This window comes from Castor canadensis, chromosome 4, assembly GCF_047511655.1.
Source record: "Castor canadensis chromosome 4, mCasCan1.hap1v2, whole genome shotgun sequence".
In the NCBI taxonomy this organism is placed as follows: domain Eukaryota; kingdom Metazoa; phylum Chordata; class Mammalia; order Rodentia; family Castoridae; genus Castor; species Castor canadensis.
In genome coordinates, this window is record NC_133389.1 from 163,666,554 (window position 1) to 163,810,732 (window position 144,179).

Sequence of the window (144,179 nt, forward strand, 5' to 3'; positions counted from 1 at the left end):
ATTCTAATTCATTGTTAGCATTATTGTCAACTTTATATTTCCAAACAGCTCAGGATCTTTAAAGAATATGCTCAAATTACTTATTATGCCGTACTATATTAACCTTCTTGACTAGGGTAGAGAAGAATTTTGTAGAAAATGTTTGATATATTACTCCAGTAATCTAAATTCCTAGGAACTGCTTCTCAAGGCAGATCACGCCTATTTGAATGGACAAAGCCTTGGAGCAAGTCAGCCCAACATGGGACAATGTTAGTAGTCCTTACAGTACAACAGGAGGACCCATATTTAGGAGGGCATGGGATAGAACCTTTCTGGAAGAAGTGATAAGTTTACACAAGGAACAAATGACATGGAAGCAAAAAGAGATAACACATTCAGGGACTGAAATAACATATATATATGAAATAACATAGAGAATATATACATGTATGCATGCATGCATGGGTGGTAACACATGATACACATATTTACACATGCATACATACACATATTTACACATGAACATTCATATATATGTACTCACATATGCATATGTAATTTCTTAGGCATAGCAATATGACTTTCAGGTCTTCAAGCTTCCTTTGAGGCACAAAATATAAACAGAAGAAATGAAAATATAATTACTATGGTGCTTTTGTATGGGTCCTGGGGATCCAGCCGAAGCACTTGAGCATGATGGGAAGAGCTCTACCACTGAGCTACACCTTCAATCCCATACAATTTTTTTCCTGTTTGAAATACTAATGCTAGTGATAAACCCTTGGTAGATGATGAATCCATGCCTTGGTAAAAATGTCTCCCATTTCAAGACACAAGTTTGTATGTGATTGACATCTGTAAGGACATACTCTAAAGCTGTTCATTCAATTAACTCTAAAGATACCCAGTTAACTACAGCAAGAGATCAACCATGAGGTTATACTTCTATATTACCTTTATTAGTCACTTTACACTTTTCTTTCAATCAATTCCTTCTCTTATACTATGATGAGGACTACAGAACAAATGCTATGTCAATATTACATGTAAGGCAACAAACATCCTGGACAAGGATGAAGTGACTTGTTTAGACAAAAATTAAAAAACCAAACAAACCCCTCCTCCTTTACTCTTCCTGTCACTAACATGTAAAGTACCTGTCAAGTCTGTATTCTAAATCTATGGGAAAATTAGAATTTAATCATGGTAAATATCTTTAAATAAAAGGAATTGTGTCTTCTAACCAAGGGGCCTCTATAAAATCAGCTTAATGCTTTGTTTTCACTTTCTACTAATATTTTCTGCTTTCACTGAACTATGTGTCTACGTTTTCATTCCATTAGGAACGTCTTCATGACAGTAATTAGGTGATAGTTATGCTTTCATGACACTATTTCTGCCACTCAATGAGAAAGGTCTCATTTATCAAATTAAATATTTGTAATTCACTTGAAGAAAAAAAATGCCTAGTGTCTAAGCACTGTTTATTTCCTCTCATCAATACATCCCAGCATCGTTTTCTCCTTTCTGATTTTTCTTCCTTATAGAAACCTAATGGTGACTGGCCAGGGAAATTTCCTTTACTACTGGTTATGATGGACCTTGTCTCTTTAAATTCAAAGTTGGCAAACAAAAAGGAAAAAAAAAAAAGAAAAAGAAACGCTGACAAACACATCCAGAACTCACTGCGATAATCCCAATACATTTCTCTCTCTTAGAAATGTGAGAAGCATCCGAAGCAAGAAGTTAATGTATTCAGAGGTCAAAAGACAAGGACTCTTGATTCTGGAGAATAGGTACTTATGTTTGGGAAGTCTCTTTTTTAGAGACTGGAATAGAGGCGACAGACTCTACTCAACAGGTATTTATTTTAGGGAGTAAGAAAGAGGCAGTACCAGAGAGGGAAAAGGAAAAGCAAATAAATGTGAGCCTAGACTAAGAATAAAAAGCAAAGCAATTATATCTCGTAGTATGATTCTGATGAAGAGCATTAAAATAGGCTTGCGAAGACAGCAATATGCATTTATTTTGTGGCAAAGGTGTCATTTTTTAAAGAAACGAATGTGTTCAATTTCGCTGCCTCTGATTTTAACAAATTAAGCGGTCTTTCTTTCCTGCCCCTCCCCTGCTATCATTCCCCTCATCTGGGCTTGGGGCGAAATAACATCTACGGATTTGCAAGAAGTCTCATCTTGACGCAGAATCCGGGCAATTTTACGATGTGGAATCAAAAACTCAGGTGTCAATTCTACTTTTACAGATTTCGAAGTCAATGTTGAGGCCTCGGTTTCATTTTCCAAAACTAGGAAGACGGGAGGACGGCTTCTAACTTTGCTGCTGCGAAAACGACTCCGGGCTTTGCCTTCCGTCCAGCTTCCGGACAGGCGGCCCCGGGTGGCCGCATTCTGGAGCACGCGGGGCGGATCTCTGGCTCGCACGCGGGGAATCGGCCGTGATCGACTGCGGGATCCTTTCAACTTCAACCACCAGGACCGGCAGCGCCCGCCCCGCCCCGCCCCGCCTTCGCTTTCCGCCATGCAGCCACTTTCGCTCCCGAGGGGGAGCGGGGCGGGGGCGGGGCTTAGGGTCACGTGGCAGGGAGGCCCCGCCCCGCCCCTTTCCTCACCGGGACCCTCCGAACCTCCGCACGTGGCGTCGCCGTTGCCGCCGCGCTCTTCCTGACCCGGCGCTGCAGCCATGGCTCCCGCCCAGCTCGGTGAGGCCCTCGCGAGGCGGCGCCCCGGCGTCCCGCGGCCCTGCGCCCCGCAATGGCGTACCGCGAGCCGCGCCTTTCCCTGGCCGCCATGTGCGGCTGGCGAGCGGCCGGCCCGAAGGCCCCGGGGCTGGCCTTGCCATTCGCGAGTCTCCCCGTCCCCGTCCCCCGCCCCGACCCTGCAGAACGCAGTGCCCGTCACTGCGAGTCATGAGGGATCGCGTCTTCTCTTTCAGCCCTGTTCAGTGTCTCAGACAAAACTGGCCTTGTGGAATTTGCCAGAAGCCTCACGACCCTTGGGTTGAATCTGGTCGCTTCCGGAGGGACTGCAAAAGCTCTCAGGGATGCTGGCCTGGCAGTCAGGTAAGGCACGACGTAGTGCTTCAGTAAATCCTTTCCGAGTGACCACGTGAACCAGAAAGCAGTGTGAAGCAGGCACTCCCCAGTAACACTGTGAAGTTAGCACGCTTAGCACCCACGGTTCAAGAGGAAGAGGGGCGCAGAGAGGCCCTAACTGGTTTTAGTTAAGGTAAGAGGCTCCCCGCCTGCCTCCCTTCTTCCCCAGCATCTCCAGTCACCGCACAGGTAAATACAGCCATCCATGTCTCGTTCACAAGCTGCTCCCTTGTCTGACCAGGCTGTGGGAAGGGGTGTGCAGGAAGTGAATCGAGAGGCCATTCCTTACCTCAAGGCGCTGGCCTTCTGACTGATGGCAGTAACCGCTGAAATGAAGAAAATGAAAAAGACCATAGGACACGTATAATAAAGTGCAGCCTGAGTTCAGAGAAAGTCCTGCCCACCCCTGAGATAAAAGCCTTGTCTGCCTTTGTTGCCACCTGAAAAATTTACTTCTTGCCCTCTAGATCCTTTTCATGTAGTTCTGCTGTATTAGGGCCATACACAGCGTCCCTGGACTTGACAAGTTCAGAATGGCTTTGTTAAATAAATAACTGATTTTATTCCTCACAGTCTTTTTGCATCTTGTCTGTGCTGTGGTGCTCATGGGAACCCTGTGAGAACCACAGAAGGCAGAAAGGTCAGCTGTTGAGAACAGCAAGCAGGATTATTTTTCCATTGGGCCAAGTTGGGGGTCTCCCATTCATTGTAATAACTGGAACTTTCTTCAAATTAAAGTTTTCATCTGTGACCTCCCCCCAATCCCCAAAACTTTGTATTACAAAAACATTGCTGACTATTCAAAACCAGAAAAATGTAGAGCCCTTACATTGGGTACCCCCAGAGCCCTTATGTTGTGTACCCCCAGTTAATTACTCAGTTGGTAAGTCTTCCATGCTACTACTCACTCCTTACTTACCCCCATGATTTTCATCATTTCTCAATTTTTAAAAAAATTTAGAATGTGTCCTGTTCTATTACAGGGTTAGTGTGTTCACCAAAACACTCAATAAAGTTCACTGAATGGGGCTGGAGGTGTGGCTCAAGAGGTAGAGCCCTTGTTTGCAGTTGGGAAGCCCTGAGTTCAAACCCCAGTCCCACCAAAAAAAATGAATGGAGTATACACAAGTGTGTGTGGTGGCTATGTATGTTAACTCATCATTACAACACTTTTTTGGTATAAGTAATACTATCTCCATTGTATAGAAAAGAAAACTGAGGCACAAAGAAGTAACTTGCTTGAGATCACACAGTAAGGGTTCAAGATTTTGCCCTAGGAAGTTAACCATTGCCTTGTTGTGAGGTAAATGAATGAAATTGTAATCAGTGTACAGCAGTTGCAGAGAATTACTTCTGAAGTTTATAGCTGCTACATTCAAATTCTTAAGTGTAAAGGAGTAACAAGCTTTTCAGTTGCCCCACATGTTTAATTCTAAAAATAATTCTGCCATCTCTTATGTTCTCAGTTATTCTTGTTAGTTGGAGGAACTGGATTTTCTTTCCCAAATTCCATGAAAGGAATGTTGAATTTGAAACCATGTCTCACCAGTTTCTTGATGTTACAACTGTATGTTCTTGGCGAATCACTGGTCATTGCAAATGGCACTCTCCTTCCCTCACCCTCCTTATCAGGGATTTAATTTAGGGATTTATGCATTCTAGGCAAGTGCTTTATCACTTGAGTCACATCCCCAGGCCACAAATGGCACTCCTTAATAGAGAGTCTCCCCAGGAAATTCAGTATCTTATTGTCAGAATTTGCTGTTCTAAAATGTTTATTATTTTCTTATAATAAATGCTATGTTAACTGTTGAAAATTAGAAAAGCATGGAAAACTATAAGGAAAGTAGTTAAATGGCTTGTTACAATGTATTTCAGTATTTTTATAAGCATATACTTTATAATTGTTTAGTGTTATAATTGTTTAGTGACTCATGTAGGTACAATTTTGCTTCTTTTTTTGGCATGTTTACATTATGGGGTTTTTCACATTAAAATTTGTAAGCTATCAGAGTGTTCATACATATAATTTTCTGGAGGTCAGCTTGATGATAGGGATTGATAGGTATATATATAAAATTGCCCTTCATTAAGTCTTTCTCATGTTTTGTAATTTTTTTTCTGATTAACTTTTTTTTTCTATGTATACATTTTTAACATTGATATAATCACAGCTTTTTTTTGTTTGATGCTTGGAAAGCATTCTTCACATATTTAATTTTGGTACTTTTAAAATATTTTTAAATGCTTAAACCTGTGATTCATCAGGAACTTAATTTTATGTGGAGTTATTCTACTGCTAGCACCATTTTACTAAGCAGTCTTCTTTCCCCACTTACTGGATATGGTTTTTAATGGTTTTTGTTGTTTTCCCCAGTACTAAATATGAAGCCCAGGTCTACATATGTGCTAGGCAAGCTCTCCATCAAGCTACACCTTCAGCCCAAAGATATTTTTAATGCTTTTCATTGTGTTCTGCCTCACTGCTTCTTTTTTTTGAGACAAGGTCTCACTACATAGCCTAGGCTAGTCTTGAACTAATGACCTGCCTGGGCCTCCCTAGCACTAGGATTACAGTCATGAGTGTGCTACCAAGTGCAGCTGAATTTATTTTCTTAACGTTTAATTAGCATAGCTTATGATTCACTTCTCTGAATATTGTAAAATCAATGCTTTAATACTTTTGAAATATACCAGTTAAAAAATAAGATGAATATTTTTTTTTAAAGTTAAGTCGAATTTTACTTATATCAACCATAGTGAAAAACTAGAAACCAAAAAAATTTTTTTGTACAATTCAGGCTTGGAAAGAACCTCTTAAAATGTGAGTAGACTTGATGGAAGATGCTTTCAATAATGGGAAGTGACAACTCAGAAATAGTCATGGTATTTTGTTTTTCTGTTTTCAGAGATGTCTCTGAGGTAACAGGATTTCCTGAAATGTTAGGGGGGCGTGTAAAAACCTTGCATCCTGCAGTCCATGCTGGTAAGTGGTTGGTAGCATCAGTTTAAAATAATCAGTGGTTTTCAGAAATATTTCACTTAATAACATCATAGAATATAGATGGAAGAAGCAAGCATAAGCTCAAAAATGGTTTACTTCTCAGGGTGCATTGGTTTTGTCACATTTGCTGCCAGATTTCATAGTCTTTTAGAACCTTTATTACATGATGAATTCAGATTGTTTTCTTCTGCTTGCTATAAATATTGACCTAATAACTAATTTAGATTGTGATATTTCCTCCTGAAATGACTGAAAATAGATTTTATATTGTATATTTAGATTAGATTTTATATTGTAGACTACAAAGTATAGACTTTTGAAATAGTTCGAACTTTTAAGTTTGAACTGACTTTCAAAACAATTTTTTTCAAAGCGCTTCACATTTGTTCGTTTGTCAGACATAGCAAATTGCTTCTAAAACAAAATGGTGAGAAATAAGAATATTGCTAACTTGACAATTGCAGTAAAATTTGACTGAATAAAGTCTGAAAGACTGAGGATCATCAGATAAGCCGCCGACTTACAAGAACACATAGACTGGGATAGACTGGTAATAGTTATGTAAAAATTCCTTTTAACATTTTTTACATTTTTTTTGTTTAAGAAAAAGGAAGTGGGTATTGATACAAAAGATCTTTAAATATACTCAGAAATCTTAAATTTTTTGTTTGACTTCAGAGCTTTGGATTTGCAAAGCAGGCGCGCTATAACTCTTGAATCACACCTCCAGTTCATTTTTGCTCTGGTTGTTTTGGAGATGGCATCTCAAGAACTATTTGCCCATGTTGGCCTAGAACCATGATAATCCTGATCTCAGCCTTCCAAGAAACTAGGATTACAGGCCTGATCCTTCAGCTCCCTGCTAAATAGTTATTTAAGAATAATTTTTAATTAGTATTCTTAAGAATAATAAAGGTCCTGGCATGCATCAATATTCCCAGCACTTGGGAGGGCAAGGCAGGAGAATCATTTAAACCCAGGAGCACCCTGTCTTTAAAAAAATAGAAGAATATTAGAATATTTAGCTTGATCGATGGGAGTATATGAAAAGAAATACCTTATTGTTTTTGGAGCTTAATACGTTCTTTAACTTTGTTAAACTAGGAATCCTGGCCCGTAATATCCCGGAAGATAATGCTGATATGGCCAGACTTGATTTCAATCTTATAAGGTAAAAAATTGAAGTTGGTTTTTTTTTTTTAAATACACATTAAAGACAAAAAGTGTGCTAAACCTGGTGTTCCCTCTTCCCCCCCTTTTTTCTTTTACTCACTATAAACCTTTACTGAGCCTCCTCTTTGTGGTATTTTACACATACAAGCATTTTGATTTTTCCAGATTTACATTTCCAAAATATATAACTTAAACAAGCTTTTTTCTTTTTTTTGTAGTGCTAGACATTCAATCCAGGCCATCACAACATGCTAGACAAGCTATCTACCAGTGAACTAGACCCCTAGCCCTTAATCTTTGCTTTTTTTAGGAAGATTTGATCTAAATTTTGTAATATACAGTCAACTTATTTATTAGCATAAAGATGCTGATCTTTTAAATATATATATAACAGCTTTATGGGGGAATTAAAATGTATAATTCACTGGTCTTAAGTATATTCACACAAATTAAGTAATTATCACCACATTCAATATTAGAACAGTCATAATCTCCTTTTTCCACTCATTAGCGTTTTGTCTCTTGATAACCACTGATCTGTATTGGATTTGCCTGTTCATATAAATGGAATCCTACAATGTGAGGTCCTTGATTACTGATTTCTATCACATAGCATGTTCTGAAGGTTCTCCCATTCTATGAATTGTGTTTTTTTTTTTTCTTGATCATGTCCTTTGACCATCACAAAAGTTTTGAGTTTGATGATGTCCACCTTTTTTCCCCTTTGTGGCTGTGCTTTTATTACCATAACTAAGAAACCATTTCCTAATTGTGAGTGATGAAAATTTTTGCCTATGATTTCTTCTAAGAGTTTTTTAGTTTTAGCTCTTCAACTTAGGTTGTTGATTCATTTTAAGTTAATTTTTATATTAACTTAAAATAGGTGTGAAGTAGGGGCCCAACTTTATTCTTCTGTATGGGATGTCCAATTGTCCCAACATCATTTGCTGAGAAGGCTGTCCTTTCATTGAACAGACTTAGCATCCATTGTCAGAGTGTACGTCATTGTACTAGTACTATGCCATTACTGTTGCTTTCTGTACCTGTGGTACTGGGGATTGCACCCAGGGCCTCACAGTTGAGCAAGTGTTCTACCATTTGAAATTGAAAACTGAGTCCTCCCACTGTGTTTTTCTTATTCAAGATCGTTTTGGTCATTCAGGGTCCCTTGCATCTCTATATATGTTTTAGGAGCAGCTTGCCCATTTCTGCAAGACAGGCTATTGGAACTTCCATAGGGATTGTGTTGAGTCTGTAAATGGATTTAGGGAATATTGCCATTTTAACAGTTCTCTATCTGTTAGGAACATGGGATGCATTTCCATTGTTTTCAGGTTTCTTTAATTTCTTTCAGCTTTTCAGTATATAGATCTTATACTTTTGTTAAATCAATTCTTAAAATATTGTATTCTTTTCTGCTATTGTACATGGAATTGATCTTTTGATTTCATTTTCTGATTATTCCTCCCTAATGTGTTTTAGTTCAATTTTTATATATTGATCATATATCCTGCAGCTTTACTGAATTCATTAATTAGTGCTAATAGGTTTTCTTTTGAACTCCTTAGGGTTTTGTGTATATAACATCATGTCACCTGCATGTGGAGATAACTTCACTTTTTTCCCATTCTCATGCCTTTTATTTGCAAATCTCCCAGCTGTAACATCCAACACAATGTGAATAGAGGGGGCTAGAGTAAATATTCTTGTTCCTCCTGGCAATGGGGAGATAATATTCAAGCTTCCATCACTCTGTAATGTTAACTATAGGTTTTTCTTACACTTTATCATCTGGAAGAAGTACCCTGCTGTTCTTAATGTGTCCATTGAAATAATCCAGTGGGTTTTTTTTGGTCTTTCTTTCTATTAATCACACTAATGTATGATTTTATACATTAAGCTAACCTTCCTTGGGATTAAACCCTACTTGGCCATACATAAGTATTGTCCTGTTTTTCTGGGCTTGGTTTGCTAAGTGTTTTTTGAAGATATTTGTGTTACTATATATCAGAAACAGTGATCTGTAGCTTCTTGTGACATTTTTGTCTAGTTTTGGTATCAGGATAATAGGCCTGATAGAATGAACTGAGAAGTCCCTTCTTTTCTCTTTTGTTTTATTACTTTTCACCAGTTAGACTAGGGATCTAGATTAAGGGTCTTGGTCACAGAGCTCCTCATACTGTAGTCCTGGTAATGGAACAGCACCAGTTTGCTTAATTTTAGATTACTTGAATATTTTAAATTACTCTTTTGGCCTTCCAATTACCATCATTTTTTATTACCTCTCTGAAGGCAAACATATTGCACTGTTAGGATTTTTTATCATTGTACACAAATTTGAACAAAGAATCTAAATGTGAATGTCCTCAATAATAACCCAGTCTGAAGTAAGAATGTCTTCTGTAATCCTTCCTTTTCCATTTCTATGAAAAAATGTTTTATTTATTTGTTTTGAGACAGTCTTGCTGTATAGCTCAGGTGGTCCCAAACTCATAATTCTGCTGCCTCAGCCTCTTGAGTGCTGGGATTACATGTGTGTACCACCACACTGGGCAAAAGAAATTTTTGATGGCTTGATTTACTAGGTAGTTGAGGTTACACAAGCAGCAACATTGCAGTATGGTAGTAGCAGTTGTCAACTACATTACCTGTGCTCTATGACGGTAGGACTTCCAAACATTTTTTACATAAAACTTTTAGAATTTTAAAATGTCAATCTCACAGTTTATATTTTAGATCTTAATGGCTTTTGGATGTTTATAACACTGACTTATTTTTCCTACATATAAGCCACATAGGTTGTGTTCCTTAATGACAACTAAATTCCTCTCGGTCTTAGAGTTGTTGCCTGTAATCTGTATCCGTTTGTGAAGACAGTGGCTTCTCCAGATGTAACTGTGGAGGATGCTATCGAGCAAATTGACATTGGTAAGTTAGAAATTCATTTCAAAAGTGACAGAGGAGGGGATTATTGGAATGCTAATAAGATTTCATTTTGATTTTAGCTATTGAGGAAATAATTTGGGGGAGGTAGTCTTTTGAGACAACATCTCACTAGAAGCCCAGGCTTGCCTTGAGCTCCCTGTTTAGCCCAGTCTCAAACTCATGATCCTCCTGTGTCAGCCTAAGTAATGGGATTACAGGAGATTGCAGGTATGACCAACATGCCTGACTTAGAAAATATTTTAAAATGTTTTACCAGCTTTTTTTTTTTTAAGGAGAGTCATAATGAGGTTTTTTTTTTTTTTTTTTTTTTCTTTTGGTGGTAGTGAGGGGTTGAACTCAGGGTGCAGGCAGGCACTATACCACTTGAGCCACTCCACCAACTGTTTTTGTGTTATTTTTGAGATAGGGTCTTGCTTTATGCCTGGGATGGCCTAGAACCTGATCCTTCTATTTGTGCTTTCCCATGTAGCTTGGATGCCAGGAATGAGCCATCGTGTCTGGCTATTGGTTGATATCTCAAACTTTTTGCCTAGATTGGTTTCAAACTGTGATCCTCCTGATCCCAAATAGGATTATAGACTTGAGCTAAATGTCCAACTTTTCTTTGGTTTTTTAAGCCAAGAATTAAAGTAGAAGTTTCAAAGAGATTTATCAATTGACGTGATATGATTTGATATTCATATATATGTATGTATGTATATAAATAATAGTCGTTTGTCCTTCAAAGGTGGAGTAACCTTACTGAGAGCCGCAGCCAAAAACCATGCTCGAGTGACAGTTGTGTGTGAACCAGAGGACTATGTGGCAGTGTCCACAGAAATGCAGAGCTCCAACAGTAAGGATACATCCTTGGAGACTAGACGCCAGTTAGCATTGAAGGTAGGGACTTGCTTCTATAGTAGTATAAAATAATATCAGCTAGTATAGTACTTGCCAAATGATATTGATTCTAGATTATATCACCTATCAAGGCTTCTGCTTGGAGCTGCTACCCTTTTGTTTAAAATGGAGAAACCAAATCTTCAGGTACTACTCTGTCAAATAGGTTGAAAAAGAATTGGAAAAGGATAATTACTTGTGCTATTCACTGTTAATTGGTATCTTTCATTTGTGTGTGCGTGTGTGAAGGGCCAAGGCATGTAGTTAGCTATGTACCTAAAACCATCTTGTCTCTACTTTGAGATGTGCTGCTTAGTGTTTCACAAAACTCATACTTTTCGTAGGCATTCACTCATACAGCGCAATATGATGAAGCAATTTCAGATTACTTCAGGAAGCAGTACAGTAAAGGAATATCTCAGATGCCCCTGAGGTATGGAATGAACCCTCATCAAACTCCTGCCCAGCTGTACACCCTGAAGCCCAAGCTTCCAATCACAGGTAAGCACAGTTTGCTGTGTGAATACTTGTTGTCTCTATATTGTATTTGATTTGCTTCACATTTAGAAGAGAAATTACATACTGCTTCTTACAACCATCCAAAATAGAGATGCTGGTTGCATTGGTGAATACAAATATTGGAGTTATGCAGCACCTTGCTCTTCTTTAAAAACCACAAACTGGGGTTGTGGAGAAAGGTGAAGTTGGAGATGGATATTGGAATGTCTTTGTTATACAGATGTCTTTGAAGACATGGGACAAAGATGCCACAGCCTGAATTTCTTAGAAGAGACTCAAGACCAAAATTTGAGGTGCTTCTTCACCTGGTGGGCAAAGCAGTGGAAGAACCAGTAGAGGAAAAACTTGAATTTCAGTGTGTTGGAATGCTGCTGAGAATAGGAAAAGGACTGTTTTGGGAATGATAGAAGAAACAGTTCTCTTGCAGTGATAGGGCTAGAAGTCCAGTTGTAGTGGGCTAAAATAAAAGTATGAATGTATGAAATGATAACGATGGATAAGTCTTTGAACAGAAATTAGGATGCTGTATGTTTGTAGAATTAAGAGAAGGTTTTTTAGTGTTTTGTCCTGTTTTTTTTCCCTGAGGTGGGCTGTTTGAGCATGTCCTCCTTGGGCAGGAGGGAGAGCAGAGAAGGGCAGAGAGAGAATTACAGGTGTGGAGTGTTGGAGGACAAGCACTGCCAGGAGGGTTGGCACTTGGGTGGTGGGAGAAAGTAGATTTTAGAAAGTAGGTTTTCCTGTTGGCTTCCTTTCTGCTTGTCACCATCTTGGGAAAAGATGGAGGGAGCAAGGTAGGAGGTTTGAGAATTTAAAATACTCTTCTCCCTCCCCCACCACATTCAGTGGAGCCACAACTTCTTTTACCTCAGATACATTTTGTACTTAATGATACCCAAGTCCCCACAGTCACCCAGAAAGTCTTCCAGGCTACACTGGTCTCTACTTTTTCTCTTGACCTTTTTGTTCTTCACAACAGAGTAGTCTTAGAAGTGTACGTCTTTCCTGAAATGCTTCATTGATCTTCATTCCTCCTTAAAGCACCTTTCCCTAACCTACAGACCCCATGCTGCCTGACCCTAATCTACTATACTTCCCCTAGGCTCTGCTCCCAGCATAGTCTCAGCTTTTTCTACTCTAGGGTCTTCGTGCTGGTTGAGCCCTTCATAGAGAATTTTTCCCTCTGCTCTTCACAGTTCTGATTGACTGTCTTTCAGATCTCAACTCCTTAGAGATCCTTTTGGTGACCACCCAGACAAAAGTAGCTGGTCATCACACTTTTGTCAACCACCCTGTTTTGCTGTTTTGTTTTTGATTGTCTTCTCCCATTAGGATGACAGCTCCTGAAACAGAAACTTTGTCATTATTCATTGCTGTATCCCCAGTGCTTAGAATATTGTTTAGTGTGTTCCCTATTGAATGAATAATTAGAAACCCAACATTTAGCACAAATTTTTATAGGTAGAACATCTTTAAATGATTTTTCCTCCCTCCATGGTACTAGGGGTTGAACTCAGTCCTCACAGGTGCTCTACACTTGTCATATGCCCCATTCCTTCCCATGCACATTCAGTTCTTGTACTTTTCATTTTCAAAGGAATTTTCATTCATGTTATATGTATCTTTATTCATTGTTCATTATTTGTGTATTTATGTATGTGTTTTGTAGTTTCAGAGTATTATATGTGGCAAACATGGCAGAGGAAGTCCTAGGCCCCATAAATAGCAATATATTTAATTTTTATCTTTTCTTACAGAAGATTCATAGGATTTGCTTATTTTCATGACACAAGGGGCATTTTGCCTTTTCATATGGTTTCAATATTTGCCAGTAATGTAATTACAAAGTGTATGCTTGTTCATGTGTCTAGAACCAAAACTGAAGCAAAGCATAAAGATAGAATGTGTGTCTGTGTTTTGTGTGATTGTAATGACTGGTTTCTTATGACTAGAAACGAGACAGTCCTGTTTGTTTCAGCTGCTTAATAGTTGAAGCAACTTGGTTTTTCTGTAGCACTTTCTTTTATATCTAACTAGTTATTAATATCTTTGAAAATTTGATATTTGAGCAGAACCTGGTACTTAACTCTGAGGTGTTTCAGAAACCAAAAGTTTTCTCTCACTCACCACCATTTGCTAGGTTGTCTGTGAAGAGAAGGGAGATGGGGGAGCTGTATATATGGTGTCTTGTTTTATTTTGCATGTTAAAGGCTTTGTGAGCTATTTCACCTTTTTTTTTTTTTTTGTCTTTTGTGGTACTTGGGATTGAACCCAATGCCTGGCACATGCTGGGCATGTACTCTACCACTTGAGCCACGCTTCTACCCCTTCAGTTTGTGTTTTGTTTTTGAGACAGGATCTCTCTAACTTTGCTCAGAATGGCCAAAAACTCTAGATCTTCTTGCCTCTGCCTCCCAAGTAGGTGGGTTTATAAGCATGTGCTACCTAACTGATATATTTTCACAGCTTACTAGTTATTGCCTAGTTTGTTTCTTCTAGGCTTATCCCCTAAGCTTCTTGAGGATGGTGATTTTTTAAATTTTATTACTTTCATTTTTTTTTTTGGTTGATGAAACTTTTTAAAATTGTCTTTCTTTAAATTTCTTTTTCTTTACAGTATCAGAAATTGAACCCAAGGCCTCATGCATGCTAGGCAGGGGATTTAGCACTTGAGCCATGCCCTTACCTCCTTTATTTGGGGAGGGGGTGGGAGTACTGGAGTTTGAATTCAGCACTTGACACATGGTTAGGTGCTCTATCACTTGAGCCATGCCTCCAGCTCTATGTTGTTATATTTTTGAGATAGGGTCTGCCTAACTGCTCAGCTGGCTTTGAACTTGCAATCTTTCTGCGTCCACCTCCAAAGTACCTGGGATTACAGGAGTGCACCACCATACCCAGCTTACTATATTTTTAAAAACTTTATATACTGATTAATTTCAAGAGTTGGTTTGTCTTCTTTCTAAAGTTAATTTTTATGATTGTCAAAAGTGTAATTTATAGTATACAAGTTCATGTTTTTATAGGGCTTATAATAAAAAGCATTTCCCCAGTGGCTCCAAAGGCCACTGCTTTCATTTTTTAAGGTGTTTCTTACGGTTATCTTCATATTTCCAAATGACTGTATTTGGAATTTTCAAACTTCAATCTTATCTATACTTCCTCCAGTGGAAGATAAAGATTTAACTTTTTTATACTCTCCCTTTTCTCACCCTCTTTTTCTTTTCTTTTTTTTTTTTAATTATTTATTTTTTGGTGGTACTGGGGTTTGAACTAAAGGCCTCACACATGCTTAGGTAGTCACTCTACCACTTGAGCCATAGCACCTGTCCCCTTTTCTCATCCTCATAATGTGGACTGTGTAATTGTTTTGGTTAAATCAGTTTAGCCCAAAGTGAAAGGCAGTTTAGCACAGTGGTTAAAATAAGAGCTCTGGGCTCAAATACCACCCTCTGTGCTTTACAGTCCTTCACATCTGTGTAGTTTTGAGCAAGTTTTTAAATCTAAGTTTTCATTTTCCTCAACTGAGTTGGTATCTCACTTGTAGAATTGTTGTGGCTGTTCTGTGACTTAATTCTATGATTTGAATGTGTCCCCCAAGGTTCATATGTTAAAACTTCATTCCCAACATCATAGTGTTGAAAAGTAGGACCTTTAACAGGTGATTTGGTCACAAGGACTTTGCCTCAAGCAGTGGTTTAATGCTGTTATCAAGGAAATGGGCTCCTTATAAAAGGATGAGCTTGGTCCAGTTCTCTCTCCTCTCTTCTCCTTTCTCCTCTTCCTCCTTACACATGTGATATCTTCTGCTGTGTTTTGGCATACCAAGAAGGCCTTCACCAGATGTTGGCCTCTCTATTTTGAACTTCTCAGCCTTTTAGACTATAGGAAGTAAGTTACTTTCTTTATAAATTAACTTGTCACTGATAATCTGTTAACCAAAGCACAAAACTAAGATACTTAAGAATATGAAGTGCCTGGCAGAGTACATTTTAAATAAATTCCAGCTGTCATCATGAACACCATCATCTGCAAACATCTGATAGCTCTCTGTGTATGTACAGATGAGGCTGGGCTGGGCAGTTAGGAGTGTGCTGGTCCACGGTGAACTTCTCTTGCCAGCTTTGCGCAGTGAGCTGTTATCTTGGATAACCAGAGAATTTAGACCTCCTGTGACAGGCCACTGGGGACAAGAGAAGCCCAGAGGTGCTGATTCATATTTACGGAATCAAGTTTTTTTATGGACATAAGTTTTCAACTCATTTGGATCAATACCTAAGTTTTCCTTTTGTAATCTGTTTATTGCCTATTTTGTTTTTAAGTTTCAACCATCCAAGATAACACATGAATGAAATGAAATTACACATTTACTTTTAATTAGTGGTGACTCACTGTTTCTTTGTATATAATGAGTTTCTTAGACTTATTCACAAGAGCTAACTGGCTTCTAAAAAAAATCTTCTAGTGGTTAAGAAAATAAGTAATGACAAACTCTGAAGTTGCAGTCTTATAACTGCAATTTGCCTGTAGACAGGGTTTATTGTATCTGCTATATAAGAAGAAAACAACCCTGCACTTTTCCCCCTCCCCTTTCCTTACACCTGTAGCTCTTGTTTTGGCTTATAATACAATTTTTTAATTGGCAAGGTTTATAAACTTAATTTATACTGTTTCTATAATTCCCACAATTGTTTAGTCTTAATTCTGAATCTGCGTGGATCTGTTAGTCCTGTCGTAGTGCCTCCAATTTCTGAACCCCTTCATTGATTTATTTCTAGTCTGGCTGGATTAGTCTCCTTGTGGTGTGTGAGTGTGTTCATGTACATGTGCATTTTTTAACAGATGGGCTCAGGCTTAGCTATGTTGGTCTCCTTTATCATAAAGTTATTAATATGCGTGTATAAGTCTGTTTGCATAAGTACTCTTTTTTTGTGTGATCTTGATACACATTTTTATTTTTTAAGAAATGTACATAGGCTTTATTGAGCCTACTTAGTAAGTGTTTATATGTCTTTATATACAGTTCTCAATGGAGCCCCTGGATTCATAAATTTGTGTGATGCTTTGAATGCTTGGCAGCTGGTGAAGGAACTCAAAGAAGCTTTAGGCATCCCAGCCGCAGCATCTTTCAAACATGTCAGCCCAGCAGGTAAGGCACTGCATTCTAGAATGCCCTGGAAGTGCTAAAAATGTGTTTTTTCTAAAATTCTTTTGAATTTTGACAAGTTCTAATGTGAATATAGATATCCTATGAGGTTTAAAGCTTTGGTGTGTTTCTTGATAACAGTATCGATTTAGTAATATAAAATTTGATAACCTAATAACATATCTAATTGTATGATATTATTATGAGATAGGAAAATCAGGCCATGGCTTTTTTGCAGTGTTAACCTTAGAAAAGTGAAATGGCTTAATGTACTAGACCAAAATGTTTTTCCATGTCTTTGAAGATGTATCTGTTTTAGTAAACATAAAGAAGTTCTTACGATACTCCTTTTAGCTGTTATGAGGTACCTTTTTGCTTCTGCATTTAGGTTCTTAATTCCACAGTTTAGTCGTCTGTAGGTGTCACCAGTTTTCTGGCAGTCCAATACATAATTATACTCACTATTTATTGGATGTTAAAGTGATATGAGTGGGGAAGAAATAAATGGCATATGATACCAAGCGGAACAGGAAGAGTCAGTAATGGATGGCTTCCTGCACACATCAGGGCTGTCAGGCTTCAGCAACTCTGTTTTCAGGGGCCAGAGAGAAGATTTTTCCCTGCAACTGTATTCTTGGTGTTTAATTGCCTGGCTAAATAGATTTTTATTAAATTTGGCAGAGGTGCTAGAAATACACTTCATAGACAGATGTTTTTAAAAATGCTTAGATGTAGGAATTGTCTAGTAGCAACTTGAGGTTTTAGGTTTATTGATTATTTAATGGTTTTCCTCTACCAGGTGCTGCTGTTGGAATTCCACTCAGTGAGGATGAAGCTAAAGTCTGCATGGTCTATGACCTCTATAAAACCCTTACACCTGTATCAACTGCATACGCAAGAGCAAGAGGTGAGAATAATGGCGTTTCTGTCTTTTTGGGGAGAAAAATCAATATTTTATCCTGAATAGAATATAGTAGTAATAGCTTTTGTTTCATTATGAGATTTCAATTTATCTTTAATTTGTTTTTATTAAATACTTGAGAATCAGTATAACTTTTTTTCCATGTCTTTTTTGTTTGTTTGGTGTAGTTTTTGTTTTGTTTTATTTTCTGAGACAGTTCCTCACTATGTAATCCAGGTTGGCCTTGGACTGTTGATCCTCCACTTCCTATGTGCTGGGATTATACGTGTATACCACCATGCCTGGCTGTATGATAGTATTTTAATGTAATAAGTGGCATTTGATAAATGTAATTTTAGATTAGGCTGTTGAGTGAATTTTTATTATTTTGTAGCAAAAACATTGTATGGTTATTCTCACCTAAAATTTTACTAAACAGTAATTTAAAAGATAAAATAAATGGCACTGATATATTACTTACAGAAAGTTAGCTCTAGAGAAAATAGATTTTCTCTGATTACACAGGGATTTTCAAACATCTTTTTCAGTGTGAGGATACTTTCATGATAAATATGTTTTTACTTTTATTTGCAGGGGCTGATCGGATGTCTTCATTTGGTGATTTTATTGCATTATCTGATGTGTGTGATGTCCCAACTGCGAAAATTATTTCCAGAGAAGTTAGTGGAGATTCCTGTGTTTTGATCTATGAGTAAAGTCTATTTGTTCATAGTGTTCATTTAACTGTAGCATACAGATTTTTATTTGAAGCAGCCATAACTTGGTTATCGTATAAGATGTTGGTATTTTATGTAGAACATGAATCCTTAAGTTGTTAATTTTGAGATTTAGTGTTTCAATTGAATATCTGGCTATTTTGATACAGTTTTTCTAGTGGGTGTATCTTAATGCCAATGTTAGAGTTACTGAAGAGCAGAGATATCTTGGATGGTGATGAAATAATGAATTTTATAGCCTGTATAGAGCTGAAAGAGATTGTGTAATGGGGAAAACATTAAATTTGATAAACTAACCCTCATCTCTTTAATACTAAGCAAACATTCTAGAAAGTGGGGAGGGGATGCTATTGGGGAGACAGAAAGAAAAGAAAAAGAAGGTTGCTCAGATAGCTTAGAGAGAGAGGGATAAAAAAGGGTAAGAGCCAAAGGAGCCTGCAGCTTGGTAACATTTAGTTGCTTACAGATTCCCTACGACCATTACCGTCCCAACACAGTGAACCTAACGTTATCTCAAGGTCATGATGTTCATATCATTAGTTACAAGCTGATATGTCTGTGATGGAAGCTTATGTCCTTGCTTGGTATTGAGGATTGTGCCTTGTCAAAGGTCATTTAAGCGGGGTATAGCTCAGTGGTAGAGCAGTTAACTGCAAAGGTCATTTAAGCAGGTACTGACAGAACCAGGCCTTGAGTATGCTCTTCCTAGTGCAAAACCCCACCTTGAGAATAGCAAGAATTCATTTTTCTTCCCAAAGCATATGTACAAGAGTAAGTCACCCATATATTTTTAGTTAAAACTAAAAATAAAATTGAAAGGACAGCAAACAAGGTAGGCTAAGCTGTTCATGTATTCTGACAAAGAACTTTCAAATTTTAGATTTGTTATCTTTTGGTATTTTTGCTGCATTGTTTAAGACTGATAATTGTTCCTCGGTTTCTCAGAAGAAGTCCATTTTTAAAAATAAAAATTAACATTTAATATCTTTATAGGTGTCTGATGGTATTGTTGCCCCAGGGTATGAAGAAGAAGCTTTGAAAATACTTTCTAAAAAGAAAAATGGAAGCTACTGTGTTCTTCAGGTCATTGCAGTTCATGTTTAGAACAGTAATTTTCTCTTTTATTTTGTGTTTCTTTTCCCCCCCGCCCCATGTTTAAATTTTAAAGAGACAGTTTTATAATTTATCCCTCTTCACTGTAGTTTCTTTATCCATTTTGGGGTTTTTTTCCTTTTTTCTTTTTGAGACAGGGTCTCCCTATATACTGCAGGCCTCAAATCATGATCCTCCTGCCTTGGCTTTTCAAGTGCTGGGCTTACAGTGTGTACCAGTACATCCGGCTTATTTATCTTTAATGCTGTAATTTTTTTGCACTATTAATTGGGGTATAAGGATATCTTCCTTATAGTAATTTTAATTTTTTTATTTTTTAAAAATAATGTATTGACATGTTTTCCTATTTAAAAGAGGTTAAATATTATTTGTTAGAAAATCTCCCTGTCCTTTCCTTCTGCCACTATTACTTTTTTTTTAGAAGTAACTAATACTCTAAATTTCTTGCTTACTTTTCTGCATACAGTCAATACATATTCAGGGAGGGGGTGAATTCAACTATGATACATTGTAAGAACTTTTGTAAATGTCACAATTTAGCCCCAGGTACAACAATTTAAAAAAAAAGAGTGGCTAAAATTTAAAAATATATATTCAGCCAGTATTTGCATTTCTTTTTCTATTTTCTTACACAAATGTACCCTGCTTCAGTCTTGGAAGTTTGTTCCATAGCTTTTTATCTTAACTTATTACACTAGTCTCCAGTCTTAGCTACTGCAAGAATAACCTAGAAGAGTCCTGGGTGAAATAGGTCTGGGTAACAAACTGCGTATTGGTGATTTCAACTGATACTGCCCTCTTAGATGTGGACAAAAGTTTTAGTTTCCGAATGGGCATCTATACGGGTGCCTGTTTCCCTACATCTTTCCAGCATTATGTTTTTAAACTTTCATATCTTTTCAGTTAGGAAGTTGAAAATGGCACCTCATTGCAGTTCCAATTTCTCATTGTGCATGGGATAAAAAAAATCTTCTCATTTTAGGGTATTTTTACTTCCTTTTTATGAAATCCATGTCCTTGTTCCTTTCTTGTTTTTCTGCTAGATTTTTGAGAGCTTTCCTCCTGATTTTTATGAGCTCTTCTGCATTTGGGAAACTATCCTATACTTTTAAGATAATTCAATGACAAAGACTTACTTGAATTGAAAGTAAAAATTCATAATACTGTTTTTCATAAGGTATTGATGTTAGGAAATCCGAAGTCCTTTTTATAAAATGTCATTGTCTTTACATATAACATATGTACATCCTTCTGTATACTGTAAATCATCTCTACATTACTTATAATACCTAATATAATGTAAATGCTATGTGAATAGTTGTTACAGTGTGTTGTTTAGGGAATATAAAGAAGAAAGAAAAGCCTGTAACGCATTCAGTACAGATACAGTTTTTTTTCTTAATATTTGTAAGCCGTGGTTGATTAAATCTGCAAATGAACCCATGAATACTAAGGACCAACTGTGTATCCTTGATTGTAAAATGCCAACATTTCTATAATTCATCATAGATTTTATGCCAGTTTTTCAAGGAAAGAAAATGCCACATTAAATATACATAGCTGTGTTTTCTTTTTTTTTCAAATTCAGTTGAGCAAGGTTAGCCACACAGCTAACTCATTATATTCTTTTTCTTTCCTTTTTTTTCCCTTCAGTTTCTTAACCAAGTGGTTTTTGTGGTTAGCAGGTGTGAATACCCATTAACGTTTACACTCAGCATCACAGAAAATGTTTTTTAGAAACGTCAGCTAATTGTCATGACCCCTTCGGCACATGACATCATCATGTGGGAGGGAATACTTGGGTTTCCTCAATACTTTATCTGTTTTGAGAGTTTGGTTTAACTTGCATATGGACACATGATTACAACCACAGAATGATTTGTACTACCTGGCTAATGGCAGGTAGACATCTTATTATGGGTAAACGCCAGTACATTGTTTCGAAGTTTGAAGGTATTAAGTTACAACTTTAACAAGATATTAAAACCATTGATTCCAGTGAACCTGGTTTTGGTGACATTGACTAAATTTACTATCTATATAGTCTTTTTGGATGGTCAGCAAGCAAAGTAGACTTATTAATAAACAGGCTTAATATTGTGTTGGTTCTAATATTGGGAAAGGAAGACACCATACAGCAAGCAGAGACCATAAGACTCCTGCTTTCCTCACTTTTAACTTTTTGTACTCAAGACCTTGAACTTACTAAGTGCTCTCCCACTTGAGCCACACCTCCAGCCCCTGCCCCCCATTTTAACTTCTAATTAACTATCAGCTGAGTATTTTATAAATTAGAATGCAGTCTTTTTGTGTGTGCAGCAGTTTGTTTATTAGCAAATCTGTTTTATTTCTTGACACTCCTGAAGGCCTGTATAGATTAACTTCCAAAAATATTTTAACTGGAATCATTGATTTTTAATATATTGTGTATATGTAGTACTATACTTTTACATTTTGGAGAAAAGTGTTGGTGTCTCAGCCATTCTAAAATGATGTCACATATGTTTGTATTAGAAAAATGGATGCAACTTAGTTATTTTTTCCAGTCAGGCTTTTGCTGTGTAGTCCAGGCTGGCCTCAAACTGAGAATCCTGCCTCTCAGTCTCTTGAGTGCTGGAATTACCACTACTGGTCAGCAAGAATAAAGTCTTTTGTACATAATGAAGATTTTGAAGATTATTGATGTAATTCAGTTTTAAAATTTTTGTCTTAGATGGATCAGTCTTACAAACCAGATGAAAATGAAGTTCGAACTCTCTTTGGTCTTCGTTTAAGCCAGAAGAGAAATAATGGTGTCATCGACAGCTCATTATTTAGCAATGTTGTTACCAAGAATAAAGATGTAAGTTTGAAAATATCTGAACTGAGTGCTGTAACTTTAGCAGGTCTGTTTTCAATATTTATAAGCTTGAACATTTATTAAGGCCTGTATTAAACTGGTAGATAGATACTCAAGCAGCCAGCTCATCTTTGAGTTTTCAAGTAAGCCTGTGAGCTAAAAAAAATGATTAAAAGACCACACTAGAAGCTTATGTGCTTACTACATACATAGAGATATGTATCTTTAGTTAAGCATAAATGGGATCATGTCTTCTGTAACTTGTTTTTTGAGTGTGCACTAGGCTTCAGATGTTTCAATAAATGTTGATTTATGAGAGCTAGATGTATTATAATGGATACTCAGGTGCTTTTTATTTTCCGTGTTTTGACCACTGAGTTTGTGTAGACAAGTTTTTGTACTTAGGCTCTTTGTCATCTTCTAGGAGATATACTTAGGATGATAGTATGTTTGTTTGTTTGTTTATTTATTTGAATGTGCATGTATTACCCTATGACCTCATTTAATCTCTGGGTATGTTATGGGAGGTGACTGCCATCTCTGTTATGAAGATCACTGAATTACGGCACAGACAGTGGCTTAGAAATTTGCCCAAGGTTACACAATAGGGAAATAAGGTCATCTAATAATGTCCTTTACTCCAATTTTGTCCCTCAGTCCTGTGTGGCTTCTAGAAGCTGTGCTCAGCTTATTTACCTCTTAGTTATTGCATGCTACTTGAAAACTGCCTTCAGGAAAAAAGCATAAATTCTTAGGCTCATTTCTTCCTGCTTCCTTTCCTCTGGGATTCTTAACTGCTGATATTTGCTGGTTGTCCGCTGTGGCCCAACTTTTTTGTGTGTTTCTGGAGAAGGGCTGGTCTCTATGAAAGCTACTCACTTATGAGGTAACAAGTAGAAGACAAGAGGAGCTGCTTTTGTTTCCGGGTCTCACTTCTAAAGCTGTACCTCGAATAAACTTCAGAATCTTTTTTCTTTTTTCCAACATTTTTTGTTAGTGCAATGTAGGATTTCCATACATGTATATAATATGCTTTGATTGTATTCTCCTCTCTGTTACTCTTTTTTTCAGGGGAGGCTGGTACTAGGGCTTGAACTCAGGGCTTCATGATTGCTGGACAAGTGATCTAACACTTGAACCACAAGTAGTCCTTTCTTACTTTGTTTTTCTGATAGGGTCTCACTGTCTTAGCCTTTTGCCTAGGCCGGCCTTGGACCATGAGCCTTCCTCCTTTGCCTTTTGAGTAGTTAGAATTAGAGGTGTACACCACCACCACCATGCCTGACCCCTGTGTTACTCTTTCTTCTCCCTCCTTTAGTTTTAAAATATTTTTCCCTTCTATTTACTAGCCTTTGTTAATTGTACAAAACAGTTTCTTTTTTTTTTTTTTTTCTCTCTGAATCTTATTTTTTTTTTTTTCATTTTTCTTTTATTATTCATATGTGCATACAAGGCTTGGTTCATTTCTCCCCCCTGCCCCCACCCCCTCCCTTACCACCCACTCCACCCCCTCCCGCTCCCCCCCTCAATACCCAGCAGAAACTATTTTGCCCTTATCTCTAATTTTGTTGTAGAGAGAGTATAAGCAATAATAGGAAGGAACAAGGGGTTTTGCTGGTTGAGATAAGGATAGCTATACAGGGCATTGACTCACATTGATTTCCTCTGTGTGGGTGTTACCTTCTAGGTTAATTCTTTTTGATCTAAAACAGTTTCAATGTGATATTTGTATATAATGTACTTTGATCAAATTTACCCCCTCGATTCTCTTTCTTACACCCCTCTACCTATATAATCTTTATTGGCTTGTTGTATCTGTTAAGCATATAGCAAATAAGACACATTTTTAGCTCATTTGTCAGTTTATTGCATATTCTTCCATTTTTATTTTCCACTTTTATTTTTGATTAGTGGTACTTTGAAGTAAAGAAATATGTAGGCATTTTACAGAGGAATGTCTTTCAGCCTTTGGGAATTCATTGCATATGTTAGGTCTGTGAGGTTCTGCAGTTTCCAGCTGGAAACAGTTTTTTGCATTAGTGTTACTTTAAGGTGAGATAATGCTCTTTTATTAACCTGATTGGTTAATGTGTTTTTATTTATTTTTGGCAGTACTAGAGTTTGAACTCAGCCTTGTAGTTGCTAGGCAGTCACTTTACTACTTAAGCCCTGCCTCCAGTCCTAAAATTTTATTTTATTAATTTAATTTCATTTACTTGTTTGTTTTTGTTGTATTAATTAGTTAATTAATTTTTGTGGTGCTAGGGATCAAAGCTAGGGCATTGAGCATGCTAGACAAGTTCTCTACCCTTGAGCCGTACTCCCAGACCAGTGTACTTTTTAAAGTATTGACCTACATTCCATGGTACTCATGTTGACCCCTGTGCCTCTTGGGTCTTACTAAAGTTTTCTTTGTGTAGGCTTACAACTATTTGGAAACTTTTCAGGATGAAATTGATAGTTGTTTTGTCCTTTAAGTCCTCCTCCTCCATCCATCCATTCCCCCTCTCTACCCCCCCACCCCCCGTTTTTTTCAGTTTTGGGGGGTTTTTTTGGCAGAACTGTGGTTTGAATTCAGGGCCTTGCACTTGCAAAGCATTTACTCTACCACTTGAGCCACATTTTGGGTCTGTTTTTGTTCTGGTGGGTCTCGTGAACTATCTGCCCTGGCTGGCCTCAAACCTTGATCCTCCTGATTAACTTCAGTCTCCCAGTAGGTAGGATTGCAGGCATGAGCCACCAGTACCCCAGCTCCATCCCCACTTTTATAGCAGATTTTTGTTAATATCTTCTTGCCCCAAATCATTAGCTTGAACTATTAGACCTGGAACTATTTGGAGCGTGTATTAGCACTGAACATGTTTAAGTTATTTCCTCTTCCATTTTTCTGGAATAAGGCTTCCAGTTTGTTGTGTTTTCTCACTCCCATCCCAGGGGTGTTTCTCATATTCCTTGATCTAACTCAGAATACCACAGTTATATTTGAAGATAGATGTCTTAGTATCTAGTAGACTGCTTTCTCAGAATCTTAAGTAGCAAATTTACAGTTGGTGATTCAAACAGCAGCACATAGGTTTAAGAAAGGATTTAATATATTAATAAAGCCTTGGAATAATAAGTTCCTAAGAAATTCCTAACTGTGGGGGGTTTTCTGGTTTGTTTTTTGTTTTCTTTTGCTGTGCTGTGCTGGGGATTAAACCAAGAGCTTTGCACATGATATGCTAGGCAAGTGTTCTACCACTGAGCCATACCACCAGCCCCTGGTTTTTGTTTATTTGTTTTTGTTTTGTAGTACCGGGGATTGAACTCAGGGCCTCACACTTGCTAGGCAAGCAGTTGAGCCATGCTCTCAATCCAACCTATTGTTTTCTTTCTTTAAGATTAAAAAATAAAAATTGTGGGATCACGTGCAGTTGTAAGACTTTCCCTGTACACTCTACCCCACTTCCCTGAATAATAACATCTTGTAGGCTACAGTAAGTATTACAACCATAAAGTTGACATTGATGTAGTCAAGATGCAGAACACTGCTGTTACCACAAGGAGCCTTCCTGCTGCTCTTTGATAGCCAAGCTTGCTTTCCTGCTGCCTCCTCCCCTCCTTAACCATGGGTAACCACTAATCTTTTCTGTAGTTTTCATTCATTTTGCAGTCATGTACTGGTTTTTGTATGAATTTAAGTTTTTATTTCTCTGGTTAGTGCCCAGGAATGTTCATTGCTCTGTAGTATGGTAGTTACATGTTTAGTTTTTTTAAAACTTCCAAAGTGTTTCCCAGAGTGGCTATACCATTTTACATTGCCAACAACAATAGATGAGTGGTTCTGTTACTACAAGCTTTTGGTGTTTTTTTTTTTTTTTCTGTATGTTTTTCATTTAAATATTCTGATAAGTGTCACTGATTTTAATTTGTATTTTCTGATAACCCAATGATGTTCACCATTTTTTCACATACTTATTTCATTTTTCCATGTGCTTATACACATCTGTTTGTTGTTTTTGGTGAAATGTCTTTATATCTTTTGCTCAATTTCTGTTTAAATTGTTTTAGGTTTTTTTGTTGCAAAGTTTTCAGAGTTTTTTTGTTTGCTTGCTTATTTTAATGTTTCAAGTCCTGGTTCTTTATTGGTTATACAGTTTGCAAATATTTTCTCCCAGTTCTTACTTTTGTCTTTTTATCCTCTTAACCCAGGGGTCTTTTGCAGAGTTGAAACTTCATTTTGGAGGAGCCACAAACTTTACTTTTTTTGAGACAGGGTCTCACTATGTGGTCCAGGCTGTCCTCAGCCTTCTGAGGGCTGGGATTGCTGGCATGCACATTACTGTTTTTCTTTTGTTGTTATTGTTAGCTAGTTTAGTCAGCTAGCTGCACGTAGCATGTTCTATTTTTATTCACTCTTTATATTAAAAGACAGTGACGTTTTTGTCTATTATGTATTACTATATTTGAACTAAAAGTTTATAATGGATTTGTTTCTGAATGTAAGTTTTATTGTATTTACAGATATTTAGGGATACTCTGGTCAAGAACATACCATCATTGTTTTAAACAAATACAAATCTTATGTGATGTGCAGAAGCTTAATCTAAAGTTGTTGCAGAATGTCATTAGCTTGAGCCTATGACATGTTGGGCACTGTGCCAAAAGTTCCACCACAAGTATGTTAAATACTTCATCCTTTTAGTAAAATGTAGTATATAGCATGAGCAGTTCATTTCACTGTCGTTTGCACAACATGACTACATTATAGGTGTGTTATATTAACTGGTATGTAAGAAGTGTAAAGTTAGCTAAAGGAAATTTTTAAAGCTTGGTGTGAGTTACCATTCTGTTTGTTTCAGTTGCCAGCTTCTGCCCTCAGAGACCTCATTGTAGCCACGATCGCTGTCAAGTATACTCAGTCTAACTCCGTGTGCTATGCCAAGAACGGGCAGGTAACCAAGCTGTCAAACTCACCTCGGGGACTGTTGTTTTACAAAATGATATTCAAAATTCCATCTGCCTCAGGTACTGGACAGCTTAAGAGGGAAAATTTGCCAAATTATTCTCTTTTGGGTTTGTCATTATTTACTCAGTACCTTGGTAGACTGTTAAAATTAATGATGATTAAGAAGTAGCCCTGGAACCAGTGCTGTAGTCAGTCGTAGTGCTGCTTGCTGGAAGGAATTGGCACGTTTTTATGGTGTCTTTATTTTGCGTGTGGTGCTGGAGTGGGTTCCACACCTGAGCAGTTGCTCCACTGAGCTACACTCCCAGCCTCTCATCTTGTCCTTTAATCTATTGAGTAGAAAGACTGTTAGACTAGCAATTAACCTAATCTGTTAAAATCACATTTCTTGAGGCATAATTTGGACACAATGAAAATAATTATACAGTTGCATGACTGCTCCTAAAATCAAGATAGAAACGGTCCCCACCTTAAAACAGCTAAACTTGTAATGTTTTGACCTTAGAATTACCTTTGTTTTTCACTTCTAGTATAGTATAAATTACAGGAGATATTCAGCATTTGTTGTGAAATAGGCTTTGTGTTAGATGATTTTGTCCCAATATAGGTAAATATAAATGTTCTGAGCTTGTGAAAGTAGGCTAGGCTTAAACCATTGTGCTTGGTAGAATAAGTGTACTTAGTGTTTTTTTTACTTAGGATGTGAAACTTACTAGGGTTTATAAGGCTGTAACCCCATTGTAAGTCAAACAGCGTTTGTATTGGATGTTTTTGCTATACAATGTTAACTTCTTTCCTTGTGTCCGAACCATTGAATGCAAGGTTCAACTAGTTCATCACTAAGGTCTCTCTGAACTTGGAAGTAATTTTATCATAGCTTCAGCAGCATGGGAGCCCTTTCTTTTTATTGTGTCTTCAACTCATTTCTTGGCATTTGTTGAATTTTTTGGTTCACAAACTGGAGGTTCAGGTCAGGCGAGTGGATATTAATTAGCATGTGACCTGGAAGAGTCTTTCAGAATTTTAGGATTGCCAGCTGTTGAGATTGCTTGATTAAATCCAAGAGGTCGTGTGTACATACAGAATGAATGCTTCACTTTTGACATCCCTTGAGAAGATGGCATTGCTGGAAGAGTTATTCATTTTAATATCTGTTCCTTAGGTTATTGGTATTGGAGCTGGACAGCAGTCTCGGATACACTGTACACGTCTTGCAGGGGATAAGGCAAACTATTGGTGGCTTAGACACCATCCACAAGTACTTTCCATGAAGTTTAAAACGGGGGTGAAGAGAGCCGAAATTTCCAATGCCATTGATCAATATGTGACTGGCACTATTGGCGAGGTAAAAGGCTTATTGAGTTCTGGGTGGATTGTGTTAGTATGTTTACCTTTTTATGTGTAATCGACTTTCTCTTCATCATAATAGAGAGAGGTATAGAAATTCTGTGTTGTCTAACATTATTTGTTCAAACTTTTTGCCACTCCTCATTATGTTCTGTCTCATTTAACTTCATTGATTTCTGTGGGGGGTGGGAGTTGACTGGAGATGGAGCCTAGGACCTGGCACGTGCTAGTCAAGTTCTCTTAACACTGAGTTACATTTTTCCATTCCATGTCATTGGTTTTTGTCCTTTTCTGAAATCACCACCTTTCTCTGTTTTTTTAAAGTTATTATTTTAATTTTGTATGATTGTACTTTCCCTGTGGATTATAAGATATCTCATGTATCAAGCAGATACTTACTGCATGACAGGTGTATATTCTACATTAAATGCACATAAGCTGATAGCAGATAACTAGTGGATTTCTTCTCCCAGCACATTTTCTACAAGGTCCATTAACAACCGGATATGCTTTTGTTACCTTTCATGTTTTTAAATGTCTTCTGTTTTAAAGCCATGTGGCATCATTAATTGCAAACATCAGGTAACTTCCCAAAAGAAAAAGAGCCCTGTTTCTGGACATAGGAATTGCTTAACACAATACTGGGTAGAAAAACCACAGGTCCAGTAATGAAAAACGAGGTGGTCCTATGAAGTGCATTTATTGCATCAAGTTATCCATAGAGAACAGGAATACTATTAGCTTCTTTGAAGAATGAGGCTGCACAGTGTGCCTTGTAACCCAGAAGTCCTTAAAACACCTTTTCTTTTTTACGTTAATACTTTTTGATATTACTGAACAAATGCTGTTAATAGTACTAGAAGAGGGGCATACAGGGTAGCACACAACTGTCATGCCAGCACTTAACTGTCTTGTCCCATTTCTGCTGTTGTGACACAGAGTCGCACAAACTAGGTAATTTATAAACAATAAAAATTTACTTCTCACAGTTCTGGCAGCCTAAAAATTGGTAATTAGCCCTTATCTCTACTTCCAAGATGACACTGCACTGCTGCATTATTTTGGGGGAACAAATGCAGTATCCTTACATTGTAAGACAGGACAAAAGGGTAAACGCACCCCCTGGAATCCCTTTTATAAGGTGCCAGTCCATGAGGACAGAGCCCTTTTGACCAGGTCACCTTCCAAAGGCCTCACTTCTTTTTTTAAGACAGGGAATTCGCTGTGGCCCAGGCTGGCCTCAAACTTGGGATCTTGCCTCAGCGTCCTGAGTGCTGGGATTACAGGCACAAGGCCACTGTGCTCATCAGTCCCACTTGTTAATAATGTTACATTGGGGATAAATTTGAACATAGATCTTGGAGGGGACACAGTCATTCAAATACTATGAATTATGTTTTGATATGTCTATAGCTGACTTTATACCCAAGACTAATTGCTGTATAAATGTAGTTCTAGAATGTGTCAAGGTTGGAGATGAGTGATTCCTTTGAAAACCCTTTTGGAACATAATTTTCTTTTTTGCTTTGATACAGAGTTATAAAGTAGATTTAACTTGTAGATTAAAAAAATATGTTTGAAATAAGCTGATTTAGAATGTGAAAATGATAAGAGTCTGTTTGGTAAACTTAGAAACACTTTCCTTCTGTAATGAAAATGTTTTAAAAACCATCAAAGAACTTCTAAAAATACGGACTGAGCTGTGTCGTTGTTTACAAGTAATCATAGAGAAAATGGCTCAGTGCTTTCTGGCATTGTGCTTTTCACAGGTAAAACTAAAGATGATGTCAGGCTGACCTTCTTCCCTCCCTGCTCCTCAGGATGAAGATGTAATGAAGTGGAAGGCACTGTTTGAGGAAGTCCCCAAGTTATTAACTGAGGCAGAGAAGAAGGAGTGGATTGACAAACTATGTGAAGTTTCTGTCAGTTCTGATGCCTTCTTTCCCTTCAGGGATAATGTAGACAGAGCTAAAAGGGTGAGTAGGAACTGATGTACATTTGTACAGAGTTGAGCAAGAAACAATTTCAGAAATCCTGCTTCTGATTTTTAAGCTTCTTTAAGTTACCTATCAAATGTCTTATAATCAGTAATATTTGGAGAATTACTTAACTTCTCTGTTTGGTATATAGATGACCAAAATTCTACTCTTTTGACTGAATAAATCATTGTTGGCTTATGCTTTTTAGAGGGGTATTTTGATTTTTGCAGTTTTTTATGTGCCACTGTGTTTTGAAAATCAATATTGTTTTTTTCCCTCAGAGTGGTGTGGCCTACATTGCAGCTCCTTCCGGTTCTGCTGCTGACAAGGTTGTGATTGAGGCTTGTGATGAACTGGGAATAATCTTGGCTCACACGGATCTTCGGCTCTTCCACCACTGATATGTGTCACATACCATTTCATTTTCTGCTTCTTTGTAGGTCAACAATCGTGTGAAATTTTGAAAGTACCTTTTCAAAAAATAAAATATTGCATCATAATAGTTGGGTCCATAGTTTTAGGTAGTCGCGTCTTACTTAAAAGATACAGGCTCTTAGACTGACACATCACACGTGCAAGGAACACAAGAGCACCTCTCCTAGAGCTTGGCTGACCTACAGCATTCCATGTGTGAATCCCACAGAAAGGATGGCACAAGCCTTAAGCTCCACATATTTCCCCACATGGGATTCCTTGCAGGCAGGGCCTCTTTTTCATCACATGTCTAAGAAACATGGCTGTCTGCTTTCTAAATAGATTATCCCCTGTGAACTGGAACCTTTGAGGAGATTAGGAAGTCATGTGGATCCCTCTGGACAGTGCTGATGCACATTCTTCCTGTCTTAAGTGAAATGTTTCCCATAACTTTAGTAGCCCTACATCTACCATCTGAAACAACATAAAAAACTACATTTGCTGTTTAGTGTGTGGATATGTACCCCATATGCAGGTTTGTCACCAAAAGTCAGCACAGGAGGAGAGCAGTACCTCTGCATCAGGACATAACTGTGTGACTGAAGGTGTAGCTCAACAATATAGCTCCTGCCTAGCAAGCCTGTGAGGCCCTGAGCTCAGACCGCAGAATGCAAAAAAAAAACATGGACATAACTGCATCCATGTACCCTGCATGTGTTCCACACTCTTGACATAATAGAGTACATGCATGGTTGGCTAAAACCTTTTAGCAACATTCACCACAATAGGTGATGAGTCTTGCCTACTTCATGTGTCTTTAACCTACTCTCTTCCTAAATAAAAATCTTTAATTTTTTAAAAGTCTTCTTTGTAAGTTTTTTTTTTCTCTTGAGTCAGGGTCTCTTATTCCAGACTGACCAGGAACTCCGTATGTTGCACAAGCTGGTTTGAACTCACCATCCTCCCACCTCTGCATCCCAAGTGCTGGGATTATAGGCACATGCTGTCTTTTATTTCTTGAGACAGGGACTCACTGTGTACCCCAGCCTGGCCTGAATTTGTGATCATCTTGTCTCCACCTCCCAAGTACTTTTTTTACAGGTGTGCATCACCACACACAGTCTGTAAGTTATTTATATATTAACTAATCTTGCAATCCTTACATGGTTCCCTTCCTCATTGAAAAAGACTGAGGTAAGTGATTAAGGTACTGCAGAAAAAAAATGCGTGACTTCTGAGGTTAGATCACAAGACACTGCACTCTCAGCCTTAGTTTCTTGCATCACTTGTTCTGGAGTAAGCCCTGGCCACTTTGTAAGGAATTGTAAGCAGTGCCGAAGAAAGCTGCCAGCCTGTGAGTAAGCCATCTCTCAGCGGATCCTTCAGTCCAGTTCAGGCCGTATCTGGCTTCTACCTCCTGAGATAACTGAGCCAGAACTGCCCAAAGGAGCTTTCTATGAATTCCTGACCTCCAGATACAGAGAGATTCATGCTGTTGTTAGTCACAACACAGGGTAAGTTGCTATGTAGCAATAAGTAGATAATTACAGATTCTGGCTCACAAATTACTAAGTATGCTTTTTGTCTCCCCCAAGTTATTGATTATTCCTTAGCTTTACTGAAGGTAAGCATTAAGGTTATAATTACTGGAACAACTTTGGCTCTGTTTAACACAGTATTGTCTAGCCATGTTTATGCATGTAATTTTACCAGCTGTTACCATTTTGACTCTTAGAAAATTATGTAACATAACCTCATACCTGGGAAGTAATGATGGAGTCTCACATTGTCCCCTTCCCTCCACATGTAAAATAGTGTGAGAATCGATTAATTTGATCAATCTGTACATCAGCATTAACTGCCAAATTTTGCAGTACCATTCTTTGTTTTTACATTTATTTTTAATACAAGGGGGTTTCATTGATAATTCTACACATGCATAGTGTACTTTGAACAAATGCAACCTCCTCCATTTTATTTCAATTCCCCCATTCTCCCCTTCTAGTACTAATATATTAAGAGTATTTTTGTAAGCATAACTAGGCAATAAAGTTTTCCAAAAGGATTAAAAGTACATACAGTTCCCTAACTTAGTTTAACTTACAATTTTGACTTGATAGTAGTGCAAAAGTGACATGCACTCTAAGTAGAAACTATACTTCAGATTTAAAGTTTTTACTTGGCTGGGCACAGGTGGCTCATGCCTATAATCCTAGCTACTCAGGAGGCAGGGGATTCCAGTTCGAAGCCAGCCCAAGGCAAATATCCTGAAAAAACCCATCACAAAAAAAAAGGGCTGGTGTAGTGGTTCAGGTGATAAGAGCACCTGCCTAGCAAGCGTGAGGCCCTAAGTTTATACCCCAGTACAAAATAAATGAATTAAACTTTTTACTCTTTCTCGGCCAGCAATATGCAGAGCAAAAGTCCCTTAGGCTTGGCAGACCATAACTCCCAGCTGCATGATCCTGAGAGTAAACAATTGCCACACAGGAGTATGCTGTGTTGTAAGCTATGCTATTCAGTAGGTATGTTATATCCATCTTCTATGTGTGGTATTTTGAACTTGGTAGTTTATCAAGCTGTAACTCCAGAAAAAGCTGAAGAGCATCTATTCAGCAGGTGGTCTTCCATTTCATTACTTTCTACATTGTATCCATTATGCTATTGTCTGTCCCATCTGTGGAGCGCTTTATTTCAGGACTTGTATTTTTTCTCTTCTATGTCTAGTATATTACTAATTCTTTTCAAATCCTGTTCTGAAATGTGCTCTTACCCCACCTGTGCCCTGCCGTTCAGGTAGGCAGAGCTTGAGGCAAGATAGTTGGTGTGTCCTTGGTCCTAGGAGTTCAAGAAGGGGAAGGTTGAGTGAGTCCTGGTGAGGACCACCAAGCCACAAGACCCATCATTCATTTTTTACTCCACAAAACAATTCAGTTTAGGCCTATCAATAGGTTCTTTCTCATTTACCCTCCCACTGTCTATCAAGCAGTAAAAAGCTACCAGCTCTCACCCTGTCACTGAAAACATCACCAGTTCACTTCCTAGGTGCCTTTTGTTTGGCTCCAGCTTACTGTTTCCATTTATATTTACTCAGGTTAATCTTGTAGGTAGCCATAGCCAAGGAGGTACACTTTGGGAGAGTCTGAAAACTAACCAGTTAAAACATTCAAAACTGCCCAAGGGGATGAGGTATGGTGGGACATGCAATCCCAACATTTGGGGTTTGAGGTAGGATTGAAAGTTTGAGGACAGCTTGGACTATAATAGGGAAACAAAACCCAAAACACCTCAGAACCAGGACTGAAGTTTCACTGACATTTAAAGGTATAGTAGTCATAATGATTTCCTGTCTGCTATTGAAGTGGTTTTGCCTGGTTCTGTGACATCTGCTTCTGCTCAGGCCTGGATCCATTTCCTTTCCATACAACACAAAAACCTGCAGGTTTTAAAGTTCCCAGTTACTTCCATTTCTGGACACTCTTTAATCTTAATTTTGCTGAACACTGCTAGGCACAAATTTATCTCTGTTTTAAATTATGCTCTCCCTCCTCCCCCACAATATATGTGTGTTGGGTTTTGTTTTTCAGAGACAGTCTCACTATATAGTCCACACTGGCCCAAACTTGCCATCCTCCTGCTTCAGCCTCCTGGGTGCTGGGATTACAGGTAAGAACTACCATGCCCAACTACAAATTTAACAACAAAGAAAAAATTTGTAGTAAGTCATGCATAGGGAATGGTGCATGAAACATTCACTGGGTGTTTAAAGAATAATTTGTAAGTGGACACCTATGTCACCAGCAATGAGGTCAAAACAGAACTTTGCCAGCAGCCCTCCACATTCTTGTACTTGATCGTGGCCCCATCCAGGAGATCATCTCTGTGCCTTTAGTATAATCACTGCCTTGTTTTGCTACTCAGCAGCTAGGTGCTCTTGGATGTGTGCCTTAACTTCTTGTGGTTTGCTGCTTCTATAGGATGGGATGGATTCACTCCTTGAAGAGGCTGAAAAGCTCTGGTCAAAAGCATATGCCCTGAAGGTCTTGTCAGGTTTAAGTCCCAGCTCTGGTACCCAAAAGCTGTGTAATCTTAGACAGTTCACTTAGCGCCACCCTCACTTTCTGCTTGTAGAATAATTAATAACAATCTTCACCTCTTAGGGTTCCTCTGAAGAGTATTTACTCTTCAGAGACAAAATACTAAGGGCCTTTCGAGAACCACCCGGCACATGATAAATACTGTTTGGAAAAAATGCTGGTTATTATTTTCACATTGCTTTTGTATGCGTGGAAGCATGGGAAGCACTGGAAGATAATTATGGAAATTATTATGAAAAGCAGTAAGTGTATATTTATGCATGCTTTTACTTAAATTTCCAAATTAGTAACCAAAATTTATTTGAGTTCCTTCAGCCTTCATTTATTCTGTTTTCCCATGCCTCACTTCTTCCAATAAGCAAAAAGATATTAAAGACATTCTGCTGGTGACTCACACCTGTAATTCTAGCTACTCAGGAGGCAGAGATCAAGGTCCAAAGCCAGCCTGAGTAAATAGTGAGACCCTATCTCAAAAAAACCCTTCACAAAAATAGAGCTGGTGGAGTGGCTTAAGGTCTAGGCCCTGATTTCAAACCCCAGTATGCCCCAAAACAAGATAAAATTCACCATTTTGACCACTGTAAAGTGTACAATTCAGTGGTTTTAAGTATATTCTAAAGTTGGGCAGCCATCACTATTTCCATGATATATTCATCATCCTAACATGAAAGTTTGGGAACATGACTCAAGTGGCATAGTTCCTGTCCATAAATTCAAACCCTAGTACAACAAAAAAGAAAAAGAAAAAAAAAGCTTTGTTCCTGTTACCCATTGCCCACATACTCTCTGACCCCGCCCCCAATCCTAGGCGATCACTTAGCTCTTTTCTATGTTCATGGATTTGCCTATTCTGCACATTTCACATAAATGGGATCTTACAATATGTGGCATTTTGTGTCTGGCTTCTTTTACTTAATATTTTGAAGGTTTATGCTGCAGAATGTTACCAGCACTTCATTTCTTTCATAGAAAAATATAATTCCGTCATACGGGTGTAATACGTTTTGCTTATCCACCATCGGCTGATGGACATTTGGGTTGTTTCTACATTTTGGCTGTTAGGGATAATGCTGCTATGAACATTGTGTACAAAAGTCTTGGTGTGAATGTTTATTTCCAATTCCTTTGCTATATAACTGGAAGTGAAATTGCAAGATCATATGGTAACTAACTTTTGGAGGAGCCACCAGACTTATCCACAGCAGCTGCACCATTTTACCTTTCCACCAGCAGTGTCTGAGGGCTCAAGTACCTCCATGCATGTTCCTGACTCAAAAATACTGAAAATTTTTCAGTTCTTGGCTCAGCATCTTACAACCAATGCTGAATGGCAGAGATGGGCAGGTCTCATTATAAAGCCCTGCCTAGTGATCTCCTGGCCAAGGCAGTGCTGCCTTCTGGAATGAACTGGCCCTTTCCAAAGTACTGTGATGCAAAGAGCTTTTTGGTGGAATCTTTGACCTAAATGCAGGCTGAGGATGGGCAAGTTCATTCTATGCCAATGCAGAATACTAACTCCAGGTCCATGGCCTCATGCAGCCTCCAACCAATGCTAATTTCAAGCCTTTGGGGGACTCCACACAAGAGCTATTTGAGAGATAAATTTGGCTCCTAGGATTATTAAAACTTACATGTCTCTAAAGAGTAAGTAAAAAGGAATTCAAGGAAATGTAAAACATGCTTTCATATCTCATACCTTTCTCTACAGAGAAATGTTAAAAAAGGAATTTCCCGTTTGGGGCTTTTAGCTGGAACACCATTTCTCTTGCTCTTTTATTACTACAGTATTTTCTTCTCTTCATTTGTAATTTATATAGGTTTGTGTTTGCAATTCAAATTGAATCTTTTGTTTTAATGAGGATAGAGTGGGACATTGTGGTAATGAAAATAACTCATGTCTCAAATATAAGTGCAGTAGACATGAATCTTCTGTCTGTACAAGGTCATCTTTATGCTGCTTCTGCTTTGCCAGCCTTTTGGTAATCTTTAAATGTCCCCAAACATGAGACGTTCCAACGGTGGCCTTTTTTTTTTTTTTAAGAGTTAAATTGTATCCCTTGAAAATAAGATTTTTAAAATTGTAGCCTGCCACTTTCCCTACCACAGTAATGGGAATTTACTGAATAGGAAGCAATTTCGGCACTTAAATGTGCTGATGTGATGTTTCTTAATCACTTTAATGAGTTTCATACAACTAGAAATGGAATAGAATTTTCAATGGAAGTATAATTAAATAGAAAAAGTCATTTCCTGTACTTGTAATTTCCACCTGATCATTTCTTTATTCACTTCCCTAGAAAGTGTGCCTTACAGGCTTATACTGATATTATTATGGACTAATTTGCATAATTCATTTAGGCCATTTGAGCTGAAAACAACATAAATAGACAATAAATTTCATGACAAATCAAGTACAGCATGGCACAGTAAAACTTCAGAACTTACTTTCTTTTAAAACTCTAATAATATTTACTAGTTTCACCTAATTTTTCTTGAGTTGTCCATTTCTTGCTTACATCCAGATTGGTCTTTTTAATTGTACCTCTCAGTGTGGTTTGCTTAAGACAGTTCTTAGGGGAGCCAATAATGTGACCCGTAAAAGATTTTTAGAAGCACGTGGTTCTCATTTGATTTTTGCTGAGAAATGCTCAGTAAAAGAAGAAAGCTTTATCATTCTTACATTGTGATGTCTACACAGAAAAGACCACTTAAATTTGCTTAATTTGTTCTGAGTTTAATTTGTAACCTAACAACCTTCTAAAATCCAGTAGATATTGTGGAAAAAAAATTTTTTTTTAATCTTAGTTGTGGTTTTACATTTCATAAAAGTATCAAAAGGACTTGCTATCCACTTAATACAGTCCAGTTGGATTTATTTAAACTGTACTTTAGGGAAAATATTCTTAGGTTTGTATTTTGGCAAGTGTTTTGAAGCATAGTCAGTGTCAACCGGAAGCTGTGCCTTCTTTGTTTTTAAGCTTAAAGCAGGCTGAGGTGCCTGCTTGACCAACCACCTCATGAAGATGAAGGTGCCATTTCACTTTCTCCTCCAAGTTTTCATGGATTTCCCATTGCACAAAGCGTGGAGTCCTGATGAGTGAGCAGTGCAGTGATGACCCACCTATGTCAAATAAGTCATTTAATATCACCTTGATCTGCACTTCTTGTGATATTGTACCATATAAACAGCAGCTAGCTTGGTAATTACTGGACTGGTAAAGCTGAAAGACCAGAGATGTTAAATAAAATCCAGGTCTGGGTCTGTGGTTTGCTGAGAAAAATTCATCTGTATTCTCTGTAAAATTAGGCTGAGAAATCTTTAAATGGAATGCTGAATGTCAAAGCACTTTTAAAAAAATTGTAAATCAATTCAAATGTTAGTGTTATGTATTTTTTAAGTGCTTTCTGAGTCTTTTACTAATGGATAATCAACTATTTCCTATGCCACTATTTATTATTCTGAATGTCAGATTTTTAAATGGGCTTTTATTGGTTGAGGTGGAGTCTCAAGAATCTCCCTCCACTCCCCGCCCCTCCCCCAGGGCTGGCTTTGAACCTCAATCCTCCCAATCTCCACCTCTAGAGTAAATTAGGATTATAGATGTGAGCCACCACAGTGGCTGGAATATCAGATTTAATCCCAAAGTTTTGTTATTTCTCCATGGTGAAACTGAAAGGAAATGATCTTTGCAGACAAGGAATAAACGAACTGTTCAGTTGGGAGTTTATAAAATTGTGCCAAAAATGAAAGTTGATATGAACAGATACTGAGGTTATTATAGCATAGAGATTCCCTATACAATACTATTCAAATAGTTTTTTAACAACTCAGTCATACTTTTATTTTCCTTACAGGTAATCTATTTGAATAGATGTCTATTGAAATGAAGGAATGAAAAGAGGAGGGAGGAAAGGAAGCATTATAATGGTTAGAAAAGAGCAAATACAGGTTGTTTCAGTTATACTTCTCAAGTGTTAGCTAGCAAGTTTAATAAATATTTGAGTTTGCTTTAAACTATTAAGGTAGAAAACATAAAGCTATCTCCACTACTGAAGAGATGAGATGACAAAAATGAATCTTTTTGTAGCAACAGGCAGAAGTTCTTATAAAGAAATCCCTCAAGAATTGTCATAGATTTTCAAATGTTTGCTGAATTGAAAAGAGAAATAACATTCATGAGGATTATTATTTCTTCCCTAAATACCTTACATTAAAAAAAAAAAGACCTTCAAGTTGAAGAATGTAAATCTTTTATTAAAACAGTTTCTTTCCACAGTAGTAAAGCTTTGGCACATACAGTATAAAAAATAATCACCAGCCATACCGAATCCCTCTATCAACTGCATACTAAGTGTCTTCAGTACAATTTTTTCCATATAAAAATACTGGGAAAAATTGATAAATAACAGGTAAGAGAAAGATATTTCTAGGCAATTGTTAGAGTCATTTGGAAGAGTACTGTGGCTATTTTAAATATCACAGTAACAGGACATGCTGTTCCTATAGTATTGCAGGCCAGACAGTTAAATGAAAGCAGAGTGTTTGGGTAACTTTCCTACTTAAAATTTTTGGTAGTATTATTTGATACATTTTGAATCTTGGTTGGCTGCATACACTTCCCTATTGATTCCAAACCAAATCATACTGAGAATCATTTCTTTTAAAACACCGAGCGGGGTATTGAATATTCTGAAGTAGAACAGGTAATGCACTGCCCTCATTTATGAGAAAAGTCTCAAAACACTCCCAGGGTGATGCTTGGAGAAGCTGTGAGTTGAGCTGAAGCTGGAGAACTTAACTCCAGAGCAAAAGGCTTAAGAAAGAAACAAACACTCAAAGATGGGATCTGCTACCATCACTCCAGTTTGGATGGGCCTTGGCAGAGAGAAATGCTTGTTCCCTTGTGTTGCAAATATTACTCTCTGGAATCGTCTCTGTCAGCCTGCACATCTAAAGGCATGAAGCACTCAATTGGGCAGTTAACATTCTGTTAAAATGAAAAAAGAAGAAAAAGATTAGTGAAAAATATTCTAAAGTATATAGAAAAAACAAGTGGGCAGAGGAGACTACTATAACAACTGTATAGGAAGGATACTATATGTTTTCAAGAACCTATCAATATATATGATAGAAGATGTTCAGGAATTTAACAAATGGTAAGTTATGCTCTGGGATACAGTATTCTTCATAAGTAATTTATAAGGATTTTTTTTTTAAATAAAAATCATTTGGTTCCTTCAGAAGAAAGACCTCTGCTATGCACCTGATTGCATTTAGGTAGACATTCAGGTGCAAGTGCACTTACAGTGTTTGTTCTCTGATGGTATCTCTGTGAGTACTGGCTGTAGGAGTGGCCAGTGGAGCCTTCAGGACTGGGTTCAGCCCCAGGTCTGCGGCAGTTGTCACAGCGCCAGCCCTGAGAGGAGAGGCATGAAGTCAAGTGGAGTTTATGATAACCCAAGGACATCATAATTTAGTGCTTGAGTTAAAGAATTTCAGCTCTTATGCATTGGCAAAATATAAGCAGTTAATCACTAAGGAAGCTTTGATGATGATCTCATGCATTCACAACTCTTAGAATACATTTTGGCTTATTATCATATCTTAAGCTTGTTCTGTCTACTTATGTTTTTCCTTTCTTCTGAAATGTCCTTGCTTCTCTTCCTGTGCAAGTCCCACTCATCTGCTAAGGTTCATTCATTCCCAACTTTCTTAATATGCTTTTTGCACTGGAAGGAGGAGTCTTTCATAGAATCCTACAGCTTCTAAAAGGGACTTACTATCTTTCCACTTCTTTCCCTCCCTCAACCAAATCTCAGCTATGGTAAATCCCAGCCAGTTTATGCTTGTCTTTTCTATAAAACCTTTCTAACTGATTCTAGCCCACCCAGAACTATTAGTCAGACTCACTCAGAATCTCACTTCATCAACTTGACTTTGCATTTATGCTAATTTAATGTCTCCAACTATATCATTAAGGGCCAGGGACACATATTCCCTTGTTACTTGGCAGTGTTAGAGCAGTAACAAGGGGTTTAGTTTTAGATTAAAGAAGGGCACAAAGAGGTAGCATTTTATTTGCTGAAGGTATTGTTCAAAATATTTAGCAGCAATACCACAGGGGCATCAGCTTGGAGCTGAGGGGGATCTGTACTCACAGCATTAGCATTTCAGGTGCTGAAGAACAGGATGGCATGAGAATAGGTGGAATGGAGAGGGGCTGAGGCTGTCAAGGAGGGGACAACTGAAGACGGACACTCCGGAGTCTTATGGACTCCTCATAAGAGGTCCTGGCACAACTGTGTACCCAGCACATTCATGCAGGAGTCTTATCTGTGTCTTCATCTATGTTGCAGGGAGCTCAGTGCATACAGTCTTACCCGCTGGCCTCCGAAGCATGTGCAAGAGCAAATGGCACCAAGATATTCCTTCTGCCACTGTTCACCTACATGGTAGGTCTTCCCATCATCATAACACGTTGCCTCATCTACGTGAGAGCACAAATAAGAAGTACTTGTAAGACCGAGAACAGAATGCAGATCCAACTTGATACATTTGTATCATCACAGCCCAAATCTCCTAAATGTATGTGAATCATCATGAGAGGTACTGCTATGTAGATCTTAGGGCAGTATTTCCCAAAACTAGATCTAACAGGTTCAACAGGAAGACGGAAGTCATATTTTAAATGTTGAATCTATAGACCAATAGCAACATTTCACTGCACATAATAGTTAAAATCCTCAGGTTAGAAAATTGCTAAAGTACCCTGTAAAAACATTGTCCTGGCTCATTTTTAAAGCTTGCCTCTCTTTTTCTAAATTAAGAGATTAACAAACCCACTGTTCAAGCCTCAGAGAGAGACCTAAAGTCTCCAATCAATCCTGTGAACAAGAGTTACAGCCCAGTAATGAAAGTGGGAGCCCTTCATAAGGCTGTGGAAGTGATCTGTGATGACGTACGAGGATCACACTTGAACTCTCCTTTTCCATTCCCCAGACATGTGCAGCTCATCATCTGACCATTTTCTCCCTGGCGATCCCACTTCTCTCCAATCTTGTAGTTCACACCATTGTCGTGGCACCATTCTGTATGGATGGGACATCATAGGCAAAGAGTTAGTTGCACTCTGACTCATATGACAGCCAGTGCACTGGGACATGTCATAGTATTTTAAAAGCTATCAATCCAGAAGAAGTGGCCATTAAAGATCATGATCCCTAAAATGAACCAATTCTATGCCATTTTAAGATTTATTCCTTCAAAGTATTGTCACAGAACTAGCTCATGACTTTCATTTGAATTCTCATTAGTAAGATTTAAAATTGTGGAAAACTGAAGTAGGGCTGGAGTAGCTTTTTAGAAATAAAGAAAAAGTCATTTTTAGATTTGCAGAGGCCCTAGATACAAAGTAGTTCAATTAAACCTAAAATAGATATCGGCTGGTTTCTACCTGCCATCACCTGTTTCATCTAAATGGAAAGAATAAAAGAATAAACATGGGCAACAAAAGCGAAACAGAATGATAAATCAAAAGTTACTATTCCTACAAATAGAAGAATGGTTCTGAAGAATATCCTGAAGTCACAAGTTGTATTTTTGTAACTACACACATAAAAAATGACTTTTTAATCTCCAAGTATTGTATGAAACAGAACACACTTCACAAGTTCATACAACAATGCATTATTTCTTCCATTTTATCAACAATTCAGCCTTCCTTAAACTGGAAGAAAAGATATTATGCAATTATAACATTTAAACAGACAATATGTAAGTTGAGCAGAAGATTTACATAAACTTATAGTTTGTCCCCACATTTACACCTAAGTACTTATACATGATTTTTAAAAAAAAGTAAATTTAAAAGTAGCTTAGTTACAGAAGTTAAATATCACTTAGTTGATGTCCAATGTTAAACCATTTTATGTATACAAGTGAAGTAAAATCTCTTAAAGAAAAGTTTTAAATCTGTTGCATTTCAGTTCCACAGAATACAATTTCTACAATTGTCCTTAGGAGGTTTGTTCATAAGGCCTAATAATGGTTAACACCTACAAAAATAAACCAATTGTCAATAATAATTATATCTCCTAAAAATAAAGGATAAATTAAAAGTTATAAATTCTAATATTAAATCTCAAAGCATAATAGATAACTCCTAGGATCATTTTAAGTAAGAAAATTGAAAAATTAAAAATCTCTTTATATTGAAATCATATCATTTTAATTCTAGTTGATTCTTACCACTTTCTTTTATGTGGTTAACAATGTTTGAGCTATCTGGGTTATTTTGGTGTGTGTATGTGTGTGTACTATGATTGTGTTTGATGTGTGTGTCTGTGTAGTGTATGTATGTGATATGTGTACTATGATAAATGTTTGTTTGATTGGTATTAAAAGAGAGTGTTTGTGAGTATACATGTTCACCTCTGACCTCACTCCAAACTAAAGATTAAAAGAGATTTGGGGTTTCTTTGTGTTTCTGGTACTCCCAGTTAGACATGGCTCCAATGAGTTTGGCTTTATTGATTAAACAGAAAACTTCAAAAATCAAGCCACCACTACAAACTTATTTTTAATCAATAATTGTATTAGCATACAACCCTTGAAATGAAGCAATATTCAATAAGTAAAATTTCCCATCATATTTCTATGATGCAAAATGTTACTTTGAGTCAAACAGTATCTTTATGTTTGCTTCATGTTTGGAAGAGCCTTTGTCTACCAAACATGCTTTCTTGATACATTAGTGCAAATGCATGGAACTGAAGCAAAGCAAGCTACTCACTAGATGAATCACATCTGAAATGACCACTGCCAAAGCCTAAGCACTGGCAAGTGAGTTTAAAGCCAGATTCAGATAATCGCTCCCACTCCTCTCCAATGGCATAATGGGAAACCGTGTAGGGGTCGAAGCATGAGTCATCTGTAGGTTGGTTCAAACCATCATTGACTGGGAAAAGAAAGGAAAAAAAAAATCTTGTTGATGGTTTTGGACCATAAGTATCCATTGTATACAATGACCTAATCCATTAGCACTGAATCACTCATCTGCTCTATCAATGCATCAGTCACTCTCATAAGCAATGCTTACACAGAGCAGTGGAACCTGGCCACAGGCATCTTCAAAGCAGCCCATCTTTTATTTCCATCCTAGTTCTAAAAACTGATCATTCCTAGTAAGTCTCCTTTACAGAACATGGAACAGATCTTGAAGCAGGTTAAGCTAGTTAAGACTTCAAGGCATGATGCCTCTCCATCGGTACCTGAGTGGCTTTGAGCTCATTAACATCTCCCTTCCTCTCTTCCCTCTTCTATAACAGGAGGATAATAATAAAAATATTTCTGCCTCCTAAGGATATTGTGAAGATTACATGAGGTCAAGAATTCAAACTGTTGACCGTTTGTCAATACATGCTCATTAGGTTAAGAATTATTAGATGCTATTCTTTGTCTACAATGTCTTAAAGTTTTTTTGTTTGTTTTTTGCAGTGCAGGATTTGAACTCAGGGCTTTTAGTTGCTCTACCATACCCCCAGCCCTTTTTTGCTTTAGTTATTTTTCAGAGAGGATGTCAAGTTTTTGTGTGGGGTTGGTCTCAAAGGGAAATCTTTATATCTACAGCCTCTCTTATAGCTGGGATCACAGACAGATACCACCCACACCTGACTTATTTGTTGAGATGGAGGTCTCAATTACTTTTTTGCCTGGTCTGGCTTCAAACCATGATCCTACTGATCGACACCTCCTGAATACCTGGGATTCTAGCCAAGTCAGCATTTTTAGATAACATTATAAATACACTCTTCACTTTTGTTATCATACATTTTGCATAGTAATACAAAAATCATAGATTTTCAGTTATTATAATAGTAAAAACTGCTTTATAAATAAAATAACTGTTCCAAACAAGAAGAAGCAACAGGATATAGATGAGTTAGAGTAAGTAGGGGTCTCATCTCATTACCCTAAGATCTTGTTTCTTTATGTTTTGGAAAAAACTTATTTTAAAATAATTTATGTAAATAAAGCACGCCTCAAATTATTCTCTAAAAATTAAATAGCCTAACTTACTGTGACTTTAAATCCTACTTGCATACTTCTTTATACAATGTGCAAATCAAAAGTACCTAATATTTCAAAAGGCATCACCCTAGAAGAAAACAGTATTTTAGAGAACTAAAAGTGTGGCATGTTTCAAAGCCAAGAGAACCTAGCTAGAATGAAGAATACTGCTGCTGGGAATAAGGAGTTGAAAGAAAATACAAAGAGCTCAGACTGTTGAAGGGTGTTCCACCATTCTAAAAATAGCAGGAGTTAAAATTTCACTCTATCATTATAGAGATGTGATCTTTAAAAAAAAAAAAAAAAATGGTGTGGAAAAAACACAAAAAAACTTATGTTCTCAAAATGTCCTTTTTTTTCAGGGCATTTTACTAGTACAACCACAAAAGATGAAAGATAAGCATTACTGTGGATGTGTAACACAGCAAACACAAAATAATCCCCACTTCTGGCTTGCCAAAAACTCAGCTGCTTAATTGACAGGAATTTACATGTGTAAAAGAGCAGTCTTCTATGAGATGATGAAGGAGGCTGAAATTAAATAACTGTCCTAGGAAGAAATCCTGTTGCCTGGGGGGAGATAAAATTTATCACTCCCCATGAATGTGGAGTAGACAGCCCCTGGAAGATTCAGGATTCGTGATTTTGACTATACCCTTTCATGCACCTTGGTGAATCATCAGTTGTTCCAAATTGAAAAGCCAGGTGGATCCCTACAGGTTAAAAGGACTTTTCAAGTGCTACAAAAAGGAACCAATGGTTATTAAAAAAAAAAAAAAAAAATTTGAAGTCACTTTAGAACAAGGGAGCTCTTTGGGTAGAGATGGTCTATGATGGCAGCCTTTTATATCAGGAACAAAAACCAGCTGTCTGCAGAGGGTTTATAGGTAATCAGTTGCAGTAATAAGAATCAATCCCTTGTATGCACATATGAATAATAAAACAATAAAAAAAAAATCAAGAAGTAGCATGGTGAGGTAAAGAGGGTACAGGAAAGATATCAGGAAATAAATGCCCTATATCAATGCAGATACTCACTAGCAAGACTAGAGTATTGAACTAAATAATATTTCAAATCCCTTCCAGGCCTGTCATCCTCTCACTGTTTGAGGTTCTTATCAGTTCTGAATGTGCGTGGACCAGGACACTAGGATACTACAAGGGAAAATAATTGAATCTAAAGTTGCTCATTTACTGATGTATAGCCTCACTTCTCCCAGTTAAAAATCAACAGTTACAAAGAAACAATAGAAAACACCTCTTCTGATGTAATTCAGCCAAGACACATAGCGTGTGAGCGTACATACCGGAGTTTCCCACAGTAACAACCTCCTCCCGAACTTTGTGCCTTCTCTGGTCTTTCAGAGCCTCCACTATGATGTTGTAGGTGGCCCCCCTGGTCAGGCCTGTCAGAGTGGCACTGGTGGAAGTTCCAGGAACTCGGAACTGCAATTATTGGTACATTCAAAGTGAGGAGAAAGCATTATAGTAAGGAACAGACATGCCCCAGCCTGTACTCCTAACAACAACCCTCCCTGTTTAAACAAAGCAAAGGGAGACAAATAAAAAGGAAGGGTGTAGGACTCCCAACTAGCCAAGGAGAGAAATGGAATGAGTGCGAGAAGCTATCATTTGCCAGATTTTTCTAACAAAAATCTACCTGTGTGCTCCATAGTCACCAGCAGCCCTTATCAATATAAGTCTTGTCTTCATCTTACACAGTTATGGATCAGAACAAGTCCACTGGGACCCCTGGTCATGTCCCTTTCACATATGATAGGGACACTGATCTGTATGGGAGATGTGGTCATGCCATACAAGGTGGCATTGAACCACAACATGGAGTCCTCAAAACATAGGCACATCTTCAAACTTATGTTCCTAAGCTCATAAATTCCCACAGTATAGGCAGCTTTTAAATTTCTGCCACTTTCTAAAAATAACACAATAAAAACTGATTCATGTAACAGTGGGACAAATTTAGAGTTGCAGCTAAAAAGTCAATCACTTATGACACACTTTCACCTGGGTTTCTTAGACATATTATAGATAATGGGATTCTTCAAGAATGAACTCTAAGGATGGTATTTTAGACTTCTTTACACAAATGTAAATTCAAGTAGAATATTTTTCTCCTTTTCTAGAATCATCTCTTTGTCCATCTCATTAAGGAGTCTCCAATGTGTCAGAATAACAAAAATGATTTCATTCTCTCTACTGAATAACACTAATGACATGCTCTGGTACTTCTCCCAAGGTAGAGGCACATGGAGATTTAAAAAAAAAAAAATCAGAGCTTAAATGTGTCATCTTTCTAAGAGTCCTAAACAAGTAACCATTTTACATCAGTGCACTGGCACTACAGTTACCTAGATAACCCCTTTCTAGGCTGTCCAGTTTTAAGTAAAGAGAAAAACCAATTACCTGTAAGGGTTCCTCATCAATGCCAACAGGTTGACATGAAATGATGTACTCAGAACTTTCCTGGAATGGGGTCCAAGAGATGGTTGTCTGAGAGAGAGCTTCTTGTCCTGTAGAGGCATTTGGATTGAGCCCCAGAACGTGAGGGTAGAGATGGTGGTCAACGTCTCCCCTGGGGACATGACCAATTTGGATCTCCTCATCTACATTCGGTGGGTATGGTCTTGGCCTGTGCCTTACAGGGGTGGCCGCAGTGGGTGGTGTGGTCCGCCTAAAACCATGTTCCTCAAAGATCATTTGTTGCCCAACACTGGGCTGCTGATGGGATGTGCCAGGAAGCTGAATACCATTGCCGGTGTCATACCCAGGGTTGGTGATGAAAGGGGTCTTTTGAACTGTGGAGGGAACATCCAAGATCTCTGGTCCATGAAGATTAGGGTGTGGAAGGGTTACCAGTTGGGGAAGCTCATCTAGCCAAGAGAGGTTAGAGCCAAAAAAGCAAAGCGCATTAAGCTCCAGACAGTAGCAGCAATAATTGTTATCAATTCAAGCAACAAATGACTATTGACCTGATCAAAGCCCCTGGAAAACCAGCAGTTCTCAGATCACAAACACTTTTTCTAGAAAGAAATTTTTTATGATCTTCCTCAAAGGTTTCTTTATAGTTTAGAGAAAGAAAAAAGTGTTAGTATGAATTTATCATACACAGAAAGCTTTGAACCACTGAGCCCCATAGAAGCTGCCTCTGCTCAAATTAAGTCTATTAGAACTGAAGTCTGCAGTCTTTTTTTCCTCTTTTTTTTTTATACTTGAGAAGCAAGTTGTAAGAACAGATTCTAAAATAATCATATCAGTGTCTGAAGTGTGAAAATTATAGAAGTATGGTTCAATAGTCTTTCATGGTTTGAAATGGCAAAAAGATAAAAAATACATATACATTTATTTTTTAAGTGTTCCTATCACTACAAATAGAGTATTTTCTTCAAATTAAACTGTAGCTGGATGACAAAGTAAGACATTATTTAGTTCCAAGTTTCAGAAACTAAATAATAAATCAAGACAAAAGAGAGTTTTGCTCTATTTTTAAAAAAAGAAATATTTTAAAATGCAACAAGGTATGGAAAAATACCAGTGATGGCAACTTGGTTTCACATTTAATATCTAAATTTTTGAAAGGTGACTCAGATATATTGGCTGGCTGTAGTAAAGAAATAAATAAGACAGAACTCTGCAGAGCATGTTAGGTTATTCTTGTCAAAGAGTACAACATACAAGCTATGCCATTAGGAAAAAAATTCCATGAGAAATGCACCAAACATTGAGAACTTCATACTGCAAAATCAATAATTTGTTATGAGTCTTTTCTGAAACTTCTCCTTATTACCCAGAAAATGCTTTTTACCTGTCTTTTTCCTTCCGATCAGAGGCTCGCTCTTTTGGTTGTTCTTGAGGGCAATGATGTAGATGGTGTACTCAGTTCCCGGTTCCAGGCCTGTTGGAAGAAAGGAACCATCACGTTACTCCGTAGGTTCAACTAGTCACATGGGAACGGTCTCCCTAGCAGAGGCTACTGGGGGGCAAGCATCCCTTTCCAGCTGGTTGTTGGCTCTTGAAAGGTAAAGTTAACTTCACTTTTCTTCTATAAATCCCCGAAGATTCTGCATATGAAGACCACTTAGCCAATTAAACACCTGACACCTGAATAAGCACTTTAATGCTAACTTTTCTGGGGTATTCTTTTAGCCTGTGAAGAATCTATCATGTCATGTCAGCATTGTATACCACCAATGGAATCTAATTTTAGAAGAGGTCATTGCATATTTTGCACATGAATCTGTTTAGGCCTGATAACTAGGCAGCCCTCAATGGCAAAGGAAAAAAGTGAGACTAAAGGTGAGTACTGTGCAGGAGAGTGACTTCCCTATAGGAAGTGTCCAGCTCAACTCCTACATCTGTTTATTTTTTTCCTCTGGAAATGTCAAACAACAACATCTCCTGATACTGTATGCTCTGTAGGAATTCTAACAATCAGATGTGTGTGTGTGTGTGTGTGTGTGTGTTGTATATATATATATATATACATATCTTTCATCTCTCCAGCAAAATAATACCAGAGCATACTAGAGGCCTATAACATTTCCTACCAAGGTGAACAATTCTGATTCCTTATTCCAGGCTTTCTCTTGAGGGCAGGAGGGTTGGGATGGCTCTGCCTCAAGACCTATACTGTGACTAAAAACTAGGGCCGATGGCAGGTGGTACTCTGGCAAGTCCTACAGGACCACCAGATCTTACAGGAAGCTGAATGTGATGACAGGATCACAATTAGCTATTGTCTTGAGAAATATCTTTTCCCAGAACTGAATGGACAGGTGAACTTAAATCAAAAAAACAAAGTGTACCATATGACAGTATTGAAATTGCATTTTGATGAGTTCATGAGGTTTGAGATACATTGAAATCTACTGCTTTTTTTTTTTGGCAGTACTGGGTTTGAACTCAGGGCCTACAGGCTTGCTAGGCAGGCACTCTACCACTTGAGCTACGCACCCAGCCCTCACTGCTTTTATATAGAGAATGCATTCTAAAGTACTGGACTTCTGAATCTAATGATATAGTATTAAAGATGCAGGTAGAGAGTGTTAAGGACTTTGCATGTCCAAAGGAATAAGGGGAAAATCACAGCATGGAAGTAGCCATACCAGTAATGGTGGCCTCTGTGACACCAGGGCGGGGCCGAGGGACCACTTCTCTGGGAGGGGACCCAGGCTTCTCATACTTGATGATATAACCAGTAATCCTGGCACGAGGTGGCTGCCATGATACCAGTAAGGAGTTCGGTGTGGTGGTCAGGAAACGCAGGTTGGATGGTGCATCAATGGCTAAAAGAAAACCAATGAAAGTCTCAGATAATGAATAACCAAGAAAATTTCTCCCACAGTCTCTACTCACTCCAGTCCTAAACAGACTTGAGAGAATCTAAGAATTCTGTAAACTGAAATATGATTCACTGGAAGCCATAATATGAAAATGTCAGCCTCTCATTTGTTTCTTAAGTTCACCTGACTAATGATAAGGCAAGCCAGTAGCATTTCCCTAGTGGAAAGCATAGTTACCAGTGGAGGCATCGATGACCACAGGGGAGCTCCGGGAGTTGTCATTGAGGGTGTACAGGTGGATCTTGTAGTCAGTGCCTGGTTGTAAACCTGGGATTTGAGAAGATATAGTTTTTACCTGCTCTTGCTTTACCAGGAGAGTTTAAGCTCAACTGCAGTTGTCGTAGCTCCTTTACCATCCCGTATATATGAAGACCACAGAAGTGGTCCATATTTGAACAATAAAGCAGAACATGGTATGGATATTAATTGTTCAAGAGAAACATATCTCAAAATCAAATCGCTAATATAGACAAAGACCTTATAATAATTTTGAAATGCAAAAACACAGGTTTAGAAGTTACCTTCTTAGAGAATGAGGGGCAGTCACTTACTAAGGGATTTTTCTCTTTAGGATAATCAGGTCATTAGTTGGTACTGATAATCAAACTTTTAAATCTCAAAAAGATCTAAACTGACTCAGATATTAAACATTCTCTGATTATCATTTTGATCTTTATTAAGTAGTGCTGTTGTTTTTTATAAATTTAATTGTGCTTTTTTTTAATTGATGTTAATACTGAGAATTATATACCACCACTTCATTTCTTTCAGTTTTAAGCATTGTTGTAGTTTTTGTTTTTGTTTTTTTTTTCTTTTCCGTTTTTGGAATAGAGAGTTGCTATATAGCCCAGGGTGGCTTCAAGTTTAAGATCCTCCTGTCTCCCAAGTGCTGGAATTATAGGAGTACACCATCATGCCTAGCTACATTTATTCTTTTTAAATAAGGGCATTTTGGTGAAAGAACAAATTTGATGAATGAAACTTGGGTTATTTCCTTGACAAACATTAGATGAAGTTAGAAATTCAAAGACAAAGCTGTTTCTGATCATGGTATTAACTTTCTCAGACCATGCCATAGTAAAACATTAAAAATAAATTTAATCAAGGTAAGTCATGGAATTATGGATAAGCCAGTTTATATTGTGTCTACTGATTAACACACTTGGTCAGTGAGGTGAGTTCCCTGACCTGTGATGGTGTAGCTTCTGACATCTGGGCTGATGGTTCTCTGAACTGGGGTCTGGCCAGTAGCTGGGATAGCATCAACTTGGAAGCCAGTGATGGTCTCGGTCTTGGTTCTCCAGCTAATGGTGATGGTAGTCTCAGTAGCATCTGTCACACGGGCTCTTCTTGGAGGGCTGACATCTGCATGGGACCATAGCTACATATTAGTACCTGCTTGGCTCACACACATAAAGTTTGATGTTTTAAGTTATTTCCTTATTCTACACCAAATATATCCACTTCAGAAAATACACTGATTAATAATGTACAGGTTATTTCCTTTAGAATTCAGAGAGAAAAGGAAATATGAAAATTTTCACCTCTCATGCCTTTCCCTTGAAGAATGGAAAAGCTTTATAAATACTACTAGTGGTTCTCAGGCTGACTTTATAGTATCTACAAATACTTCAGTAAGTGTTCAAATGATTAACTGACTGTAATGTAAAAATGTATGTGATAGGAATAATAACATAGCCAGGTAACAATTATATATATAAATATATATACATACATATAGCTAGTATTATTGTTAGTATTTTGTCATTTTTAAAAGGCTTCGCATCTTTTCTCTCACCAAAAAACATCCCTATTTTATCCCTGTTTTATAGATGGTGAAAATGGCACTTTATATCACTGCTGAATGAACATACAGCAAGTTATTGATACAGCAGAGAACTAAAATCTGGGCCCAGTTTGGTCCCATACCTATTTCATTGTTACAGCAGAAGCCAGCGTACCCTCTCCAATCAAATCCTAACAAGTAGCACATAAGCGAGGTGTTCATCCTAATCCATAACACAAACATCATAAAGTTATGAAGTGATTCCACTTTATTTATCAGTAGACCTTTTTGAAGGGACAATAGAGGTGACAGTCAAAAAGATAGGGATTACATCAATTTCCAAATTGAGGTTCATTTCACTAATTTAGAGATCAAAGAAATCATTTATCATTCTTTAATTTTTGTTTATACCAAAGGTTGTGGATACTAAACTTTTGATTACTTACTCTCCAGAGTGGTGACAACTCCCTGAGCTGGTCTGCTTGTCAGTGTGTCCTTAAGAGCATAGACACTCACTTCATATTTTGTTGCCACCTAAAAATAAGGGCACAGTAAGCATTCACAGTGTCATTACATGAAGCTCAGTGAGTTTCATTAAAGATTGAAATAAATGTAGTGATCATGAAAGCAAAAATACATAAACTAGCAAAACCTACAACACTATAAATTCTTAAATTAATTTCATTCCTAACTACAGATGACTGACAACAGATTTAAATGAAGTGAATTTTAAAATGTTCTCATGGGGGAAGCCCAAGTAAGTCATAAATAACATATTTATGCTAAACCGATAAAAAATGAGGAAAATGGGTATTAGCCTGTTTTTTTCTTTATGATCTGACAGATACAAATTATGAATTTTTCTGGTCACAGAAAGGAAAAGAGAATTTTCTATTCTGTCTCTGAACCCTCTTCTGTAATTTTCCCTGGAATCGGTCTTACATTAAGATGCATACCAATCTCCTAGGATCCTAGCTAGTTTTCTACAAACATGTCTAGAAGGATTTAAAATATTTTAATGAGGGTCATGTCAATTTGAACTGGTACAAACTGAAGAATGTCTTTTGCCAAGGTAACACAGCTCACAAGATGCAGAAATTCATCTTATGGTTATATAAATTGCTCCTTACATACAAACAACCTTTTAAAATAAGCAGAGCACTTTTAAAGGAAGCACACAAATTCCAAAGCTATTTATAAAATTTGGTTCCAATAATCATCTGGAAAGGCAACAAAAATGAATTCTATTGATATAAAATTATAATAAAATTATTTGATGGTTGAGGAAAAGATCCCAATTAAATTCATTATGAGATTACATTTCCATCACCTTCTATTATATTCCAGTGACAGAAAGTTACTTCTTACCATGAGCCCTGACACAACCACAGATGAGCTGTCAGGAGAAAGGTTGATTTCCTTCATTGGTCCAGTCTTCTCCTTGGGGGTCACCCGTACTCGGTATCCAGTGAGTTGAACGTTGGGTGCTGTCCACTGGGCACTCAAGCTGGTGGGTGTAACCTGAGTGAATCTCAGGTTGGTTGGAGCAGGAATGGCTGTTGGGATGGTCATTGATTAGAGGTTATCTCACAGGAAATGGGGAAAAGGGAAAATAAAGTGAATTCCAAGAAATAAAATGGATTGTTCTTGTAGTTAGACGGATTCCCTGGTCCAGCAAAGATCAGTACAAGAAAGCAACAAGAAGGATACAAAATGAAGAAAGTGTTGCTGAAAAATGTGTTTTATATCTATCAATTCTCAGAATCGCTGGAAACACTTGGGTAAATTCCAGAACTCTAAGAGACTTTAGAGTTTGGGAGGTTTTGTTTTGATTTTTTTTTCCACCTTAAAACACAAAAAAATCACATTGGCTCATTGGTCATTAGGATTGATTTTCCATTTGTATGAAAAGATGAGCAATGGCTCTTTTTCTATACAAATTATCTTTGTATGGAAAACCATTTCAATGTATTACATCCCAAAAAGGCAGAATTGTGTTTGTACTGTCTTTATATTTGGACCCATGGCAGACATCATTGTTAAATTTAAAGTATTGTCTGTGGTGCAGCATAAGAAGAAAACTAGCTCACAACAGAAGCAGAAAAGAGAAGCAAAGAGCAATAATACAGGTTGTCTCCGCTACAGTTTATGCTGTCACTAGAACACATCTTTAGCATTCCACCCTGCTCCAGAAATAAAGCACAAGAGGATAAAGAATTGTAGAAAGCATTTGCCCAAATGACTGTTTCCTATGTGTCCGAATCAGAATCCTTTAAGCAAATTATACCCCTAGCACATGATCTCTAGCCAGGAAAGAAAGGTCTTACCCATGCGTTCTCAGATCATACTGCCATGAGAATGCCTCAGTTTGAGTTCTTTTCACAAGTAAGTGCTATGATGCTAAACTTCTTTCCTTACATACAGTTACAGTAACCACAGGGAGTCATAAATTAGAAAATAATCCACAATTTCATTGTCATCTTCAAATGTCTTACTTTATGGCCTTTTTAATAAGCCATGCTAGTCCAAATTCCCTTTATTAGACTTATTTACCTAAATATCAGCTAAACTTTATTGTTTATTACCATTCCTCTTTAGAGAGGGTCTTTCCTAACAGAATTTGAGGGTTGTTTTATCCCCCTTACCCGGGAACCAATTGCCCGATAAAGTATATAATGTCAGCAAGGCATAAAGCCGCTGCTCCCGTGTGCACCTGCGTGGTGCCGTTAACGATATACCTGTGGACTGGGTTCCAATCAGGGGCTGGCTCTCCATATCATCGTGCAAGGCAACCACACTGACTGTGTACTCAGAACCCGGCCTGAGGCCTTGCAGCTCTGCAGTTTCTTCTTCACCATCAGGTGCAGGGAATAGCTCATGGATTCCATCCTCAGGGCTTGAGTAGGTCACCCTGTACCTGGAAACTTGCCCCTGTGGGCTTTCCCAAGCAATTTTGATGGAATCGACATCCACATCAGTGAATGCCAGTCCTTTAGGGCGATCAATGTCTGTTAGGCAAATTAATGGTAAGAGGTTATGTGAAAAGCAAGTTGTGAAATAAGCATTTTTATAACATGCAAAGCAGTTTTGCAGAAACCATTTTCTTTGATGAATTAAACTCCAATTAACCCACTATTGAGTGGAAAATTACTTGACATTTGCTTAAATTTTTTTGGTTTAGAAAATATTTAACATAGCACTACTTATTATAACAAGTGTATGTGAGATGTGTAGACACCCTGCAAAATGTCCCCACAATGGAGATTTATTTATATTAATTTAAAGATATTCTACCAAGATTTGTTTTTGCCATGTGATGTTAGTTTCCTAGACCTGGGTTTTCTATGCCTTGGAAGTGGTAAAGTTGATTTTCAATGTTAGATTCAGAGTTGCTGTAATTTTTCTTACACTCTTTTTTTTCCCCTCTCCATTAAGTATTTATATTAAACACTGATCCAGTCACAGTCCTCCAAACATAATAGCTTTATGAAGCACACTTCAGTAAACTTTACCATCCAGTCATAGAAAAGAAGGTCCAAGCAAAATATTTTGTAGATTTGGTATAGGCAAATAAGATTTTGCTGAGGCCATTTGAGCAAAAGAAATTCAAAGCACAGCAACTAACTATGGTAGAATCACAACTTCCTTTCCTGTAAGTTCGCTACCTGGCACTGAGAAGAAAAAATGTTTGTCAAGGGCTCAGCTCAAGATATGAACTGGTCAGCCAGTTGGCTGTCCTTGTGCACAACTGAAAAAGACATGCAGAAGGCATTCAGATACCCAAGAACAAAATTTGAATTTAGAAATGTTAACCAAGCATTGTTACGTACTGGTTACTGCAGTTTGAACCAGGGGCTGGCTCTCTCCATTTTGATTCTGAGCATAGACACTAACCACATACTCCACTGTGGGTTGTAAGCCTTCAATAGTCATTTCTGTTTGATCTGCAATGGGAATTAAAAGCAAACACAGTGTCTATACCCTATAAAGGCATTCAAGTGACTTCTAGAGTTTGGTAGTAAGTTTGATAGTAAGTAAGCCTAGAACTTTTATTTGCAGAATTATCATGAAAATATGGAGGAATCAGACATCAATTTCCTCTTGGACAGACCTATTCATTGCTAATACAAATTTACCATATCAGTATGGTAAAGAACTGTTCAAGGTCTTTCACAAGTATATGGGATTCATATAAAAATAAAAATAACAGATCTACAAGAAACTGAAAAATTCAGATAGTCCACCCTTTTCTTCATGATGTGCATGCTAAACAAGACCATAAAGGTGGATGTAATAATTTAAGATGTCTATACCACTAAACAGAATGGTGCATGCAAAACCTGAAATGCATGTATCCTAAAACTTCAACTGTGAAGTAGACTGGTAACAGTTTCAGCCCTGAACTATGAATGGGAAAACTATGACCCAGGGCATACAATATATAGTACTCAGGACAAGGGGGCTATTTATTTAAAAAAGAAAATTGTGTAGGCCTACTCATTCTGCTGTGTGTAATATGCTGGTCATTCTTACCTGGACCTGCAGTTTTAGTTTTTGATGGTCCTGGGCCATTTTTGGGAGTGGTGGTCACTCTGTAACCAGTAACAGGAGAACTTGAAGGTAGCCACCTGACACTAATGCTGTTGTCCTGAACATCTGTCACTTGCATCTGGGATGGTTTGTCAATTTCTACAAATAAAAGCAAGGAGAAGTCAGTGAAGCCCTAGTCATTGGAAACAAGACCACTCATGTCCCGAGTTCTGGTGCATATTCAAATGATCTCTTACTCCTATTAATTTCTTCCTGGTTTTTGGGCAAGAATAAAGAGTTAGCTTTTTGGGAGGATGGGCATGCATTTTGACACCATCACAACTATTTTCAAGGTAACTGCTTCATTCAAAAAGAAACTACATCCCAGATTTGTCTTCTTACATTAGCAACTCATTCATTCCTTTTTCAACAAATGCTTATCAAATATATCCTATGCCTATCTCTATAGGAAGCATATGAGATAGATCTCTGCTTTCAGGGTGCTTCCTTGTATTTGGCTCAAAACTCTAACAGTTGCAGGTGTTGTTAGGTATAGGCTTTTGTCTTATTAAAAAGGAAAATGAGGGCTGAGGGGTGTAGAACAGTGGTAGGATGCCTATTTAGCACACACAGGCCCTGGGTTCAATCTCTTGCATTGCACACACACATACACATACTCATGCAAAGGAAAATCAATTTCACAATGAAGAAAATAACAAATGCCTTGAAAGAACACTGTAGACAACCTACTTGAATAAATAAGCCTGTGTCACTTCAGGAGAGGAATGTGTACCTGTTCGATAATCAATGGAAATTGGCTTGCTGCTGGCTGGGCTGTCCCCACGGCCAGTGACAGCATACACAGTGATGGTATAATCTGCTCCAGGTTTCAGGTCACTGATGGTAGCTGTAGACTTGCTCCCAGGCACAGTGAACTCTTGGACAGGGCTATTTCCTCCTGCATGAAAAGGGGTTAGTTGAGAATATGAGGCGCTTGGAGTTACTTGGGTTTTACTGATTAATTAATACATTGAAAGAAGTATGTAAATCACATCTCACTTCTTATTCCTTTCTAAAGAGTGCTACTAAGAGAGTCTAAACAGGAACATATACTTATGCATGTAGTAAACCTTGATAAGTATATAAAATTAGGAGAAAATTGAAGTTCATTTTATCTTAACATTCTAGTTTTAAGATGTTACTGAATTGTAGAGAAAAGTAAAAAGGAAAATCACATTTCACCAATAACAATACATTTGTGAATTTACAATCTTTTTTTCCTCCACTCTGCTCTTCCCCCTCTATTGTATAAACAGTTTTTAATCTTAATTTTATAACAAGTAATATACATAGCTTCCATGAATTCTTGGAAAAGTCAACATCCACAAACTAGGACTGTCAACATTTCTTTAGTTCCATGTCCACTACTGGGCTTCTAGGTTGCCCATGACAGAGTCTGATCTGGTTAGTATGAAACAGCATGCAATTAACGCACCTGTTTCGCCATAAGTGATCCTGTAATATCTCACTGTAACAGCAGGAGCATCCCAGCTGATCAGTACGCTGGTGGGGGTCGAGGCAATGACTTCCAGATCTCTTGGAACATCAGAAACTAGAAAAAAATATGGGACGGGTTTCACATCCACAACTTTTAAACAATGCCCAGTTTCTCTTTGTTCATTTTCCAGGTAATTGTCTTTATGTATCCTTTAAACGAAAATGCTTACTTAAAGAATTAACAGAATTAAAAATTATGAACAATTCAAGACAAGGGGTTAAGGGAAACCATTCCAATTGTGATAAAATGATTATTTTAAACTTATTTAGGGATTTTTCTTCAACATTTTCTTTTGAAAAATTTTACAACAATTGAAGTTACAAAAATAATACAAGGAACATCCATATACCCTCTCCTTAGTATGTGCTATTTGGAAGCATTTACCTCACTTCGCTCTTTCAACTATTTGTGACTAAGGTACATATTATCATGATGACACTTTTCCCCAAGTACTTCAGCATCTAACCTTCCAAATAATGCCACTATTACAGTAAAACTGTATTTTAAGGTAACTTTGAAACAGTATTATGTCTTCTATATTTTGAATAAACATAAATACATAAATATCTAAATTGGGTGAGAAATTTCTTGTGATAAAGAAATCATCATCTTTAAAATATTGTAAAAGGGAGATTCTCCCCATATTCTGTCCTTTCCCTCTCCATGTCTTTAACCATGATTTGCTTTTTTGTTTTTGGTGGTACTGGGCTTTGAACTCATGGCCTCTTGCTTGCTAGGTGGGTGCCCTACCACTTGAGCCACTCCTCACCAGCCCTTTTTTGTGTTGGGTATTTTTGAGATAGGGTCTCACAAATTATTTGTCTGCACTGGCTTCAAACCACGATCCTCTCAATCTCTGCCTCCCAGAATAGTTAGAATTATAGACATGAGCCATCAACACTGAGCCCATGATCTATCTTATGAGAGATGATGAGTCAGATGACATGAAGCTATTTTACAGACTATACCAATTACATAGGAAAGTCTTCTGAATTACTTTGCAGACCAGAAACAAAGTTACCTGTTGATTGTTGGCCAACCAATGGATGACTTTCTTCTCTGCCATAAAGAGCAACAATGGTAATCACATACTCTGTGCCTGGAATAAGGTTGGTGAGGGTGATGGAATTCCGAGATGGGGGCACTCGATCTTCTCGGGGTCTTCCACTGCCATGCTCAGGATGATGGCGAATCTTATAGCCAGTGATGGCAGCTCGAGGAGCAATCCAGTGGACAGTGAAAGAGTTGGCAGTGATATCAGAAAAGTCAATGCCACTTGGGGAATCAAGACCTATTTTTCCCATCCAGGGGAAGAAAAAGAAAGTGAGGAAGATATAAAGGAAAGTAACAAATACCCACTGCAATGCAGTGATGTCTCATAAATTTCATGTTATAACATACTGATTCTAAGCCATATATGAATTTTTATATCATAAATTCAGAGTTAAAAATTGTCAATTCATGCATTCATTAATATTTTCCCTTTTGCTAAGTCATTCAAGCATATCATTATAGTGTGTTTCTGCATTACCATTGCAGAAAATGGTGAATTGATATGGGACTGAGATTTTCAAGTGCTTCAGCACTCAGTTATTCAATGTTTCCATTCTACAAATGTATCTCCCAAAGTAAAGCAAGATTTGCTCACTCTCAAGTTAAATGTTTGAATCCCTCATAGATTCAAAATTTAGTACATTTTTGAAATTAACAAGAATTCAGTGTTTATCTCTTGTTGAAATCACTTAACCTCTCTAGGACTTCCAGAAAATTTTTGTTTTGAGTTATAGCATCCACTAATTCTATTCCATAATATATTCAAACCAAACTGAGATATCTTAACTCCTTTTTTGGAATCAGTGAACTATAAATAAATGAATATTAATTTTATTTAACTTTTTTTGTGGCACTGGGATTTGAACTCACGGCCTCATGCTTGCTAGAAAGGGGCTTTTACCTCTTCAGCCAGTCTGCCAGCCCATGGGTATACTTTTTTAAAGGGAAAAATTAGAAGCAGTGCTCATATTTAAGAAAGTAAATACTATTTATGGGATTCACTTCAACTTTCTTCTTGTAGTAAAAGATATTAAGTAGAGAATATACATAAATTTGTTGATTTAATAAAAGAGGAAAAACAGATGACAAGGACAGTGTTGGGGAAGCTTTAGGCAAAACTGCCTAATCAAATGTCCATCCACCCCTAAATAATAGAGATGATGAGATAATCTTCTTGGGAGTTTTTTTTTTTAAGGAAAATCACCAAAGTTTCTGGACTTATTTCGGTTCTCAGTGGAAGTAGGGAGTAGGGACTTAGTGACTGAAATCTAATTAGTAATTAATAAATGTTGAGTGAGGTTTTCAAGAGCAGTGATGAAAACGTAATGACAAGGCTACATGCACCGCCACTCACAAAAGACAGAGATGTGTTTTTAGAAGTAGCATTTCATTGTTACTTAAAATTGTAGGTGGAAGCTACTCGCTAAGCATGGTGCCATATGACTCACCTGTTTTCTGTCTTCCTTTAAGAGGCATGCTCTCGTGTTGCTCGTAGACACTGGAGACACTGACTAAATATTCAGTCCCTGGCAGGAGATCTGAAGAAACAAGTGGAACTTATTTTAGACTTGTGCTTGAAAGCCTGAAAAACCAAAGCACTCCTGAGATTATTTGAACTGATGATAAGTCCAGGTAATTCAGTCCTATAGCCTAATTACACCTAAATGAACATTGCTACCTCGACATGGTCTGTAATTAGGTGATAAAGAAGGGTCACTTTGCCTTGTAGCCTCTTGAAGCCCTGACCTCAGATCCAGCTCTGTGAGTGGATTTGCTGCAGCTAATATTTCTCTCACTCATTTGCTGGTGTGCCTGTAAAGAACAAATACTAATAATTGTTATGGCTCTGTGCATTGTTATTTACCTCTCCAGCAACCTAATGAGGTGGTTTGCTAGTTTTTAAAGCAACTCTATTGCCAAAGAATATATTGCATATATTTAAAATACAGTTTGACAGATTTTGACATGAATTATTTGTGGAACCATCTATGTATGCAAGATATTGAACACTTCCATTACTTCTGAACATGGTTGGTTTACTACAATTATCCCCATTTTACAAAGGAGAAAAACAAGGCACACAGAAGTTATTTTCTTTCATTTATTTGCCCAAGATCATACAGGGGTTGATCCAGGCTGGGACCAAGGTGTTCTTTTTTAGAAAAGAGCCATACTCCATAGGTAAAGAATTGGACTCTGCCATATTAAGGTGAGAACAGAATATTTTTTTTAAAGTTTAGTATACATCCCTGGGTATCCTTCTCTCTCATTTTGATATGCTTGAAAGGTACAGAGTAAGGTTTGGAACGTTTGCACTTCTGCTCACTAAGATCCTCCCTCATTCCCCAGCACCTTGTCCACCCTTCAGTGTTTCTGTAGAGGCTCCTATAAGGTTTGGAAAACACCAGATTGGGGTCGAGATGTGGAAAGGATGGAGATGGATACTTGAACTCCATTTCTTCCTTCCAACTTGGTCAGGGGCAATTTAACTTAGCAACTACATTCTATAAAACATGATAGTAATGACTTTTGGGGAAGATTGTTACCTTGAGGTCAGAGCATTAGGTACAGAAGTTCTTAGAATACATGATTAACATGTGACAGGTCTTGGCTAAGCTGGAGCCAACATGTGATGCATTGGATAATATGGTAACTACTGATTCCAGCATGTTCTAGAACAGAAACAGTCCTATGGACTCAATCATGCAGGTGTAAGGATGCTCTTGTCCTCAGCCATGAAGTGAGAAACCAAGATTGTGGTCATACTTAGCTGCCTTTGTGTTTTACATTCTGAAACACATCTGAAAGGAAGAGGATGTTTTCACACTACCATTTGGGAATCTATAAATGTAAGCTATTTTCCACCTTATATGAACTCTTCTGTTGCTCTTACCTATTTTACTACAAGAGTGAAATAATAAGGAACAATGTTTATGTGAAATACACCACCATGTTGCAACCTACTCCAATTTTCTTTAATAAAAATTGTCTGTTCCCAAATGGTAGGAAGTAGAAAGAGACAATTTCTGTAAATTGTTTATTTAACATTAGTTGTTTTTAAGTCCTCAGCCTTCTGCAAAATCCTGCAAACAGATGCTTTTTGAAGTACAAATTAAACTTCTGACTCTTCATAATATCCTGATCTATCCCAAGCCATCAGTAACTCACTATTTCTAAGTTTTCAAACGCTAACGTAGATTACATGCTGACACTGTTCCAAAAAATGATAATAGAACAGATATGACAACACTATTTTCAACCCTCATTTTTCCTCTCTAGCATTTAGATTTGGCTGTGTAATTTCTCTTAATAGTCACTTATTTCTATGTGCTTAGTTGGAAGTAGAATGTGTTTAAAGTCTTTGGATTCAAAATGCCAGTGTTTTCCAAGATGATTTTTTTTAAGTTGTGGATATCAAAGGTATATCAAGAAAACAATAAACATTACACCTTTCAGAATTTACAGAGCTGCATGTTAAATTCGGATATTAGTTCATAGCTCTGTTGCATCTCTCTCTTATTTGCACCTATGTGAGAACTCAGAATTAATTCATTATGCTCCAGGTTAGTATTTATTGCTTACTTGTTAAGACCACTGCATTGTCTGAAGGAGAAATTGACAATTCTGCCACATCTTCCTCATTTTTCACAGGTGAGTAGCGCACAAGAAAGTTGGTCAGCTCAATGGATGGAGGTGGGGCCCAGGTGACACGCATAGTGTCTGAACCAATATTGGTGAATCGCAGGTCAGTAGGAGGAGGGACAGCTGGTTTCAAATAAGGAGGAGATTATGTTAATGTACTTTTAAAGATAAAGCTAACAAAAATAGCTGGCAAGGTAAAACCACCATTTCATGCACAAAGAAAACAGTCATAACCATGCAATAATCTAATCTAATCATAGTGTTCTACTGTTAAAAAAATAACACGACTGTTAGGCCCCTTTAACCTTTCTGCCATCATCAATGTATTTTAAAGAATAATTTTTATCTACTTTCAAGTAGGTTGGCTTTAAGTACATTATTAATACCACTGAAAATGACTCTTATCCCAGGCTGAAGAGGCTTAAGTTGCCACACAGCAAAAAGAAACACAGCAGTACTTTCCAAAGAGACACATGCACACAGACAAAGAGACAAGAGGATCCTAAATTTCCCCCCTGACGTGAGATGTCTACAAGCTACTGGCATAGCTACAATTCCATTCAGTGAATTCTGCTTATAAGTGAGAAGAGTTCATGCAAATTGGTTCTCAGCGTGTTTCTTACCATGCAGGGCAGAGAACCTTTAAAATGTTGCATGCTGGTCCCCAGACTGTGGTTAAAGAGGAGTTTCTTTACCTTGTGATAGCAACAAAATCTAGAATGCTCCAGTTTATTTTTCCTTACCTTAAAACAACTCCCTTTCATTCTACCCTAAATTTTGATAGGTTTTTAGTCAGCTGCAAAGCAGAAACATGGTGAAGTTTATCAAAGGGTAGAAGGAACAAACAGTGTAATGGTACATGTTGGAAATACATCTGTCCGTATTATCTGGTGCTTATCATGACATTCATGTTAGATAGTTTTAAAATATCTAGGCCTGCAAATTTAACCTTTATATTTAATATTTAATAGATCAAATATCTGATTTTGCATTTAATAGATCAGATATCTAAATTTCTCCAGCTTTATACATATATTGTGGTTTAAATGAAAGTGCACCTCAGACTACTTGATGTCTTCATTCAATTAGGTTAGTATATGCATTTGCTTCCTTTTGCCCCAGTCCACCCAGTCTTAATCTATGTGGTTTTTCCCTTGAAACATCCATATTTAACCAGAGTGACTGGTGTCAGCATGCAACACCATCCATGTCTCAAACACAGAAGTTTTCAAAATTCACCCGTTTGTTGTGTCAGTGTAGTAGGGGCACTCTCTCCGCCATTAATGAGAGTGATAACGCTGATGTCATAGTCAATGCCAGGCTCCAGCCCTGTAACTGTGTAGTATCCTACTGAGGAGTCCACAAAATCTTCAAAAATAGGGATCCCTTCTCCTGCCGCAACTACTGTGATGCGGTACCCAATAATGGTGGAAGAGTTTAGCGGGGTCCACCTCAGGCCGATGCTTGAATCGGTTATATCAACAAAGCTTAGGTCAGTGAGTTGGGGCACCTCTATTGAGTTACAAAGCAAAGGGGAGGGGGGCAAAAGGAAAATAGAGGCAAAAAAGAGGAAAAAATAAAGCAGTGTACATCAGGTTACCAGTAGTAAAATTGATGGAATGGTAAAGCAATGATGGTAATATGCAATTTATTCCAAATTATCTGAAAAATTTCCTAAGCATCATGAATAGTTTGCTTCCCTGGGAGAATAGAGCAGGCTACAATATTCTTTTAGGGATTTTCTTGCATTTTGAAAATGTCCCCAAACAACACACTTTAAATTTCTCAAGTTTCTAAGACTCATAGGCCTGCTTAGGATGTCAAAACCATTCCAAAAACCAAGACATTGTATCTGAGTAAGCATCAGGAATGTTTATGAAAATATATCCAAAACTGTTTTAGTAGGAAAGTAAAAGCTTGCATGACGAAGGTTAAAAAAAAAAAAATTCACTAACGAATTCTTTTTCACTCCATACAAAACTCACGACAACATTTATAGTGCTAATATGTATGGTGTGAAATGTGCCACTCAAAAGCACATTCAAGCCAAGGCCAGACGGCCCTGAGGCCATCGCCAACATTTAATTCATAATCAAATTTATTTAATTAGCATTAGTAAACGCGTACCAACTAGTGCAAAGGGGAACACAATCTGCCCAATGCTTTCATTCTGTCATAATCCAATTTTGGAGAAATAAGGAACCTATCCCTAAATAGGCCATTGCCGTGCTGTCTTTCAATTCATGAGAGAGAGCGCCCTGAAGGCTTAGCCTTTACTCATTTCTTTCTGTCTCTCTTTTTTTCTCCTCCAGTTTTAAAAAAGGATTTAAAGCTGCAAAATAAAGAATTGGACATTGCCAAACAAGTGCTATTTCAGTGCCCACATATGGAAACAAAAGCTATTTTATAGCTAGCTATTCAAAATTGTATGGACTGTAAAATCAAGCACAAAGGTACTGATGGGATGCATTTACCACATTACTTTTAACCTGTCAGCACTGAGTACAGACACATGACACTGTTTTAGTAATATTTCCACGTGAGCAGACAGTACAGAGTTAATGCCATGGTTGCCACTCCATTACATACCCATCGCAACAAACAGCATCCCAGTGAAGCACAGACAGTAAAGCAGTGTTAACAGCAAGCCTTTGTCCAAACAGTTTCTTTTGACTTCATGGCTTTGGAGAGTGCAGTTGGGAGGTTGGAATTAAATCCCAGATACATTTGACACACTCAACCATCTAGGGATTAAGATGCTAATCCCCTCTCTAATTGAAACTGCCACTCTGAGAATAATAGCTTATTTTTCTATTACCTGGGATGATGGTATCAGAGATAGGGACACTTTCCTTGTCATCTTTGACAGTATAAACACTGACATTGTATTCCAGGCCAGGATTCAGGTTTTCAAAAGTGCAGGAACTCTGATCGGCATGAACCACTTCTTCCAAAGAACTTCCTTGCTGCCCATTTGTAGGTGTTGTGGTAATCCTATAACCAGTAATATCTAGAGAAAACAGAAAATGGAGAAAGTTACTATACACAATATTCATGACCCAGAGCACATTAAAGTAGACTCTGATGATGGACCCACAGAGAGAATGGGGAAAAGACTCTGCATTAACTGAGGATTCACCATCATTAAATGCTTACACCAGCACTTTGAGGTTGATCAAGATGCTGATTGTCAAGAAAATCTTAGACATTGTGATACGTGAAATCAGCCAGGTACAGAAAGATAAATACCATATGTTTTCACTCATTTTAGGAAGCTAAAAAATTTGATCTGATAGTAGATGAGAGTAGAATAGTGGTCAACTAGAGAAAAGGAAGAGGATACAGAGAGGCTAATGTACTACAATAAAGGTAAGAGGCATTAATTCTAGTATTCTTGCACAGTAGGTGATTATAGTCTACAACAATTTATAATATATTTCTAATAACTGGAAAGTCTGAAAGTACCCAACATATAGCTATGATAACTGTTTGAGAAAATACAAATGTTAATTTGAACATTACACATCATATCCATTCAATTATCTTATCCATAAATATATACAAAAATTATAATATGTACAAAATGCAAATATGTACATAAAATAATTCTACCTTTTAAAAAAGAAAAAAAAAGGAATTTTGGAAAAAGGAGAAGTGATTAGCAAAGACTTTTCTGTCTTCAAATTCCACCCTCCTTCTATTATCATTTCACCCTGCTTTTCCTTAATGGACCATCTGTAGGACAGCTAAGGAATTCCATTTCTCCTGCCTAATCTGGAATCCTTCTCAACCTAAGCACATTCCTCCACTGAAGGCGCTCCTAAATTTAAATGTATGAACCTTTGGAATTTTCAGGAAGAGAATCAAGAAATGGGAAAAAGTGAGAAGCAAAAGTGATCATACTTGAAACAATACTAATTATTGAAAACTTCAGGAATGATGAAGATTGGGCATCAAAAGGGAAGAGGGGAGGGATCATTCAAATAAATACAATGGTGAGTAAAGATCTACAGCCCAGGCTAAAAGTAAGAAGAGAAAGAATAATGATGCTAAACTTACTAAAGACGAGGAATTGGCAGTATATTTTGCGAACACTGAAATGGCTTATACAAGGAGATCTAACTGGATGGGAAATTAATGTTTATATCATCACATTTGCTAGGGATCATCTGAATGGGCAGGTCAGGCCATTAGACTGGAGATTAATAACCTAGCTGCCAACAAGCATGAAACTCACCAGCTGAAAGTCTCAAAATCAGAGTATCTCAGGTATAAATAGTGTTGCTTTGGCTTACATCATAAGTTGTATTTCCACAGAAGATAGAAAGTTCACCAAAACCATTCTACTTCAGAGGAAGATTAGAAAGGATATTTTGTGTGATTGTATAGATTGATCAGCTCTAGATATAATTGCTTTAGCTGTGTGTCCAGGCAAAGGTAGGAACTATGCAAGAAATGATTTTTACAATAACTTTAAAGTAAGAAACAGTTAAATAATAAATATACTCCTCCAACTAAGTACAGCAGGTATGAGTATAGCCCACTTTAGTTGAAACTTCTGTTTGGCTTAATTTAGAATTGTGATATCTCAACAGCAGTTTCTCCAGTATACTTAATATTAAACAATACAATTACATTTAAATTAACATGTCTCATTTAAAGAGACTTTTGTGTGGATTTGGTAAAGGTAACAAAAATCTAAACTTTCTTATCATTTTGATGGCACATCATGCTACCTGAATATTGCTATAGCTATCTTTTATGCATTTTAGGATTGCATACTCTAAAATATGTGTGAACAAGGACACAACAGCTTCATTTTTTTAAAGTTTTAAAAATAGTCATGGATTCCTTCACCAATTTTCTCTGATATTTCACCGATTCTGAATATCAGTGAAGAAACACAAAAACAGAACCAATGACGTTCCAAAGATGTGATCTTGGGTGTAAGAAGGAGTCTAAAAAGTCACAATCCCAGTTCTGTAGTATTTAAAATATGTCAATTTTTTTACTGAGTCTCAATTTTCTCATGCTGTAAAATGAAGGTTATTTCTGCCTCTAATCACCCTAAGATTTTTGTAATGCAATGCATCTCATGACAAAATAGTGAGTACTCTGAATCCATGGGTTACACACCTATGGATCCAACAAATATAGATAGAAAATACTCAAATACATTTGTCTTTACTGAACACAAACAGACTTTTTTCTTATCATTGTTCCCTAAACAACCCAGTGTAATAACTACTTAAATAGAATTTGCATTGAATTAGGCATTACACGTAATCTAGAGATGATTAAAATTATATTGGAGATGTGCAGGTTATCAGCTAATTCAACACTATTTTATATAAGGGATTTGAGCATCTGCAGTTTTTAGTATATCCAATTCCCCATGAATACCAAGGGAAAATTGCATTTGTAAAACTTCAGTGAATAACAAACTTAGGATAACTCACAAAAGGAAAACTACATAGTATGATTTCAGCTATCTATTTGGCAACTTTTAACACACTTAAAAAAAAAAAAAAAAAAGGACCTTCCAAAATGCTTTTTCCTAGCCTCATGATTCCTTACAGCTGTATAAAGGCCTGCCTTTTTCCCAGTCTAACACATGATTGTTCTCTTTCCTGTGACTTAGGGTAAACATGCATCAAAACATCCTATGTGGGGCCAGGTGTGGTGGTATATGCCTTTAATCCCAGCTACTTGGGAGGTGAAGGTATGAGGATCATGGTATGAGGTTGGCCAGTGCAAAATTATGAGGCCTTATTTCAAAAAAGAAAGAAAGAAAGAAAACACTAAAAGCAAAAGGACTTAGAAAATGGCTTACATGGTAGCAAGTGAGAGGTCCTATCAAAACAAAACAAAGATCACCCTGTGTATTACTGTAGGGTGTAGACTCGTGTATTCCTATATTACTTATGGAAGCTGAGTACTTGGACCCTATCTTTGGACCCTGTCCTTCTTAGAAAAGAACACAATTTCTGAAATCTTTGTCTTGGGGGAGGTATTACATGTAAGTGCCATCAGGTCCATCCTAGACTTACCTGGCGTGGTGCTTCTCTCCCAGGAGACTGTAAGCACTCCAGTGTCAGGGTTTGCCTCTAGGTGCAAGTTTGTTGGTGGAGATAATGCTATGCAGAAAGAAAATTTTATATTACCAGTTAAAGCTAACACAAAACACTCGGCCTATGGAAAGTTTCTTTTTCTTCTTTCTTTTCTTCTTTCCCTCCCTCTATCCTTTGTCCCTTCCCTCTTCCTCCCATCTCTCCTTCCCTCCTTCCCCACTTCTCCTTTGCTTCCTTCCTTTTTTCCTTCCTTCTTTCTTCCTTCCTTCCTTCCTTTGATCCATCATTAAAAATATAAAATTATACTATGAAAACATGGTGGACAGTAATCCTTTGATACAGATTGTTTAGTATTGAATTTGCCAGTACTATTGAAATTCCTTCTACTTTGCCAGTTCATAAATATTCTCAACATGGAAAGAACACTTCTGATGCCATGGAGCATATGGCATGAATTGAACTTGCTACTCCAAATTCTGAAATAGCTAATAAGTAGAGATGGAATATTTCCTGTTTAGCATTCTCATAAGTAAGCAGTGATACTGATATTTTTTAAAAGTGAAAGTTTTAAAAACTATAAAATAAAAGAAAAAGGCACATGAACTCTTCTTACGTGTCACTACTCTGTTAATAATCGGTGGTATATCCCTCTCTTGCCCATCTCTCAGGACTTGGATGGTGTAAGTGTATTCCACGCCTGGAGTCAAGCCAGACACAACGATGCTTCCTGATTCAGAAGTCACTTCTCGGGGTGCTTCACCTCCCTGGCTTGGTCGTACACCCAGCTAGAAGGATGGAAATAAAGTCAACACAAAGGACAACTATTTCCAGAGCTATGTTACTATCAAGAGGTTGTGGTTATACTTTATATAATGTGAACTCCTTGGAAAAGCACAATGTACTTTTACTAGGGAATGAGTTGAGGACTTGCTTTAGCTCTATTTAAAAATTTCGTTAGAAGTTCCCTGTTTTGGAGGGCAAGGGTTGGAAAGGTACCTTCCAAAAGGGCATTAGGGTGGCTTATAATGGGAGCTTCTAGAGAAATGTCATCACGTATTGTTTTGCTGAACAAAGAACCTCCTAGTATAAACCAGAAATCCGCAGGGACTTCGTGTGACATGGTAATTAATTTCTATATTCTTTATGCTAGAAGAAATCCCCCTAGGTGCTCTCTATAACGAGTTATTCACAGTTAATTCACTTTTTTGTTGCCATTTAAAGGAACCAGCCCCTGTAGCACTTTATACTGAGAAAACACTACTGTTGAAGAAGTATGTTCCTAACTTCAACTGCAGAATGGTATCTTACAAGAGTTAAAATGAATGTGCCCAGAGTTTCAAATCCTTTTAAGACTGTATCAAAAATAGTAATACCATGTTATCAAACAGTATTCAACTCTAGAGAAATCCTTCATATGCTGTATGGCTTCTGAAAATCTGAATGGCACTATTAAGGGAAATTGAAAAGGTATATTGGCAATCTTCAAAAAGGCTCTTTATATTTAAGTAGCATATTTATATTTAAGTCATCAATATGGCCATTTGCATCTCAAAGAGGAAGTGATCTTTGATCTATTTTTTAAAATAATCACAGGGACTTACTTTTGATTTCCAGTCATAATAACTATTTCTTTCTCCACACCAAAGAAAAGAATTCTTCTAAACACATTCATTTGTATTCATCAACTCCCTAATATCATTACTTTAAAGAACATGACTCCAGTTATCTAAAGAGAAGACCTCAATCTTAACTTCTATTAAGAGATTCACCCACGGGCTTTAAACAAGTGGAGATGAAAGTGATCGGATGAAAATGTGATTTTTAAGTGACTCTGAGTTTAACAATCTCCCCTAAATTGGCTTCTGTAAATTCTTGACACCTATTTAGAACAACACATCAAATGGTGTTTTGCTATATTTTAAAAAAATGTACTTCCCTACCAGGGAGGGAAACAGAGAAAATAAAATAAAACAAGAAGTAGCAGTTCCATGTTAATATTTTCTTCTTGACAAAAGAGAAACGCCTTGGTCCATCCTTCCAGCAATTCTGTGGGGTTGACAAGTGCCTTGACCTCAAGGTTCTGAGGTACTAATAGGAGCAGGTAGCAAAACCCAGGTCTCCTGAACATCCTGTTTCCACCACATGTAGAAACTTGAGGGCATACCACATCTATATTACAAGAGATTAGGAACATCTGCAAATTACCTTAAAACCTATCCTTGGAGCCGGCGTCCATGTGATCACAATGGTGGTTTCGGTCACCTCTGTGTTATAAGGCGGAATGGAGCTTGTGGGTGGCACTGTGAAATAAACCAATGCATGTGATCAAATCTTGGAATGAGACAATTGCACAGCATGTGGATAAGAAGCATTTTTATCAAAAACATTAATTTAACCAACCAGTAAATGAAAAATGCTGCATAAGTTCCTTCACTGAGTGAAAACAGTATTTCTCAATCATTAATGTGCCACACAAATCACCTGAGACCTGGTAAAAACATGGGTGGTGTTCCTGTACCTATGTCCAACATGGTGCTAGGGAATCTTCATTTCTGACAAAACGGCAGATAACGCCAACTCTGGTCTGGAAATCATATGTGAGTAAAACAAGGGGCTAGATGATCTCAAAGTCCCTTTGAACTCCTTGGACTCCATGATCTGTCTTTTCATCATTGTTTGGACTTGAGTTTGGTGACAACAAATTTTCTTATCATCAGTACAAAATCCCTTATGAAAATGTACAACTGATCACCATAAACTGGTGACCATTTTATCTCTTAATCATTAACAGTGGTGAAATTATAGATGTAATATAAAAAAAATTAGCTTTCTGCTAAATTATTTTGTAACAATGGCCAATTATTTCTGGTGACAGTAAGAGAAACTCTAAACTGTGGATGCATTTTAAATTCTAAAGATTCATTCCTCAGACATGTGATTATTCATCCAAAATAATTATACTGCAGAAATTTTAGTGTTCTACCACTAGAATTAGAATTACCACAAAAGTTTATTTTGTATCTCCTAGCATCCTGACACCACTGTTAATTCTCTTAATGAAATACTACTTTAAAAAAATAGAGAGGGGACATGTATACAGAGTTAAGATACAACTTTGCAAATCTTGTTCTAAGTTTAGAAAGGTGAGGTCTCAGAAGCCAAGATGTCTGAGTTGGGTAAATTAAATGTTCAAGGGTTTCAAGTGCCTTAATAGCTCTGATTTATGCCTTCACAATTTCTTTCTCTTAATTTCCCAACCAAACTCCATTCCTGCTAGAAAATCTCTACCAAATGCATTTATACTAAATCATGAGTAGCTGGTGAGACAAAGAATTATCCTCCAGAGTCACACAAACAGGGATTAAAAAGTCTTCAGACCCCAGTCTCTATTCAGAACAGTCAATTATTTTTTTCTTTGCCATGTGGAAATTTAGACCCAACATTGCAATTCCACCATTTTTTTCAGTCTGGATTTTAATATCTCATTCTTATTTTTAAAATATGGTACGGGAAACATCAAATATATACGTAGGCTACTTTGTTGAGATTAAGGGAAGAACTAAAATATTGCTGATTTAATGAGCTATTTTATGCTATTTTGATGGCATTGGAAGTATCTAGGGTGGGTGACCCCAGTGCCTTCGAGTGCCTCTGAAATCATATACCATACACCTAGGCTAGTCCTGAGTGACCATTTTTAATGGCCCACAAGAAACAATTCAAAAAACAGTCAATTTCTTTCACTGAACATCTGTAAAAGCCGCAACTTTTTCACAAATTATATTCTCCTCACAAGTCCTGGGCTTTAAAACTGGGAACTTTCAATTGCTTGAGCCAGCGAGCTAAAAATCTTCCTAAGTTTAAGATGATACTCTCTGCCTGGGAAGCCCATTACAGGAAAATCACCAAACCACAAACCCACAAACTGATGTCAACAAAGGATGTGACTGTAAGCATGAGTTATGAGTTTTGGCAAGTCTTGTTAGGTGAAGAACAGCTTGGCTGTTAAAGAAATAAAATATGTCCTGTCAATAAGAGAGTAGGCTGAATTTTCCCCCAGAAATAGCTTATTCTCCTTACTTTTCTCACATTTGCTCTTAAGAATTTAGCATGAATTATAAAACTCAGAAGTTATTCCCAGCTTAGACAGTTAAAAAAAAAAAAGCTACAGAAACTCAAAGTAATTTCAAAAACATGCAAGCCCTGTTGATGTTTACAGCTAAAGGGAGTACTTGAAGTTCAAATAAAATTGTATGACTCCTTGTTTATGTTGGTTTATTCAAATCTAAGCGTGGTTTAGCTGTTTTCATTGTTATTTTTCCTCAATCATCAAATTTTTTTGAAAGTACACTGTGCAATACACCATCTTAATCAACCTTTATCTAATAAAACCAGTCTTACTATTTTACTTTAATGTTTAATGATAAATATCCAAAATGTATATCCAAGACCCCAAGTGCTTAAAATATCCTATACTGACCCACTCGACTTAATTATTATGATCATTAAAAATGCCTTCTTTTATAGACACAATCTTTAACCAAAAAAGAGGAATGAAAAAGACAACTATGTAAGACCACATTTAATTAAGAGATGAAAGACATCTGTTGAAAGGCTACATGCCCCCAAATCTCCATTCTAATTCACTGAAGGACATTTATAAGAAGTAGACTTTTACAAATAATATAGACATTAACTTCGGGAGAGAAGATTTTAAACTATCTCAGAACCATCTAACATGAAATAGCAAAATTTTAAAGTGAACTTTCTTGCAAATTAAAAGCAGACTTCATTTGCTTATGATTAACAATTATTTAGGAAAAAATCTTTACTGTCCAAACTTTATACAAGGGAGTAATTTTTGGTAAATTATGGACTCCTATGGGAAAAAGTTTATAAAGAATTTTGTTTGGAAAATAAATTCCAGAGTTATTTACAAACTAAGCATGTCAATTTTTTGTGAATGTTTTTGAACATCCATATTTTTAAATTAGTCAAAGAAGAAGACTTGTTGAAAGCTCTTGGAAAACGGCAAACTAGTATATGGCTATAGTAAATACTGGAAAAAGTGCTTCTATTAAGGGCTTCCATAATTTAAAATGTCAAGTTGAAAATAACAAATAATGTTCAGCTAGAAACAAGGAGTCTCATAACTGTGTAATGTAAATGGCATGTACTTACTAGAAACAGTGTGAACAGAGGCCTTTACTGTGATGTAGCTATGTAGGAGATTTAAGACCATTGCCTATAAAATGTTGAGAGAGGATAGATATGACCAAAAATAACTGTATTTTTTCTCTCTGGAATTTCAATAGTGTTAAAGGAAATTTTAAAAGAGGAAGAAGCTTTCCTGTTCTGTAGAAGCATCCAATGCTCTAAAGAAACCATTTCCTTCGTCTTTTCTATTACTTGATGTCCATCCAATCCAAAGGTAGTTTTTTTCTTCATGTATAACTGTCATTTGATGCTCAAAGTAATAGGATGGAGACATAGGTGCTGATTTTTTTTTATCTTAACTAGTATTTTGTACATTCATTTTATACCAGAGCATTCAATTGTTCTAGCAATATCATGCTAAAAACTTCGTTATCCAAAGTGCTGGCCTAGGAGGATGTAAAGAGTCTGAGAACATGCAAATTAACATACTGTTTCCTTCACCAAGAAAATCTTGCTTTAGAAAATGATCAGTCAAAGCAAAGAACATGTTTTGTGATGCACATTCTGGCAAGAGTTCCTGATATTGTGACAAATCAGTAATAAACACTTTATGGACCAGCAGCCAGGCCATGGACCACCTTTTAATAGCATTGCTTTAAATTATATACTAAGATTTTTAAGTTAACTTGAAAAAAAAAGGAAGAAGAACAGAAAATGTAAGTATCGTTAAGAACCTATGACATCACAAAAGCGGAAAAGACATTTAAAATTTCAGCTTACAAGTAGTAAAGACTCCAGTGGCTATGGGGCTCTGCTGGTTGCCTTTCACAGCTACGAGAGTTACAGTGTACTCAGATGCAGGCTGCAGATTCCGTACTGGGTACTTAGAGGCGGAGGGCCCCACATTGTACTGCTTGGGCTGGCCTCCTCGGGTTGGGCCCACAGTCAATCGGTACCCTGTTATCCGAGCCCGAGGTGGAGTCCAAGTCACCATGACAGTTGTGTCAGTTTCATTGGTAAACTGGAGGTTAGTAGGAGCATCCAGTTCTAGGAAAAAAAAAAGATAAAAATGTCAAGAAGTATTTAGATCAGTAATTATCACACTGAAATCCTAAAACTTGACTATTCTTATGTTTTCTCTCATTAAGTTTGAAACTAAAATAAAAGTCTAAGTCCTAGAAAAATTGAGCCCTTCAGAGACTTAGTGCTATGAAAAACTTTGCCAAAACTCTATATCAATTCTGAGAAATTGTTGACCTTTTTCACTTGACTATCATCTTTTGGAAAGTCTTATTTTCCAATAAGACTTTCCCATAATTCTCAGAAATAATAGTTACATTTTAGTGAATTTTTTTTAAGGCAAAAACAAATACTTGTGAACCCCACAATTTACTGTGCTCTGAGTCAAAAAGGTTAAGGGAAGAGGGACAAGCTCAATAAAATGGAGGCAAGGAGCAAGTTCCAGATGGATGAAAAGCAATATTCTATGCATTTGTTGAATGACTCATCCTTTGCTGGAGAAATAGAAGTTATTTTTGCATACTTCAGCTAAGACAATCATTACAATAATTACAACATACACTCTGAACCTCAGACTCACAGTAGGACACTGGTGAGATTGTGCTTTCAGAAAGAATCACATAAATTGTGGGTTTTCTTTTTGAGTATGATAGCTAGCAGTTTCCTTGTGGGAATGAGAGAAGCCAATTCCTATCTGTTAATTGACTGGGGTTCCCCACGGGATTTTAAAACACCTTTCAGATGGAAGAAACCTTCATAAGGCAGTCAAGTACAGAAAATGAGACCATGGATGCTGGAGTCAAAAAGGCATGTTGTAGAGCCACCTGTATCACTTCCTAGCTCTTGTGACCTCACAAGCTGCAGAATTTTAAAAGCCCTCAGGTTTTTCATACATCCAATAAGATAATGAGATTTTCCTTTATAGACTAGAATGAACATTGCGTATAAGGGTAATGCTTGTAAAGAACTGAGCAAATGGCCTGGTGGCCAATAATACTACGTGCTTACTCGTTTGTTTTTCTGGTGCTGAGGATTAAATCCAGGGCCTCATGTGTGCTAGGTAAGGCTGTACCACTGAACCAGCCCAGCAATTACCATTCTTAAATTCTACTATAAAAGTGTGAATAGCCTAATTTTAACTCTGATCTATACATTTAGTTACACCAAAAAAATACTCAAATTATTTGTACATATCTCCAACAGCAAAAGAAAAATTAGATTCTCTTAAATTCTCCATTCATAATACCACTCTAGTAGTACACATGTATTGGAAATGGATTACCATTTAGCTTTCATGGAACTTGTCTGAGTTTTGGTTCCATGTTTAATGTGATTTATGTCCATTGCACATTCCCCTATGAGCTGGGTTATTTTACTATTGCTAAGCTGGAAACCTTGAGCAAATGGCACGTTACTCTCCTTCACAGGTGAGACGAGAGTGGAGAATTTGGAGATGGGGGCAAAAGGACAGACAGGAAGGAGTAGGACATACTGGTCGTCTGCTGTGCTGTCAGAGGCTTGCTCTCTCTCCCATGGTTCACGGCAAAGACTTTAAAGTAGTATGTGACCCCAGGGGACAGCCCAGTGACTTCAGCAAAGGTATTTCTGCTGATGGGCAGTCTCTGCCCGTGCTCCCCAGGCAGGTTGACAGGGATCACATCCACACGGTAGCCGGTCACTGCACTATCAGGAGGTGTCCACATAATGGTGACCTTCACATCTGTTACTTCCACAAACTGCAGGTCCCTGGGAGGTGAGACTTTATCTAACAGACAAGAGACAACCGGTCATTTGCAATTCCCGTTGAAGATAATTGCTAAAAAGCCAGTTTCCTGAGTGTGTTAGGTACTTCTTAGAGGCACTCATTCCAAAGCAATGCTAACTTTTGTATCTTAATTCAGAAAATATGGGGTTTTTTTGCATAGATTCTCATAGTTGTACTGCTTATCTTATACTCTGAAATACATAGGTAAGCATGAGTTTCCAGTACAGGAAGTGTCTATTCAGAGTGGGAAATAAAAATAAAAGTAAACTTAACAAAACAAACAAATGAACAAACAAAAAAAACCCTCAAATTCAAGATAACTGAAGAAAAACTGTAGTTTTTTTTTATAATACTTAGGAGAAAAGGATGAAATGAATGACTCCTAAGCTTCTGGGGAAAAATAAGATTTGATGGTATCAGTTTTTAAACTAGAAAGGCCAATAGTTATCTTTGATAAGATACTTTATAATGTGGACATTTCAGCTGACTATCACAAGTTTGGGGGAAAATGAGTAAGATTACTTAAATGTAAGAACTGCTGACAGAGACAAAGCAGCCCTTCCTCAGAGACAATTCTCCTTTAGCCTAACACCTCCAGCCCTCCCAGGAGCCTAAAGAACGCAATGTACGAAGGCTTTGTTCTCCCACAGAAGGAGGTGAAAGCTGTAACCAGGTAAGCATTAAGGGATCAGACACTAGGGGAAGTGTCTTTTTAAGTTACCTGAACGTGGAACTCCAGTAGTTTCTTGTTGAATGAAAACAGGAGTGCTTTCCTGGTTTTCTTCCACAGCATAGATAGTGATGTTATATTGAACCCCAGGTTGCAAATCACTGAGGGTGACAGAGTTGGCAGTTTCCGGAAGGTTGAGTTCTGTACTACTGCCTTCTACTGATGGTGAATAGACTATTCTGTACCCTGCAGTTGCATGAGAAAGGTAAGATACACTGTTTAATGAAACAGAGAATAAATGAATAGTACACCCTCCCCTTTCTAATAACCCTTGGTATCTCATTTGATTAGTTAAGAGTTAGCAAGGTCTTTTTGTCTCTTTCATTGTTATCACTTATGATAATGACTATTCTGCACAAAGATAAAATTAGAACAGTCACACAATCCTTTTAACAATATTATCCTTAAAGTATCAAGAACCTTAATAAATGTCAATTAGAGAAGTCCTCGAGTGAAAGTAGTCACATTACGCTGATTTCTCGTCTTGAAACTCTGCATGATGGAAGCAATTAATGAACCAGACTGAACAGAGTTGTCTAGTACTGTCTGTGTCTTTTGAGAACTTCAATGATGAGGTTTGTCAAGGTAACTCAGTCCCCTCTTTGACAGGAAGGTATAGAGGGAGGTATTCAGGAATATTAATACCTGTGCCACCCTGGGAATGCTTGCTTCAATAAGTCAAAGAGCTGGAGCTGGCTTTACAGGTCCTATCTGTGTGTGTGTGTGTGTGTGTGTGTGTGTGTGTGTGTGTGTGTGTAGGAAGTTGGTAAAGTGAATTAGAGGGGAACTGATCCATAATAAAGTAGAGTGGAAAGATCTGAACACACACATACACATAAATCTCTAACAATTATGTGGGAGATCCGTAGTCAGAATCTGTTCCCTCCACACCTGTGACATCAAGATTAACATAGAAGCCAAAGCACAAGGTTCAACCAACCTGTGATGGGTGCTTGGGGTCGACTCCAGCGAACAACAATGGAAGTATCATCAACTTGGTCCACAGTAGGGTCGGGAGGAGCATCAGGTGCTAACACAGAGTAAAAGGAGAAAGTGAGAACTGTAGTTGCTACCAGTCATGCTTTACAGAAAAAGAATTTTTTTCCTATTTTTTTTTTGAGACAGGGTCTTACAAATAGTCCAAGCTAGTCTTGAACTCAATCAAGATCCTCCTCCCTCAGCCTCCGAAGTGTAGGAAAAAAAAGATTCTTGGAGTACCATGTAGCACACATATACCTGTTGTCTGTGAAGTAGACAAGATCAAACTCTGCTTTCCTTCTTCAGATATCTGATAGACATTGACAATGTATTTGCGGCCAGGAAGCAGGTCAGGAATATTCACAGAAGTGGCTGTGCTTGGAAGATCTTTAAAATAAAAAAGAAAGGTTACTAGCCAGACCAAGCCAATGCCTCTACAACCTATTAAAAAAAATTATGTTCATGAGGGAAAAAGACTAGAAGGAAGTGTACTAACAAATAGCCAGCAATTATCAGTGCACTATGGAATAGTTCTTTTATCTTCCAAATTTTCTCTCTAAATATGTGTAATTTTTATAATCCACCCCTAATTTTTTATAAACAGCACTCCATAGTTAGAAGTCAGGGTAGCAGCAATGGTTGGAAGGCGATGGGGTGGTAGGAGAGTCTTTATCTTGATCTGGGTACTGGTCACACAGTTGTGTGCAGTAAACTTTTTAAAAGTTCCTAGCCATAGGAATTTGGAAAGCATATATTAAGGTGCTGTGCGCCCCTAAAAGCTAACATTGTCAGCTGCAATCCTCATACTGGTAATCACTTCCATGAAGAAAATAACTGTTTATAGACCTTTGCCCAGACCAAGGCATAACGCAGCAGCATCAGGACCAGAACAGTGTGAGGGGACTCTTAATCCAGGATGGTCTAGAAAGGGCCAGCTCCTTCCTTCCTTTTATGGAAGGACCTTCTTCAGTCTAAGCTGTAGACTAGCTCCAGAGACTAGCTCCTTTTTGGGAGAGGACATCTGTCAACAGTTCTTCCAAACCTGTCATTCAGCTCACCAAGGTACTGAGGTTCGTCACCCTCCTCACTCAGTTCATACTCCACCCGGAATCCTGACACAGTGTCAGAAGCTGAGACCCAAGAGACCACAAAGCTGCTGGCGGTGATTTCAGTCACAGATTCAGAAGTGGCCACAACAGGAGAAAAGGGTGTTGTCTCTCCTGTCACAGTGTTGCCTAGAGCATCACAGAAAAGGAAAAGCAGACCTTCAGTTGTCTAGAATGTTCACAATGTCGTTATTTTAAAAATGCAAGTGCATTCAAATTGATAAATAGAGCACTCCTGAGAGGAACCCAAGTCTGCACAACGAGGATCCAGCCCCAGGATTCTGGGTACGTACTGGTCACAGGTGTGCTGGCACTGGTGGTGAAGTCAAAGCGTGTCACCTCTCTATGGCCGTACTGCTGGATACTGATGAGCTGCCCCTCATATATCACACCTGGGGTCAAGCCTTTGATGGTGTATGAGTTTAAGTGGCCTGGAATAGTAGCATCCTTCCAACGGCCCACAGAATTTTTCTGGAAATTGAAATTAAAAGAAAATACCACACAAATGTTTATGAGGATGAACATTCAGAGATGATGTTCTACAATCTTCCAAGAAAAAGAGGGACCTTTGCTGCTCCATTCTGCAGGAAGGTCCTGGAGAAATGGAATCATGTCAGGTTCCTGAACCTGAGTATGCTGATTATTATTATTATTTTTTTTTTTTTTGTGGTACTGGAGCTTGAACTCAGGGCCTTCACCTTGAGCCACTCCACCTGCCCTTTTTGTGATGGGTATTTTTGAGATAGGGTCTTGTGAACTATTTGCCTGGGCTGGCTTCAAACCTTGGTCCTCCTGATCTCTGCCTCCTGAGTAGCTAGGATTACAGGCGTGAGCCACTGGCACCTGGCCTGAGTGTGTTGATTTTAATAATTACTGATAGAATGAATAGTTGTTGTTAGTTTGCCACGTGCCATGCTCGGCACTGTTTTGCTTGCTTGTTCCCACTAATCTTCATCATCCAGCCTCCTACCCAAAGGTGATGGTATTATTGCTTCCATTTTACAAGTGGTACTGCAATTTGAGCTCAGGGCCTCACGTTTGCTAGGCAGGTGCTCTTACCACTTAAGCCTTCTGCCAATCCATGAACACCTTTCCTTTGGACAGATTATTTACTTAATAGCAAGACCCTAGGTTTTCCCTCTCCCTATTTTTTCACAGCAGAGATAAGTTTCTCTCTAAAGTGGGAAAAGGCCACACAGTCTGTCTTTTAACTTGGTGAGACACTTCTAGGTCTGGCCTTGCAAAAACATCCAAAGGCATAATATTGCTTTGACTCAGACCCTGGAGCTTCACACACAAGGCTCAATGGGTCTGGTTTTGTGACTCACTCTTGGAAATGAACCATTCTTTCAAGAGTGGTTAGCCAACTTTAGAAAAGACCATGGAAGAATGTGATTTCAGTTTATTTAATCTTTTGCTTCCAGTTTTCATTTTCATATCCTGTCCATTAATGTGACTTCATTAATATGTCACAGGTCACAAAACTCATTGCAATAGAATGAGTGGAAAAGAAACTCTGACTTCAAACAAGATGGAATCCTTTTAAGTGTAAATATTCTAAAGCAGTGTAAGTATCAAAATACATTTTTTATGCCCAGTAAATTTTTTCATGTTGTCCAATCAACCAGTTTGTCTATAATTTGAGTGTTCAAGTGCCTATTTATATTTTGGGGGAAAATGAAAGTGATCCTAAGTACTCTTTAAATTTAAATTTTAACCCAAAGACACTGTAAGAAATTTTGAAATTAGTCATTGCAATTAGCTCCAAAGTAGCAACAAACTGCTATACACTGTGAGCTTTTCAGTTAGCTATCAGAAGAAAAAGCAGCAGAGAATAAACTCAGGTGGCATACATTAAGAAAAAAACTGAAATCAGAGAATAAGAGGGCAGAACAGGTTTTACCCAGAATTGGGGATGGGGGAGGTGGCCCAAACAACGTATACACATGTGAGTAAATGTAAAAACGTTTAAAAAAAAGAGAGAGAGAGAAACTGAAATTCTTTAGTTAAAAATCTCAAAGAAGTTTATCAGTGCCACTCTTTGAAAAATTTCCAACTCAATGTATATTTTATACCTTTATTGTCTCCATTTATCAGAAATAAGTTTAAAGTAAATAAAATTGGTAATAAGATGAAAAGATGAGAGACAGAAGGTACTGGAGGAAAAGTCACTGGTACGGTTGACAAGCATTGCCAGATATCAATGTCTGCAACTGATTGCTCACTGAAAACATTACACAAGTGGGAGAAAGAAGACAAAGAATGATTTTAACAGCTTGAATTTTTCCAGAAGAGTTTAAATTCAACTGCATGAGTTAGTCAAATGTTTTTGGTTTTAGATTGCTTAGAATGTGATGGCAATGATTAAAAACAGGCATTTTTCTCCTGTGTCTAAAATAGTGTTTCTCAAATTATGTCATGAACTTTGGAGTTATAACAGAGCAGGTTTCAGAAGAAAGACAAACTTAAAAGACTAAAATCTTTCTAAGTATGACTCCTTCAATTTCAAGACACAGAGATAATCTCAGAACTCATTCTTTAAAACAAAGCAACTGTCATTCCACATTGGCACTTCTCTCCCTTTACCTCTTTCCGTTCTGTCTAAATCATTTCAAAGGACAAAAGTAAAGTTTTAAAAATGATCTCTTAAGAAGTGAAGCCAAAGAGAAAAATAGTTTAACTTATGAAAATTATACCAGTAATTTTTCCCTTTCATGGAGTTGCAAATCAGAAAATTAGATTCTCTTCCCACATTGGGTGAGAATAGTTGTAGCATTACTATTCCTAGATTCTTGCTAAGAAGATCTTTCTAACATAAAGATCTAATTTCTGAAATTCTTTTCTTAACATCTATATCCCAAAGATGCTATTTTTTCAAGCATGAATTCAATTTAAATGCATTATGTGCAGCATTATAGAAAGGTAACCATTATTAAATACTCACATGTGTTGAACAAAGATCTAATTTCTTCTATACTAACCAAATCTACATATCAATTTAAGTGACCACATAGTGGTTGGTCATTAAGAAAATATAAATACTATTTAGATAGGTAATCAGATCTGTTGGCTGAAAAAAAAAAATCCACATCATAACCTGTGAAGGCCAGGAGCCTCAACATTCCAAGGGTTCTAAGATGATACTCACAGGTCTCCACCTAAGAATGTACTTAGTGATGTGAGAGGGCTCTGGTGCATTCCACTGGATGGGGTGAGAGTTGGGCTGGCTGGGGGTCTCAGTAATAATTACTTGGACAGGACCAGTTGTACCTAAAAATGAAAATGGGGGATTTGTTTATGTTGGGTATTCATTCACTTCAGGTTAAAATTTAATCTACATGGATGGCCATCATTAAGGAAAGTTTGTTTATCAGTAAATACGAGTACAATACAAATGACTGGGCTTACTTAATTAAACCTACCTAAACCTTTTACATTTTGACATTGGAAATCAATGCAACAGATGCTTTTGTGCTAATAACTATTATTTGTCCCATGAGAAATACAAGGAGAATTTGTTTATTTAAAAAAATTTAAAAATTTAAATGTCTCTTAGCCTGCTTTCTTTTTCTCTATTTTCAAAGTAAGAATTACTAGACAATTGTGAAACCACACTAACACAAACCATGCAATTCATAATGCAAACTTCACTTACTGATTACATTAAGCCTCTTTTAAAGCTAATTCTCATTTGGGGAGGTTTTCATCAGGAATGAATCTACTAAGAGGGAAACAACATTCCAAAGGCTGTACGATATGATGCAAAACAAACATTTCTAAACAGGTTAGAAACTAGGACAAATAGACAAAGCTAATAATTAAAGACCCAGTTTTATTTCTCATCAGTTTAAGTATTCTATTGGTTTGGGAAAAGAAGTCTAGTTTTACTTTTAATCAAGAAGCATGCTTTAAAATCACATCATTAGTCAAATATTTTTTTAAAAGTAGTTACCAACCGAAATGACATTCCGAAGTATATACTAAATTCAATATTTGTCACATCTTAAAAGATACGACTGCTCACAAATTTTAAATATGTATTGGATTCTTTTGTTTTAAAAAAGGCAAAATAAGGGAAGGAGTCAATTTTTTAATGCAGTAGACTCCATTTAGGATAATAATGAAGCAGCTGAAAAATTTATGTTTATAATAGAACAGAAAACTATTTTTCCTCAAACAGTACATTCTTTATAATGACAATCAAAGTTTATTTGTACTAGCTCCTTGTAACAACCTTTCCAAGAATTTCTCACTGACATTATCAGAGCAATATTTTGTATGTTTAATCAGGCACTGCTCTAGACTATTAACAGATTTAAGCTTTCTGAAAGCTCTTAGGGAAAAGATAGATTTAAAAACTTAATTATTACCTATCTTAGCCATTAAATTATCTTTTAAAGTTTTCTGTAACAGAACAACTATGTAACTTGTGGACCTCCACGGACTCAAAGATGCTAGAATAATATATTCACTTCCACAATGAGAAGAATTCAAAGTCCAAGACTATGAAATAATCTTTGAATCTTAATTTTATTAATGCACACACTTCCAAGGCACATGAATGTCAAAACTCACATGGCAGATTCTCAGTTTTCTATTCTAAAATGGCATGTATTTCACAGAACATGCAGGATGCTTGTTTTAATCAACTGACCCTCTTCAATCATCCCTTTTGTTCATCAAAATTTTCACAGAAACGATTTTTACAAGATAAATACTTAAACAACACTTTAGAGATTTAAAATTTAAAGCACTAAAGTGCTTCCACATAAATCAGCAAAAATAGGAGTATCAGGTCTTAAAGTCATTTCTAATAACCCACATAAGGTTGTTTAAATATTGGTCCTTTAAAAAATTCTACTATAATATATTAAAGGTAAGAAGATACCTAACATGCATTTTATTTAGTGTGCCAATAATTTTGAGGGAGAAAAGTTTATGATGGTTAAATGTCTATGAAAAGTAAGTTCTAAAAGGACAATAAAAATGACCTTCACTGTCTACTCTTAAGACTATTCACACTCTTATGTCCACAAGGACACAAGGAGGGTGACCAAGGGGAAGGAAGGGAAAAAGAAAGAAGCCACTACAAAACTACAGAAGCTTCTTTTTCTTCATAAGATTTCAGCATGGGTCTAAACTTCCATCTTGTGAGAATTTAGGCTTACACAAGCCATCTTTAAGGGAATTGTATTAAACAGCAATGTTTAGCCCAAGCAGGTCAAACTCATGATCCTCAGCCTCTTGAGTGCTATGATTATAGGGATGGACCTCCATACCTGGCTTGATAATACTTTTGATATTGATTAACTGGCCTAACTTTTCAATTAACTTTTCTGCCATATTCTAGCAATAACCACTATGAAATCTTTACAATCTTGTTGAGTATGACCAAACTAATAATAAACTAGTAAGAAAAGATATGATACAATGTCTACACTTTCAAAATCAGTTTAAAATAAGGTCAAATGAGTAATTTCCAGTAATGATGACCCTGGAGAAGTTAAACATTCATGATTTTTTGACTCAGTCCTTTTTTCTCTAATTTGCTGAGAGCTGTGCTTTCCTAGTTGCTATTGACAAACCAAATGCTTCTTATCTTTTGTTAGTTTGAACAACTCTATCAACTCCTCTGTAGGAAGAGCAAACAGGGCAAGGCTCAGAGCCAATCTATTGATAATCTGTTGTTCCTTTGTTCTTTCTTTCCACACTCTTAAAGCCCCCACACTAAGCATGATCCATTAAGCAAACCAGACAGACAGATAGATAAGAACCAAACAGCATGTCTGAGGTCAGGCACCCAGCTCCTCTCTCTGATATCTCTTCTGTGCTCAATGGGCTTTTGCTGTTGTTCTTTTTAGAAAGTAGGAACAAAGTCAATAGTTGTAAAACTCCAACCAGGGACTCCTTCCCTTCCAGATTATTGTTTCTCTAACAGGTTTGCCTCAGTGCTCCCAGCAAGAGCTACATAAATAAGCTTATTTTAAAAGAGAAAAAAGGTCTCAAGAGAAAATAATTCTCAACAAATTGCCATACCAATAGCAATCATAAATATGGAAATAAGAGAGTATTTCTTTAACACTTCTAACCTTTAACTGCATCATTTTAAAAACCACTATCCAACCCAATTACATACTTTCAGAATTTATAGTACTTCTGAATCAGATTTAAAACAATATTAAATTTAAAAACTCAGTGATTCCTACATCTAAATTCACCAAGAAATACAACTTAAAAGGTAGGTCAATCTGTGTCATAAGCCTGTGAAAGCAAAGCCACTTTCCCCAGCCTTCACAGTGTATAAGGGTTGGGAAGAGTAGGATCTTCCAAGTTCATACAAAGGATGCATGTGGGTGGGTGGTATTTAGGATCACAGATTGTCAGAGTGTTAGAGGTGGGAAGCACTAAAAGGTAATTAGCTACTGTCTCCCTATTTTACAAATGAGGAGGTAGAGGAATGAAGCTTTACCGGCATATTCAGAGCTGGAACCTAAGCTTTGGCTAACATTGCTTTAGACCAAAAGGCTCCCATGGCTTGTTCTCTGTGGTAGTGCATCTTTTACCATGTTATGGAGTGAATGACTTAACTTCTGCCACATGGCAGATTTTGACACTTCTAAAATTTTTTGCCTCTGAATGTAGGCCATGGTTTATGTCTAAAGTTAATAGATTATCTATTTGCATCCCAGTAGTTGCTCAACTAACTTCTGTCTAATAAGACGTTCTTAATTCAACATGCTTCATTATAATCACTCACTGAATTTTAATTTCATTTTTTCCCAGAAATGTATTAACACCTACAGCTAGGCATGATGTCTCTTTGACCTGAAAAAAATATCAAAAAACATTTGAGGGTGTTTGAACTGTGTAGGCAGAGTTGACCAAGTTACTCAACTCTTGGCCCAGGATACTTTGTTCCACATTCAAACTCATCAAACAAACAAATGAAAAGTTTGACACGAAGAGGGCTTTGATGACATGGTGAATTAATACATGCTCCATTTTATATTTCATATCCTCTCTCTATCCAATTTCTCTGTTAAGAATCACAATATAGAACCTCAATCCTTTACTCCCAGAATAACTCACTACACAGTTCTTATTTCCACGTATGGATATAAGATGAAATTACCTGAGTGTTTTAAGCTAACAGAAGGTTCCATAGTATAGGAAACAAAATTATAAACATGTACCCTTCCTAGCTTCCCATACCTTTTGCTTAATGAGAGAAGAAAGGAAAATCATCTTAATCAAAAATTCAACTGATTATTGGATAGCAATATGAAAAGAGGAAGGTCAAGAGAGGGCCCCAAGTTAGGCCTGAGTATTAAACACTGGTGTTGCCCTGTTGTTATACCCATCAACAGTTCTTAATAAGCAATCTCGCAGCTGCTTACCGGGATAGGTCTGTAAAGGTTGGCAGTGCCACTCCCCAATGCCACGGCCATAGCAGTAGCACTGGTATCTGACACCATGCACATATTTCTCCCATGAGTCTCCAATTTGATAAAATGTCCGGGTTTCTGAATCCTGGCATTGGTCTAGAAAATATTACAAGCAAAAGATAAAATTGCCTTGCAGACTTAAAACTACAGACTTAATTTCAGCATACATTCTCAAATTTGAATAGAAATTTGCAACTGTTCTTATAAAAACATGTTAAATTTTATTTTTTTCTTTTGGAGCATTAGGGTTTGAACTCAGGGATTCATGCTTGCAAAGCAGGAACTCAACCACTCAAGCTACACCTCCAGTCCATTTTGCTCTGGTTATTTTGGAGATGAGGTCTCACAAACTGTTTGCCTAGGCTGACCTTGAACTGTGATTCTCCCAGTATCAGCTTCCCAAGTAGCTAGGATCACATGTGTGAGCCACCGATGGCTGGCTAAAATAATGTTTTGTTCACATCCTTACAGGAAAATTAGTAAAAAACATACCCATTGGAAGAGGTATTTAGTTTCCTAAAAAAAAGATAATTTATTTTTTTTAATGTTTGCCATAGCTTTACTCATAATTATCAAAACTGGGAAACAACCAGGATTCATTCAATAGATTAATGAACAAACTGGTACTCCCATGCAATGTTAATTAGTTAAAAGGATAGCATTTCTAAATAAAAATGTAACAAGACTTCATATATATTTATAATCTGAATATTAACTTGAAAAAATTACATATTATAACTTATCCATATCAATGTGATTCAACTTACTATTTGAATAACAAGGGGAAAAGCTGCAATAATTTCACTTTACCTTCTTCAAAATTCAGAGGAGCTGATTTTATGTAGTTAATTAGATTTTAACTATGAGTAAATGCTAACCAGCTTCTAAGAAAACCTCATAGTCCCTCTCAGCTTTGGCAATCTCAGGCCAAACAAATCAGTACAGTTTGTGTTCCCAGTGAACAACTTGCCTCTTTCAGCAAAGGGATATTATTGAATTATCTTAAACTCTGAAGAGCTGGTAATGCAGCTCTTTTAAGGCTGAACCTCATTCTTTTTTTTCAGTTACACTGTAAAGGGCAGCCAAAACTAGTGTTTCAGAGGTAGGTATTTACTGGCATAATCCTTTGCCACATAACTGTAAAAACAAAGGAAAGTTCCTTTTCCTAACATGACTATCATTATGATTCAGAACCAAAGAACTCCACTCAACTAAAGTAATCCTGCATTTGTCACCAAATCCAGCAAACATCAGATGATTACCACTATTAAGATTCTATCTTGGTCTGCAAAGACAGAAAAGATTTTGCAAAACTCTGCAAACAACTGAGCCAAGTCTGGAATGAACTTCAGTCACACAGCAACAGAGAGTATTCCTTATCTGAAAATGGCTAATTACTCTCCATATTCAAAGTCACCCAGAGAGAGGGGCTACTTACCAACGGGGTCACACTTCCATCTGCCGCGGCCCTGACCGAAGCACGTACAATTCAGCATGTGCCCCTCTTCGTGACGCTTGTGGAATGTGTCGTTCACATTGTAAGTGATGTCGTCCACGATGCACTGGTCTGTTTAGGAGACAGTTGGATGGGTGAGGAACTTTTCAAGTGTCACTGATGCAATGAAAGAAATCATACTTTTCCAACATAGAGTTATTCCACTTGGTTACCAACACCCTCTGCTAAAATAACTTACCTGCTTCTCAGAGTCCAGTCAATAACACAATTCACCACTACCCCTACCCCCAGTATACACAAATAATGGGGTAAAATACAACTTCCTGTGAAAAACCAATTTGGAAACAAATGCACCTCTGTAGCGTTCTTGCTTAGTTGGGAATTTCCTTTAGATCTCTGCTTGTTATAATAATGTGATTAAACATATTTATACAGCACCCAGCACAGTGTTGCAGTCTGGTCTCTGGAATGGGGAGGAGGAGATACTGGATTTGGGGAATCAAATGATATCTATAGAATTTGTGTAAAACTAAAAAAAAAACAATTCTGTCCATTCTGTTCTTCACTCTCTGAGAGATCCTAAGGAAATTACTTTCCCTGTTTGGATTTCAGCTTCCTCCTTTCAAAAATGAAATGTTCTACACACCTTATTAAGGTTCCTTTCAGTTCTGCAACATCATATATAATTACATTACTCCTGGATCATTTCCGCCACAAAAGGAGCAATTTCAAGCCAATATCTACAGACTAGCTATGTGGAGTATTTGTTAACTCAGAGTTCTACCCAAATATTACTTTTCAAATCAAAGAAATGCAAAACTAAAATAGATTTAATAAATCAACAATTCTTCATCATATACATATGTTATGTATATTGGGGTTCACAGGGGGAAACTAATCTGAACAAAGGAATTTAGTCTCTCTACATATTTGTCTTCTTAAATTTGGATCTGCAAGGATCTCATTTTTGAATTGCAGGATTTTTTTTCTTTATAGAAAAAAAAGTGATCTGATCTTTTCTAGAATCCAGGGCATAATCTAAACGTAAAAGTATAAAATTTTGGTGTTTTTTTCTTTGCCTTTGATCTTCTTTTTGGTTCAGCCTAAGTACTTACATCCTGGAAATGTTTCAAAGACCCAGAATTGCTGTGCCAGCATTTTTATTTATTTATTGGCAATAAATTGGTCTTTGAACTCAGGGCCTCACACTTGCAACGCAGGTACTCTAATCCCTTGAGCCACACCTCCTTTTTTTTCTTTTAATTATTTTTTCAGATAGGGTCTTACATGCTTGCCTTGCAATCTGTGACCCTCCTACCTTTGCCTCCCACATAGCTAGGACCACAAGGGTGCATCATCTTATTTGAGATGATGGTGCCTGACTTATTTGAGATAGAGTCTAGCTATCTCTTTGCCCAGGCTGGCCTGGAACTACAATCCTTCCAATCTCTGTCTACTGAGAAGCTAAGATACGGATGTGAGCCACCGTGACAGCTGCGCCAGAAGTGACAAAATTCTCCAGCACAGTAAGCTATTCGAGTGGCATTGCATACTTTTTCCTCTGCTTTTGGAGAAGTACAAGATTTCACATGAAAGTCTGTCTCTCTGTACGTTTTTGCTCTTTCAAATGCTTTCATTAATAAGCCAGCATACCTCGGAGTTGGGAGTAGGCAACACACGTCCATTCTCCACGACCGTTCCCTACACATGTGCACCTCATCATGTGACCCATGTCATGCTGTTTATCCCACTGGTCTCCAATACGATACATGACTCCTTCATTGGTTGTGCAGATTTCCTCATGAGCTGTTTGGAAATGTACAAAAAGTACATTCGATCACAAGGTCCAAATGGATTTAAGTGCAATATTTTACCAGTCCAGTTAGGTTACCTCAAGAGCTCTCACTTGTAAAGAAGTCTTCATACCTCAAAAACATCTAAGTGCTACTAGGCAGAAGAATTGCATCTAAGTGCAATTTTGAGGGAGAAAACATAGCCTAAAGGTGAAGTGTGTTGTAGGAAATAATTACAAGAAGGGCCAGGAGATGTTCAATGCAGATAATATCTACACATTCACTCAAAGGCTTCAGATTGTTCTAGAAGCCTGGATTTGCTACTGCCTTGTAACTTTTTCTAGTTCCAGTTTATTCTAATTCAAAGAAAAACGATGTGTTTGGCTATAGCACTGTAAGCAAAAGTGAGTTTTCTTTCAGAAACCAATGTTATCTTTTGTCGAAATGAGAGAAATAAAAGTATAAGTAGTTTCCTTGCCTCTTATCACACTTGAGTATTGGTTCCTCTTTCTCCACTCAGGTATACTGGAGAATTAAAAACAAATTCCCTACTTGTTAGAAAATAAATTTTCTCCCTTGTTTTGATCACTTTGGTACTTAATAAAAAGTGATAGAGTTATGTCAGTCAAACCAAAGTCATGTGTTAATAACTCTTAAGTCTGTGACTGCAGCAGACAGATTGCTTTAAGCCACTTGGGTGTGTGTTTTTTACAAAAGACAAAGTTGTTGATTTTTATTTCCAGATTTATAAAAAATAATTTGATTGTTTTTATGCAGTTTTGATACTAAATCACATCAGTGGAATTTTAAAAACATATCAATAATTATATAATTATATAGTCTTCAGTTCTTACGTGTATCATAGAATGTACATATACAAGCATATATCACATAAAGTTTTCTATCTCAAATTGTCTAAATGAGGGAACTAGGAATAAACAGGACACTAGTCTCTCTTTCTCTCTTTCTGCTCCCTAAATGTCTGTCCACACAGGCAACCTACAGGGTTTCATCTTACCAGCCATGGGGCAGAAGCCAAACTTCTGGTCAGCATCATAGTTCGGCGTGGTTCCACACCATTTCATGTTGTCCCTCCTGCCCTCCGAAGTACAGTCGGTGTAATTGTGGTTGTTGTATAGGAAGGGGAAGTGGCACAAAGCACCGTTGGAATTTCCACCTCGAGTCTGAACCAAAACTGCCCAGGACAATATACAAATAGAAAGAAAAAGATTACAATTGAGCTTCGCCGTGAACAGCAGGGAATTAGAAAGGTTCTGAGAGAGCCAGGTTTCTGCAGCTAATTCCCAGAGAGCCTATCCCAGAATAAAAGATGTTTGATAATACAGTCCTAAGCTTTTTAGTGTATTTTCATCTTCACCTTCAAAGTAGATTTAAATCTCATTTTCACTCATTTTCCCAGACAAGAAGAAAAAAGATTAAGTGATAGCTTTGTATAAAATATAGTTGTAACCAGAAGATAAGCAAAGGCACTCAGACATCCATCCATGCATTTGTCAGGTCAGCCCTATGGGATCATCTACTGATATAGATATACAAGTATCTCTAATCACTTCATAATTCTTATGTTGTCAAAATAAATGCACTTAGGGGGCTTTTCCCTTGGTATCATTTCCCAGTGGTGCTGAGAACGTGGAAAGAGCCTCAGGTGCTGGGTCCAAATGGATTAAAAATGATGTTTCAAATGTAGCCTCACAATTAATAGTTTGACTGCTGGCAAATACAGTGGGTTTTTCATCACCACTGTGGGCTCTCCTGGGGCACTCACCAGTATGGTCTGTACAGAAAGAATATTTCTGGTCCTGCTCATAATTTGAAGTCGTACTGCACCACAGATGTCCATCCTGACGTCCTTCTGTGGTACAGGAGTAGAAGGTCCTGCCATTGTAGGTGAATGGGAGGACACATGGCTCCCCATTTGAATTGCCACCATAAGTTTGGGTCACAGCTAGAAGCATAACAAAAAGGTTTCAGCCAGTAGCTGCTTTTCCTGTCACCAGCAGCTGCCTTTTTAACCTTACTAAGGAACTGTGATTGTGCCCTCAGAGGAAGAAGCTGGGTGCATAAATGTCATCTGGTAATATCAGTCAAAATGCAATACTCAGGAAGCCAGGCCTGCTGTGGATAGAACAATGGATCTGAGTTGTTCTGCAAATACCCTTGGCTACAATTTCTGCTGCCATTGCTCAGTTTCTCCACTTGTAAAGCTGTATAAATACAGATTAATTAAGGATGCTGCTCAAAGTTGCTAGGGGATATGTATGACTATATCTGTGCTATGCAGATATATTATAGGAAATAATACATGAGGCTATTTTAGGGAAATTGTTTATTTGTTGTTTTTTTGGTGGTTCTGGGATTTGAACTCAGGGCCTTGCACTTGCTAGGCAGGCACTCTACCACTTCAGCCATGCTCCTAGTCCTTTTTTGCTTTAGTTATTTTTCAAGTAATGTCTCACTGTTATGCCTGGGCAGCCTAAACCACAATCCTCTTACGTATGCTCCCCTCGGTAGCTTGGATGACAGGTGTGGACTACCACACCTAGCTTTATTGGTTAAGATGTGGTTTTGCAAACTTTTTTGCTATGGCAGGCCTCAAACCTCGATCCTCCCAAGTATATGGGATTACAGACATGAGCCACTATGCCCAACTAGAGAAATCATTTTTTTTTAAAGTGTGCTGTTTTATTATTGCCATGTTTGTAGCCCAGAAGAAATGAATTGGGTTATTGAAAGAAAGCTACATCCCAAAGCTGCTGAAATTTGAGATTTAGAGTATAAAATATAGATGATTAGCTATTCAGAAAGCAACCTTCTTATAGCAGTATTTTTGGCAAATGAAAATACACGGCAGTTTGAGCCCAACAAGAGCAAGGAAAATACACAGATTGAAAGCCTGGAAGAAAATACATCAAATGTCACAGTGATTGTCATCATGAGGTGGCAGGAATATAAGCTTTGTTTAAATGTATTGCCTTGCAGAAACTAAATAATAAAGTAACTGGTATGACTTTTTGAAAAGATAATGCATACCTGTCTCCTGGCAGCTGACTCCATTACCCAGGCAAGTGCAAAGCATTTGTTTATTTCCTTGTGTCTTTAGCCACTGCATTCCCACAGAGTAGACAACACCACTGTCTGTGACACAGTGGCCATACGGAGCAGGCTGGGGGTGAGGCTGAGGTTGGTAGATAGCTGTTCGCACATCTGTAAACGAGCCAGATCCTAAGGGCACGAGAGATGAAAGTCACAAAACTGACAAGAGAAGACAACTACTGTTTCTGTAGTCAGAACCTTTAGGATCTCACAGGGAATGTTCTGAAATCCATTACAGACCTGGAATTGCAAAGAAATGTTCCTCCTAATCTACATCTTAGCTTTGGCAGTCAGCCTAAGAAATAACTCGCAAGGCTCTACCACCCGGTCTCCGTTTTCTGGCTCATTTGGAACTATCAGCACTTCATTTCTAAGGGACAGACACTACTCTGCCACTGGACAAAGCAGACACCTCCAACAAATCCTCATGGATGCCAGGAAGCTCAGAGTCCATGAATTTCACCATCCTTCATGGCTAACTTCCTGCTACCCTCACTTCCGGCCACTTTCTTCCTTGCCCTGTGCCTTGGTCCAGAGAGCTCCTCATCGTTCCCCTGTGTAGTGAGGCCATGTTTCTGTCCTGTCCTCATGCATTCCCTGAATCTGAAATGATCTGCCTCACCTTTCTTCTCTTAGCAGCTTCCATTAGCTCAACATACCTGGCCATTACTCTTCTGATACTGACTTTAGAAGCCTTTACCAAGCTATAAAATACCTCTCAACTGAGCTCATGAAACTGAAACTGAGCTCATGAATCCTGAACTGCCACGCTGGATTCCCTAGGAGTTGCCCCCTCCCATGTTACTTCTCCTGAGGATTATTTGTAATTTTGTTGTGTGTTTTTCTAACAAAAACAATCCTTTTAAGACAACTCTCCCTTCAGAGTGACACAACAGAACATGTCAATCTTTTCTTAGAACTTTTGGAAATCTGTTTTCCTGAAGACAAGGGCCCACAGTAAGAACTGACTTACTGATAATCAAATTTACTGATAATCAAATAATTCAAACTAGAACAACTGGTGGACTGAACTGTGCTGCTGAGCACTAGACCCCAAACATTTTTCATAGACAAAAGGATCCCAAGGTCAAATACATTGGGGAGATGGCCCTATCTTTATACACCCCACCTTGAAAGTCACAATGAAAATAAACATAAAGCAGATTCTATTTCATTTAACCCAGTGTTTCAAAAACTTTTTTGAACAATAAAACTTTTTCAGAAAAAGTGTAATATTAATAATATCGTAAGAACAGCTAATATTTATTGAGTGTGTCACCCCAATTTAATTTCCAACTACCCCTTTAATCTATTTCAGTAGATTAATAATTATAATTGCTTCTTTCTTTCTTTCTTTGTCAGCAACAAATTTACTGATAATCAAATAATTCAAAGATACCACCAAATGTAATCTTGTTCACTTTCATAAGTGTTAGATCAAGGTAAAAACTCATCAAAAGGAGAAAAGTCTATTCAACTAACATTTTTATTTTTAGCTCAATGACTGATGGCTAAAAGGCTAAGTAACAACGCCTGCTCCTCATGTAATGAAAACAAGTTAAGAATAACATCAGAAGAACTGCACACTCTTGGGAGCCATCTTTCCTTCTTTAGACTCTTATAGAACATTCATGACACAAAAAATCCTTTTTACCCAGCTATTATTAAAACTGCTTATTAATTTAAAATATTTTGATATTATTATTTGCTTCGGTGCTAGAAAGCAGGGCCTTGAGCCTGCTAAACTGCACTCCCCCACCCACTGAGAAAACTGTTTTTCTAACACGGTTTTATCTCTTAGTGCTAAACCTGTTTCTCAACCTCCCCAAAATCCATTTTCATTTTATTTAAAATTTCCCCAAAATTCAAAACTTTCATTTACAAAAAAAGTTTAACAACTAATAATAGGTAAATGATCTCAGTTTATTAGCTGAAATTCTGCAGCTCATCCTCAAATGGATGTCAAGGCTTCAGGCTGTTTCCCCTTCCCTGCCCTCCAGTCCTGGGCCTCACCAGCGGATGTAGTCTGCAGAGATGCATGCCTTTCGCACTTCCACTCCCCTCTGCCATTGCCTGTACAGATGCACTGGAGCAGGTTGCCTCGATTATCCTTCTTGCTCCAGGTATCTCCGATTCTATAGGATGTCCTGGTGTCCTGATCATTGCATCTGTCTGTTTCAGAAAGGAAGCATTTATGTATGTAAATCAGATTGAGACTGACAAGTGATTAATTCAAATCTAAGGAAAATAGTAGGGTTTTTAAAATTTTTTATTTTTTTGGTAATATGTTCATATTCAGATGGTGCTACAGATATTAAACTTCTGAAAGATGAGATTACGTTTGTCTCAGTGAAAAGAGAGCTATGTGATTTAGCCTAGTTTCTTCTCTCTATTTCCCAAAAGACTAGTTCACCATCTTTTATTTATTTATTTTGATATTTTTCATACTTTCTTTGAACAAAATCATTCTCTGCCATCCAATTATTCTGCCTTTTTCCTTCTCAGGTTCTCCCAGACTTTCTCCTAGTAATTACTGTATTTGGCCTGCCTTTCAATAGGGAACTTGCTTTAGAACTGTAGAACCCATAGGAAGCCTTGCAGGTTTCAAAGGGTCTCTACCAATTGCCCCAAGGAAGCTATTAAAATGACAATAGCAGCTCTTTCTTCACTTGTTATGTAAAAAAAAAAAACAGGGAACTAACAATTTCTTTGACTAAATTGTTCTCTTATCTTATACCTATTTAAAAATCACCAAGGAAATGGCCTCTTTTAATCTTTCAGTGTCTACCCTGGAATGGAAAAGTGGAATTATTCAGGTAACAGATAACTGGCAACTAAATTACCATTAATCTATGTGTTCATTTATCTAGCAAATAGATTGCTTACATTATAATCCAGTTTTGCCCATAAGATACAATGTGGCTATAGAGGATGTGATTTGTTTGTGTATCAGGTATTATTGCAGTTACTGGGCTTTTTAAAAAAAGAAAAGAAAGAAAAAAGAAAAAAAAAGGACAGTTGATAAAGGCACACACAAATACACAGGCACATCAATCTGACAAAGGAACAAATATACATTGCTATTTGGAGCTTTCTGCCAAGTCCCCAGCTAAAAGTACCATCATCCACTGAACCTATTTTTCAGCACTATTTTCAGTATCTCTCTTGAAACTTCTAACATTGTGTTTTGCAGGTGATAAGTACATGTAAGTTTCTCTCATCTCTCTGACCTACAAAGTGTTCCTTGAAAGTTGAGTTGTTGTGCAATTCACATTTTTCTCCATATACCACCTTGTACAAAATGCATGTATTTTATAAAATTTCATGGAATTTATGACTTCTCTTTGAGAAGTGTTTGCCAAGTTCCTATCAGAAGAGCTTTAAATAATAGGTAAGAGTTGGAATTAGACTTCTCATTTGTTTTAAGCTAAACTACTGCCACAAAAAACCTTGGAAATCATTGTAAATGCAAAAGACCTAATGAATGAAACAGGAAGTTTTAGGGAAATATTTGGTCCAACTCGCAATCATTTTCCATAAGACTTGAACCTTGAAGCCAAGGGCAACTAAGACTTCAGGACAACCTTAGAAGGGACAATAAAGATGCCTAAGACCTGCTTCTCTACAGCACCAATAAGCTTCAGGTAACATACACCAAATCCTCAACTCCAGAGTAGACAATTTTAGCCTGTGGGATAAGTACTTACTTTCATCAATTTTGCTTATGAATATACCTTACTTAATTTAAAACCTAGAAGGAAACCTAAACCTTTGGAGCCTGTTCATTTCCATGTCAATAGCACCCCAAGTCAAAAGATCTACTTGGGTGTCATTTTGGTGAGTTCTTTGCTCCTAAAACTAGAAAAATATCTCAGTGATAATTTTGATTACACTAATCTTCAGGTTGAGGACACATTTTGCATTTGAATAAATATTAGGGTTCTTTTTAGTAGATAATAGCCTAATATTGTTGAACTAGGGCTTTTTTTTTTTCTATTTATGTAGTCTTCTCTAGAGAAGTAGAATATGTTGGTTATAGAAAAATTTTTTGACATTCTAAAATTACCAAAGCATGTTGATGAATTGGGCGTGTTCTAAGTAACACAATGTTACAATTCTCTCTGGGAATCTAAAAAGAGGATAGCTAGCCTAATCTTCAACATAAAGATCTAAAACATACTTCTAGAGGTACAAGTGATGCGTCCACTGCCTTCTCCCAGACAAGTACAATCCACCATCATCCAGCCTTGGTAAGGTTTTTCCCAGGTTTCCCCGACAACATAGGATGTCCCAGCAGCATGATCAAAACATTTCTCAGCTGGAAAAAATTTGGAAGAAAAAAAAAAAGTTATTTTAAATCGTGCAGTCTCCCTGTAATTTAGTGTAGCATGTAAGTAAAACTTCAGCCACATTTTTTTTAAGTGGCACTCTGTTCAGAAAGAAAGACACGCCCTGCAACTAAGCACACTGTAAGTAGCCAAAGCAAGAGGAAGCTCAAGTGGAGCTGGCAGGCAGAAGTTTTGTTCTCCTAAGGAGTACATGGACTGCACATTTTCAGCCAGTCCCAAACTACCCACTAGCAGTTTGAGTGAAAAGAATCCGTGTATGTAGTCTGTGGGAGACAATATCTGCAACCTTCCAATTTTAATTATGAACAGCCAATGATGAATTATCAATGGCCTAAATAAAATGACAAGAAGGCTACTTAAAATTGGATTTCTGTAGAAACAAGGACAAAACAAAATAAAAACCTCCAAATTAGAGAACAGAGCAAAAACTTTTGGACTTGTACTTATAGTATTCAACTGAAGTCTGAGACTAAAAGAAAGTAAGAATTTTTTGTTTAAAAAAGAAATTACCAAGGTGTAACTGAGCACATGTCATTTTGAGTTTCAGGCCAATGAATCCCAGCAAAGAAATGTGTCAAAGTGTCATTTTTTTTCATTTAAATAACTTGTCTTGACCAAGGATATAAATCAGATCAGATATAAATAAAAGAAATAACATCTTTCCAAGTCTTTCAACTCCGTCTTGTGTTTTTAAAGCAAATTAAGACTTCTATATGTGGTTTGTGCTTTGTGATCTGATTTACGACTACAGATCATAACATTTCATTATTTGAAATAAAATGTCCATTTCACTATTTTTAAATTGGAATCCAAGTCTCTTGTCCATGCAGATGTGATTTTTATTCAACTTAATGTTAAAACTGTGCATCCCGCACCTACTTATCCCTAAAAGGTCACACACCTATGGGCTTGCAGGTCCATTCTCCTTTGCCGTTACCAAGACACACACACTCCAACATGTAGCCACCAGTCTCATGTGGTCTCCTCCAGGTGTCACCAATCTTATAGGACTGACCCCCTTCATGGCAGCGGTCTGTTTAAGAGAAAAGGTAAGTGTTAGGAGAGAATAGGACAGAAAATTAAGAGGAAAAAAAAAAGTCTCATGTTTCACCCAGTATAAGGTGGCCAGAATGAGACACAGAGAACAACTTTTCCTATTGGAGACAGGAGAAAAGTTAACAGATATGTTCCTTTGGTTAATTCAATCAAATGTATTGCTTAAAAACACAGTGGAAACCACAGTGAAACATGAATGGCAAAGAAGAGGTCATAAATACCTGTTCCCCGGAGAGATAACAGGAAATTGAGTCCTAAAGCAGTATAAGAAAGGCTGGGAAACATGGCCTCCACTCTCCCACAACAGGTTGAATCTGAGGCTAGTATAATGAAAAGGCCACACAGGACATAGCATTCATTCCCATTTGGGGAAATATGGAGAGTCTGAATTTTACTGTAGGATAGAAATGTCATGTTGGTGGAAAGCAGATACATGGGTAAGTTTGGAAATTCTGATACTTTTCTAGGCTATTAAACCCAATGGCATATCCAAAGGCTCAATTGTCCTCGAGATTATAAATACTACAGACCATGAACTCACTCCCTCTTCCTCTCTCATCTCTCTCTCTCTCTCTTGGTTTTTTGGGATAGAGTTTGAATAGTTGAATAGGTAGTCCAGGCTGGCCTTGAACTCAAGATCATTCTGCTTCAGCCTTCTGAGTGCTGTGATTATAAGTATGTAGCACCATACCCAGCTTGAATCATTAACTCTTAAGACTTGTTGATAAACGTGGATAAACCTTAGGTATAGTGAATATTGATTGGGCCTATTCATAAGGGACTGACTTGTTCTTTTAAAGGATAGATTTTAAAATACCATATTAATAGAGAGTATTGCTAACACAGTGAATCATCTTAGAAAGATTGCCTTAGCTACACCATAGTTAAGGAGAATCAACCAAGTCCCCAAAGGTCTTTGGAAACACTTCTGGGTTAATCATTCCATATTATCCCTGGGAACAGACAAATCTGCTTCCTGGGTATAACCTAGTGATCACAAAGAAACCAGACTGATTGTGAGATCAGAGTCTCTGCATTGTAAACAAGAGGAGAAACATGGCTGATTCTCTCTTTATGAGCATCTTCCCATCACCATAGATAATCAGTCTGACTTGAAGATGCCCAGGAAATTTAAAATCAGTAACTCCCCTAAGCATGTCTTACTCAAATGGAACCCATGAAATCTAATTGGTTATGCTAGTCACACACACACATCCATGCACTCATAAATTCACACATTTAAATACTGATTCCACCAGTACTCAGACTCATCTTCAGAAGCACAGAAAACACTTGGGTGGTCACATAACAGAACTTGGTCACCCACTCAAGCCAGAGATAAATCCCCAAATAAGAAAAATGCAGTCATGGATAACAGAATGAAAGCGATGGTAATAGAGAAATTAGTATTTATGACATTTTATTATCATTTTATAGAATGTCTTCCTTACTTGCAATGGTGCAGCTTATTCTCCCTCGCCCAGCCCCGATACAAGTACAGTCCCAGATCATGGAATCTTTAGGGCGTTCATAAGTGTCACCCACTCGGTAAGTGTTTCCAGTATACTTGTCAAAGCAAGTCTCTTCAGCTGAGGGAAGAAAAAGTCCACATGAGCCTTACATATGCAAAAACTGAATCCATCCAAAGAAAAATCCACTTTTCCATTCTGAGTAGCACAGCATGTTCAACGGAAAATCAAGAATGAAGTGAGAGTTATATTTCACCCTATGCTCTAACAAGGAGACAGGTTTCGACCTGTGACAAGTTCTCAAATTTCTGTGAATTAATTTCTATTGTTAAGAATTCTCAGGAAAAAGCCACACAGTACTATGACCCACATGACCAATCAGATTGGAAAGGAAGGATTTCAGATTCCAAACTCTGACGGGGAAATCAAACCAAGGTCCACACAGAAAGCAAATAGTTTGAAAATCTCTACTTCCCAGCGGATGCTGACCCTTGCTAATCCTACAAGTATTCCCTGTAGCCTCCACAGTGCTTCTCCGAAGGTATTGCTATGATTGACAAGAAACATATCGATCGTCTTCCAGGTATGAGAAGTGGTTTGTGACTTTTCAATGAACTGCAGCTAACAAATCACTTTACAATATAGTGCCCCAAAGTATTTTTTGTTTTTTGGGTTTTTTTTTTTTTTTTTTTTTGGCCCATAAAATCTTCAGAGTGAAAGATCTGAGGTAATTTTTATAAACAAACTTTTATAAGACTTTTTTTGAAAGAGGAGACAAAAATGTCTTTCTTTAAAGACTGAGTAAAACAAAAGAACACTGGGGAAACTAATTTGGAAAACATTTGTTTGTTTTAAAGGTAAAAGTATCATATGAAAAGCAAATATAAGCAGTTATCAAATGCTTATAAAGAGAAAATAATAGGCAATTCTAGTAGAAAAATAGTCTGTGCACGTTTACTTAATGCTGAGTTTAACTCACAAGCAGCAGCTCATCTATTAAAAGACACTAAGTCTGGGCTCTCCCTTTCACTTACGTTCAGGTTTACTCTCACAGTTAAAACCGCGGCTCCCTCCATAGCAGGTACAAACCAAAGCATTGCCCAGGTATGTCCGCTCCCATTGTTGGTTTATCTGATAGTGTTTTCCATTGTCATAACAACCAGCTGTAAATAAGTGAAGGAAAAAGTTATTACATTTCCATCCCTCTTTTTTCCAAGTTATGGAATTTTCTTACAGAACTGATTGATGAGCCTGAGCACCAAATATCTGAATTAATCACCAGAATTAAAGCAATATTCTACTAAAATACAGATACAGAAACTAGTTCGATAAAGAATTAACCACACTTGTATAGGTGAATATTTAGACATTCTTTTTATTTTATCGCTTAACTTAACTAAATGTTTGTAACTAAATGGTGGCATTTCCATCTGGCCAGAGGGCTACATCAAAGAAGTGGAAACACTTTGAAAGGCAGATAATTGAAATTACATCTTAAAACATGTAAGGAACTTCAATACTCTTGGAAAAAATAAATCAAACTTTAAAGTTTCCTTTAACCAAGGCAAAGGGAGGGTGTGTCTTTGAAAAACTGGAAGAGGAATTCCAATCTCTGTTCTTGGTGAAGAATCCTCAGGGGCCCTAAAGCAATCTGAACCACTAACATCTCTTTCAAGGTTGTTAGAAACTACCTATTTAGATATCCTCTTCCTACCCCCATCCTGAAAATATTTAACCAACTATTTAGTAACAAAGAAAATAAGGAGAAGTAAGGTCCACACTAACCCCAGATGGGAAATTTATAAGCATGCATCATTTTAAAGGCAAATTTTGATTAATTTACAGAAGGATGAGCTCTTGTAGAATTGATTAGGACACTGGGGGACATCACAGAGCCCCTCTCCTCTAACGCATTATCTTCTCAGAATCAGCCTGTCCAGCCCAAGAGCCTTTTGTGTCTACAGCTGGTTTCTCTAAAAAAAGAAAAAAAGGCGTGCGCACACTCACACACGCGCGCGCGCGCGCGCGCAAAACTCCAACCTCAACTTCAGTCTGACTTTAGGATCGGTCCCATCCCCACCGCCAGCGGGCTTGAGCCCGAGGTCAGTACTCACGCTTGCTTTGACTGACAGTCACCGGAGACTGGGGCTGCACGATTTGCTGAGCCTGCCTCTTGGTCTTCGAGGCTCCGGTGCACGACACCGCTGTCCCCAGGCACAGGACCGCCAGCAGCAGCCCGGGTCCCGGATCCCTGAGCATCTTGAGTCGGTGGGGAGTGAGCCCTAGTCACCAAGTTTGGTTCCCTTCGTAACCTGCGGGGAAAGTCTCTTCCAATGCCTTCCGGGGACAGTCCCCTGTAAGAAGGGGGGAGCCAGCGGGTGGGGAAGGGGAAGGGAAAAGGGGCTGAGGGGACGCAGAGGATGAGAGAAGTTGTGGTTGCTGGTCCCTCAGCCCGGCTCGTGCCCGGGACTCCCTCTCCTCCTGTGCAGCGCAGCCGGGGCGGACGTCGGGGCCCCGAGTGTCCGGGCTTATATGGGACGGTCCCCTCCCGCCCCCCGCGAGGCCCTGGGCGCGGGGGAGGAGGCACCGGAGCGACTCCCCCGCCCCCTCCCTCCGCGGCAGCCGCCGCCGCCTACCGCGCGCCGATTGGCCCCGGGTCCAGGTGACGTCACGGGGGACTGTGGGTTCGTCCCGAACAAAAGAGATGCTGATCGCCCGCCAGGACTGGGGCAAGAAGTTTTTTTTCGGTTTCCTTTGCGGTCGTCAAACTTTTTGGAGGGGGAGGTGGAGGGAAGCGGCTGTAAAGGGGTAGACCGGGGAGGAAAGGGAGGGACTGGAGTGCGTGAAGTGAGGGCTTGCAAGGCTTTCCCCCCTTCTTCCCTTCTCTTTTTTATTGGGGGGGTGGAGGTGTTGGAGAACATTGCGTCACCTCTGAGAAAAGTCTGTGCTCACAGGCGTGTATTTTGTGCGGAGGGAAAGCCAGTAAGGAGCCCCTACCTTGCAGCTGTAGGAATGCAGACTTTGCAGCCCCAGGGCGGGGCCGGCTCGTCTTCCCGTCTAAAGTGCGCTCACTTGTGACCCTTTCTTTGACTTCGCAGCGTCCTGCGCGGACTTCGCGCCCCCTCCACGCGGCACCTGCCCGGCTCTGAGAAATAGCTGCTGGGGAAGGGGAGCGAGTGGTTCAAGTGATCCTTAAATGAACTTCTGCTGAGTCCCAGGAGCACTGCGGGCGCCTTGCAGACCTTGGGGAAAGCCAGGGGACGAAATTTCTTTTGCAAGGACAAAGCAACTGTTTCTTTCTTTAAGAGTGTATGCCGGCAGCCTTCCTCTCCCGCGGATGAACTCCCGGCTCCTTTAGTAGGGAAATCCGTAGGGTACACCCAGAGAACTGGAAAGTCGGACGGGCTGTGGAGGGAGGGAGGGAGAGAAGCTTGTGTGCTATTTACACACAACCAGGGATTTTGTTTGAATCAGTAAAAGCCTTCCTACAGTTACGTTTATTTGGCGTTTTCTTTTTGCAGACATCTTTTTCATCATAATGCCGCACTCCTCCAGCCCCTGCCGCCAGATTTTTTACTTTTCAAGTGTTAATCGCTGCAAGAATGTGCAAAGTTCCCATTTAAGGTTCCCCCGTCTTTCCGTCTTCACTCTGAGGGTGGGAAGGGAATCAGAGAGGTCAAGAGCAGTTAGCAGCTCATCACATCGGTCCTTTTTATTTCAAACACAGGCACACTTGTTTTTAAAGGTCTTCAAAAGGAGAAGTCATAACTTTCACGGTAGCTCTGAGAGATCCACATTCCAAACTTGACTTTTTCCTTATGTTAGAAGTGTAGAAGTCCCATTGGCATTGAGAACGTATTAAAGCTGCTAGCAAATGTTTATTTCCGCACGGTACTTGTTTTCTCCAAAGTTCCAACTTCAGTCAATTTACCATAGAGTTATTTGAACTCTATGATCTATAAAATCCCCAACACATTAAAGACACAGAACTAACATTTGTTTTTATTGATGGAAGGAATTAAAAACAAAAAACCACAGCAAATATCAGTTTCCTGCAAGTGGTGTAAAATAACTCTTGAGGAATCTTTGTGACCAACACTCTGAGTTGACAGAGTGCCATAGATTTTCCCAAATTTAGAATCCTGTCTGGGTTAGAGTTTTTTTGGAATTTCTCATCATCACTTGACAAAACAGTTTTCTCTTTCAAATGTAAAAGAGCTCCTTGTAAAACACTTAGTCCATTTCTGGGAAACCAGAGCTTTCCTTCCAGAGGGGAGGATACCTGGAAATCAGGATGTAAGCAAGATAAACCTGAAGCTAAACTTTTCTTAAAATATGCAGATCCTGGAGGAAGGAAATAAGTGGTTATAGAGTATTTTGTCAACCCAAAACATGATAATTTGGTATATTTACTGTACTCAAAATATATTAGAATAATACACCTATGAGAACTTTGGAGAGAAAAATCCACTTTTACATTTCAGAAGAAAAATTTATATTTCTACCCCATAGAAATATAATTTGTTTAAGACACTGGAAAATTTTAATGTCTCACAAACAAAAATATAATATTTAACAGAATTTTATAGGAATGCTTGAACATTTACACTTTTACTTGAAAGTTTCTCTGTGGTTTTTAACTTTGCAGATGGAGATATTTTCCATTTAACAGGGCTTGTCGCAGTTTTCTTTTATTATCAAAATCCCTTGAAACTCTTTAAGTCTGTTATCTCTAACTACAAGATAATTAGATCTTAAGACCACACTGACTCATCTAACTCAAAAGACAGATCTAGTGTCCAAGATTTCCTTGGCCTCCCTTAAGAATTCTGACAAATAGTTTTGACAGGGTGGGTTTTTCCTCAGTAAACGTGTAGGAACTACCCTTGGATTAATTAATTTAGAATGTAACACATATGTACAGGAAAGCAATGCGAGTAAACTCCCTGTATAGCTATCCTTATCTCAACTAGCAAAAACCCTTGGACTTTCCTATTATTGCTTATACTCTCTCTTCAACAAAATTAGAGATAAGGGCAAAATAGTTTCTGCCAGGTAGGGAGGAGGTAAGGGGGAGATGAAGGGGGCAGAGGGAAGGCGGGAAGAAATGACCCAAACATTGTATGCACATATGAATAAAAGAAATTTTTTAAAAATCTCAATTTAGAAAGGGGAATGTGACAAAAAAAAAGGAAAATCTATAGAGAAAACATAGCTTGGTGTGTGCCTGCCGCTGGAGCTAGGAAGAATAATTAACTCTAAATAACTCAAAGGGATCTTACTGGATTGATGGAACAAGTGTTGTAAAACAAGACTGTAGTGGTGACATATACAATTTGGTATAGTTACTATAGATCACAGAGCTGTACACTTAAAATGGGCAAGTTTTATTGTACATAAATTATACCTAATAAAGTTGTTTATAAAAAATTAATTTTAAAAGCACCCTTTATTTTGTTCTACTTTTACCATCTCCTGATTTTGTTTCAAAGACTTGCTTCCAAGTGGCAATACCATACACAAGGCGTCCCCATCTCTTCGTTTTTCTAAGAGGAAGCTTGCCTTGAACACAGTAGTAGATTTTCTTCTACACCAGTAGCTTGTTAGAAAACTAAGCATTCATGTGATGGGATGGATGTGGTAGAGACAGAACAAGTCTTCATGTAGGACTGTGCCTGGATTCTTCTTAGAATTGCCACGGGGATAGGGTTTCTCTAGCATTTCAGACAACTTAAATATTCAATAACAAAAAAGAGCACATATATTTGTATGTGTAGGGGGTGCTATTTGGATGTTTTGTTATTGGAGAAGGTTAGTGAGGAGCTTGAGCAATTATGGAAATTTGAATTAAATTGCCTTCGTTGGAGTTGAAGATTGAAGATGGAGACATTTGTTTAAGCACAAAAATAATTTTTCAGGGCTGGTACAGTGACTCAAGTGGTAGAACACCTGCCTGGCAAGCATGAGCCCCTAAGTTCAAACTCCCCAGTACTGCCAAAATAAGTAAATGAATAATAATTAATAATTATAATTTATCAGATGCAATCATTTAGAAGGTTTGAAATTTTTTTTTAAATTAAAGGATAAAAGGCAATTTTTCCAAGTGAAAAATGGATTTCTTTAAGATTAATAAACATTATAGACAAATTTTCTCCTAACCAAAATCTTTGCTTTGAGAAAGGGGAGAAACCCCTGAGAAGAAATCACTTCTTAACTAGATGTGGCAGCATGCACCTATTGTAATCCCAGCACTGGGGAGACTGAGACAGGAGAACCATGAGTTTGAGGCCAGCCTGGTCTACATAGTAAGACTATCTCAAAAAACCAACCAACCAAACAAACAAACAAAAACTTAGTAAAGATTACATTTACATGATAGTGGGCAGTTTTTCCTAAAAAATCTTTGTCTTTTCTCCTCTTAATCTCTTTTAGTCCTGCTAGGGAGAGGCCATTCACTGGGGTGACCTCTGAAATTTTTTTTCAACCTTAAGAGCCTGTAGTATATTTATAAATTTTAAGATCTTTTATAGGTAGATTAGATGGCGATAAATTACAGTAGCTTTTGTTTCTTATCTTGATTTAATTTTTTTTTTGGCATGAATCCCTTCCCTTCTTCTTTCTCTGAAAACCGTCAAGTTTGCAAAAATGCAGCTCAGTAAGCACAGGTGTGAGAAAGAATAAACCGCCCCATGGGCAGCCCACGTGGGTAGGATGTCTCAGCAGTTTGTTTACAATTGACAGGGCGCCTGCAAACCGGGCAAAAATATTCGATAAGGGCTTTAAATTGTGCTATGAAAGCTAGCCAGTTTTCCCTTAATAAGCAGTTTGTTTATATTTTAATTTTTTTTAATCAGCAGTTTAAAAAGCCTTAATCTGTGCATTTTGCTTCTTAACTGGGAGTACTCTTTTCTCATTAGAGTGATGTAACTCCCAAAAGGCTTTGCAAAATAGTCTAACTCATCCAGTAAAATGGAAATAACTACTGTGTAGCTGAGCTGCTTCCCCAAAACTGTGTCAGAAAACAGTTCTACTTCCTAAGATATGCCGCACTCTCTTGGGAAGTTTTTATTTTTGTATGGTTGTTGCTCCTTTTTCCAGTTTTGCTTGTTTTATATTGGCAACGTGATTTTATGTCCAATTTCGCTTTATTTTATATTAGCACTTTGATTTGCAAGACTGAAACAAAAAAAAGGCTGAAATATCTTTTAAAGCTTGAAAGGTTTTCAATATTTAAGTCGTTTTCTATCTTTTTTTCCACTCGCATACCTCAAGCATCTCATAGGTAGCTAGTCAGGAAGATTGAGTCAGATGCTTAAAAATATCCAGAAATATTGTGCTTTAAGCAGACTTTAAGCTAACAATAAACAATTGAGATATAAGTGGACAATATTCATTCTTTTGTCTAATTTATTAACTTGTAGTAACAAATTAAGGACATATCCAACTGAATTATAAAATAAAGGCATATATAATTATCTCTAAGTTTATACTGAACCTCTTTCTAGATAACTTTGATATATATGTTCATTAGTTAGGAAAATTTTACTGAGATGCAATGGACATTTAAAATCATTACTATTTTATTTTTTTAATAGTCCTTCTCTTTGCTTTGCTTTACTGGGGTTTGAACTCAGGGCCTCGAACTCACTAGGCGGGCGCTCTACCACTTGAGCCACTCCACCAGCCCAAATCATTACTATTTTAAACACAGCAGGGATACCACCTACATGTATGCACAGATCTTGAAGATTTTAGTACCTAAACAGAAATAGCTAGAATTTAAACTTTGATCTTAGCCACATGGAACACTAATGTGTTTCACATGCATTTGTCATCCAACTATTTGACAATCTAGGTCTACTCCCCTACCTTTCCAGAGTTGGGGATTGAACCCAGAGCTTCAAGCATGCTGAGCAAGTCTTCTACCACTGAGCTACACCCCACGGTCCCCATTAACTCTTGCAGGTAAGTACTATCATTCTCTTATCATTACAGATGAGGTCACAAGGCTTAGAAAAATCACTAGAATGAAGTTTGCCATGTCATCAGCCTTGGAGAAATTAATGATCTCCCTTCAGAATGAAACCATGGAAAATGCAATCAGCCACAGCAATTGGGGATGACTTCTTCAACAAGAGACTAATTCAGGTAAAATATGTCCCACATAACTCTGCTAACTGATGTTCTACTTCTGGTATCAGGGCTGCTCATTTGTTAATCAATTTCCTTCAGGCAGGAAGCCTGACTACATTTTTTCTTTCTTTCTTGTTTTTTCTTTTCCTTTTTGATGCTGGAGATCAAACCCAAGGACTCACACATGCTAAGCACACACTCTAACACTGAGCCACACTCCCAGCCCTGGTATTTTGAATCAAATGTGGAAGATGGTTATAAGGGACTTTCCATTAGACTGCAAGTTTTATGGAGATAGAATGTCGGTCTTGTTTCCTCTCTATGCCCATCATTGTTCTTAAGTACCCTGGCCTAAGTGCTTGGCAAATATTGAATGACTCAATGAAAGGAAGAAGGGCAGATGATAAATACTGCCAAATTCACATGTAGTGACTATCCAGCCAGGAGCAATACTGAGTGTTCTGCATGTGTTATTTTAGTTTATCCTCAAAGTGACTGCCAAAAATAGGTATGAATAGCCTCATTTAACTGACTGAGGCTCAAAGAGTTTAAGGATGGTCTCTAAGCTTATCCAGTGAGAAAGGTTCAGAGCTGGAATTTAAATTAAGGTCCCTGACACAAAACTCCTGCTCTAAACTAAGACATACGTGGCTTTCCCCAAGGTGATTTTACCCCACATAGGTTACAAAAAATGTGGATAAATTCTCTGATGATTCCTTTTTGTCTTCCTCCAGCTCTGCATGCTTTGTTGTGGGGCTAGGGTCTGACCCTTTGGACTGTTAGGCTGGCTCTTCTGCTTGCTGGATGGCAGGCTGACAAGAGGTCAGTGAACTTCTTCCCCATGCCCTCCCTGCTCCTGACTTCAGTGTACAGATCCAGTGGTGACAACTACCTCCCTCTAGAACATGCATTCTCACTGGGGCAAATACTGTCCCAAGAGGGTGAAGGTTGGCTCTGGGAGTGAGGTGAGGAAAGCAAAGTGGGGTGGAAGAGTATAGAAAATAGTTTAAAAAAACCTCAACCATACCTGATAAAAATCTATTCTTTAGTTGTTAATTTATCCCAGTAAGTAGAAGTCAAGTTTATCTCTGGGGGCAGGGTGAGGTGGGAGATAATAAATAAGAGAGGAGGACAATTGCTTAAAACCTCTGCCAGGCTCTTCTCCCAGGAGGCTCCAGCTCTCATGGGTTCCCTTCCCATTATGATGGCCCTAGGAGTTACAAAATTTCCAACCTTTCTAGTTCCTGGGAGTCTCAGCGTGCCTTCTTTATCTCTTGCCAGAATCTCAACCTTGGTGACAGTGACTTCCCCAAAGTCTTCCAGTGGAAATTACTTGAATTCTTTTTCCTGCTGAAATCCTGATGGTCCAGTCTGTAATCATAACATGAGTAGTTCACATAAGCTGTGGTTTTAAGGCTTACATGGCAGCATAATAGATTTAGGACACAAAAATTCTTTTCCCAACTTAGCAATGAATATTATGCAATGGTTTCCCCATGCCTTGAATGGTCTCATTCTTTGCTCTCTGCTGATTACATGCCCTTCTAATACTATAGCATTCCCAGAGTAAAGTGCTCTGGCCCAATGATTATACAATTGCAGAAAACAGAATATTTTTAAATGCATGGTGTTTGTATTAATTTCTTAACTCCCTTGGGAAATAATTTGATTGTCCACCAAGTAGTTTTGTTCAGTCAAAGAAGCTGGAATCAGCAGCCCTGTCATATCAGAAACAGTTTATCTTTAACAGTACCTCATAACTCTATAAATGTCGTAAACAAAGAAAAGATTTCTACATATTTTTGCATGTCTAAAAAGGCAAGTTGCTTTTGAATTGCTTTATATACTGAGATAATTTAGCTGAGGACTTGTAAAGTTAAGGAGAGCTTACTCAGATCTGTTCTACTGCAAATTCCCAGGCCTTGCCAATATTTAGTGTAGAAAATTCCTTAATGTAGAAATAAACATGTCTTGGGCAGAGCTGTTGGATTAGTATCACTTATTTCTTTTAGAAACTTTCCATCGATAGCAGACATACATTTGTCATATCTTTAATCTCTTCCCCCACCACCATATCGAAGCCAGGGCCTCAAGTATGCTAGGCAAGTGCTTTAGCACTTGAACTACGCCCCCTACCCTTTTTGTTTTGTTGTTTTTGTTTTTGAAACAAGGTCTGGCTACAAACTCTTGATCCTTATAGGCTAACCTCAAACTCTTGATCCTTCTGCCTCTGCCTCCAGAGTAGCTTGAATTACAGATGTGCACCCCCATATCCAGCTTGTCCATACCTTTACTTCTACAAAGAAAATCTGATTTTAGGAGCGTGACTTTCCTGCAATACTTGGAAACTTCTTATAATATTCTAGAGGTTTTTCAGTTTACATTGCTCATCTTTTGAAAACCAGAGAATCTGTTTATTTTGGGGTTGGGTTGGAATTCAAAAGTAATTATAATGTCTTTGTTAGTTATGTGTGAGAGTAATTTCTGTACAGTTCATCTTAAAGATATTTGATGATTTGTCCTCTATTGTGAAGTGACTGTATTTTCGTCAGATTTTACAATATTCTGAAGCATTCCTGATAACCCACCAACTAAAGCATTCGGTTAATCTTCCCATTTTCTTTGTCCAGTTCATTTTTGAAGCAAAATAACACAAATATTTGTGGACTCAAATTATAAACCCATTTCAGCTTAGAAGAGCAATATAAAATAAATATAGTATGGAATTCTAATTGGAAACCAACTCTGTTCTGATCTTTTTCCTGTCTGAGAAACTGATTTTTTTTCAATGTAAGTACACAAAACATTAAATTAGAAGGCATTTTTCTTTGCTAATGAACATATTTCTCTTGTAGCTGTTCTTTTTCAAATGTGGCTTTTAAATTATGGGCTAACTAAAGTTGCTTAGCTAAAGTTACAACTTAAACAACCAACTCAAATCAGAGTAAGTCATTTAGAGGAAATATGATTACAACATTAAAAGATTAAAAAGCATGGATGTATTGCTTTCTTTAAAATGTTGCTTTCGGATTTTAGCAGTTTTTGAGCTAAATTGCTTATAACAAGTTGTACACACACAAGGTGTATAATTTGATAGGTGTTGACATATATGTATACATATACACACACACACACATTCCTGGATAGATACATAACTCTCTAGGGATGAATTGGTCACAATTAAGATAGTGGACGTAGTTATCACTCCAAAGTTTTCTTGGTAACCCCACCTGCCTTTCCTAGTCCCAGACAACCACTAATCTGCTTCCTGTCACTATGGGTTAATTCACATTTTCTACAGTTTTGTATGTTCATTTGCATCTGGCTTTTCCACCCAGGGTTATTATTTTGAGATTCATCTCTATTTCTTGTGTCAAAAGATATACAATTCATCAATATGAATGAACTCATTGTATGGGTAGATGCTTTCTTTTTTTCCTTGAGTAAGTATCTAAGAATGAAATGGCTGAATCATATGATACGTGAATTTTTTGCATTTTAAAAATATATTAGATTTCCTAACTTGGGTGTGCTGTTTTGCATTCCCCCAGCAATGTGGCACATCCCAGTTCCTTAACATTCTTGTCAGCACAGTACGGCTGTTTCACATGAGACAGTGAATTTGTTCCCTCTTCCTTCATGTGAGCACTCAGTGAGACTCTCCCTTCAGTTTTCAGCAGTTTAAATATACTAATCAATAACTTCAAAATATATCATTTTTTTGGCACCTTACTTCAGTTATAACATTAAATTCTATTAATGCACTTTCAGAAAATCTATTTTAGGGCTCTTTTAGTTTGAACTTGATAAAATATTTTACTTCTGACAGTTTTTTATTACAAAATTTTTGCTATTGCTTTAATTTTCCTTTTTTGCTTATATAGCATTGTATCCTTTTCTACCAGTCAGATATTTGAACACAAATTTTATTTCTCTTGAAGCATGATGTCAAAAACTGAAATTAGAAGAAAGTCTAATTGAAAGCCCACAGGGGATAAGATACCACAGGAAATAAATGCTATAACTGTGGCTTCTCTAGGTGTTGAATTTAATGGTTATTAAGCTAATTGGTAGATAATTATGGAATCTATTATCATTTAATATAATTAGTATGTAAATAAGGTGATATAAATTATGTTCTGTGTGAAGTTGCTACTGTGGTGATTGCCATCTCTGTGTGAAGGAGAAAACCCACCAGGAGAATGAAGCATTATAGGACATCTCTGATTATTCTAGCCCACTCTAGTATTTCTCCTCTCATTTTGATTATACTTGTACTCTACTCTGTATAAACCAGTATATTGTTATAGCTCTTTAAATGTTTGCATTGATTTTTTTCTCCCTAATAGTGTTATAAACTCATTGATGGGGCACACTGGCTTCATTCTTACTAGGAAGACTTTTTCCCCCCTTACCATAGGTTCTTTGCAGAGGATGGTGGAGACTTACAGTTGTCTGCTCAGATCATTCTCTTTCTCCATGGTTAGTCCCATCAGGTACCAAAAGACTTTACTTTATAGCCTTCCTTATTAGCAAGGCATGCTAATAGAAAGAGTGCTTATCAAGAGAATGTGAGAAGAGGTGGTATGTCTCAACTGTGGTCTGGGAACTTAATCCATTAGTGTGCTTCTACAAGTTTCTTTTGCTTATTCCCATCCACTGAGATGCAGACATGGAAGACACCCAGTTTTAATTGTGCAGATGATGGAAATGTCGTGGAAAAGCTGGGATCCTCAACCACCATGAAGAGCAGACCTGATCTCTGACCTGGGGCATTTGCTTTGGGACTGTTGCCTGAGACAGAAACACACCTTGATCATTAAGCCTCTGTGTTACTAATCATGTTTGTTACAGTGAGTCTGTCACTACCTTCCTTAGATGGCTAGTTTTTGAGATACCCCATTTCTGCTGACTGCATGTGCTTTGTTTACTAGCTTTTCCCTGAAACTCACAATTGTGCATCAGAACGTTCTCTCTTTTCCTGGATTACCATGTACATGCAGAATGTTAGCTTCTATGTTAAACTCCTACTATTTATTTATTTATTTATTTATTTTTGTGACAAGATGTAACCCAGCCCAGACTGGCATCAAAGCTCACGACAAAAACTCATTGTCCTACATCGTCAGCCTGCTAGTGCTGGGCTTACAGTTATGTGCCACTACACCTAGCTTGCCATTTATTTATACATAATAAATTTAAGTCATCCTTTAAATATTTTTGAACACCTGTTAATAGCACTGTTATGAATTGACAGGTCCCTCCCTCTCTGGGAGAAGTGCTGATCCCCAATATCTCACAAGGAGACCTTTCTTGTCGATGGGGCTTTTAAAGAAGCAAATTAAGTCCATACAAGTCCATTAGGGTGAATCCTAATTCAATATGACAGCTGCCCTTATAAAAAGGGACAATTTGATGAATGATGCTTACATAGGGAGACTGCCATGTAAAGATGAAGGTAGAAATTGGTTGATGTATTTGCAAGCCAAGGAATGTCAAAGATTGCCCAAAGACCATCAGAAATTAGAGGAAAAGCAAGGACCAGATTCTTTCTCACAATCCTGACACCTTGATTTTGTACTTCAAGTCTCTAGACTTGTAAGACAATATATTTCTATTTTTGAGCTACCCAGTTTGTAGTACTTAGGTATAGCAGCCCTAGCAAACCAATCCAAGCACCTGGAATATTAACTCAAGGAAAAGTGTTAGCAATGAATTCTGATTAGTAGAGCTCTAGAGGCATGAGGTAATGTTCTAGTAGAAGTGCTGGGATAGCTGAAGTTTTCGTCCCAGGCTCTTTCCTGCAGATGTTTCTAGACCAAGCATTGTGTGTAGGAGACAAAGATACAAAGATAGGCAAAGTGTAGGCTCTACTTTTAAGGAAAGCAAATTTAATAGTGAATTGGCAAAGATGAAAAAGTTTGATTTATGTAACTATTAGCAAGTGTGTCAGTTTGAAAAATTTATACATGCACACAGATTTCAGGACTATAAACGGATGCAAAATTTTCAAAGGACACTTTGGTAACATTTAAAAGTCACATATCTAAAACATGGCAAACAGAAATATGCATTACCCTTATGAAACTTCATAGGTATGACAGTTCAGAAATAAAAACAATATAAACTCCAAGAATAAAGAAAGCAAGGAAGAAGACAGTAGATAAAAGATATCAATAACAATTTGGAGGAAGGAACGCATACAGAGAATAATAGCTGAGATCACAAGATAAATACCTGTAAGCCTATAAGAAGCAAGCTGACTGGTATTGAAGAAATCTTTAGTGCCTTGATTTTAAATGTGAATGGACAATAAAAGGTCATGAAATACTTGGGGGAAAGGACTTATAGAAGACAAAACAAAGGATGTGAATAAGAGACAATGTAAGGAATAGAAGAAAATAAAAAACAAAAGTGAAAACTGAAAAATTAGTGACTATAGATAGAGAAGATCCTGCGTGAACGCTGTAAGAAAAGAATATTTGTGTGAGCATTCAGAGGCCAAGATATAACTCTCAGAAATTAAAAAAATAGGGTGGCAGAAAGAAACTCTGAATATTGACTTTACTAGAAATCATGATGGATTTGGGAAGATCAGAGACAGAAAAGTGTGTGTAGGGAGCAAGGAAGGTGATGGTAGAAAAAATATGGGGAGGAATAGGTCAAGAGTAGCTGTTTTTCATTAAAGACCCTGTAATATTATTTATCTTTGATAAAATAATCTAAAACCCACGAAACAGTGAGAAACAAGAACCATCAAGACATTTAATTTAAACTGAGTATTTTAAGTATTTTACTACTGAAATGTATATTGTAATTTTCTCTTTGCATTAATTTTCCAAGTTAAAAGGACAGTGAGAGGCAAAGAAAAATGAGAGAGGCTTACTCCTTAATGCTCAAATGCTCAAATATCTCAATGTGAACAGACCATGGGAACATCTGATCAATGAGTGGATTATAAATATTAGGTCTGAAATGAGAAGGCATAACTCATGATTAATTCTTGAATGTGTTGTAGACATTGTATATCTACTAAAATATTCAGTGTTATACATAAATATTTTACGGACTGAATACATTCCCCCTAAATTCATATGAGGAAGTCTTAACCCTCAGTATGGCTGCATTTTGAGAAGGGGGGTCTATGATGATTAATCTTGATTGTCAACTTGATTGGATTGAAAGGCATTTAGGTTAGTAAAGGATATCTCTAGGCATGTCTGAGGGCATTTCCAGAGAGCATTAAGTAAATGGAAAGACCAGCCCTGAGTGTGGGTATCACCATCCCACAGACTGGGGGCCTGGATAGAATAAAGGGGGAAAAAGGAGAAAGCCAGCTAGTGCAGGCATTTTCTCTATCTGCTTCCTGGTCGCCATGGTGAGAGAGGTGAGCATATTCATCATGGTGAGCTGCTCTGCTCTGCTGTGCCCTCCTTGCCATGATGGACTAAAGCCTCCAAAACCATGAATCAACATAAATCATTCTTCTCTTAAAGTGTTTATCTCAGGTATTTGACCACAAATGAGAAAGGCAAAGTAACATATAAAATTGAAATTAAAAAAATGGGGTCCTTTCTGTGACTACCTGCTCATTGTGGTCCAGATTACTTTAGAACTGGTTTGTGGGAGGATCTTCAAAAAGTTTGGAGATGTGGACAAGAGAAGTCTGAAATCCTTTAAGCAAAGCTTGATAGGTGACTCTTGTAGGAGTTCAGAAGTCCAGAATGCTCATAGGAACACAACAGTAAAGGCTGGGTTCATGAGGTTTCAGATGGGAATAAGGGACTCTATTGGGAAATAGACTAGAGGACATTCATGTTACATTATGGCAAATAACTTGTCTAAGTTCTGCACATACCCTGAGACTTGGTGGGAGGCTGAGTTTAAAGGTGGCAGACTAAGTAATCTGATAGAGGAAATTTCAAAGCAGCCCAGAAATCAGGCTACAATATGGATATTGCTGGCTGCTTTTAGCCACATTTATAGTGGGAATTGGAAACAAAAAGCAGAGCACAAGAATTTGAAAAACTTTAATTTTTCCAGAACAGAGTCAAGTAAGTCATGGTTGTCACAGAGATTTGGGCCATTAAAAAGAAGCCAGGAACTTTGCATCAGGACAATAGGAAAGATACCTTGAGGGCATCTCAGGAATTGGCCAGGCCCCAACCATTGCAGGCTAAAGGGTATGAGTGAACCCCCTTTTCTCAGAAGAGAGTGTGTCCAGGGCACCTTGCTTGCACAGGGAGGCCTAAGAAGTTGTTTCCCCAAGATTCATTTCACTATACTCAGCTGTGCAGGAGCTCAGAGACCAGTGGCTCCTCCTTCCCCAGGTTCTCCTCAAGCTGTGGCAGATCCTGACATCATTCCTATGATGATGGCTTTGCAGGCATGCAGAATGTAAGAGTTTTAGGGTCATGAAAGTTTCCACCCAGATGTCAAAAGAAAACCTGAAAGGTCAGGCAATGTATGACAGAGTCAGAGTACCTGCAGGAAGCTCCTGAGAGGGCAATGCATGAAGCTGTGAAGATAAAGCCTAAGTCTTAGTATGTTGGACAGGGAAGAACATGGCACGTCTGCCAAGGAAAGCTGAAGACAGTGGGAAGATGCAGTCCAGGAGGGAGGACCTGTGGGCTGCAAATAGCAAGACCGAAAGGGTGCAGTTGCCCAAGTCCTGTGGAGCTCACATCGTGACACCATGTGCCCGTGGTGCTGGACATGGAGCTACAGGATTTAGTGTTTGCCTTACTGGTTTGGTCTTGCTTTGATCACATCCTTTCTTGCTATTCTCCTATTCATCCTTTGCAATAGGAATGTTTACTCTGTGCCACTGCATATTAAGAATATGTAACTTTTTTTTTTTTAACAGGGGCTTACAGATAAGATTTTCTCTTGAGTTTCAGATGAGACTCTGGACTTGAACTTTTGAATAATGTTGAAACTGTTAAGACTATGAGGACTCTTGGAAATAGATTGAACTTATTTTGCATTATGAGGTAGACATCAGCCTTTTAGGGACCAGAGGTTTAAGTGGATGTGTTTGGGGGTCAAATTGACAAGGGGTGGTTTTGTCCTGGTTAATCCTGATTGTCAATTTGATTGGATTGAGAAGCACCTAAAATATTAATAAAGCACACCTCTGAATGTGTCTGAGGGCATTTCTAGACAGGATTAAATAAGGGGAGAACCTCCCCCAAATATTGGCAATATCATCCCATAGGTTGCAAGACTGGGTGGAATAAAATGGGAAAAATGAGAGAGCCAGTATAGTCTCTCTCTTTCTTTCTCTCTCTCTGTTTCCTGGTCACCATGATGTGACTTACTCTGCTCTGCCATGCCCTGCCTACCATGATGAACTGAAACCATGAGTCAAAAAACATCTTTCTTCTTTTAAGTTGTTTTGCTCCTGTATTTTTTCACAGTGACCAAAAAAACACACAAACAAACAAACAAACAAAAACCTGATTAAGGAAGAAACTCCACCAGCCCCTAAGTGAAGAGATTGCAGAAGTGTGCCATCATGCTTGCCCAAGTCTATTTTGAATGCATTGTTTATGGCTGCTTTTGTACTTGGATGGCACAGTTGAGTAGTTGTGACAGAGATCATAATGATGAAGTGTTGGCAAACCAGAGGTGACATTCCTGGGGTAAGTCATCTCCCAGTCACATGGAAGGATTTACTCAACCATTGATTTTTAAAATTTATTTATTTACTTATTTATATATAGGTACTGGGCATTGAACTCAGAGCCTTGTGCTTTCCAGGCATTTGCTCTACACTTGAACCACTCTAGCAGCGCTTTGTGTGTGTGTGTGTGTGTGTGTGTGTGTGTGTTACTTTTGTGTGGTAGGGTCTCACTTTATGCCGGAGTTGGCCCAGACTGCTATCCTTCTATTTGTGATTCCCTGCATAGTTGAGATGACAAGTGTATGCCGCAGTGCCCAGCCATTGGTTGAGATGTGTTTTTGTGAACATTTTGCTGGACTAGACTAGCTTTGAACCACAAACTTCCTGATCTCATCCCTCGAGTAGCTAGTATTACAGGCTTGAGACACTATGCCTGACTCAACAACTGATTTTAAATTTTCAATCCCCTTTGATTTGAGATGCTGTATCCTTTTTGCTATTTTCCCAAATAATGTGTCAGTTTTGTGATTCATTTTTAAGTTTTCTCAACTATCACTTCAGCAAAATTCAAAGAAATCTTTCCTTTCAGAAGTGCTGATGTGCAGGAAGACAGTAAGGTTCAAATAACCTCATCTTGCACAAAACAATGTGAATGAAAGTGGAGAAGGCTGTTTATTTTCAAGACAAAAATGAGGATGTTGTGAATGGGATCAGTTTTTTTTTTTTTTTTTTTTTTTAAGCTGACGTTCAGTTTCTGATGCATCTTCCAGCCTTCTCTGATACTGTCTTTCTGAGGCTTTTCTTCGGTAGACATCATAGACGGTCTCCTGGCCCACGCGCACTTTGATCATGATCCACTCCATCGTTCCTCCCAGGACAAAAAAGGGCAGGAACCTGGAGATTTCGAACCGCTGCTTTCAGGGCACCGCCGCAGAACTCGCCTCACCTGGGCCCTGAAGAACATGCTCGACTGGGAGAGGACTAAGGCGGAACCAGATGCGACTGGAACGCCAGGATGCAGTCAAGGGAGGCCTGCCAGTCCTCGTTGCGTTTCGCAGCCGACCCCTGGGATCAGTTTTTGATGAGATGGAATTTCTTGCTGCAGATTGCCTAGAACTTGACTTATAAAATGCCATTAATATTGACAACAGAAAAGAACTGTCATAGGAGGTCAGTTGTCACATATAATTTGTATAATTTTTGCTCCAACTGTTCTTGTTTTTAGCTACCCAGAAATATGATCAAGAATCTGCAGTAGTACAGTTCGGTCCAACTTGCCTAGCTATGTGAAAAAGAAAATGGTTTGGGGTTGGAAACTAACACAACGTTCTGTAACATCTCTTGTAAAATTATTATCAAATGCTGAAGATGTGTAATCTGGTATAGGAATTACTAATAGCAATTAGTTTATTTATTAATGTTATTTTTTATTTTTCCTTATGATTATAATAAAAGTACTTTTTAAAAACTTGATCTTGTAAAAGCTGGATAAAATTACATTTGGTCTGTCTACATCATTGATTTATTGCAAAGATGCATAAGAGTGATCTATAAAGTGGCATTTGTGGCTTTGGGTTTCATGACATTTGTCAATAACCATTTTTATGTAATTGGAAGTAGGGTCCCCATTCTGTTGGTTTTCCCCTCAGTTTCCATATTTATAACCCAAGTTTACATAATTGAAAGTTCTCCATGATTTCCCACTTTTGAGATTCCCTAGAGACGAGAAATATAGCACATGAAATAGCACATCTCTTTCATGACTGAGTTTCAAGCCAGTGACTGGTGGGGGCCAAGATGATAAAATAATTGAGTGAAAGAATGAAATAAGCCAACTAGGTGTGCCCAGAACTAGGGCATCTCATTCGCCATTGTAGGTCCCACTGGCCAGGCGTGGTCCTATAGGACTTGGGGCAGCCTCAGCAAGGCCAACTGTACGGAAAGCAGAAAAACAACAATGATCTCATTGAACAAGCTCCCTACCTACAGGAAAAAGGAGGGCAGAATTCAGCAGGATTGTCTGGTTATTCTTTCTATATCTACAAATCTAGTTAGTTACTTTACTTCTCCAAGGAAGAAACAAAATGAGAAAATAGGCAAAGACGAGTACAAGACCATGTTTGTAGAAAATCACCAGGAACAAGATGAAGATGTTCCTTCCAAATTTGAACCATAATCACTACTGGCCATGTTCCCTAGAAATAAATTTTTGTAAATTAAAAAAAGGGAAAATGCCACACAATAGGTCATGCAAAGCAATTTAATATAACTTTTCAAGTAGATTTGCCTATAATGAAATAACTCTTGGTTTTACATTCTCAGACGTTCTTTGCAAAGAACTATATGCATGTGTTTAACATTTACCTTAGTATTAACTATTGCTTACTTTGACATTTTAGTTTTAGCATTTATATTTGGAAGAATTAAAAAAAAAACACTTCAAAGGAGCTATAACTCATTTTCCACAATCTGAGTTCACGTGAGTGTTTTAGAAAAAACTTCTGAAATAACTTTGAAGTCTTCTGAGACAATGTTTAAGGTTATGCCGTTGGGGAATTAAAACCTTATTTGTGGGACTTGCTTCTATGGAAATACAAATTGAAGTACAATGCAGAATGTAGTTGGATAGAATGAGAATGCTAGAATTTTCACAATGACTAGGTAAAGACCTGTAAATAAAAAGTTACTAGCAAGATAAGAACAAAATAGTCACAATCTTAAGTATACTTTGACTTTCATAACAATAGGTAGAAATTGTAGAAAGGTATATTTTACTTCAACGTAAGGATGAACTTCCTAATCATAAGAGCTTTTCAGATGAAAACAGGCTACCAAGGTTAAACAATGGTTGTAAGATCAATCGGTGATGATATCTAAAAGGGACTCTCTCATGCTCTATCATGCTGGTTGACTTTCAAATTCTCTTCCAAGTCTAATATTCTGTATAAGCAACTGAATCATGTAATGATGTAAACCTTTTTTCTTTTTTTATTAGTTAACGGAATAGATTAAAACTACACAGCATGTGTCTGCATACAATAAAAAAAGAACCAAGAACATTTCAAATGTATCAGGAAGGAAAGAAACCATTTGAAAAAATTCCTTTTACAAATTAGGATGTTGGTGACCACACCTATTTTCTCTTTGGATTTTCAAAGATTCTTGCAATTATTCTCTTAGTGTTCCTATGTCAGATCTGGAAAGTTTCTGGGTATTACTCTTTAATAATATGACATATGGTCAAGATTTAATTTGTAAAATGATTTGGCTGGTTCTAAAATTTATAGGAAGATGCACATGAACAAAAGTTGTCCAAAGAATGGACTGTATTAAGTTGGCAGTAAGGTCCTGAGTGTTGACTAAGTAGATGGGTTATAGAGCACTGACCATAATTTGTAAATTAACCACTGCTTCCTGATGGCCAGGCTTGGGGCAGTAATGGTCAGAACACATGACTAGTTTCTTTATCCCATCTTATAATTAGACTTTACCAGAAAGAAATTTCCTGATTTCATAATAAGTGTCATGCCCTCAATGACAACTAGGAGGAGCTGTTTGGTCTTGACTTTGCCTCGACATCATATCCTTGTCCAGCATCAAAACATTGCACCTGCTTGTATTGACTCTATCCTTTGTGTCTCTTGGTCTACATATGTAAAAGTTAAAGGAAATATGTTTATTTTAAGTTTTGTAACAAAAGCGCAATTGTTGGGTTCTTGGATAACTAGGAGTTTATGCCAATGAGGATTGTTCTTTCTTCTCAAGAGGTTCTTGTGGGCTGTTTTGAAAGGATGGCTTGTTGAATTCTCAGCTCTGAGACCTATTTCATTGCATGGGAACTTTTAATGCTTCTCAACTGCTCTTTTAGTTTGAAGATAAATAGTTTCAAAATCTCAATCTGTGATCTAAACTGAAAAACTTATTTTTTCTAATACAGAATCTCCAATATCATTCTGTACAACTGAATCATTAACTCTTTGCATCCCAAAGAGCTAGCACTATAAATCTGAATGCCTGTTTGTTAATGTAAAACCATGGTACTGGAAACAAAGATGGTTTTTGACATCAAACATGTTAAAATAACATTTGAGAGCAGACACAAACTGCAATATGGGGTATAGCGCATTTTTTTTGCTGTAGGATTGACAAACTGTTGATACATTTTGGTGTGTGCATTTTGGGGAGTAAGAGAAAAGGGAGTGATTAAATCTGCAAACATTAAGTTTTTGGTGTCTTCCTAAGATGTAAAGTCTGTAAGAACCAATTAACCAAATAATATTAGATTGAACCAAATGAAGTAATTTGTTTCCAAAGGTCACAACAGTCAAAAATGGTAATTTTATATGGTTTAACCTAACAAAGAAAACCCGCATTAATTTTGTATTGCTAAATAACCAAGTACTACAATTTAACAGGTTAAAATAACCCTCACTTTCTATACCATAATTCAATAGGTAAGAAATCTAGGTGGGCTGGACTAAGTTCCCTGATTAGGGTCTCACAAAGCTGAAATCCAGGCAAGGCCCTTATCCAGAGGCTCTGGAGAAGAATTTGCTGCTGAGCTCAGTCAGACTGTAGTGAATTCAGTTTCTTGTGGTTGCTGCCAGGTGTTGTTCTCAGAAACTAGAAGCTGCTCTCTGTTGCACATGGCCCTCTCCATCTATGAGCCAGCAATGGTATGTTCAATGTTACCATGCTTTGATTCGCTGACTTCTTCATTATCCCAGCCTTGGAAAACTCTTTGCTTTTATGGGGTTCATGGGGTAATACTCACTCAAATATTTACTTTCTTTTTTGGCAGTACTGGGGTTTGAATTCAGGGCCTCACACTTGCTAGGCCGGTGCTCTACCATTTAACTGTGCCCAAAGCCCTATATCTGTTCTTTGATTAACTCAAAGTTAATTGATTAGCAATCTCAATTATATCTGCAAAATCCATGTAAATGAACCAAAAGTGCTGTGAATGTCTGTGTACCAAATGGCTAAGGGAACGGTCTCAAAACTCATCTTGTCTGGTTTCATAGCCATGTTTGATTATTAATTATACAACATTGGACAGTGTCTTCACCTCTCCGTGCTTCTGTAAAACAAGTATCATCCTTAGTCATCTTTGTGGAGTGGATTAAGTGAGGAAATTCATAAAAAACATTTGCACAGTGGCTGGCTCATAATAATCATTCAACAGGTAATCCATTGTTGTTAGAGCAAAAAGAAATCTGAGAAGAAGAAAGTGAAAGGAAATTGATACAGAGTGATGAAGGAAGGATTAATGGTGTTTTGTTTGTTTTAAGTCTGAAAACAGGGTCTTACTAGGTAACCTAGTCTGTCCTTAAATGCATGATCCTCCTCAGTTTCCTGAGTGCTGGGATTACAGATATGAGAAATTGATTATATTTGCTATTTAGACATCCAATGGGACCAAAGGCAATCCATACATTCTGTCTGTTAACAGACATTATCTCTATATAGTTTCATTTTCTTCAAAGTAAGTAAAAAGTAAACCAAACAATAAGGCATACCACACCAACAGGTTTCTATGTTTTATTGGATAAACAGATAAGCAGGTTTGTGCCTAATATATGATGTTCACTCTAGGAGTTTGAAATACTATATTTGACTATTCATATAGACTAGGGAGGAACCCTATATATGCTTTTCATTATCATTTTTGGCCCAAATGCCTTTGTCATTCCCTCCTAACACAATCCAAGCTAAAATGAGTAGCAACTAATGAATAAGGCACAACCTTCAGTCTGATGAATGGGAGAGAACCACAGTCATTTAGATGTCAAAGCCTGTATCTATAACACTTGTCCTAAACACACACACACACAATTCTCCCACCATATCAATCCAATCCTCGAGCAACTTTCTTTTTATATATTCCTTCTTCAAGGAGGAATATTTCATGACTATCCTAGATATCCAGTCAGCAGATCAATTAACAAGTAGTCATTTAACCAATTAGTTATCACATTTTTTTCTAGTATATGTCCTGGTGATGAGAGTGAATGCCCCAATTTTCCTATAAAGAGCCACTCATTCTTCCCTTTCAGTCATGACCTTCAGGCATGGCTACTCTCAAGGATGGGATTTGGATTCACGTAGGGTAATCGATCAATCAGAGTGCTGTAATGCTCTAGCCTGGCTATTAGATCACTAATGGGCTCAAACCCAAGCTATGCCACTGGAAACTTTTCCTGAGAATTTTTCTGGAACTAATTAATAATTGAGCTATGATTTGGGGTTGCACAAATAATATAATACAGGTGGGAAACTACTGGTGGGAGTCCCGCGTCAGTATGAGAAGAGCCTGCCTAAGAATGAAAGTAATCCAATGAAGAAAGAACTGAGAGATGGAGATACTCAGACCTGAGGATGTCACCCAAACATGGTATCTGGCCAGTTGTAAACATAGTTCTTTTTCAATGGGTGAACAAATTATTATATTTTTAGTACAATTCAGTTTAAATTCCTGTCACTATCAGCCAAGAGAGTTCTAATGAATTCAGTCCAGAGAGGCTCAGATTATTATTTCAGTTTAATCATCAGATTGATTAATCAATTTTAGTCTAGGCTATGAACTCTGGGAGACAGAATCTCTAGCCCCTGGTCCAACTGACTGTGTTCAGTATCAAAGATAGCTCAGAGGGCACAAACATGCCTATTGTTGGGGCTTTCCTGGTGGGTGGGTGAGGCAGGGGAGTACTCTTCAAAAATGGGACAGAGAAGCATCATAAAAACCACTTGGTTCAACTATGTGTGACTTTTATAATCAGAGAATAAGTACATTTATTTAAAAAGAAAAAAAAAGTTACTCTTTCCTTAAATTCACTGACTGCCAAGAGTATTTTGTCCTCAAATTTTAGTTAACATTTAATAATGGAAATCCAAGCAACAAAAATATTTACTCTAAGTCACTTGAAAAAAGTTGTAGTTAGTCATTCTTCCTTTCCATGCCTATGGTCAGTCCCTGTGATCTGTTCTCAGTCTCTATGGCTGTCCCTAAGACACATTCATTCCAGGGAATAAATAATGAGTTAGTGAGTAGACCTTATAGAGATTATTTAGACTAGCTTTCATTTGAAATGACAAATTTCTAACAAGTCAAAAAAATAGTGAAATATATAAAAGGGGAGAATTTTCGCAAAATTCTGCAACAACATTATATTGTAGATATTGTTCAGTCAGCTCAGACTATAGCTAGTCAAGTCCTCTGTTTCACAGACTTTATTCCCAAGTAGATTTTTGTCTTCAGAAGTGAGTGGTCAAGCCTAGCTTGGTAATTACAGGCTGGGGTAGATCTTGGGAGTTACTGAGTACAAACACAAAAAGAGGAAGAAAGTCAGTGTCAGAAAATGACATCCAGTGGAGTCCATGAAGCTGAGAGAGAACCTCCAAGGAAGGAAAAAATAGCTTGAACAAAAGCACTGAGTTGGGAAAAGATGCAACTTTGGGTGCTTGAGAGACAGATTGACTATAAACTTGAAAGGTAAATAATTAGATACAAATTATAGGAGTGGTGGTGTTTTGACGGGGTCTCGCTGGCTAGCCTACACTGGCCTTACAGTCAAGATTTTCCCACCTCAGCCTCTTGAGTGCTGGGATTCCACACATGCACCACCATGCACAGCATAGGAGGTTTTAAGTGTTAAAAAGTTGTTTGATTTTTAACTTTACAAAACACAAAAAAGTGGGAAAAATCCAACAACCAACCGTATGTAGTTATCACTCATCTCACATAATGGCCAACCCATGCTAATCTTATTGCATCTGTGCCTCACCTGTCTCCATCCTTCCCCTCTCTTCCATCCCCCAGACTATTTCAAAGCCAATCTCAGCTATAATATCACTTATCTCTAACTACTTTAGTATACATATCCAAAAACCAAGGCCATGGAAGGTTTTTTGTTATATTGTAGATAAGAGGAAGTCTGAGTATTTTTCAACCTGGAGAGCAATGTGTTCAGAACTGCAGAGGGCTCAAATAGCAATTACACATGGGATGGATTGGAGGGGGAAAAAGAGCTGTTAAGTAAGCACTTCATAGTCCCCATAACCACAATCATTAAAATTGTTTTCTATTTTCAAAATTTAAAATATGCTGTATGTTTTTCCATGCTGGTATTTAAAGATAGAAATAATTTATACATTCTCAATCACTGAAGACATCTCCCTTTTAGTTTTTGTCATCTTTACATTTCAGTTTCATGCTGTGTATTTTACACGTTGAGGTGTAGGGCAATAATGTGAGTATGAATCTTTCTATTTATATATTAAGTATTCATCTTTTATTTTAGTATATTGTTCCTAAGGACATTCTGATGTTTATGGAAGAAAAAAAAGCTTTCTAAGCTGTAAAAAATTGGCTTTTAAGTTTCTCATCCTTATAAGTAGCAAAATATACCACATAAATTATTCAGGCAATATGAAAAGAAAATAAATACATTTCAAGTGGCTATCTAAGAGATCATTTCTCTGTGCACTCAGTCTTCTTTCATATAGACACTGCAAAACCATGAAAGACTGAAATATTTTCTGAATGAGAAAATGTTCAACAGCCACACAAGGCATTGCAAACAGAAACTAAAATGAACCCTGTCTGGCCTCTGGGTTCATGCTGAATATTTAGAGCTAGAAATACTCATTTCAGGGTACATTTTTCTTTAACTGGGTCATTCCAAAATGGAACGACAGCACTATAGAACAGATGAGCGTGTCTGCCAGGACAGCTGACTATGCTGTCTTCCACACTGCTGAAGGAGTTACAGAGTACAGAAAAGGTTTCAGATCTTGAAACCATGCAGTTCATCATCTGCTTTTAATTTGTGCTTTGAGGATGTACACAAAATAGGAAGACCAAATAACTCACATTTTCCATCTGGCACATTGCTATGAATGACACGTCTGCATTACGTAATAGTAAATCTCTCATACCAAGGCTCATCTGCCATCAATTTCCAATCAGAAATGTCACAGGATACATTGGGAAAAGAAATCAGAATTACACATGGTTGCTACATTTACCTCCTTATATTTCTTCCTTCAGAAGCCTTTTCCTTCTCTTTAGTTACCTCTGTAAATTTTTGTGGAGTCACTGGAAAAAAATTCAAGGAGCGAGCTAGCTATTTCACGAAACTGTAAAAAAAAAAATTCTTTGACTAACTATCACCATGTTATATTTAAAAACTCTTTTTTTTTTAAACTTTTGAGATGCTTTAAAACCAAAACACGAAATGGATATATGACAATCAAAATCATAATCAAAACTATCCTGAGGCTTGAAATTTCAGACAGATCAGCAGGAAGTGACACATGGATGCAGTCACTGCTGTAAGAGGCCAAACACATCACACCATCTGTATTGACTACAGCAGTCATGTAACTTTTTCAAAAAAGAATTCTAGTTTTCCTACAGGAATTGAGCCTTAAAAATTGGAAAGTAAGAAAATCTAAGTTCTCTTTCAAGACAGGGTCTCACTATGTAGCCCAGGCCTTTGTCTACAGAATGCTGGAATTACAGGTGTGTACCACCAAGTCCTGCTCTGAGTTCTCAATAACAATCTCCCACTAGTAGTTTGGGCCACATTAAGCACATTGTTAATTTTTGTTTTCAGTGCTTCAATTTCTTTATTTTGAAATAAGAAAAGATTTTATCTACAAAAACAATTTTAAAAGAGCACACTCATAAAATACTTGCTATTATTTATATTTATCCAAATACAGCAAATCACAATTGTCAAGAATCACTCAGCCACAAAAGTTTATGCCAGTGTTGTTTTTGTTGTTGGAGACTTTGAGGTGAACCAAACTGAGACCCTGCTCCACTGGGTACGTAATGGGGGAGGCAGATATCAACGAAAATAACTGTAAGGGCCACAAATATTTCAAAAGGCAAATTAGAGTTCTGTGGGACTGAATGGTAGGATGTGGATGCTAACCAAATATGGGAAGTCAGGGAAGGCTTCCTGAAGCTGGTGTGAGAGATAAGTCTGAAAGGGTAAAGAGCTGGGGAAGTGTCTGGGCAATGGGAATGTCTTGGATAAAAGCCTGGCAGAGGAGGAAAGGCTAATACTTTGAGGAACTGACTGGAGATCTGCATGACTGGACTGAACAGGGCTTCCTGGTGAGTCTCAAGCCATCACTCACAAGGGTCCATAGGCTGGGCTGTGCCTCCAGCCACTTCAAAGTCTCAGTGTCCTGATACATTTGCAGTCAATTTGAAAAAGGTTTTCGGTTTTACTAAACCAATTGGGAAGCTCTAGCTTTGCATTCAAGAGAGGATTTGGCATGGGAGAATGCTGTTGACCAAGGCTACAGGTTATTTGTGACATGAGTAGATTAGCAGATAAAATAACAGAATTTACCATACTGCGTCACAGTTAGGAGCGTGTTGAGCTCTTTGCTCTGAAAGACCTTTGTGAACATTTGGAAGATTATGCTTGTCTTCTCTTCAGGGAGAAAAGAAATGTAAAATGTACTTTAAAAAAATGTATCCTCTGTAATTAAGAATCAAGTTGTATGAGTTACAGGTTGTATAGAAAAAGTTGTAGTAAAAACCATATGCATGAATTTGATTAAAGAAATATTTATTATGACATATCAAGTCACATATTCTAGACATAAAGTTTAAAAATTATCAAATTTCCTATCTCATTTTATAATCAGTAAAAAGATTTTCTGTCTATTAACTTTCTGCAATTAAAATTTTAAGTTTCATATAAGGTAACTTCTGATAGGTATGGATTGAGCATAAATTAGCTACATTCTCTTTCTTTGGGATAGATGGTAACATTTTATTTGGCTCCTTTTCTATTTTAACTGAGTTTTTTCCAGTTACTTTGATAAGGAATAAAGATGAATTTCTTCTTAACTTATATTACTTCAGCAGATTAACTTTCTTTTTTGTCTACTTCAAGATTGAAATGGTAGCATTCCTATGAAAAATTTCTTCCTACATATATTCAGTTAGAAAAATGTCATGAAAAGTTTCTGTCAAAATGTTGAAGCAAGGCCATTAACTTTTGACAGGGACTTTCAGAGGTAGTTTCAACAATGTTCTAAAAGCCTAAAAAATCCATTGAACTTTTTTTAAAAAGGAAAAAAGCCCAATAACCAATAAAGGCTTGTTATTTAATTTACACATGATTTCCTCTCATAAATTAAGACATAGCTACCTTATTTCTGACATTTTTTTGTGAATTCTTCTTGTTTCTATGCATGATTATGTTTGGACTCAATCTAGACATAGCAACCATGAAGCAACCAATTTCACAGTTAAGTGACTCATCTGTGTTTAGATTTCCTGTTGGTCTCTTAAATGCTATTTTCTTCTTTCCTTGTGATCAGCAAATTATATACACAGTGGGTATCCCATTTCAGGGATGTGACCTGGTGATTCTGATCTTAGTTGAGAACATTCCTAAGAGAATTTTCATCTGCTTTTCCATATGATTCTTTTGTCCCACATAATTGTCTCAGTGTTACAATTGAACCTTGATAAAAGAGTCTTTAGAAAGTTCTTCAATAATAATAGGCATGTTTGTAATCCTACCAAAGATTGTATTTTTTCTCTCTCAGTGTTAATGAGACAAACATGCAGTTTTAAACTGTTAATGTCATTAATTTCTTCTTTTTCGCCTTCTCATTCTTCTTTTTCCCCTGTGCTGGGGTTTTAACCAGGGCCCCACACATGCAAGACAAATGCTATACCGCTGAGCTAAACCCCCAGTCCTGCTCATTTCTAATTAACGTATCTCTCTTTCTGATACTTCCTTCAAGGAAGCACATCATTTTTTAGTTCCTATTGACATGATCCAAAGAAAGTCCATTCTTTCTAAAATTGCAAATATGAACTACAAAAGTTATTGGCATAATATATTTTAAATCAAATATATATGAAGAAAACTTAACTTGTTATGTGCTAGGGTTTAAATGTGTCCCCAAAAGTTCATGTATTGATAACTTAATCTCCAGTTCAATAGGGAAGTAGGGCCTGGTGGGAGGTATTTAGGTTTTGGTGGCTCTGCCCTCACCAGTGGATTAATGTTGTTATCACAGGAGTGAGCTCCTTATTGAGGAGGGTGATTATAAAAACATGGTTGGCTCTTGTTCTTTCACCCTCTCTTTGCCTTCTGCCTATGGATGATGCCAGAGAAAACTGGCTAGATATGGGTCCCTTGACCTTGGACCTTCCAGTCTCCAGAATTGTAAGAAATAAATTTCTGTTATTTACAAATTACCTGGTAGGTGGTATTCTGTTATAGCAACAGGCTGATATATTACTAAAAACTAAAAAAGCAAAAGCCAACATAATGTCGTTACCCACCATGTGGCCATTTCATAATTTGGAAAAGTAACAGTTTATTCCTCAACCACTCTCTCCAGGTGTCTGACAGGAACATTTTTGAAGGTAGTGTGGCTGGGAGCTACTAATCATGCAAAGCCAATGTTATTAAATTTATAGACTCATGCTAATGGGCTGCAACTTTTTAATTTATATTCTATCCAATTTAGAAACAAATTAAAAATAACAGATGTTCTTTTCACTGATAGTCAATAGAAGCAGACCATTCCTAAACAATATTGGTCAGGTCTCTTTTAGTTGCATAGGTCCAAAATCTAACTCCAACTTGCCTGAGCAAAAGAGGGAATGTGTTGGCTCCTGTAACTGAAAAGCTCACAGACATCAGACACAGCTGGATGCAGATGTTTAATACATGTCATCAGGACTCGCTCTCTTTCCAACACTCCTGGCACTGCCTTCTTTGTATTGGCTTGTTTTCAGGCACGACTCAGTCTATCCCCAATATACAGAGTGATAAGATGTCTACCAGCAATACTGTGAATTTAGCAACCCCAATGGAAAGATCATTGCTTTCCCATTGATGGGATCCTTTGGGGCTCAGTTAATACCCTCAGTCTTTCTACTTAGGTTCTTTTTTTTTTTTTCCATCATTTATTCATATGTGCATACATTGTTTGGGCCATTTCTCCCCCCTACCTTCTGCCCCCTCCCTCTCTCCCTCACCCCCCTTCACTTCCAGGCAGAATCTGTTCTTCCCTTATCTCTAATTTTGTTGAAGAGAAAGTATAAGCAATAATAAGAAAGACAAAACGTTTTTGCTAGTTGAGATAAGGATAGTTATACAAAGAGATTCCTAGCATTGCTTAGGACCCAAATAATCACCTTTATTGCTGATAAAGCTGTCAGTTGGCATTAGATGTCAGTTGGTCCCAGATGGACTTCCTAGTATGACAATAGAATCAGGCAGACTTGATACTCAGCCCTGGGCCCAGGTAGTGATGTATTGGGCTAGGCTTCTTTGAGTAGGTGACTCAGTGAATGTGCCCAATTTATTATTGAATTTAATAACTATACAAGTCACTTTTCACTTGCAACTGGGAATGGGGGAGAGAAAAGCCAGAGCTATTATATTTACTGGAGCTAGAAATGCCATGAATGATGAAGTCAAGTTTCTACCTAGAATTTCCTGGCTATTTACTCTCTTAACCCACTGAAGTAACTATTAATCTATTAAACACATGAACAGGTGGGGTCTGATTGCCTCACTGCAAGGACAGTCCACCTACCTTCTTTTTGAGGCCACATCTAATACCAACCTACACATCATTGAGGATCCCTATGGACCTCCAGTAAGCAGTACGCAATTGATATCCAGAAAACTCTGAAGTGGCCAGAGCAATACATTAGTTCAACCAATTCCAAGGTACTCATGTTTGGTATGAATTAGAGTCCATTTTCTGCTTTTAGAAAGCTTTCTCCAACATATCTTCATGGCTAACTCCTTTTTCATCTTTACTCAGGTATTACCTTCTCAGTGAACCCTTCTTGACCACACTGTTTAAAATTGCAATTTTCCCCTGTGGTAGAAATGGTGTATCTTCAAAGATGTTCATGTCCTAATCCTCAAAACCTATGTATATGGTATGTTACATAGCACAGTATTGTTAGAATTAAGAGTCTTGAGATGAGATAATTCTGGACAACCTAAGTGTGCCCAATATCATTAAAAAGGTTCTTATAAGAGGGAGGGTGAAGGTCAGAGAAGGATAGATGACAGAACAGAGATGGGATGGAGCTACAAGCCAAGGAATGTGGGTAGCCACTAAAAGTTAGAAAAGACCAGGAAACAGATTCTTCCCAAGAAGAAATGCAATCCTGCATTTCCCAGTGAAACCCATTTTATACTTAGGGATCTGCAGAAATGCAAAATGATAAATTTGTTTCATTTTAAGCCAAGTTTACGAAAATTTGTCATAGAAAGTAACTCAGAATTAATATAAACTAAGAAGTATAAACTAGTGTAGAAATTAATACAACACCCCCTTTTGTCTCCCAGTCCCTCTACCTGTTTAGCTTTCTCTGTGGTAACTTATCACATATGGTGTACTAATTACTCATTCATTTTTTAAATTTTCTGTCTCTACCTACTAGAAGGGTCAGTTCCATGAAAGCAGGGAATTTTTGGTTTGTTGTTATTAAATAACCCCAACATTTAGAACACAACCTATCATATGTTAGACTTTCAGTAATGAGTTGCTAAGTGTAAGAATATATTTTGTCCTTTAAAATAGTATCACATCATATCATTCTTAGTTTTAGCTTTTTTTCCTGATCAACTTTAAAATCTGTTTTGCTTCCTTTATAGTGAGGCATTTTTAAAAAATGAGGTACTAAGATTTGAACCCAGGGTCTCATACTGGCTGGAAAAATGCTCTACTATTTGAATTATAGGTCTCTTTCTTATAGCAAGGAATTTCTTCTACACTTCCAGCCCTTTCAAATGTAAGGCAATTGGGCAGTATTCTTTTTTTTTTTTTGTACAAAGTTAAATGAATATTAGTGGTTTTACTTACAAAGTACATGCTCATGTTTTAAATGTAAATAGAAAAAAATGTTTCGTGTTTTAGATTTTTAAAAAGAGAATCATGTTCCAAAAGCATTAGTGAATTCAGAAATTATGTCCTTACCTAATAAAGAAAGCAATCTTTAAATTCCTGGGCAAATAATCGACTTCCTAAAGTCATACACTTCAAATCTAAGAACCTGAAGTCTTGTAGTGAGAATTCCAAAATATGTTTCTCATAGACTTAGGGGAAATAAATCATCTTAGAATAATTTCCACCCTTCCTCCTCTCCCCACACTACCACATAGCCTTTTTTTCGTTTCAAATAGGGGAAATGACAAAATGTGCTATGTTGTGATTTTTGCAAACGCTGCCATGATGTGTTTCATCCTCATGACCCGAGTTGCAGGCTGGGTTTCTGACATTCTTGCTATCTGTGCAATTGCAGAATGTTTACTTACCTTCTCACCTGCCTGAAGGACATCAGTAGCACTGCAGGTGATCCAGCTGTTCCAAGGCTTCAGGAGTTATTCTGGACTCTATTTGTTACCCAGTACTGAAGAAGAAGTTGTCAACAAAGACATTCCTTCAGTTAACTTAGGAATATTTATTAAGCACGTATTTTGTGCAGAGTCCTGTGCTTTTAGTCCAGTGAATATGTTCCGTGCTGCTTTCAAAGCTCCACGATGATTTTCAACAGGAAGTGGAGAAAATGTAACAGAAACGTTTTCTTTGTATGGAATCCCTATATTTTAAAAAATAATTTTTTAGGTAAAACATATTATTTTAGAATTTGTCACACAAAAAGTACAGTTTTTGGGTTAAGATGAAATTTGAGTGTGCTTACGTCGTCTACCTTCCCAAATTCTCATGAAAACCAAAGGGTTGTGATTCATTGTTGAGGGCAAACTGAATGGAATTCATGAGGGGCACTATGCAATAGATTGGGTTGAGTGATGGGCCAAGCAACCAATAGTTTACTGCAGAAGAAGTCAGACATACAAGTAGGTGGGAGGAGCCCACCAGCACCCTCTACTCTAGAGGGAAAAGTCGGCTTTAGGAGGTCTTTAAGATACAAACACCTGTGACACTGGTCATGGCTCACATGGAGCATGATCCCGGCATGGCTTTTTAAGTTATGTGACCTCACCCTTCAGGTAGATGGCTGGGTAGAGGGGGGAAACCTGGTCCCCTACCCCTACCTGTGCCAGGTAGAAAGGGGAAGTACATCCTCCTGCCTCTACCTGCTGAGTGCTGGGATTACAGATGGAGTCCACCACACCTAGTTTACCTGCAATTTCTGATTAAAGCATTTTAATCCAGTAAGCCTCTATCTCCTGTTGTAAGGATGAGTAGACAGAGATAAATCAGAGAACAAATAAGCAAGAATGCTCAGACAAAAAGAGGAGGGGACCATGTGGTGGAAAGATGTTCTGTGACACAGTGATTATAAAAGATGATCCTCCACAATAGATTAAACGAATTACAGAGTCTTGCTGCTATAAAATACGTCATCCATTAAAAGATATTATTGGAAATATTTGTTAGCATGGAAAGATTTTCGCAATATATTGCCAAGATTAAGAAAACAGAGAAAGGGGAAGAGAGAAAGAAAAAAGCATTTAAGAGTAAGGTAAATGACCTGTGTGCACCTGTGGATAGGGAAGCAGGAGAAAGTGTTGGCAATGGTAGGACGATAAATACTAGAAAATTAGACACCCTAAAATTTTATAGGTAAAAATGAATATACATTTATATGTATTCATATATATTATATATATAATACATGTTATATATATAATATTATATATATAATATGTGTATATGAATACACACACTATAAATGTGATAGTAAGATGATTTTATGACTTTTTTGGTTTTGGTGGTGGTTCTGGGGTTTGAACTCAGGGTCTTGCACTTGTTAGGCAAGAACTCTACCACTAGAGCCATGCTCCTAACCCTTTTTTTTTTTGCTTTTAATTATTTGTCAGGTAAGTTCTCTGGCTTTCTCTCCTGGCTGGCTTGAAACTATGACCCCCTGTGCCTCCTGGGTAGCTGGGATTACAGTTATGCTCACTACACCCAGTTCCTTTTGTTGAGTTGGGGATTTCACTAACAGTCTTCCTAGGCTGGCTTGAGCTTTAACCACCCTGTCTTCATCTCCTCGGTAGGTGGAATTACAGGCATATGTCACCAGGCTTGGCCTATACTTCTTTTTGATGATTTTTTTTTTTTAACCACAAGATGAACGTGAATGGACATGTTTTTCTTATGTAATTATACAAAGTAAATATTGTTTCTCAGAAAGCTTGTTTCCAAAAAAGGCACTGAACTGAAACAGTTTTACAGATGATTTCTTAAGATTTATCAAGGAAATGGCTAATTTCTGTTCTACTTAAAATATTCTAACATGCAGGAAAAGTTGAAAAGTGTGCTGAACTCATTTTTAAGAAGTTGTCATATCAAAAATTTATCAAAGAGAGCTAGAAAAACAGCCACGAGCCAATTTCATTTGCAAATATGATGCAAAATGTTAAAAATGATCACAGTAACTTTCGGTATTATGCCAAATGAATAATATGTTCTGACTAAGCAAGATTTCTTCTAAAAATGCAAACAAGTTTTAATAATAGCAAGTTTCTTAATAAGAATATTCAGCAGATCAAAAGTATTTGACTTGAGGCATCTATAGATTTTAACATGCATTGGATAACAATAAATATCCAATTCATTAAAAAAATATTAAAATAAAAATTAAGTTCCAAACTTGAAATGAAAAACACAGTCCTGAAATATAATAGAGAATATTTATTTTAAGCAAAACCCAACATTACATGAAACAATGGAAGAGTAAAGCCATTCCCATTAAGACAAAGTTGTCAGCAGCCACTGAGGTTTAGCTGTGGCTTGTCCCCCACAGATTCGTGTGTGGAATCTCCATCCTCAATGTGTGATGTTGAGGAGGTGGGACCTCCAAGAGGCGGGGCCAGTGGAAAGTCATTAGGTCACAGGAGCTCCACCCTCATGACTGGCTAATGCTGTCTCTGCAGAGATTCAGATCCCCTGTGACTGGATTGGTTCCTGTCAGTTGGTGTTAAGTGAGACCACCCCACTCCTCCCTCCCTCTGCATATGGCTGTCTCCCTTTCCACTTCTTCCCTATGTGATATAGTCAGGAACCAGAACTAGCATCATGCTATTTGGACTTTACGTTCACCAGAATCATGAGTCAAATCAGCCTTGTTTCTTTATACATTACCCACAAGCAGGTATTCTGTTATATCAACACAAAACTAAGGAAATAACCTATAAAAACCTAAAGGTATCCAGTAAAAAAAATGATTACTATCGTTTTCGGCAGTTGGTCAGTGATAAAACAGAATGTGTAACAAAAGGATTGAATACAAAAGTAAATTGGAGCTGAATGAATAAAATAACTCAATTGCACTTGATATTTGAAATATATCTATCTTTACGGTAATTCAATTTGCTAGCTCTCTTAGACAACTAACTTTCCTTCTACTATGTTTATTTAACTAGAGTAACTGGCCTCCCCATGTTTTCAGGGGCAGGAATTGGAGGCAAAGATAAGTGTTGGGTACTTAAGGAAGTGTATGTGTAAATTGAACTAGGACCTCAGAGATGCATGCACTGTGACAGACAGAGCAATAGAAATGGCTTTCATCCCCACCTTATATGTATTTTTTTGGCGGGGAAGTACTGGGGTTCGAACTCTGGGCTTCATGCTCACTCGGCACTCTACTTCTTGAGCCACGCCGCCAGCCCCCATCCTGCACTTTCATAAGATGGTAGGTACACTCAGTGAAGGAGCGTTCTGTCAGAGCTAATCCCTCAAGGATAATGTGGCCACTTAGGGAATGGGAGGCTGGTGGGCTGTCACCATTACCAAGAAGCAGACACCTCAGCTCAGGAGCGAGGCTTCTGAATGTTATGCACCCCCTATTTTCCCTTAGTAGGCTGGTTCCCTGAAACAACTAAACAAAGCATCCATAAAACCTAGGTTTTACCTTACTATCTCCTTGATCCAAAAGACTTGTGCAGGGATTTACATATTTTTCTGAAAAAAATCCCGTATTCACAGACAATGCAAGAGATAGAGGAAAGCTTTAGAAAATGTGTAATTTACTTCATGATTCAAAAGTGTGAGGACATTAGATTTAGATGAAGGTGTAATGTCAGGAACTCATTATTTTTAAAAATGTGATGGCAATAGCGAATAGTAGATTTAAAAGTTGGAACTAAAATCAGTGAATTGGAAGACATCTCAGGGAATTCTTCCAGCAGTAAGAGTAAGATGAAGAAGTCAACATGATGAAAAAAGACAAACCAGACTTGGAGGAGAGGAGGTCTGGGTAGATCAGTACGCACATGAAGACTTTCAGAAGGAAATGACAGAAACAGAGATAACTGAGTCTACAAAGACTGCATCTTCACAGCAAAGGGGCTGACAAAATGCCAGGCAAATGAAGTAACAAAGCCCTCATTTAGTGGTAAGCACAGAACTTCTGAATTCCAAAGACGGTAGATATTCTTTAGGTGAGTTGTTGAAGTATCCCAGCCTGAGCACACTGAGGTAGACACTGTATTCCTGTGGAAAGGACCGCAGCTTGGAGGTGAGGAGGGGTGGAGGAGAAGTGAGCCATATATACAAAGCTGGAATCTGTGGTAGATGTCTTAAATACTCTAACTATTCCACTCAACAGGACAAAAACTACATAGTGCTTCCCCAAATGTGAGAAATAGCCAAAATAATTATGTCATATTAATGCAACTGTTGAAAATAAAAGAAATTTTTACACTACCAAGAGTAAAAAAAGAAATTTGGCCAATTAGGCTGTAGGAATTCTCTTATACTCCTACCTATAGAAAATTATGTTACAAAATTGACATTTGGAGAGGTTATCAAAAAAGATGCAATGAAAATGTACAAAATTATGTATTACGGAAGTATGTCAGGCAATTAATTAACACAAAGTTTTTTTCTGAATTTTGTGACTTTTTCCAGTACTTTTCATATTTTGAGTTTTGTCATTTCTTATTCTAAATAAAAATTAATGATTACACTAATTTTTATCAAGATATGGTTATATACAATAAAATGTATAATCATGATCACAATAAAATGTATAATCATAATTTATATTTTTCTCAAATATAAATCCTTAAATGGTATAAATTATAGGTTTTAAACTTCCCAGACTATCAAGCTATCCTTCTTTTGTTAAATGTTTTTATTAGTGTGTGATGGCTATACAGAGGGTGTCACTGTAATATTTCTTTAATATACATATATTATACCCCACTTTGGTTCATCCCCTCCATTATTCTCACTCTTTTCCCACTACCCTTCTCAAAATGACTTCAACAGTTTTCAATGTTCCATATTTATGTGTGTGTAGAAAATACTTGAACCATATTCACCTTCCTTTACCCTCTTCATTTCCCCTCTCCCTCCTGCTATTTCTCTACCTTTAATATGACCTGTTTTACCCCCGTCCTTATTGTTTCAGTGCCTGTTCATAGTTCAGTGCAGTATTGCCTTGGTATTTTACCTGTAAATATATTGTTCTTTAATCAGTCAAATCCCCTCTACTACTCTTCCTTATCATTTCCCCCTTACTCTGAATTGCTCAACAATTTTCAGTGCATTTTGTTGTGTCTTGTTCCTACACAGAGCTATCCTTCTTGTCTTTCTTCATTCGATCAAGAAATAAAGCCTTAAAATGGGGGCGATTAAGAACTAAAAAGATTCTGGTGATACCAAGACTGGAAAACATATTAGCTGCCTAAATAACCATTAATATATTTATAAAACCTAGTGTAAATGTAAAAAGAGAAGAAACTTTATCTTGCATATAAATGATAATCACTGGTAGAAAAGGTAGAAAATTGCAGTTTATTAAATATTTTTAAAAGTGCATTTCTTTATCTTCAACTAACATCCAGTCATTTTTCAGTGAAAATACTGAATTTGGAAAACAATAACTATCCAGTGAACAGAAGTTCCTATCTTTGCCTTGCCATGAAGCCAAAGCAAATACAGGTGTAGGGATTCATGATCTCCAACACTATGCTAGAACACCAGTGCTCAAAACACGATTGAAAAAGGAAGACTGCTTGAGGAACTGGACAAGTGAGTTGGAGGAAGGGAAAGGAGAGGGTGACTGGAGTAAATATTATAGAAATGCACTATATATAGATATTTGAACATAGCACACTGAAATCCACCAAAAACAGTTAAAAAGGAGGAGGGAGGAGAGAGAGTGGCTAAGAAAGAGTAACATAGATGGGAAAATCTAGTCAAAATACATTATATGCATGCTTTAAATATCACAATGAACCCCTTTGTACAATTAGTCTATGTGAACAATTTTTTTAAAAAAATTAAATATACAAAGCTGCTGGTGCTCTCAATGTTGCCTTCAAAGACCACAGTTGCAGCAAATTTCTGTGAACTGGCAGGGCTGATCTCACTGTAGTCACTTTCTTCATTCTAGGAATGAAAGCAAAACTTTCTGAAAAAAACCATACCCGTCATCGATCCCTGCCTTGACTTTGTTCTTTCCATTGCAATTTCATTGGTTAAGAAAACAAAAAAAGTTTCTGCTAAAATAGGCAAAGCTCCAAGAAAAATGAAACGAAACAAAACAACCCCCCTCCCCCAACAAACCTCAAACTCCCAAGCCCCAAGCAGCAACACTGTTTCCTAGGAAACATTAATTTATGTCTTTGTTGTATGGAAAGCGTTGAAATTACAATTGGAAAAGTAATGAAACTCAGACTTGGAGTTTTGAAACAGTTATTTCCTATACAAGGTACAGATTTTAATATTTAGGACCTCTAAGTTATGTTCCTTTAATTATTGTTTTTGGGAAGGACAATACTGGGGTTTGAACTCAGGGCCTTCATCTTGGTAGGCAAGTATTCTCTACCACTTCAGCCATGTCTCCAGTCCTTTTTGCTTTAGTTTATTTTTTAGGTAGGGTCTGGCTTTTCCCCAGAGCCAGCCTCAAATGATAATCCTCCTACCTCTGCTCCCCAGATAGCTGAGATTACAGGCATGCACCATTATGCCCTGCCTCTATATTCCTTTATTTGTTAGTGGTTATAGGAAATACAACACTGAAAATACAGCTGACTTTCTACCTAACGTGGAATTTCAGGTCAGTACTTTGTCACTAGTAGGTTATTGGCATCCCAATTATTCATTTGAGCATAACAATGGTTTTGTTTTCTTTTTTTCACATAATTATGAACTGTAGCTATTAAGTTCCAATTTGTTTGCTGGCTGTAAAGTGTGTGTGTGTTCTATATCTGTCCCTGTGTACAAATTTTTCCAGTAACTTTAAAGCGTGATACCAAGGAAAACGTTTTTATAGTTTCCAAAAGAAATTTTTCATGAGCCTGTCATTTTTTTTGGCTTTTGCTTAGGAATAATTTAGTTTAGTTGCTTGGGTACAGTTGATTGAATACAGTTGCAGCAACTAATCAAAATCTGTTATAACTTAGGGGGTCTTTACATTCATCCTCTTTTGTCTCCAATGTGAGGTGTTGCTTGACGCCTAGAGTTTAGCACCGGTGCAAATCCTTGCTTGTTCTGAAGCTTTAGCCAATGCAGAGGAAGAAGGGGAGAGCATTAACTCACTTAGAACTAAAGAAGAGTTCATTAAAATAACTATAAATAGCTGATGGAAACAGATTTCCTTCTCTTGCCTTATTGAAAACGTTGGCCATTGGGCTTCCTGTTAATGGCTAGGCTTGAATGGTGGAAATCCAGTCACAATGTGAGAGGCCCAGAGGAGTTCAAGGTCAGGGTATTTGTTGGCCCACCTTCCTGCCTGCCAGATTGCAGAGGGCTGGCTTTGTTCCTCTACCAAAGACCACAGCTCCAGTTTAGGGAATTTCTCCACCTGGTTTTCTGGCTACACTTTTATCTCTCCTTCCTTTTTATTTCCAGATGCAAGACAGATAACAGCTCCCTTCTGTTGCTTCTTTCAAGGTACCTTTCCATGCTTCTTGCTTGTACTAAACTCTAGATACTTGCATAAAAAGTGGTTTTAATTAACCTCATCTCAAATTTTCCATTGTAAGTGTGCCTTCTGGTTTTTGGTGAGCCCAATTGCAGTAATTTTGAAATTAAAAAGGCATTTTTACCAGTCTTAATGAGAAAGAGAGAGAATAAAAGTGCCATGGAACACAGAATAAAATTTTGGCACAGTCCCTTTCCCTTCCAACTTCATGCGATCATCTGGCCTGATGACTGACCAAGGCCTTTCCTTTCCATTCTCCATGGAATCGTCTCCACTTTGGATTAAGTCCAACATTCCAGACATGTCCTTCTCTCCTATCTCTCATCAGTCTTTATCTTTTATGCCTCATTGTCTCTGAACACCAATGTCAATTAATGATTAAACAGGAAAACAATTTGATATAAAATCTATGTTAAGGGACAAATGTCTGATAATGCCTTACTCACAAATAGCACTCCATATGGACTGGTTTCTAAAGATTAAACTGACTTATCCCATACTAGATAGCATAAACAAAGGAGTGGCTGTCTAATGGTGACTATCATTCACAAAGGACAGGGAGTTCTATTGAGGAAATGTTACAAAGCAACAAAAGCAACTCTAAGGTCACACAGTAGAGTCTGACAGCTCTACTCCAGTGTCAGGATGCGTTGAGAAGCGGAGTGATTATTTTAATGTTAAGGACTAAACCAAAATGAGACTATTTCTCTTGCTAGTAAAATGGAAAAATGGACCAGGTATTGGAAATTTTGATATAGGAATTGAGCAAGTACCTCAATAATTTTTTTCTGGACAGGAGTGATCTCCATTTAGACATAGTCTTGGGACAATTTAGTATGTCAAACTTGGCAGAAACCTGAAGAGTATGGACGTTGATGTACTTTGGATAAAGTTAAGAACTGCTATATGATTTGGGTCACGTTTCTAAGTTTCTAAGTTTGGGATGTTATCGATATCCACAGTCCAGTTTCTATGCTCTGCACTATTCTATATTTGCTGCCATTAATTCAGCACTCAGATGTGTTTTGCACACCATTTTTAAACGAAGGTCCCCTGTATTGGCTTCCAACTGAAGCCCAAAGATGATTGGCCAAATCTTACTTCATCATACTCATGTTAGTCCAGTTTGATCAGGACATGTATACACATTGTGTAGTAGGATTAAAAAACAAAAACACTGCAGATCTGTTCATTTGCGTGAGGGAGTCTGGGTAGTATTCCTTAACAAATAATAATAGCCTATCTAAATCTGATCTCTAGTACCTCAAATGCTAAATCTATCATCTGGCCTATTAATAGAAACTGGGGAATAGGGATTCATCAACTTCCATGGATAGGCAGAGGACAGAAGAATATGAGCTGAAGGGAGGCTGTCAGGAGAGAGGTCTGAAAGATGTAATCCCTTCCTCCCACTCCTGTCAACAGGCTTCTCCAAACCTTCCTTGAAGGCCATACACACTAACCATTGTATTCCTTTGGATATTTTTCACTTAGTATTCACTGTTCTTTCATTTTGCTGGCTTGTCCAATTGAGATGAGATGTGTTTGGGACATGTTCTGAGAAATGCATTGTTGGATGATTTTGTTGTTGTGTGACCATCATAGAGCATATTTACACAGAACTGGATTTGTGTGTATATCCATGTGAGTGAGCGAGTGTGTTTAGTATAGTCTATTGTTCCTGTACTGCGATGAATAAAACATGGCATTAAATCAAGCCCAGGAGAAAATGCTGCAATCAAGGGACATAAACAGGAGAGGGACGATGGTAGCATACTGTTTTACAACAAACTGTTTTTACAAGAGTGCACTCTAAGATTAAAAGTATAATATAGTAAATATATAAACATACTTACATGGTTTATTGTCAAGTATTGTGTAGCATACATGATTGTATGTGTTAGACTTTAATGCAACTGGCATCGCAGTAGGTTCGTTTACACTAACGTCACCACAAACAGGTGGGTGCTGTTATGATGATTGGGATTGTTCCACTCAATTATAATTTTAAGGGATCACCATTGTGCATGTGATCCATCGTTAACCATTGGCACACAACTATTTGAAACACAGAGTTCTAAAATGGTTATATTATTGCCTCTCATTCTTCTTCTCCCATCTTTATTCTCCTCATAAAACAAGGACAATGGTAAAAGAATAAAAGTGACTGTGTAGTCATAGATGCCTTGTTGCTAATATATGCAAGCATGTGGGTGGGTAATGGTTATTCCAGTTGTGCTATTTGTTTTGTGTTAACCTGTAATAATTGAGCTCTGCCATTATTTATTCTTTCACCTTTTCCAGCAAATTTAGGCACTGATTTGAGAAAATTGTCTTGATTCGCTAACAATTTTGACTTTGCTGAAAGTAGCTTATATTATTTCAACTGCTTCAATTCATAGCTTCTAATTTATAAATATGCCCTTATTCAAGGCATTTTATAACACTTTCACAAACAATTTGCCTCAAGTCTACCAAGTTTGAGCAATAGTCTTTATAATTCAGTTACCAAGGGAAATTTTGAAAGTACAGACACCACACAGTCAAAAACAAACAAAAAATAACCCCTTTGGTTCCTGTCAACAATGTTCAGAGCATGTCTCCTTTTAAAACAACATGGTTTCAGAAATTTTTTCCTAAAACAAACACAGCATATTTCCATTTTTTCTTTTTGTTTCTTTTTTATAAAATTATTTATAAGGTGATTTTTCAACTTAAAAATATTATTGAACTTTACCACGGTCAGCAGTTATGCAGTATTTTGTCTGTAAATCCAAGATGTTTTAACTTTTCCTTATTTTTTAGGACATTCTGATTAAATGCTAGAATCAATAAATCCCCTCCTTCTTTGATTGAATTTTTT

The 144,179-nt window shown here is 37.5% G+C and overlaps 2 protein-coding genes and 1 pseudogene across 13 annotated transcripts; 1 reads left to right on the forward strand and 2 right to left on the reverse strand.

Moving 5' to 3' along the window:
- The first annotated feature begins 2,560 nt into the window (after positions 1-2,560).
- Atic (5-aminoimidazole-4-carboxamide ribonucleotide formyltransferase/IMP cyclohydrolase) lies at positions 2,561-31,769 on the forward strand. The gene is made up of 16 exons (XM_020181670.2): positions 2,561-2,698; positions 2,932-3,058; positions 6,001-6,077; positions 7,200-7,266; positions 10,108-10,196; positions 10,942-11,093; positions 11,438-11,594; positions 16,633-16,758; positions 17,555-17,662; positions 18,251-18,336; positions 19,387-19,476; positions 22,220-22,348; positions 27,187-27,279; positions 28,456-28,638; positions 30,461-30,616; positions 30,901-31,769. The coding sequence occupies exons 1-16, from the start codon at positions 2,680-2,682 to the stop codon at positions 31,018-31,020; spliced, it is 1,779 nt and encodes a 592-aa protein (XP_020037259.1). The 5' UTR covers positions 2,561-2,679; the 3' UTR covers positions 31,021-31,769.
- A 7,595-nt stretch (positions 31,770-39,364) lies between these two features.
- Fn1 (fibronectin 1) lies at positions 39,365-103,160 on the reverse strand. 12 transcript variants are annotated; one of them, XM_074071664.1, is made up of 46 exons: positions 102,752-103,059; positions 101,672-101,800; positions 100,620-100,757; positions 99,014-99,145; positions 97,944-98,081; positions 95,777-95,935; positions 93,701-93,892; positions 92,436-92,615; positions 91,668-91,844; positions 90,510-90,662; positions 88,839-88,967; positions 87,353-87,496; positions 83,104-83,225; positions 80,249-80,426; positions 79,908-80,084; positions 79,108-79,236; positions 78,812-78,901; positions 77,863-78,057; positions 76,869-77,141; positions 75,137-75,403; positions 71,405-71,499; positions 69,813-69,984; positions 69,179-69,265; positions 65,947-66,138; positions 64,368-64,640; positions 63,069-63,251; positions 60,935-61,024; positions 59,455-59,724; positions 58,371-58,487; positions 57,669-57,833; positions 56,879-57,034; positions 56,176-56,289; positions 55,084-55,353; positions 53,714-53,901; positions 52,792-52,879; positions 51,748-51,924; positions 50,737-50,826; positions 50,323-50,502; positions 49,023-49,112; positions 47,624-47,730; positions 46,507-46,645; positions 43,923-44,087; positions 42,094-42,219; positions 41,512-41,618; positions 40,437-40,547; positions 39,365-40,118 (listed from the first exon to the last, which is right to left on the reverse strand). In XM_074071664.1, exons 1-46 carry the CDS (start codon positions 102,894-102,896, stop codon positions 40,047-40,049), a joined length of 7,071 nt encoding a protein of 2,356 aa, XP_073927765.1. In that variant the 5' UTR covers positions 102,897-103,059; the 3' UTR covers positions 39,365-40,046. The 12 variants fall into 12 exon arrangements, with proteins under 12 accessions (XP_073927765.1, XP_073927762.1, XP_020037254.1 ...); XM_074071661.1 differs by having other exon boundaries at positions 47,624-48,015; XM_020181665.2 differs by having other exon boundaries at positions 47,624-48,090.
- A 14,684-nt stretch (positions 103,161-117,844) lies between these two features.
- On the reverse strand, positions 117,845-119,359 carry LOC141422712 (ubiquinol-cytochrome c reductase complex assembly factor 5 pseudogene; annotated as a pseudogene).
- Between the last annotated feature and the right edge of the window lie 24,820 nt (positions 119,360-144,179).

Excerpts from the sequence above, each read along its gene's own strand:
- Atic (XM_020181670.2), top strand. Across the intron at positions 19,477-22,219 it reads GAAGCTACTGTGTTCTTCAG|ATGGATCAGTCTTACAAACC; the intron begins GTCATTGCAGTT and ends TTTTTGTCTTAG. Across the intron at positions 30,617-30,900 it reads ATGTAGACAGAGCTAAAAGG|AGTGGTGTGGCCTACATTGC; the intron begins GTGAGTAGGAAC and ends TTTTTCCCTCAG.
- Fn1 (XM_020181665.2), bottom strand. The coding sequence starts at position 102,896 with ATGCTCAGGGATCCGGGACCCGGGCTGCTGCTGGCGGTCCTGTGCCTG. Across the intron at positions 80,427-83,103 it reads ACATTCTTAGGTGGAGACCT|AAAAATTCTGTGGGCCGTTG; the intron begins GTGAGTATCATC and ends TTCAATTTCCAG. Across the intron at positions 69,985-71,404 it reads CTCCAAGGATAGGTTTTAAG|CTGGGTGTACGACCAAGCCA; the intron begins GTAATTTGCAGA and ends CCATCCTTCTAG.